General features: G+C 51.9%; 7 protein-coding genes and 1 pseudogene across 28 annotated transcripts; 4 read left to right on the top strand and 4 right to left on the bottom strand.

Moving 5' to 3' along the window:
- Positions 1 to 23,578: 23,578 nt before the first annotated feature.
- LOC112442447 (uncharacterized) lies at positions 23,579 to 23,732 on the top strand (annotated as a pseudogene).
- A 13,918-nt stretch (positions 23,733 to 37,650) lies between these two features.
- On the bottom strand, positions 37,651 to 74,759 carry GAS8 (growth arrest specific 8). Of its 6 annotated transcripts, none has more exons than XM_059876537.1 (12): positions 71,078 to 71,181; positions 69,334 to 69,420; positions 64,731 to 64,928; positions 64,193 to 64,399; positions 62,706 to 62,760; positions 61,973 to 62,178; positions 61,445 to 61,612; positions 61,038 to 61,124; positions 58,691 to 58,900; positions 57,824 to 57,889; positions 55,544 to 55,732; positions 37,651 to 38,865 (listed from the first exon to the last, which is right to left on the bottom strand). In XM_059876537.1, exons 1-11 carry the CDS (start codon positions 71,078 to 71,080, stop codon positions 55,583 to 55,585), a joined length of 1,437 nt encoding a protein of 478 aa, XP_059732520.1. In that variant the 5' UTR covers positions 71,081 to 71,181; the 3' UTR covers positions 37,651 to 38,865; positions 55,544 to 55,582.
- On the top strand, positions 52,255 to 55,137 carry URAH (urate (hydroxyiso-) hydrolase). Of its 3 annotated transcripts, none has more exons than XM_010814602.4 (5): positions 52,255 to 52,305; positions 52,487 to 52,563; positions 52,951 to 53,090; positions 54,381 to 54,516; positions 54,869 to 55,137. In XM_010814602.4, exons 2-5 carry the CDS (start codon positions 52,504 to 52,506, stop codon positions 54,956 to 54,958), a joined length of 426 nt encoding a protein of 141 aa, XP_010812904.1. In that variant the 5' UTR covers positions 52,255 to 52,305; positions 52,487 to 52,503; the 3' UTR covers positions 54,959 to 55,137. The 3 variants fall into 3 exon arrangements, with proteins under 3 accessions (XP_010812904.1, XP_002694914.2, XP_059733389.1); XM_002694868.7 differs by having other exon boundaries at positions 52,255 to 52,373; XM_059877406.1 differs by lacking the exon at positions 52,487 to 52,563 and having other exon boundaries at positions 52,255 to 52,417.
- On the top strand, positions 74,687 to 82,930 carry DBNDD1 (dysbindin domain containing 1). 9 transcript variants are annotated; one of them, XM_024978235.2, is made up of 6 exons: positions 74,687 to 74,775; positions 75,967 to 76,219; positions 78,565 to 78,693; positions 80,573 to 80,719; positions 80,888 to 81,028; positions 81,688 to 82,929. In XM_024978235.2, exons 3-6 carry the CDS (start codon positions 78,597 to 78,599, stop codon positions 81,843 to 81,845), a joined length of 543 nt encoding a protein of 180 aa, XP_024834003.1. In that variant the 5' UTR covers positions 74,687 to 74,775; positions 75,967 to 76,219; positions 78,565 to 78,596; the 3' UTR covers positions 81,846 to 82,929. The 9 variants fall into 9 exon arrangements, with proteins under 9 accessions (XP_024834003.1, XP_005218657.1, XP_015331230.1 ...); XM_005218600.5 differs by lacking the exon at positions 75,967 to 76,219; XM_015475744.3 differs by lacking the exon at positions 75,967 to 76,219 and having other exon boundaries at positions 78,059 to 78,693.
- A 1,690-nt stretch (positions 82,931 to 84,620) lies between these two features.
- Positions 84,621 to 105,423, bottom strand: LOC532875 (AFG3-like protein 1). 3 transcript variants are annotated; one of them, XM_024978929.2, is made up of 16 exons: positions 105,341 to 105,423; positions 100,721 to 100,808; positions 98,235 to 98,329; positions 97,712 to 97,861; positions 95,506 to 95,574; positions 94,823 to 94,947; positions 94,119 to 94,389; positions 91,534 to 91,671; positions 91,172 to 91,325; positions 89,880 to 89,987; positions 89,207 to 89,332; positions 86,917 to 87,027; positions 85,854 to 85,969; positions 85,228 to 85,428; positions 84,959 to 85,153; positions 84,621 to 84,880 (listed from the first exon to the last, which is right to left on the bottom strand). In XM_024978929.2, the coding sequence occupies exons 3-16, from the start codon at positions 98,241 to 98,243 to the stop codon at positions 84,638 to 84,640; spliced, it is 2,016 nt and encodes a 671-aa protein (XP_024834697.1). In that variant the 5' UTR covers positions 98,244 to 98,329; positions 100,721 to 100,808; positions 105,341 to 105,423; the 3' UTR covers positions 84,621 to 84,637. The 3 variants fall into 3 exon arrangements, with proteins under 3 accessions (XP_024834697.1, XP_002694913.2, XP_024834696.1); XM_002694867.6 differs by lacking the exon at positions 105,341 to 105,423 and adding an exon at positions 104,960 to 105,112; XM_024978928.2 differs by lacking the exon at positions 105,341 to 105,423 and adding an exon at positions 104,721 to 104,821 and having other exon boundaries at positions 97,717 to 97,861.
- A 42-nt stretch (positions 105,424 to 105,465) lies between these two features.
- CENPBD1 (Putative CENPB DNA-binding domain-containing protein 1) lies at positions 105,466 to 108,699 on the top strand. The gene has a single exon (XM_005218789.5). It carries the CDS (start codon positions 105,759 to 105,761, stop codon positions 107,388 to 107,390), a length of 1,632 nt encoding a protein of 543 aa, XP_005218846.1. The 5' UTR covers positions 105,466 to 105,758; the 3' UTR covers positions 107,391 to 108,699.
- On the bottom strand, positions 108,346 to 124,912 carry DEF8 (differentially expressed in FDCP 8 homolog). Of its 5 annotated transcripts, XM_059876661.1 has the most exons (13): positions 124,379 to 124,912; positions 121,615 to 121,675; positions 120,299 to 120,420; positions 119,575 to 119,672; positions 118,241 to 118,390; positions 117,331 to 117,472; positions 115,993 to 116,157; positions 115,373 to 115,500; positions 115,019 to 115,132; positions 114,098 to 114,178; positions 113,396 to 113,536; positions 113,187 to 113,296; positions 108,346 to 112,309 (listed from the first exon to the last, which is right to left on the bottom strand). In XM_059876661.1, the coding sequence occupies exons 3-13, from the start codon at positions 120,408 to 120,410 to the stop codon at positions 112,207 to 112,209; spliced, it is 1,344 nt and encodes a 447-aa protein (XP_059732644.1). In that variant the 5' UTR covers positions 120,411 to 120,420; positions 121,615 to 121,675; positions 124,379 to 124,912; the 3' UTR covers positions 108,346 to 112,206. The 5 variants fall into 5 exon arrangements, with proteins under 5 accessions (XP_059732644.1, XP_024833943.1, XP_059732645.1 ...); XM_024978175.2 differs by lacking the exon at positions 121,615 to 121,675; XM_059876662.1 differs by lacking the exon at positions 121,615 to 121,675 and having other exon boundaries at positions 114,098 to 114,175; positions 124,831 to 124,912.
- Positions 124,913 to 130,218: 5,306 nt separating this feature from the next.
- Positions 130,219 to 138,550, bottom strand: TUBB3 (tubulin beta 3 class III). Its single transcript, NM_001077127.1, has 4 exons — positions 138,429 to 138,550; positions 132,948 to 133,056; positions 132,368 to 132,478; positions 130,219 to 131,626 (listed from the first exon to the last, which is right to left on the bottom strand). Exons 1-4 carry the CDS (start codon positions 138,483 to 138,485, stop codon positions 130,551 to 130,553), a joined length of 1,353 nt encoding a protein of 450 aa, NP_001070595.1. The 5' UTR covers positions 138,486 to 138,550; the 3' UTR covers positions 130,219 to 130,550.
- Between the last annotated feature and the right edge of the window lie 527 nt (positions 138,551 to 139,077).

Below are 139,077 nucleotides of genomic sequence, written 5' to 3'. Positions count from 1 at the left end.
TTCCTCTACCTGTGTTTCCTGGAATCACCTTTTAAATAAATTTCCTATTCTTGAACCCTTTCCCCAGCATTTCTTTCTTGAAGAACCAGAGAGAAAAATGCTATCAAGAGGAAGAGAATATCCAGTTTGGGTCTTGCTACAGTAAGAAACACAGGACCGGGGATAAAATTCTGAATTCCAGGGTAATACTTTACACCAAGTATGTAACAGGACTCAATAGAAAATAATTCAATGTTGGCTTTAAGGTTCAGCAAATTATATATAAATTCTTCCTAAGATGTCATGAAATTTACATTCAGTTCAGTTCAGTCTCTCAGTCGTGTCTGACTCTGCAACCCCATGAATCACAGCAGGCCAGGCCTCCCTGTCCATCACCAACTCCCGGAGTTAACCCAGACTCACGTCCATTGAGTCAGTGATGCCATCCAGCCATCTCATCCTCTATCGTCCCCATCTCCTCCTGCCCCCAATCCCTCCCAGCATCAGAGTCTTTTCCAATGAGTCAACTCTTCACATGAGGTGGCCAAAGTACTGGAGTTTCAGCTTTAGCATCATTCCTTCCAAAAGAATCCTAGGGCTGATCTCCTTCAGAATGGACTGGTTGCATCTCCTTGCAGTCCAAGGGACTCTCAAGAGTTTTCTCCAACACCACAGTTCAAAAGCATCAATTCTTCTGTGCTCAGCCTTCTTCACAGTCCAACTCTCACATCCATACATGACCACTGGAAAAACCATAGCCTTGACTAGACGAACCTTTGTTGGCAAAGAAATGTCTCTGCTTTTGAATATGCTATCTAGGTTGGTCATAACTTGCCTTCCAAGGAGTAAACGTCTTTTTATTTCGTGGCTGCAGTCACCATCTGCAGTGATTTTCGAGCCCCCAAAAATAAAGTCTGACATTGTTTCCACTGTTTCCCCATCTATCTGCCATGAAGTGATGGGACCGGATGCCATGATCTTCGTTTTCTGAATGTTGAGATTTAAGCCAACTTTTTCACTCTCCACTTTCACTTTCATCAAGAGGTTTTTTAGTTCCTCTTCACTTTCTGCCATAAGGGTGGTGTCATCTGTGTATATGAGGTTATTGATACTTCTCCCAGCAATCTTGATTCCAGCTTGTGCTTCTTCCAGTCCAGCGTTTCTCATGATGTACTCTGCATATTGCAAGGTGGTGAAAAAGCTTTGGTCTAAGGCACTTAAGTATTTGACTCTAGTCACTGCATTGAAAGGGATGCATTCCTTTCAATTCACTAGATCTAATTATATTTGTTGTTTAGTTGTTAAATCATGTCCGACTCTTTTGCGATCCCATGGTCTGTAACGCGCCAGGCTCCTCTGTCCATGGGATTTCCCAGGCAAGAATACTCGAGTGGGTTGCCATTTCCTTCTCCAAGGGATCTTCTTGACCCAGAGATAGAACCTGTGTCTCTTGCATTGACATGTGTGTTCTTTATGACTGAGTCACCAGGGCTGCTGCTGCTGCTGCTGCTAAGTCACTTCAGTCGTGTCCATCTCTGTGCGACCCCATGGACTGCAGCCTACCAGGCTCCTCCATCCATGGGATTTTCCAGGCAAGAGTACTGGAGTTGGTTGCCATTGCCTTCTCCAAGTCACCAGGGCAACCGGGTCATAATGGGAAGGGCTATGACCTGACAGTCCAAGCAAATTGACTGGATGGGCATGAGTCAACATACCCATTAATTCTCCCTTCTGTAACCTACATATTGAGGCTCTACTATAGGCATTACCTGTGTGGACCTGTCCCCGAGGGGCTTATGTTTTTCTGGGGAACAAAATACTAAACTGCAGCCAGAATACCTGAGGTCTTATACCTTCTCTATTACTGTGCTGACTGAAGGAAAATGCATAACCTAAAAGTTGAGAGTTATGTTTTATTTGGCAGACAAAACTGAGGACTTAAGCCTGGGACAAAGCGTGTCAGATATTTCTGAGAGGCTGCTCTGAAGAGGAAAGGAGAGGAGCTAGGATGTATAGGAGTTTTTGTAATAGAGACCAGGTAGTTGGGGAATCTAAAGGTTACTGGGAAGTTAAGAAAGTCAGATATTTCAAGATTAGGAATTTAGTGCTTTTCTAGGTATGAGAAGATGCAAAAATCTGGGTTCACTGTAATCGTTCCTTTGATATACACCTCAGCTATCTGAGGCCAGTATCCTCTGCGTTCTCATCCTGAGTCCCCTCAGGGTGCACCATCGGGGCTGCGGCAGCTGTTGACTGCTAAATAATGGGCTTCTTGTTTCTATGCTAAGTTCCCTCAAGGCTCCCTCAAGGGTGATGGTGCTGTGATGGCTCAATGGCTGTAACATCCTTTGTTTACTGATATAACAAGGCAATATTTTTATTTACAACTGTGTGACTCTGGATAAGTTACTTCTCCTTTCTGTATCATAATTTTCCCTCTGAAAATGAAAATAGAGTACTAAATGATCTAATTGCTCTTCCAACCCTGTTATTCTCTAATTTATATTTTCTAATCCCCATATCTCTAAGCAACATTTTGTATATTCTGTCTTCCAGAGATGAAATCTTGGCGTAAAGTTAATAAAGCGGGAAAAAAAATTCACATTGTAGTCTATAACACAACTGCTGTGACTAATATCTAATGTTTATATAGTTTTAAATGTAGCGAACACAATGAAGGAGGAAACAGACAGAACACGTTCCATCTTGAAAGCAGGACTCCATCTTGGGCCAGACTGTGGACTTTGAGCTATATGCCCTGTGTCTATGGAAAGGACATACAAACTGGAAAATCAGACCCCCGTCCCCACCCCCGATGGAAGAGCCCCAGGGCTTGTACCTAGACTCTCCATCACCTAAAAAAAAAATACCCTAATTATCTGTGTAACCGAATAGAATCATATATTCTATTATGCTTATTGGGGTATGACCATAGGCCTATTGATAATTGTCCACTGTTAACTACCTAGGCTTAAGGCATATGAATCATGGGTTAACATTGATTGTATCTTTTCCTTTGTTCAGACTAGTTTCAGAGAATTTGGGGAGGTGGGTTTGAGCACGTACACTTAGGTTATATAGTCAGTTCAGTTCAGTTCAGTCGCTCAGTCGTGTCTGACTCTTTGCGACCTCATGAATTGCAGCACACCAGGCCTCCCTGTCCATCACCAACTCCCGAAGTTCACTCAGATTCACGTCCATCGAGTCAGTGATGCCATCCAGCCATCTCATCCTCTGTCATCCCCTTTTCCTCCTGCCCCCAATCCCTCCCAGCATCAGAGTCTTTTCCAATGAGTCAACTCTTCGCATGAGCTGGCCAAAGTACTGGAGTTTCAGCTTTAGCATCATTCCTTCCAAAGAACACCCAGGGCTGATTCCTTTAGAATGAACTGGTTGCATCTCCTTGCAGTCCAAGGGACTCTCAAGAGTTTTCTCCAACACCACAGTTCAAAAGCATTAATTCTTCTGTGCTCAGCCTTCTTCACAGTCCAACTCTCACATCCATACATGACCACTGGAAAAACCATAGCCTTGACTAGATGGACCTTTGTTGGCAAACTAATGTCTCTGCTTTTGAATATTCTGTCTAGGTTGGTCATAACTTTCCTTCCAAGGAGTAAGCATCTTTTAATTTCATGGCTGCAGTCACCATCTGCGGTGATTTTGGAGCCCCCCAAAATAAAGTCTGACACTGTGTCCACTGTTTCCCCATCTATTTGCCATGAAGTGATGGGACCAGATGCCATGATCTTCGTTTTCTGAATGTTGAGCTTTAAGCCAACTTTTTCACTCTCCTCTTTCACTTTCATCAAGAGGCTCTTTAGTTCTTTACTTTCTGCCATAAGGGTGGTGTCATCTGCATATCAGAGGTTATTGATATTTCTCCCAGCAATCTTGATTCCAGCTTGTGCTTCTTCCAGCCCAGCATTTCTCATGATGTTCTCTGCTGCTAAGTCACTTCAGTCGTGTCCGACTCTGTGCGACCCCATAGATGGCAGCCCATCAAGCTCCCCCGTCCCTGGGATTCTCCAGGCAAGAACACTGGAGTGGGTTGCCATTTCCTTCTCCAATGCATGAAAGTGAAAAGGGAAAGTGAAGTCGCTCAGTCGTTTTCTGCCTATATGTTAAATAAGCAGGGTGACAATATACAGCCTTGATGTACTCCTTTTCCTATTTCGAACCAGTCTGTTGTTCCATCTCCAGTTCTAACTGTTGCTTCCTGACCTGCATACAGATTTCTCAGGAAGCAAGTCAGGTGGTCTGGTATTGCCATCTCTTTCACAATTTTCCACAGTTTATTGTGATCCACACAGTCAAAGGCTTTGGCATAGTCAATAAAGAAGAAATAGATGTTTTTCTTCAACTCTCTTGCTTTTTCGATGATCCACCACATGTTGACAATTTGATCTCTGGCTATTCTGCCTTTTCTAAAACCAGTTTGAACATCTGGAAGTTCATGGTTCACATATTGTTGAAGCTTTCCTTGGAGAATTTTGAGCATTACTTTACTAGTGTGTGAGATGAATCCAATTGTGTGGTAGTTTGAGCATTCTTTGGCATTGTCTTTCTTTGGGATTGGAATAAAAACTGACCTTTTCCAGTCCTGTGGCCACGCTGAGTTTTCCAAATTTGCTGGCATATTGAGTGCAGCACTTTCACAGCATCATCTTTTAGGATTTGAAATAGCTCAATTGGAGGAATGTTTACTGAATATCTATTATATACCAGGTACTATGTTAAACCCTTTTCTATATCAGCTCATTTAATTAGTATAATAATGTAAAACAGGAGATACTATTATTACTTTCATTTCACTGACAGCGAATTTGAGACTTAGAGACATTTGGAAATAATGTTCAAGGTCACTAGCTGCATCTTGGCTGGTCAGGCTCTAGAGTGGGACTGTATACCACTATGCTGCAGTCATATAGTCATTATCACGATCGTTACAGCTGCCCCTGTATGTCAGGCCCTGTACGAAGTGCCTTATGACTAAGGTCAGCTCTACAGTTACTTGTAGGATGTGCCAGTAGACATTCACAGGTAACTCCAACTCCCTGCTACAAATTCCTAGAGTCAGTTATTGACACCTGAGCTGAACTCATCCATGTGAGCATCAGAAGTGGTTAAGGTACCACATAAGCCTGGGCTGTCTTTTCCTTTGTGGCTGGGTTTGGTCGCTGGGCAGGGGCTGATAAGTCTGTACTGCCCTCCCAGTGGGAGAACAGAAGCTACACATTTACCTGGTTCTCTGGAGGAGGCTCCTACTGTCCCTGAACTCACTGGCAAGGTAATCCAGAACTCACTGTTTTATCTTTGAAATTTGTAGTTATTTTGCCTGATAGGCATTTCTGTCTTCCCTTGGTGGATAGAGAATTTGAGATGGAGAAATTCAAAGTGAGATGTCTAAGGCTATATACAATTAGTAACTGATAGAGATGAAATTCATCTGGCCTGTCCAGTTCCATTCCTGGTGCTCATGTTATCCCTATTCCACTACTGCTCAATCATTATCAATATTTAAACATCTTCTCCTTTTATTTTCTTCCTTTTAGTACAACAGTAAGACAGAATTTAAGGGCTTGGTGAAAAACTGGTTTTCAGTCCCAACATATATGTGCACATCTTCTATGTGAGAATCCAATAAGAGTTAATTAAATAATGCCTTCATAGAAATTTCATCATTCTTTCTAAATTTCTCCTACAGAGGAACCTGGCTGACTAAAATTTACTGGTGTGCCAATGGCACCGTTTGCAGCCGTGTTTGCAGATCTACTTGCCGGGGTCCAGCCCCGGCTGATCCAGGGTATTCGAAGGGGAGACGGAGTCGGCGACTATTTACATATTTATCAAAGATATAAAGAGTAATAGAATGAGGATAGCTCAGTAGGAAAATTCAGTGGAGAAAAGAGGCTGAGTAGCTTGGTTTACGCGGGAGACCAATAAAACTTCAAGACAAGAAGTTTGCACCACTTACGTAGGCTGCAGGCGCCCTCTCGAATAGCGGAAGGTGCCCCACCCTAGACACCTTCTCGAGTGGGTCTTAGAAGCCCAGGCATAATTAGTAAGCGTGGTGGGTTCCGCGCTCCAGATGGAGACTTCAGCCAGAATGTGAAAAGAATGACATGGGGAGACCAAGCGTTGGTGAGCAAGGCCCGTAGCTTTATTTTCAACAGGGGTTTTTATACCCTAAGTTACACATAGAGGATAATAGGGGATGCAAAGTCAGCAGTCTTTGGTTCTTATCAAAAACCAGGGTTTCTTTCCTGCAAATTTATCGTATACAAATGGTTTAGGTGATTTACATCATCTTCTGGCCAGAAGGCCTACTAACATTTTATGACTCTTGACAAGGACTTATCAACAAAGACTTATTTTCTCTAAGAGTAATTATTTTTAAGGTTTGGCGCCATCTTCTGAAGATAAAATTGCATTCCTATAGGGTGGATGTGTACTGGGTTTACAACAACAAAGAAAAGAATTTATTACCTTAATGGTCTAAAGTTACTAACACCAAGGCCACTACTTATTTTTTCTACATACCAACTATTAATTAATACATATTCAAGGATACAATTCAGGGAATGTGAAAACTTGGCAACAATCATTGGCTCATCAATGAAATCTTTTACTAGTTTATTCTGACAGTTTCTAACTCTCTGAGAGGCTCTAAGCTATTTGAATATCTTAAGCTTCCCTTGCCTCTCGAGGCTGGAAGACTGTAAACAAACGTATGCATAGCTGTAGGAGTCCAGGTAAACTTGTCAGGCGAGTTAGAGAGCCATCTGAGGGGTTTGGATTTAAACATTCCTAATTGCCCAGGAACTTTATTAATTGGAGCTGTAAGTTAACTCTTTGACAGAGAGAGCGAGATGGTGGTAGGGGACAGCCCCCAGTAAAGTCAGAGGTGAGAGCACAAAGCAATAAAGTAGGCAGACTCTGGTTTTTTGGGGGGTAGATGCTCGAGAATATCTAGGGGGACTCCTGAGGCTCGATCCTGCCTTTGCGTATGCCGAGCCTCCTTCCTCATGACCTTTGTCACAAGTGGAATGCCTCACCGGCTCCCGGCATCTACTGATCATCAGAATCATCTGAGGAGCTTTGAAAAAAATGTTCTTATGCCTGGCCCACTCCAGAGTTTTGGCACGGTTGGATTAGAAGGAAGAAATCTGTAGAGGTTTGATAAAGGGGTCAGAGCACTGGCCTATCAGCTTGGAGACCTGGGTTTCTGTGAGGGCTCTGTCAGTGACTTGCTTCATGACTTCAATCATGAAGTACATTCTTCTGTGATGGCCTTGGTCTCCTAACTACCAAATAAGGGAAACTGTTCTAAATCAGAGGTTCCAAATTGGTTTCCTGTAAGATCCAGGCATACGTGTTTACCATACACAGAGGCGATATTAAAAATACTTCATAAGTGTACTGCAAGCACTTTATGCTAACTCCTGCTAAAGGGTGAAGAGGTGTTGGCAGATTTTAAGCAAGGATACTCCTGCTAAGGGCTTCCCAGGTGGCAGTAGTGTTAAATAACATGCCTGCCAATGTAGGAGACATAAGAGATGCAGGTTCAATCCCTGGATTGGGAAGATCCCCTGGAGGAGGGGATGGCAACTCATTCGAGTATTCTTGCCTGGAGAATCCCAAGGACAGAGGAGTCTGGCGGGCTACGGTCCATAGGGTCGCAAATGACTGAAGCAACTTAGCATGCACGCAGTCCTGTTAAAGGTGGGGGTGAGGTGTTGGTTGATGATTTTTGAGCAAAGACCTGGAGCAGCACTCACAACAGTTTTACGGGGACTCAGCTTCAGTAGACAGTAAATGTTTTAGATTTTGCAAGCCACATACTGTCTCTATCACATATTCTTGCTTTCCCTCAACTATTTAAAAATGTAAAAAACATTCTTAGTCATGTAGAAATACGTGGTGGGCTGGATTTGATGTTCAAGTATAGCTTACTGATCAAACTAGACTCTAAGTGATATATATATTATTCACTGAGCAAAAAAACATAAAGATATGCCCTTATGAAATTTTAATTCTAGTATATATTTCATTCTCAGAAAAATCCATCATCAGTATCACATTTAGCTCTATTTTAGAAATAAGGGGAAAAATTAATTTGTCCAAAATCACAGACAAGAGCTGGGTTATGAACAAAGCTCTGACCCCACAGATTACACCTTTAATCCTTGTGTTTCACTCCCTGTCACATGCTCTTCCTTTCTCTATGATGAATCCAGCACTTCTGGCTTCAAGTTTGTTAATTAAGCAAAGATGATGGAGAGTAGGTGCTGAGGAACTATGGCAAACAAGATAGCTGTGACTCTGTATTTGCATTGTGTTTGACATCTTGGGGGTGGGGGAGAGAGAGATCTCAAGGAAGAAATATGAAGAGACCAAGAGGCAGGGCTAAACCCTGAAGAGCTCTGCTACGTAAAGCTGGGTGGAGAAGATGGCGCACCTGGAAGGCAGAGATTGAGAGACCATAGGAAACCCAGGAAAGCATTCAGTCATGAAGGCCTGGACAGAGAGCTTTTTAAGAAAAATGGCAGATGCTTCTAAAAGGCCAGGTGAAGTGGGAATTAAAATGTAGTCAGTGGATCGAGGAACACTGGAGCCCCTAGTGCCTTTGGTAAGAGCTCATTTGGTGGGGTTGTGATGGTGAGGCCAGCTTGGGGTGGACTGAAGAGGAAACGGGGGTGAGAGGAAATGGCAACGCCTCATGTAGACAACTCAGGTGCTTTTGAAGACTGACTTTGAAGAGAGAAGAAACAGGACAGGTTTTGAGGCAATGTGCGGTATACTGTGTTTTCTTTTTTTAAAGAGGATAGAGACTAGAGCATTTGTTTAAACTCTCAACTGAAGAAAAATGCACAACTTAAAAGCTGCAAGCTAAGTTTTATTCAGGGACCTTACTGAAGATTATGCTCAGGAGACAGCTTCTCAGCTGTGATAACTCTTCCAAAGAGACAAGGGATGAACCAGAATGTATCAGAGTTTTTTGCCAGGAAAACATCCTTGTAGTCAGATATCAAAAGATTACTACTAATCACAAAACCAGACATCTTAAGTTAATTATTTTAGTGCTTTTGTAGGTATGGGAAGATGCAAGAATCTGAGGTCATTGAAATTATTCCTTAGATGTGCGTTTGAACTATCTAGGTTCAGTACCCAAAGCACATAGAGCTTCCTATTTTTCTCTATCCTGAATTCCACTCATGGTGCATCCTGGGAACGGAGTTGGGAAGCAGCCATAGTAGCTAATGGCTTGATTCTTGTTTACTGGAATGGTAGGAAACATTCCTGTCCTCTATACCAAGGTGGGGATGATGGAGATACAGGGCGGGAAGAGAACAATGGCGTCGACGGGTCCGTTAGAGGGATAAAAGGCTTGAGGCTCGTAGCACAAACAGAGGAGTGGGCCTTTCCTGTATATCAGGAAGGACTTTGTCCTCAACTGTAAGAGAGCAGAAAGAGGAGAGGCACTGCCGGAGGAAGGTTCATGGATTTGGTAGATGGAAGATGAGAACATTTCAACCTGACACCTTCTATTTTTCTGAGAATTACATATTTCTCTAGAGATCAGTGTTATTTTTCTTGGACCTACATGTCTGGAAGGATTGAGTTAAGCTTGCATAGGGGAAGAAGGGGAGACACTGAGCTGAGCTGAACACATGCAAATTGTCAACTACTCCTTTTTTTCTCGGCTTTTATCCTTTGTTGGAAATAATCCTTCTTATGCATTTGGCAGACAAAATAAACTGTTCTTGAAAAAGAAATAAGCATGATGTTCAAAGCATGGTATGCTCATATCATCGAGCTGAGTAGGATGACAGCACTTGGAATGCTTAAATTATTTATCAGAAGAAGTGAATCAGGTGTTTAAGATCCAAAGCCTTAGCCAAAGATTTCTTATTTGAGTCAAATTTGCAAAAAATTTTTAAAGGAATTCATCTGTAGCAAGTATAAAACCTTATACCCAAGCTAAGCATACACAGTCTGCATTGGACCATATAAATATGCTGCTCACAACTCAATCTGTCTGCCACAGAGATCAACTCATTGGCAGCTGAAAATGAAATATCCTTGCTGAATTCAAAAGTGACTTCTACTAATATTAACTCCTTGGAGAATCAAACACTGAAGGCTAGTTCCTTATATTTTTCAGATCACCTAAACTGAACCCCAATTCTTTAGATGTAAAAATAGAAAAAAGCCAAAATGAGTTTTATGTTCTCACTCATTATTGTTTCTCAATTTTAATGTAAGAAGTGTAAGGCACAAAGAATAAAGCTCCCAGGAATTAAAGGGACAGGGGCTTTAGCCATGTGAATCATTGAGTCTGGAGGTTGAAAAGGACCTCAGAGGTCCTTGATGGAACCTTTTCATAATGCAAGAATCCCCTCTTCATCAACCTCAACATAAGACCTGTCAGCATTGGTCTTATAGTGAGACCAACATAAGAGACCTTATGTGAGACCTGAGGTGCACTCACACTGCTGTGATCCATTTGTCTTCATATGAAGTGATTTCAGTTTTCCTATAACTCACTAATCCTGTGCTGCTAAGTTCTACAGAGCAAGTCAAATCCCCTTTAGAGATATCTTGGCCTTCCTGCAGTACAACAGAGCACTTAGGAGCATGGGGCTATGAGTCATTCAAATGTGAGTTTGAGTTACATCCCAACCTTTCCTGGTGGTGTGATTTTAGGCAAGTTATTTCTTCTCTCAGAGTATCAGTTTCACATTCATAAAATGACATGAGTCTACTACTATTACCAAATGCAAATTCATGGGCCCAATGCACAGTGAGGCCAAACAAACCAAAATGGTGGAGTCTGGAGGAGAAAAAGGTTTTCAGAGGGTTATGCAAGGAGAACTGTGGGTTCATGCCCACCACCACCCCAAACTCCTCAGAGGCTTTCAAGAAAATATTTTTAAAGGCTAGGTGAGGGGGGCAGTTACAGGGTAAGTATTCAACTCATGCACAGTTCCCTGAGTGGTTGATGGTGAGGTAACAAAGTGGTGTCACAGGGTTTACCATTATCAATCTTTAGGCTCCAGGAAGTTTGGAGGTTATGGGCATCAAGTAGTTAACATTTCCCATTTGGTGCGTGTGGGGGTTTACATCTGTAAAAGATCTCAGGAAATGTGCATCAAATACTGTTATCTGCGTACTTCAGAGAGAAGCTACAGCAGAGAATATGGGGAAAGGATCTGCCCCGGGAAGGCCCCATAAGGTCATGCTGGATATCAGTTTCTGCCTTCCTAGGGCTGTTGGCCTCAAGTTTGTAATGAACATGGTCATAATACAATGCTCTGATATTCAGGGCTTCCACATCTTTTAGTAAATTCACCATTTCCCTGTTGAATGACCTTGGGAAAGCTATGTCATCCCTTGGTGCCTCTGCTTTCTTATGCATAAAATACTCACTTCATAGGATTGTTCTGAGGTTAAATGTAAACGGCTTAGAGCCATTTCCAGCACTGCTGCAGAAACCAGTACTCGAGAAACCAAGCACCATACTCGGAGAGTTGGAGAACTCAGGTTTATTATGCTGGTGGGCCCAGAGGAGTTTCCAATCCTTAACCCATACCTCATCTCCTGGCTGATAGGGATGAACCTAATTGCCCAAAGGAATAGGTGTCCTTTCTAAGGTTTCTCAGGTGATATGGTGGAGGACTTTTCCCAGGGCCTGGAGGTGTTGGGACATCTCCAATTCAGCTAGTTTTGGGGGGTTTCCATTGAGTTTTCCTATCACTGGGGCTGTTCTCCCATATAAGATCTCAAAGAGAGAATAGCCGTAGGACCTCAGGGTGCATCAGGCTCAGAGTAAGACTAGGGGTAACATGTAGATCCAAGATAACTGGGTCTCCTGACAGAGTTTAGCTAATGTAGTCTTGACAGTCCGATTCATGCATTCAACTTTCCCTGAGCTCTGTGGCCTGTAAAGTAGTGTGAAGCTTCCACTTGATTCCCAGTGTCCTGGATAAAGTTTGGATTATCTCAGACACAAAAGCTAGCCCATTGTCAGACCCTATGGAAAGAGGCAGCCCATATCTCGGGATTATGTCTCTTAGTAAGGCCTTGGCCACTTCTTGTGCCCATTCAGTGCATGTGGGGGAGGCTTCAGTCCATTCCGAGTAGGTGCAGACTACCACAAGTAAATACTTATAGCCCCTATAGGGCTTGACTTCAGTAAAGTCCACTTCTTGATCTTCAAAGGGCAGTGTCCCAACTGCCTGCACCCCTGGGTTGGGTCTTGGTCCTTGGCTGGTGGTGTTTTGCACACAAGTCACACATCTAGCCCTGATCTGGGCACATAGGGAGCTTAGGAATGAAATAGTAGTGGCTAGTAAACTCTCCAGCACAGTTTTTCCTAAATGAGTTGTCTCATGATGTTGTTTTACCAGCTGGACTGTTATATTGCTGGGGACAAAGAGTCTTTGGTCTGTGAGCTTCCTCCAGCCCTCTTTTTCTTTTATTCTTCCCTCATTTACAGCCCATTGATCTTCTTCCTTGGTGTATCTCGGGGACAGAGGCAATTGTGGTGTCAAGAGGACCTTAAAGATTGCCTTGGGGCCCACTGTGGGGCTCGGTTGAGTTGCCACCTCCTTGGCTGCCTGGTCAGACAACTAATTTTCTTTGCTGATTGGATCAGTTCCTCGCTGATGGCCTTTACAATGGATGACTGCCACTTGGGAAGGCTTCCAGGCTGCTCCTAACAGCTGAAGGGTTTCTTTTTTGTTTTTAATCTCCTTTCCTCCTGCTGTCAACGGTCCCCTTTCTTTATAAATGGCTCCATGCATATGTGAAGTAGCAAAGGCATACCTTGAATCAGTATAGATGTTGACTCGCTTCCCTTCGGCGTGCCTTAGCGCCTGGGCGAGTGCCCACAGCTCAGCCTGCTGTGCTGACCACCCTTGTGGCCAGGCCTAAGCCTTCACTCTCTCGTCCGTTGTTGCTATGGCAGAGCCTGCTTTGCACTGCCCATCTGGGATGAAACTGCTTCCGTCAGTGAACAGTCCCAGTTCCGGGTTCTGGAGGGGAATGTCTGCCAGGTCCGGCCTGCTCGAGTAAATCTCATCTATGACCTCCTTCAGTTATGATCGGGGGTTCCCGCTTCCGTAGGTAAAAAGGTGGTGGGGTTCAGTGTCCGCACAGGCTCAAGTTGGACCTGTGGGTTTCCCAAAGCAGTCCTTGATGGTGAGTCATCCTGGAGCTGGTCAGCCACTTATGTCCCTGGCTGTTCATCAGGGCAGTAACAGCATGGCGAACCTTTACATCTATATTTTGCCCTCGAGAAAGCTTATCTGCTTCTCTGACCAAAGCCACAGTGGCAGCTAAGCCCTGAGGCCTGGCGGCCATCCCGTGGCCACTGGATCAGTCATTTGGACAGGTATGTGACTGGGCACCGCCATGGCCCAATTGTTTGCGTGAGGACCCCCAGTGTGGTGTGACTTTTCTCACCTACAAAGAGGTTGAAGTCCTGTGTCACATCCGGCAGCCCTAATGCTGGAGCGTGGGTCAAGAGTCTCTTTATCTCTTCGAAGGCTTTTTCCCCCGGTCAGGTTCCCACTCCAGGGGGTCCTTACCAGACCCTGCTGTGGCTTTAAACAAAGGCTTGGCAATCAGAGAAACCTGGTATCCAGATTCGGCAGAATCTAGCAGCCCCAAGGAACTCATGGACTTCTTTCTTGGTGTTCGGCTGAGGTACTGAACAGAGGCTTGCTTCCTCTCATGTCTGAGTGCCCGATGCCCTTTTAAGATGACAAACCCCAGGTACTTGACCTCGTGTCTGCAGATCTGAGCCTTTTTCCATGACACCTTGTACCCTGTGGTGGACAGTAGAGCCAACAAGGCTTTGGTGCCTCTCCAGCAGTCCCCTTGGGTGGGGCTGGCTAGCAACAGGTCATCCATGTACTGGGGTAGGGTGCAGTTTAAAGTTTCTCCAGGAAAGGCAGCAGAGTCCGCGGCCAGGGCTTCACCAAACAGGGTAGTGAGTTCCTGAAGCCTTGTGGCAGTCGAGTCCAAGCCAGCTGTGTCTTTCTCCCGGAGTGTGGGTCTTCCCATTCAAAGGCAAACAATGGCTGGTTGGCTGGTGACAGCCAGAGGCAGAAGAATGTGACTTTGAGATTGAGGCATGTGAACCAGCTTGCCTGAGCCGGTAAGAGACTAAGGAGAGTGTAGGGATTTGGGACCACTGGATGGATGGTGATCACTGCACTGTTGACCGCGTGGAGGTCCTGGACGGGGTGGTAGTTGTTCCCTCCAGACTTTTTGACTGGTAAGAGTGGATGTTCCAGGGAGACTGACATTCGATTAGGATCTCGGCAACTCGTAGACGCTGGATGTTGTCCCGAATTCCCAGGCATGCCTCCCATGGTACTGGATATTTGTTTTTGTCTAACAGGAGTGGCTCGTGGCCTCAGGTCCACTACAATGGGGGCATGGTTTTTGGCCAAACTTGGGGCCCTCTTCTCTGTCCAGACATCAGGGAATTCTTTTAGCAGGCTGGGGGGATTTATTTGTTCCCTCCCTGAGGAATAGAGACACCATTCATCTTCCCTGGGCATGGTCACAGCCATCCTCAGAGCTGATTGGCTCCCCAAGGGGAGGCTCACAGGCTTTCTGGGGGCAAAGGTGATCTGTGCCCCCAGTTTTGTCAGTAAGTCTCTACCCAGCAGGGGAATGGGGCATCTGGTAAGTACAGAAATTCATGTGTCACCAGATGGCCCCATAGCTGACATGAACAGGCCTTGCAAAATGAGCGGGCTGCCATGTCCCCTGTGACCCCAACTATAGGTGCTGTTCAGCCTGTGAGGGGAGCCACAGGTGTGGTTACCACGGAGTGTTCAGCTCCAACATCCACTACAAAAGTCATTGATTGGTTCCCTACTTTCATCATGACCGCGGGCTCCCAGGGGCCCAGGATCAGGGAGCCCAGTCTTCCCCAGTCCGTCTGCTCCAGCCAGGCTGATAAGGTTTTGGACAGCCTGCTCAGGCTGGTACCTTTCTGTGTTGGGTTGACTGAACTTCTTCGACCCTTTAGATGTCCCTCTGTGATGGGGGCATTCATTCCTCCAGTGTCCGGTCTCTTTGCAATGGGCGCACTGGGCCTAGTGGTGGTCTCTTCTTAGCTTTCCCCTTGCACGAGGGAACAGTCTGTTCCACTGGATCTGAGCTCCTCAGTGCTGCTGCTAGCCGGGCTGCTTTCTGGGTCACTTTTTCTGAGCGGTTGGGCCACAAATTACCCTACTCTGTCCCTGTCTGTTCGTGCAAAATCTTGCCCATGGGGGCAGGGTCTGTGCTATTAGAAGCCAGGAATCTATGTATGGAAACTGACCTGGATGTCCTGGAGTCCCACTGACTACCTGGTGTACTGCTTGGACAGTGGGCAGGTCGAGAGTGCCCTCTGGCGGTCATCCAACATCAAAGGATAGCAAATCGAGCTCACGTAATTTATGAAGCTTCCTGGGGGTCATCTTGACTCCTACAAAGCCCTTCTTAAAGTTCTTTATCATGCAATCTAAAACTGTTGGCTTACAGGAATTTCCCCCCATGTTGACAAATGTTATCTACCTGGCAGGGTTTTGAGGAAACCTCTTAGATGTCGGCTCAAGGAGTCAGTTGACAGAATAACCAGTAACCAAAAATTTCTCTGATTCAATGAACATGAGTTTGAGTAAACTCTGGGAGTTGGTGATGGACAGGGAGGCCTGGCATGCTGCAGTCCATGGGGTCACAAAGAGTCAAACACGACTGAGTGACTGGACTGAACTGAATTTCTCCCTCCCTGTGTATCCCGCCCTGAGTCAGTGGCGCAGAGAAAAACAAGGGCGGGTGCCCCGTCAAAAGAGGAGACCATTCAGGTTCCTGCTTAGCTGCATTCCCAGGGGAAACTTAGCTGCCTCTTAGTATTGGCAGATCAGTATAAACCCCTGATCTGGATCTGTCTTGCGGGGAGGGACTGGGTCCCCCAGAGGCAGACACCGCCTTGAGCCGTATTACGTCACCACGGAACCACAAGCTAAGGCCCACTCGGACTCCATAGCCACGAAGGCCATGAAGCCACACAATCGAGCCTGAAGTGCAAGCAAATCAGGCCGCACTCTCATTCACATTCATTTTTTGTCCACCTGGCCCCTCTCCTGAGGGAGATTTAAGATCCTCTTAGCATTGGCAGGTCGGTATAAACCCCGACCCAGACCAGCCCCTCAGGGAGGGATCAAACCCCCCCAGAGACCGGCACCACCCTTCAGCCTTATGAGGTCGTCACGGAACTGCAGGTTTTGGACCCTCTCAGGCTCTGAAGTCTGAGGACTGTGGAGCTCACTTTCACTTCTTCCAATCAGAAATCATGCATACATAATCCCTCAGAGGTTATCACAATACCTCCCTTGTCCTGAGTCCCCAGGGTTCCCTATCTGATGCTCCCTTCCTGGGAGCCCAAGGAGGTGATCAGTCTCCTCTTCTACCCACTGGGGTAGGTTTCTGCCTGGGGACCGGCCCTGGGGCCTTACCTTATCCTATGGCTGTTCCTGGTGAGTTGGTCCATCCCTCCAATCAGTCCAGCCAGGGCTCAGCCATCCGGAGAGTCAGAACGCCAGCTGGAAAGAGAACCGGAAGACCATCAGGTGGCACCTCCTCGTTCGGCTCGGGGCTCCTCTGCTCCGACCTGGCCGAGCCACCAGTCCCGTGGCTCAGGGGGCCAGCGTGGTTGAATCTCACTGGGGCCTCCAGAAACGCTGCAGAAACCAGTACTCGAGAAACCAAGCACCACACTCAGAGAGTTGGAGAATTCAACTTACTATGCTGGCGCGCCCAGAGGAGTTAACGCTCCAAGCTCTGAGCCCCAAAGGGGTTACAGAGTTTTTATACATGCACAGGCATGATTAAGTGGGTTTGCGGGTTTGCAGGGGCTAGGGCAATTGCAAAAGTAGGACAAGGGTGAGTGAGATAAGCTCCAGTTTCTAGTATTGTGAGTCCCCACTTTCTGAGACCTACGTGATCTAGACTTTGCAAGGAGCAAGCTGAGTTACAGAGGCAGAAAGAGCAGGAGGTTATGTAAAAATTTTAATTTTTCCTCTTCATAATGACTAGAGAAATGCAAATCGAAAGTCCAATGAGGTAAGCACTCACATTCATCAGATTGGCCACCTCTAAACATCTTAAAGAATAAATGCTAGAGATGGTGTGGAGAGAAAGGAACCCTCCTGCACTGTTGTTCACAATGATACTTAGGAGAATGTGTGGAGGTCACTTAAAAATAACATACAAGTGTTGCTGGCCAAAATCTTGGCTTTCTCTGTCCACCAAAGCTGAATAAAAAAATATGGAGACAGAACTTGGAGGAAATAGAAAGGTGGCTTTAATCCTCAGCCGGTGGAGAAGGGAACACAGTAGGCTCAAGCTTCAAGAACCGCCCCTCCCAATAAGGAATCTAGGGGCCTATATATAAGGCAAGGGCTCACAGTGAGGGATTGGTGAGGAGGAACAGATGTGTTAGAATCTTCTCAAAAACAGTCATAGGCTGGCATCAGTAACCCAGTGATTGAGTCTAGCAGTTCGGTGTCTCTGCAGCCTTCTTTCTGATGTGTGACCACAAGGGGAAGGGTGTTGTAAGGATAAGCAAAGGACCATAGGAGTGACGTGTAGCTCCTGCAGAGTTAGGGGGCAGAAAAGCAAACTAAGTTACAGACACGCACAGTTAGCAGTAACTAAAGTAAAAATACTTTGGCCACCTGATGAGAAGAACTGACTCACTGGAAAAGATCCTGATGCTGGGAAAGATTGAAGGCAGGAGGAGAAGGGAATGACAGAGGACGAGATGGTTGGATGGCATCACCAACGCGATGGACATGAGTTTGAGCAAGCTCGGGAGTTGATGATGGACAGGGAAGCCTGGTGTGCTGTAGTCCATGGGGTCACAAAGAGTTGGACGTGACTGAGTGAACTGAATTGAAAGTAAAAAAGATAGGGATGCACAGGCCTGCTCACTGTTCTCTTTATCTTCTTTGTTCTCAGGAAAGAAAAGAAAAAAACTCACTCTTCTTTTTTCTTTCCTTTTCATGGCAACAAATTTCCCCATCATTTTATTTCCTCCATATCAGTGGAGAAAGGGAAATAGGTGTCATTCTTGTTCTTGTCTAGCTGAGGACAAAACCTCAGTTTTGCTCTGTTTGACAATCACCAGCTGTTCAGCCCAGGGGCCCATCTATCTTCTATTTCAAATTTTCCTTGAGAGGCATGAACCCCAAGAAATCTTCATTGGGGTGATGAGGGACAGAAAGTCAATCTTTCGTAACTTCTCGAATGCTGACATGGGACTCAGAGACCCTATCTAATCAGGGTCATGGAGCTCTTTCCCTGTTTTATTAAGGGGCCCCAGAGTGACTTTTGTGGTTATTGCCACGGGATCTGCTCAGAGGAGTGGCTGTAATCTCTTTGGGGGTGTGTATTTTCTCTCCACATAATTATTATCTTGATGTAAATCTGTTGTTATCAGGAGGAGACAAGTCTTAACAGGTACTTTAAGAACACAGAGGCCATAGATCAGTAAAAGAGTTATTGTAACTAGGGGTCAAAGGAGGAGTAAGAACCAAGATACGTTTGATGACGATTTTGATTGTGGTCCGGATAGGGTCAGTGCTTGGGGCATCCTGTCCAAAAGGATGGAGCCATTCAGACTCAGAAATAGTTGGAGGAATAACAACCTGAACATTAATAGACAAATTAGAAAAAATGAAGCCTGAAATTGAACCTGAATCCTAATTTAGACTTAACACTTTCAGGGGACTTGTACAAGCTGCCCGGTAGCCAGTTGTCTAGGTTTATCTATGTAGATCTTAACCTTTAATCCTTTAATGTGGCTATTGGCCATTACACATTTTTTTTTTCTTGTTAACATATGATCCAGAGCAATTTCCTTGTCTATACATATAACAGTTACAAGAGACCTTTAAAAAGTAAGATTGTAGTCAGCTGCTGCTACAGACTTGGTTTTCAGAATGGCTGACAGCATCCTAAGCCTGACACAGCTCAGAAAACTCAAGTTCTCAACAATACAAGGCCTTACCTGAAATCACACCATAGTGTCACCTAGTTATTTCCACAGCTACTCTATTTTGTCTTTAACTGTAAATTTTGTTCTTAATAGCCAAAGCGGCTGTCACTGTTGGTGATGTTAGTGTTTCTCTAGGTTTGAGAAGATACAAGAATCAGGGGTCATAAAAATCTCCTCCCCAAAGTGTCAACTATCTGAAGGCCTCTTTTGCAGCTTTTTTTTTTTCCCCCAGAGCATAGAGTGCTTCATTCCTAATTTCCACCCTGAACTCCTTTCAGGGAGTGTTGAAGGTCAGCAGCTTCATGGCCATGATTTAGTCTTTGTAGAGGTAGATGGCAGAGCCCCTTCAGGGTCATGAATCTGTCCACAGTTTGGGGACATTACATGATCATTTTTGTCACACACTTGGTAATGTAAGGGACAACACTTTTTAAATTTTTTAGATTATTTATTTTAATGGAGTATAACTACTTTACAATATTGTGGTGGTTTTTGCTATACAACGACATGAATCAGCCACTGGTGTACATGTGCCGCCCCCATTCTGAAGCCTCCTCCCGCCTCCCTCCCCACCGCATCCCTTTCTGGGGATGTTGTTCCAGAGCACCGACTTCGAGTGCCCTGCTTCATGCCTCGAACTTGCACTGGTCATCTGTTTTACATATGGTAATACACATGCTTCAATGCTATTCTCTCAAATCATCCCACCCTTGCCTTCTCCCACAATGTCCGAAAGTCTGTTTGTACATCTGTGTCTCTTGCTGCCTTGCATATAGGGTTGTTGTTACCATCTTTCTAAATTCCATACATATGCATTAATATACTGCATTGGTGTTTTTCTGACTTACTTCACTCTGGCTCAGGACAACACTTTTGAAACAGGCAATATAGAAAACAATATAGCTAGCAATAATAGTAAGGTCATCAGTAAGAACTAAAGTCAAGAACTTCCACTATGTATAGCCCAATATATACCTAAGTCATCTGACTTAGTTTGTTCCATACAAATCCTTACTTGGTAAGAAAACTATATACTGGCGTTGTCCATAAGGCACCCGGCCTAGTTTTCTAGTGTTACTAGACTGATTATTCTTAGTATGATTTGTTCCCAGTATAGAGGAGACTTTAAATAGGTGCAAAGCGTAGCTCCTGAAGAGTAAGAGGGCAGGAAAGCAAACTTAGTTACAGACATGCAGAGCTGCTGCAGGCTAAAAAAAATAGGAATATTCAGGTCTGCTCACTGTTCTCTATCTTCTTTGTTCTCAGGAAGGGGAAAGAGAAAAACTCATTACACTCTTTTTTCTTTTTACTGCAACAAATTCCTCTTTATTCCCTTTTCACTGCAACATGAGTACCTTAGGACCCAGCAGTCCCACAGCTGGGCATAAACCCAGAGAAAAAAAATTTTTTAAAGACATGGGAACTGCTGCAATCTTGGCCCAACAAGGTACAACAGTCAAGTCTGAGAAGCAAGCTAAATGTAGAAATTACAGCTGAATAGAAACAGAGGATGGGGCACATGTACACAATGCAATATTTCTCAATGATAAGGAGGTAGGAAATAAAAGCCACAGGAAATAAAGTAGAGGTGATCATTCCCAGTGAAGGAAGGGAGACAGAGAGAGACAAGTATCATGCGATATGACCTCTAGGTGTAACCTAAAAATGGATACAAATGAAGTTCTTTCCTAAAGAGACACAGCCTCACAGATTTAGAAAAGAAACTTCTGGTCACCAAGAAAATCAAGATGTGGTAGATTGAAAAGAAAAAACAAAAAACCCCACAAGATTGTAATTCACTTCTGTTCAAATTGTAGGATAAAAACAGAAAAATATGTTGATTCTATTCCCCTCAGGCCATAGTGACCTGAGCTGATGTCACATCCCTGGAGCCTGATTGGCTTGGGTACCAAGGCTGGAGTGTCCTGGGGCTGAGGGACCTGGGAGCATGTAGCAGGCAGTGTATCTCCACAACCAACCTGGAGTGCCTGTTGCCCTCTGCAGAGCCCCCAACCTTCAGAAACAAGTGGGAGAAATTAAGAGTTTGGAATTAACATATACACAGTAATATATATCAAATAGATGATAAAAAGTGACTGCTGAACAGCATAGGAACACTGACGAGCACACTGTAATCACCTATACGTGAAAACGAACCCAAAGAGAATACACATCTATGCGTAATTGGATCATGTATGTGTACAACCGAAACAAACACATCAGAAATCAACAATATTCCAACACAAAATAGCAAGGAAATTACAGGGGAAAAGGAGTGGGGCATGAAGAAGTGCTGCTCCCTTGGGGCCTTTCAAGTTAACAACACCATGAAAAGCAGTGTGTGTGTGTGTGTGTGTGTGTGTGTGTGTGTATGACTCAGTCGTGTCTGCCTCTTTGTGACCCCACAAACTGTAGCCTGCCAGGCTTCTCTGTCCATGGAATTCTCCAGGCAAGAATACTGGAGTGGATTGCCATTCCCTTCCCCAGAGGATCTTCCCAACCCAGGGATTGAACCCTGGTCTCCTGCATCACAGGCAGATTCTTTATCACTTGAGCTACGGGGAAGTCCTAAAAGCAGTGCTCTGGGTATTTAATAGGCACAAGGATCAAGGGGCTGAGGGTAAAAAATACCTTCAAGAAATGTCTTCAGTGTCACTGAAAAAAAAAATTCTAAACAAGGCAGGTGTTCAAGTGGTCAATTTCAAGAGGTAAGTTTAACTCACATCCTTTAAAAAAATCACACAAAAAGATGACCACATCACCAAATATTAGACTCATGCAAATCAAAACTACAATGAGGCATTTCCTCACGTGGTTAACAAAGACTGTTGTCCAAAAGTTGACAGACAATAAATGCTGGAGAAAGTGTGGGAAAAAGGGAATCCCCCACACTGTTAGTGAAAAGGTGAATTAGTAGCAGCCACTATGAAGAACCGTGTGCAGGTTTTTTAAGAAATGTATGAGAATGAAATTAGAATACTCCCTAACAGAATACACAAAATAAACTCCAAATAGATTAAAGACATAAATAAAAGGACAGACAATATGAAACTCTCAAGGGAAAAAGCAGAACACACTTTGACATAAAATCTGGCAAGTTTTTCTTTGACCTACCTCTTAGAATCATGAAAAATAAATAAATGAAAAACATTTTAAAAAATAAATGGGACCTCAGTCACTCAGTCAGTTCAGTCGCTCAGTCCTGTCTTACTCTGCGACCTCAGGAATCACAGCACGCCAGGCCTCCCTGTGCATCACCAACTCCCGGAGTTCACCCAAACTCATGTGCATCGAGTCGGTGATGCCATCCAGCCATCTCATCCTCTGTCGTCCCCTTCTCCTCCTGCCCCCAATCTCTCCCAGCATCAGAGTCTTTTCCAATGAGTCAACTCTTCACATGAGGTGGCCAAAGTATTGGAGTTTCAGCCTCAGCATCAGTCCTTCCAATGAACACCCAGGACTAATCTCCTTTAGGATGGACTGGTCGGACCTCCTTGCAGTCCAAGGGACTCTCAGGAGTCTTCTCCAACACCACACTTCAAAAGCATCAATTCTTCGGTGCTCAGCTTTCTTCACAGTCCAACTCTCACATCCATACATGACCACAGGAAAAACCATAGCCTTGACTAGATGGACCTTTGTTGGCAAAGTAATGTCTCTGCTTTTTAATATGCTATCTAGGTTGGTCATAACTTTCCTTCCAAGGAGTAAGTGTCATTTAATTTCATGGATGCAATCACCATCTGCAGTGATTTTGGAGCCCCAAAAAATAAAGTCTGACACTGTTTCCACTGTTTCCCTAATTCCCCTTAAAAGCACTGGCACAGCAGAGGAACCCATAAACACAACAAAAAGACAAGCGCCACAATGAAACTAATATGTGCAAACAGAGACACCCATGAGGAATTTCTCTCCAAAACATACCAACAGCTTATGCACCTTGATATCAAAGAAACAACCCAGTCAAATAGGGGCACAAGATTTAAGTGGACCTTTCCCCAAAGAAGACATAGAGATGGCCAAGAAGCACATGAAAAGACGCTCAGCATCTGTAAGTGTTGGAGAACTGTGAATCAGAAGTGCCATCACCTCACACACGCCAGAATGGTCAGCACAGAAAATCTATGACAATACATGCTGGAGAGGGAATGGAGGAAAAAGAACCCTCCTCCTTGTTGGTGGGAATGAAAGTCATCAAATCCACGAAGGAGAACAAGACAAAGGGTCATTAAAAACTAAAGAGCAAAGTAGCATAGGACCCAGCAATCCCAGTCCTGGGCACACATCCAGAGAAAACCATAATTTTAAAGACAGGGGCACCCAATGTTCGTGGCAGCACTGTGTACAATAGCCAATACATGGATGAAGCCTAAGTGGGTAAGGACAGATGGATGGGTAAACCAGATGGGGTACACGCACAGAGCAGTTATCGCTCAGCCATAAAAGGGTGACATCACGCCACGTCCAGCAACAGGAAAGAAGTAGAGACGATCACACTAAGTGAAGTAAGTAAGACAAAGGAAGACAAGTATCATACTTACCTGGCAGGGGAGATACCATGATCACGAAGGTGGTTTTCCCAGGGCGAGGCTTATCCATTGCACTCCGGATGTGCTGACCTCTGTGATTTCCCCAAATGTGGGAAACTCGACTGCATAATTTGTGGTAGTGGGGGACTGCGCCCCTAATCAACGTAAAAAAAGAAAAAAAGGAAGACAAGTATCATATGATATTTCTTGGAGGTGGATTCTAAAAATGGATACAAATGAACTTCTTTACCAAAAAGAAATGGCCTTACAACATAGCAAAGCACCTTATGGTTACCAAAAGGGAAAGGTGGTGGGCAAAGGAAATGAGAAGGTGGAGATGAACATACACACACGACTCTGTGAAATGATCAACAAGAACCCACTATAGGACGAGGACCCCTAATCAACACTGCATAATAAACTACATGGGAAGAGAACCCAAAAAAGAACATGTACTATGCATCACTAGAACATTTATGCATCACTATGCATGAGTGAGTCGTGTTGCGGTACACCAGAAACAAACCCTACAACACTGTAAGTCACCTCTGCTGCTGCTGCTAAGTCGCTTCGTCGTGTCCGACTGTGCGACCCCATAGACGGCAGCCCACCAGGCTCTCCCGTCTCTGGGATTCTTCAGGCAAGAACACTGGAGTGGGTTGCCATTTCCTTCTCCAATGCATGAAACTGAAAAGTGAAAGTGAAGTCGCTCAGTCGTGTCCAAACCCTCAGCGACCCCATGGACTGCAGCCCACCAGGCTCCTCCATCCATGGGATTCTCCAGGCAAAGGTACTGGAGTGGGTTGCCATTGCCTTCTCCAAACTCGCCTCTACACCATTACAAAATACAAATTACAAAAGAGAATGCTCTCTACAAAAAGAGAATGCTGAGTATACTCCCTTCAGGCCTTAGTGACCTGGGCTGCTGCCACATCCCTGAAGTCTGGGCAGGCCGGGGTCCCTTGGACTGTCTTGGGGCGGAGGGAGCTGGGGAGGATGTGCCAGCCAAGAAGCCCTGCCCCGTGGACCTGGTGACCCTGTTCCCCTATACACCAGCCCACAACCTCCAGATCCTGGCGGGTCCTCCTGCAGTGAAACTACACCCACTGCACCCAAAGGATGTGGAGCCTCTGGGCTGGAAGAGCTCTGAAAAGCCCCCTGGGTTCCATGTTTCCAGGTGATGGGGTTCCCACCTCCAGCTTCCCTCCTGAGGGTCACCCCACCTATGATGAAAGCACCCTCCACAGAATGGTGTTGCAGGAATTGGGATGTGTCCAGGGGATAGAGTAAGGAAGGAAGAAGGAATGGGAGACAAGCCTTGGATCTTCTGGCACATTCCACTCTAATTGACAATCCAGGAACAGGACTTTCCCTAAGGCTCTGGTTCCCCCAGTAACCAGGGTAGGGGCATGGAGACATGCCGCCGCCTTGTGGCCATTTCCCATAACAACAATTTAAAATCCTTAGCTCAGTTCAGTCACTCAGTCCTGTCTTCATGACCCCATGGACTGCAGCATGCCAGGCTTCCCTGTCCATCACCAACTCGCAGAGTTTACTCAAACTCATGTCCATTGAGTCGGTGATGCCATCCAACCATCTCATCCTCTATCGTCCCCTTCTCCTCCCGCCTTCAATCTTTCCAAGCATCAGGGTCTTTTCAAAAAAGTCAGTTCTTCACATCAGGTGGCCAAAGTATTGGAGTTTCAGCTTCAGCATCAGTCCTTCCAATGAATATTCAGGACTGATTTCCTTTAGGATGGACTGGTTGGATCTCCTTTCAGTCCAAGGGACTCTCAACAGTCTTCTCCAACAGCACAGTTCAAAAGCATCAATTCTTTGGCGCTCGGCCTTCTTCACAGTCCAACTCTCACATCCACACATGACCACTGGGAAAACCATAGCTTTGACTAGACAGATCTTTGTTGGCAAAGTAATGTCTCTGCTTTTAAATGCATTGTCTAGGTTGGTCATAACTTTTTTTTTTTTAAAAAACATTTAATTTTTAATCAAAATTTTGATAATTGACCAGTCACATGAAGTCTTATTATTTTGGAATTATATTGTATAGACTATAATTTATAAAACCTACAAATTTTTCACAAGCAGTTAATAAAGGTAATGTGGAATAAAATCATGTTCTTTACTGGTTAGCTAATGGCGTTTCAATAGTCATCTCCTTGGACTTGTTATTAATAGTAAGTTGGCTGAGAGAGTGATTTGACAACTACAATGCATTGCTAAATATATCTTACAATAAATTGAAAGAAAAAATTGATATAGTTACATCACATGTGTGCAGATATACTGCGTATTTTACATGGGCAGAATAATTATATATATATTTTTTAATACATTCTTACTATTCTGCACAAAGAATTTCTAAAGATTAATCCTTAAAGACAGGGTTTATAAATCTCAAATTTAATTTTTATGTATATTATTTAGGTTAAAAATTTAATCTTTAAAATAATTCCAAATATGTTATTAAAGTGAAGTCGCTCAGTTGTGTCCGACTCTTCGTGACCCCCATGGACTGTAGCCTACCAGGTTCCACCATCCATGGGATTTTCCAGGCAAGAGTACTGGAGTGGGTTGCCATTTCCTTCTCCAAGGTCATAACTTTTCTTCCAAGGAGCAAGCGTCTTTTAATTTCATGGCTGCAGTCACCATCTGCAGTGATTTTGGAGCTCAGAAGTCTGACGCTGTTTCCACTGTTTCCCCATCTATTTGCCATGAAGTGATGAGACCAGATGCCATGATGTTCGTTTTCTGAATGTTGAGCTTTAAGCCAACTTTTTCACTCTCCTCTTTCACTTTCATCAAGAGGCTCTTTAGTTCTTCTTCACTTTCTGCCATAAGGGTGGTGTCATCTGCATATCTCAGGTTATTGATATTTCTCCTGGAAATCTTGATTCAAGCTTGTGCTTCCTCCAGCCTAGCATTTCTCATGATGTACTCTGCATATAAGTTAAATAAGCAGGGTGACAGTATGCAGCCTTGACATAATCCTTTTCCTATTTGGAACCAGTCTCTTGTTGCATGTCCAGTTCTAACTGTTGCTTCCTGACCTGCATACAGATTTCTCAAGAGGCAGGTCAGGTGGTCAGGTATTCCCATCTGTTGAAGAATTTTCCACAGTCTATTGTGATCCACACAAGCATTACTTTGCTAGAGTGTGAGCATTCTTTGGCATTTCCTTTCTTTGAGACTGGAATGAAAACTGACCTTTTCCAGTCCTGTGGCCACTGCTGAGTTTTCCAAATTTGCTGGCGTATTGAGTTCAGCACCTTCACAGCATCATCTTTCAGGATTTGAAATAGCTCAACTGGAATTCCATCACCTCCACTAGCTCTATTCATAGTGATGCTTCCTAAGCTTCCACTTGACTTCTCATTCCAGGAGGTCTGGCTCTAGGTGAGTGATCACACCATCATGATTACCTGGGTCGTGAAGATCTTTTTTGTACAGTTCTTCTGTGTATTCTTGCCACCTCTTAATACTGTCTGCTTCTGTTAGGTCCATCCCATTTCTGTCCTTTATTGTGCCCATCTTTGCATGAAATGTTCCCTTGGTATCTCTAATTTTCTTAAAGAGATCTCTGGTCTTCTCCATTCTATTTTTTCCCTCTATTTCTTTGCATTGATCACTGAGGAAGGCTTTCTTATCTCTCCTTGCTAGTCTTTGGAACTCTGCATTCAAATGGGTATAACTTTCCTTTTCTCCTTTGCCTTTCGCTTCTCTTCTATTCACAGCTATTTGTAAGGCCTCCTCAGACAACCATTTTGCCTTTGCTTATTGGCACTTAATATTCACTAGGCCTGGGGGCTGTAAGTAAAAAAACTGCTGCCCTCAAGAAATGGCCTAGGGGATGTCAACAGAAAAATATTAAAAACAGAGCAGGCATTCAAGAAGCCAATTTGAATAAGTTTAAGTCACACTGTTTTAAAAAAAAGTCACATGTAAAAATGTCAACATCGCTCAATATGAGAGAAATGCAAATCAAAACTTCAAGTCAGGATGGCCATAGATGGAAACTCTACAAGCAATAAATGCTGGAGAGGGTGTAGAGTGAAGGGAACCCTCCTACACTGACGCTGGGAATGGAAATTGGGAGCAGCCACTATAGAGGACATCGGGCAGGTTCCTTAGCAATGAAAATGAGAATGAAATTAGAATGCTCCCTAACACCATACACAAAAATAAACTCCAAACAGATTAAAGATCTAAATAAAAGGACAGATACTATGAAACTCTTGAGGAAAAGAGTACACGCTTTGACATAAAATGCTGCAAGTTCTTTTTTGATCCACCTTGTAGAATCATGAAAATAAAACAAAAAGTAAACAAATGGGACCTAATAAACATTAAAAGCATCTGCACAGCAAAGGAAACTGTCAGTGAAAGAAAAAGACAACCCTCAGAAGAGAAAAAAAAATCTTGCAAAGATACTTACAGGGAATTTCTCTTCCACACATACAAACCACTAGTACAGCTCAAAATCAAAAAAAAATTTAAAAAAATCAGCCAAAGAATAAATGCACATTTCTCCAAAGAAGTCACAGAGGTGGCTATAAAGCACATGAAATGATGCTCAGCATCACTAGTTGTTAGAGAAAGGCAAATCAAATGTACAATGAGGTATCACATCACATTGATGAGAATGGCCACACTGAAGACCCTATAACAATAAAGTCTGCAGAGGGTGTGGAGAACAGGGAACCCTCCTACACTGTTGGTGGGAATGTCAGTCAGTACACCCACTAGGGAGAAGATTATGGAGGTTCTTAAAAAGCTACACACAGAAGTACCCAGTGAGCCAGCAATCCCATACCTAGGCACAGATCCAGAGAAAGCCAAAATTCAAACAGACACCTTCACCCAACGATCATGGCAGCACTAGGTACAATAACGAAGACATGGAAGCAACTTAAGTGTACAAGGACGGATGAATGAAGACAGAAAATGGGGTACATGTACACAATGCAGTATTACTCAGACGTAAAGAAGGATGAAATAATGCCATTTCCATTTACCAGGAAGAAACTAGAGATAATCATACTAAGTGAAGTAAGTGAAAGAGAAAGACAAGTATAGGATACTACTTCCTGTGGAATCTAAACATGGATACAAACAAACTTCTTTACAAAAGAGAAACAGCCCCACAGACTTAGAAGAGAAACTCATGGTAACCAAAACAGAAAGGCAGAGGCACAGGGAGTAATTAGCTGGTTCAGATCAATCTATACACCTTAAAACAGATGCTAAAGGGTTCATAATAGTCACAATTCTGAGAGGGCTGTAAATGACACCCGCCGTCAAGAAGTGTCCTGGGTAAATCATCAGAAAAAATATTCCAAACAGGCCAACTTTAAAGAAGCCAGATCGAAGAGGTACATTGTTCTCACAAGGTGTAAAACAATAATAAAAGCACATGGAAAGATGCTCCATATCAGTAATTGTTAGATCAATGCCAAACAAAACTATGAGGGCTCACCTCACACTGGTCACAAGAGCCATCGTCAAAAAGAGCGACAAAGAATAATTACTTCAGAGAATGTACAGAAAATAAAATCCTCCCACAGTCTTGGTGGGATGTAAATGTAAGGCTACGATGGAAAACAGTATGGAGTTTCCTTGAAACACTAAACATCGAGGTATCATATGATCCTGCAACCCCATTCCTCAGCTTAGGTCCAGAGAAAATCACCATTCAAAATGACACGTGCACCCTGATTTTCAGGACAGCACTATTACAATAACCAAGACACAGAATCCACCAAAATGTCCATGGACAGAAAAATGAAGACTCCACGGTACATCGATACACTGGAATGCTACTCAGCCATGAAACAGAACGAGATAATGATATTGGCAGCAGCCTGGATAGACCAAGAAAGTATCATACTATAAATACTTTTCAGAGAGAAAAGACAAATAACCTAAGATATCCCGTACAGGTGGAATCTGTAAGTTCAGACCAAAGAACTAATTAACAAAATAGAAACAGACTCACAGACTGAGAAAATCAAATTATAACTATCAAAGGAAAGGTAGAAAGGACAGATAAATTAAGAGTTTGGGATGAAAATATACACGCTAATATACATCAAGTTGATAACAAAAAAGGACCTACTGAATAGAACTGAGGACTCTACTGAACAAACTGTAATAGCCTATATGAGGGGAAAAAAACAGAAAAAGAATAGATACACATCTATGTAGAACTGAATCAAGTTCATGTACACCTAAAACAAAACACTGGAAATCAACTCTACCCCCAATATAAAATAACAGTAAATTACACATTAAATTACATGAACTCAGTCTAGAGGAAACCAGACAGTGGTGACCCTATGAATTAGATATATGATATTAATGTGACACATTAATATCAAAGAAAACCAAAGGTTTTCTTTCACTCAGCAGAATGCAGAGCGGCAACTCACTCAGAGGTGCCTGACCTCATGTGACTGTGACAATATGAAGAGACGTTAAAGGACCACAGGTTAAGCTGGGCAACACCCTCAATTCAGATGTTGGAAATCTCAGAGCAGTGTAGACACACCGAGGTAAAGAGCAGACATGCGGTCCTCTCGGTACAGGATCCAGACCCTGTGGATGGGGTGGGACCCACACAATCCACAGACCCTGCACGCAGGCTCACACGTCCACAGTCTCCAGGGTGAACCCCCCCCAGACCCTGAACCTGAGCTCACACGTCCACAGTCTCCAGGGTGAACCACCCTCAGACCCTGAACCTGAGCTCACATGTCCACAGTCTCTAGGCTGACCGCCCCAGACCCTGAATCTGAGCTCACATGTCCACAGTCTCCAGGCTGACCCCTCCCAGACCCTGTACCTGGGGTCACATGACCACAGTCTCCACAGTCTTCACAAAACAGAAACAGACTCACAGACTGAGAAAATCAATGGCTGACCAGGCTGACCCCTCCCAGACCCTGCACCTGGGGTGGCAAGACCCTTGGTTAGGACAGCAGGTCTCTGCTGGCTGGGCCCCTACAGTGGAACGAGTGAGTTCCTATAAGCTCCTGGCTTGGTAGATAGAAGTGTTGGGGGGGGGTTTCCTTCCCCCACACTTGTCCCAGAGAAGTCCTCCTCTTTTCCCTTTGGTTCTATGTGATATTAACTTTTTTTTACAGCTGTCACGATAATGCTGAACACACTACCTTGGTGCTGGCTGAGGTGCTGTGAAAACACACCAGACGCTGCGCTGGAAGACGAGGAGCAGGTCTGGTCGCTGCTGAGCATGGGCGGTCTACTGGAAGGAGATCACAGCAGCAACCTCACCTGCTACTCACTGGCTTTTTGCCTGATTCGTGTGCCCTGCAATCAACTGCGCAGGTACACCTGCTCCCTTCTCGCCATGCTCATGCTAGTGAGTTGGAATAATTACCTGAGCTCACCTGAGGAGTCTCCAGGAGCCCCAGGGATGGGGAACCTCACTCACAGGGATAAAGAGGGAATAGGCACAGGCCTGTATAAAATGATACTGTAATGCATTTCCTAAACACAAGTCAAGTGAAGCTCACATGTATTCTTCCCTTTTTCTTAGCTTTGAGTGTATGGTCTCCCTCTGCATATGATTCTGACCCATGCAGATGGGGTGAGACTCACACAGTCCCCAGACTCCTCAACCTGGGGTCACATGTTCACTTAGTCAGGACACCATGGCTGTGGTCAGCGGGCCCCCAATGTGTAACCAAGCCAGGTCCATATGGTCAAAGCTATGGTTTGTCCAGTAGTCATGTATGGATGTGGGAGTTGGACCATAAAGAAGGCTGAGCACCGAAGAACTGATGCTTTCAAACTGTAGTGCTGGAGAAGACGGTTGAGAGTCCCTTGGACTGCAAGGAGATCAAACCCATCAATCCTAAAGGAAATCAACTGTGAATATTCGTTGGACAGACTGACACTGAAGCTGAAGCTCCAATACTTTGGCCACCTGATGGGGAAAACTGTCTCATTTGAAAAGACCCTGATGCTGGGAAAGATTGAAGGCAGGAGAAGGAGACAACAGAGGATGAGATGGCTGGATGGCATCACTGACTCAATGGACATGAGTTTGAGCAAACACCAGGAGATAGTGGGGGACAGGGAAGCCTGGTATGCTGCAGCCCATGGGGTTGCAAATAGTTGGACACGACTTAGAGACTGAACAACAACCAGGTAGCCTGCCTGAGGTGTCTTGGTGAGCCCCAGGGGGAGGTGAACTCGTCAGAAGGAAAGACTAAGAGCCCTACCTCAGCACTGACCCCTGGGAGGGCCATGGAGCCCCATGATTACCCAGAGAAACCCACCTCAGCTCCAGACCCCAGACATCTGAGCACTGACATTCAGACACAGGCATGGAGTTTTCCAGGACAGAGGCCAGGCCGGGTCTCCACCCAGGTCTCCATGTCCTACTGCACAGAGAACCCAGTCAGGTGTAAATGTTCTCAGTGTAGAAGCACATGATCTCATCTAAACATAAGCAGTGTAGTCAGGACTTGCAGAGGTCTGAATCTACTCTGTAGACAGAACTTGGTCAGGTTCAAAGAAACTTAGGGCTGTGCCAGGAGGCACAGGTCACACATTTGGGGTCGTTCATGGTTGGACAGGGGGCTCACCCACATGTGAGAATGAGGATGTACCTTTCTTGAAGAAGAAATCATCACTGGGCTCCACACGTCACCCACATCAGGAAATGGAACAAAAGATTTGTCGCTAAACATTCCAACAGGCAAAATAAAACCGTCACCAGGTTCTGTGGCCACGTGGTGGTCAGGGCCCAGGGGAGAGCCAGGAACCTCCTGGAGCGTGGCAGGACAGATCAAGTGGCCCGGCTGCAGCGTCCCAGGCTTCCAGCAGGAGGCGCTGCCCTGGCCTCCCAAAAAGGACAGTCCTGCAGGGTCCGGCGGGTAGAGTGGGTCCGTCCATACTGATGGTCAGGGATGGAGCGCGCTCAAGTCCTGCTTCCCTGCAGGGTGGAGGGGTAGGGAGCCTGACACCTCCTAGGCTCACAGTCAAGTGACTTCGTGCCGGGGTTGACGCCCACAGGGCACCGCGCTGCATCCAAGTGGAGAATGCGGGCAGAGGTGGGGCATAGACACCATCAGAGCAAAGAACCCACAGGGAGCTCCCACTTGCGCCCGCCTGCCCAGCTCGGGCCCCAAGCCCCCAGCCCATGATCCATTACCACAAAAATACACACGCCCATGCTGCACACATAATGCGCTGTGCACCTACACCATGCACACAAACAGCATATGTCTGCAAACAGGCGCGCACACACGCATAGCACACACACGGGAAGTAAAATGAATACCCTAAGGCGTTCATTCCTAAACACAAGTGAAGCTCACATGCATTCTTCCCTTCTTCTGAGCTTTGATGGGTTTCAAAATAAAAAAAGTTTATAAAGTAGCTAGTGGTGAGTGACTTTTGGATCATCATGGGACTTTCTGAAGTTATTCCACAAATATTACAAGACGTGAGAGATGAATGTAGATATTCCCTGGGTCCCTCAACAGAAGAACGGACAAGCAGACCATGGTCCATCCACACAATAAATGTTGTCCAGCCTGAAAGGAAGGCAATTCTGACACAGTCTACAGCGCGGATGAACCCTAGGGCATTATGCTCAGTGACATAAACCAGAAACGAAAGAACAAATGATGTTTGAGTCCACTCATACAAGCCCCTAGAGCAGTCGGCTCCGTATTCACAGAAAGCAGAATGGTGGGTGCCAGAGGCTGAGGGAGGTAAAAGGGGACTGAGTGTCTTGTGGGGTCTGTCTCAGTTTTGCAAGAAAGAAGTAGCGACTGAACAGCAACAACACACACACACACAAGCATGCACTGGAGCAGCATTTACAATAGCTGAGATATGGAAGTAACCAAAATGTACATGGACAGATGAATGAATAAAGAAGTCATATATGCAAAGAATGGAATATGATTCAGCCATGAAAAAAATGCCATTTGCAGGGATAATCTAGGACAATCATAGTAAGTGAAGTACTTCAGAAGGAGAAACTGATACCAATGAGCTATTTTATAAAAGCGAAATACACGCACAGTCTTAGGAAACAAGCATGGTTACTGAAGGGGAGTTCTGGGTGGAAGGGATAAATTAGGAGGCTGGGATTAATATAGTCACAAATACACGTAGAATATAGAATCAACACGGACCTACTTTGAGAAAGGTGCTGTACTACACACTCTATAATAATATGTATGTGATAAAAGCAAAGATGAATCAATGTGTATGGGGATAACTGATGAAGAATCTCTCCACCTACAAACACAACATTGTAAGTCAGCTATCCTCCAAAAGAAGTAAACATTAAGTTTAACAAACAAACAAAAAAGGATTAATGAGACACAGGCTTCTGGCACCTGTCAGAAGAAACCACAGAGTAGGAGTAACCCTAAGGTTCTGGTTACTGTAGTAACAGGAGTAAGGCGTGAAGAAATTCTGTCTCCTTGTGGCTATTTCCTGCAACAGAAACTTTAAAGCTATTGCTTATGCTACAGTGAAATAAAAATAAAAGTTTTTTCTCTTTGGCCTTTTGATTCCTTCTTTACATTAGCGGTTCCTGATCTAGCAGTCTACATTGATAACTAAGTTTCCTTCTTTGCAGAAGATTAACCTATTGAGTGTTTTGAAACAATGCAAAAAGGAACAAGAATATGGGAACCTTATACCTTTGTGGAAATAAATGTTTTTTGGAGGAAATAGAAAGAGGGCTTTAATCCCCAAGCTGGAAGAAGAGAGAACACAGTAGGCTTATGCTCAAGAACTGTGTCTCCCCCAATAGGGAGTCAAGGGGATCACACAGTTAGGGCTCACAGTCAGAGGCTGGAGATAAAGAGCAAACACGTAAGGATCCTGTATGCTTTCTTTTTGCATTGTTTCAAAACAGTCAACAGGCTGTGTCAGCGAGCCCAATAACTTGGGTCTGGCAGGCAGTCCCAGGAGTTGGATCCATTGCCTTTTGTGGATTGCACTGTGCCTTTCTCTCCGTAATGCAGAAAGAGGGACAAACACATGACAAGGGAAGGTTTGCAGAAAGAGTAACGTAAAGTTAAGCATCACTTAACTTAAGGATGTGACTAGCATGAAATTAAAAGATAATAGATGCAAAGTATGGCTCATGCAGAGTTAGAGGGCGATAGGTGGGGGATATCCCTGGAGAAGGGTATGGCAACCCACTCCAGTATTCTTACCTGGAGAATTTCATGGACAGAGGAGCCTGGTGAGCTACAGTCCATGGGATCACAAAGAATCAGACACAACTAAGCAACTAACATACACACACACACAGGTGCAGGATATAGCTTACATAACAGATTAGTCTTCTGTAAAGAAGGAAACTTAGTTATCAATGCAGACTGTAGATCAGGAACAGTTAAAGTAGAGAAGGACTCAAAAGGCAAAAGAGAAAAAGAGAACTATTTCTTATTTCACTGCCACACTTATGAACACTTCATATTCACAAGGATTGCTGGGCTCTAAATGATAACGGCACTTTAAAATTTTCCATGGGTAACTAATTGAACCTAGCATATTCAAAAGCAGAGACGTTACTTTGCCAACAAAGGCCCATCTAGTCAAGGCCATGGTTTTTCCAGTGGTCATGTATGGATGTGAAAGTTGAACTGTGAAGAAAGCTGAACGCCGAAGAATTGATGCTTTTGAACTGTGGTGTTGGAGAAGATTCCTGAGAGTCCCTTGGACTGCAAGGAGATCCAACCAGTCCATTCTAAAGAGATCAGTCCTGGGTGTCCTTTGGAAGGACTGATGCTAAAGCTGAAACTCCAGTACTTTGGCCACCTCATGTGAAGAGTTCACTCTTTGGAAAAGACTCTGATGCTAGGAGGGATTGGGGCAGGAGGAGAAGGGGACAACAGAGGATGAGATGGCTGGATGGCATCACCGACTCAATGGACGTGAGTTTGGGTGAACTCTGAGAGTTGGTGATGGACAGGGAGGCCTGGCGTGCTGTGATTCATGGGGTTGCAAAGAGTCCAACACGACTGAGTGACTGAACTGAACTGAACTGAACTAATTGAAAATAAATAAAAACTGGTCAGACTGTGAAGAAGAAAGTGTCCACAGTCAATTCCACACACACTAGTTAAAATCAAAATCCATGAAAATGAGATGCACATCAGGAATTGTTAGAGACATGCAAATCAAAACCACAGCGAGGGAACACTCTGCACCTGTTTGAAAGGCCATCCTCAGTCTACAAAGATAAATGGTGGAGAAGATATGGAGGAAAGAGAATACCTATGGTGCTGATGAGATGTAAAAGCTAAGAATCACTGTGGAGAGGAGTAGGGAACGGTCTCTTTTTTTTTTAATTTTTAGTAAGACAAACTGCCGGGAGCCACCACGGGAGATCCCACCCATGACAAAGGTCATGCGGAGAGAACCTGACAGGCAAAGGCGGATCAGGCCTCGAGGGATTCCCTGGATCTGCTCAAGCATCTACCCCAAAACCAGAATCTGTCTGTCTTACTATTTTGTGCCTTTCACCAACTCTTCTGACATTAACAGGGGGCTATCCCCGACCACCTTTCTCTGGAAAAAGTCAACTTAGGGCTTTAGTTAATAAGTCTCCTGGGCACGATAGGAGTGTTTCAATTCAAACCCCTCTGATGGCTTTCTAGCTTGCCTGACAGGTTTATCCAGACTCTTGCAGCTACACATGTGATTGTTCACAGCCTCCCAATCGTGAGAGACACGGGAAGCCTAAAACATTCTAAAAATATAGAGCCTTTCAAAGAGTTAAAAACTATTAGAGTACTGCTGGTGTAAGATTTCATTGTTGAGCCAATGCTTGCTGCCAAGTGCCCATATCCCTTATCCACTGTGCACCTGGGAGTGCATTAGTTAGCATAGTTGGAATGTAAAAAAACAAGTAGTAGCCTTGGAATTAACCACATCAGACCTTTGAGCTAATTGGTTCTTTCTTTGTTGTGACCCACTGCACCTTTGCTCCGTGAGAATGTAACTCTGTTTAGCACTTTCTGAGGCTGACATAGATTAGAAATATAAAGAAAAAACACTTCAAGGGAAAATAAGTTTTCTGGCTGATCAGCCTTTATCAAAAAAGGGTCATAAAATGTCCACAGGCCTCCAAGGCCAGAAGATAATGTACACAACATTGTTTGTGGGAAAGGTATGCAGAAAAAATCCTGGTTTTGCTAAAGACAAAACAGATGTAATGTGTGGGCTGACTCTGCATGACTTTGCATCTTTCATTTCCCTCTATGTACAAGTCAAGGTATAAAAGTTCCTTTTGAAAATAAAGTTATGGGCCTCACTCACCGAAGCTTGGTCTCCCCATGTCATTCTTTTTTCCTTTTCTCTCTCTGTTCTTCTTTCAGGATGACTCCTTGGGGCACAGGGGCTCTCTGAATTCACTTTTTTGCCTGGGCTTCTAAGACCTGATCGGGAAGGTGCCCTGCGTCTTCACCAGGGAGGGGGTGTCCTGCGTCCTCATGCCACTGAGAGGGCGCCTGCGGCCTCCGTGAACAGAGCAAGTTCCGTGCCAGGAGCTTTATTGGCTTTCTGTGTAAACCAAGGAAGATCAAGCCTCTTTCTCTCCCTTTTTTTTACTTTCCTTATCACCGATGCCGTCATCCTGAGGGTACCCCTGGATCCTGCTGGGGCTGGACCCTGGCAACAAACATATTGATTCCAGCCTAGGTCACAGGAGGACTTAAAATATGTCTTGCTCAGCGTTCCCTTATCATCAGCACCAACAAAGGAAGAAGGTGTATGAACAGCAGCTCCACCAGAAGCTGGCAGACAGCCTTGGTGAGGGACACATCAGTCAAGTCTCATACTCATCAGGCGGTTAACGAGGCTCCCCCCTCATAGAAAAGGGTCCCTTAACTCCAAATTCATTTTCCACAGAGAAGAGAAAAGAATCAGACATAAACTATAAATGAAATCAAGTATCTTTATTTTTAGATTTAAATATAAAAAGTAAAGGATAAAAGCAGTAAAAATTACACTTTAAGTGAATAAATTACTATATATTTTGACATTTATAAAACACAGGAGGAGGATGGAAGCCACACAAATTACTGTAAATGAGCAGCCGTTGACTATGTGGGTACCACCCAAGTTCTCTAGTCGACTCCACCACTAGACTCGGCTGCAGATACCATCTGGGAACCAGAGCTGCTCTCTCCTTCACACCAGGAGGAGCCTTTCTTATCACCGGGGCACGGAGAGAACCCAAGTGTGTGCCTTCAAGCACCTCTTCTGCCAGGCTCCAAGCAGAAGGCTCAGCCTGAGTTGTATTCTTCATCTTCTCCTGCAGGTTAATGGTGTTAAAATGAAGCAAAGGAAGTGCCTAGAAGTTGGGCACCTCTCCTTTCTGCAGTTGTTTTATTTTCTTCTCCTGTAAATTAATTTTTTGAATCAAAAGAGAAAGGGCCTATTTCCATAGTTCTCCTCACTGGGATTTTGGGCTTAAAAGGTACTCCGCAGTAGGGCAATTGTTAAGCTCTTATCACTATTGGCTGTTCCTCGTCTTCATCTTCTTAGCTGAGTTTTGGGGTTCTCTTCTTCCAAACAAAGGCAGGTGATCTGGGGTCAATGAGTGGAATTTCTTTCTTTTCAGGAACACCCACAACATCTAACAAGCTACAAGAAAGGCAAGGCTCCACATGAAATTTAAAGTGCTTATCCTCCCATACCTTCTTTGCTTCTCATTGTTTGATTCTTTCTCTGTTTCAAAATCAAAGCCAGTAGGGATGGTGAGTGGCTTCTCTGGCAGTTTCTTAGACAAAATGGATCCACCATCAAGAATCCCAAAATCCAGTTTCCATGCTTTAAATTTGCAGAGCTTTCAGGACTTCCCTGAGCATTCAGGGTTTAAGAATCCACCTTGTAATGCAGGAGTCAGGTTCGATGCCTGGTCTGGAAACTAAGATCCCACAGGCCTCAGAGCAACTAGCCCTCAAGCCACAACTAGAGAGTCCATGCATCTCAATCAAAGACTTTGTGGGATGCAATGATGATCCCGAGTGTCACAGGATTGTCACGAGTGTCATGATCCCGGCTGCCCCCATCCCTGCTCAGCTGCTGACAAAGACAAATAAATAAATAAATATGCAAAAATATTGTAGAGTCCTGCTTCTACAGGATTACATTTCTTGGATTTTCCATTTGTTTCCAACACCTCCACCACATCTTGCTGCATTTTATTCTCTTCTCTGACTTGCTTCTCAGTACTTTTTAGGATCTTCTGTATATGGGGAAAAGAACCTGAAATGGAATAGATATGCATTTATGCATGGCTGAATTAAGTTCCTGTACACCTGATACAAACACAGCATTGGACATCAACTCTATTCCAATATAAGATCAAAATGAAATTACAGAGAAAGTAAAAGAAAAAAGAAAGGGGCATGAAGAAATGCTTCCACCCTGTGGCCGTTTTTCATAACAGCAACGTTAAAAGCTGTGCTGATGGACACAATATTCAGAAGGCCTGTGGGGTTGAGTAAACAACTGCCCTCAAAAAATGTTCTAGGAGTGTTCATCGAAAAACAGGGCAGACATTCAAGAAGTCATCTGCAAGAGGTTTAATTCATAACCTTTAAAAAAAATCACAGGAAACATTGTCAACCTTGCTAAATATTAGAGAAATCCAAATCAAAACTACAATGAGCTATCACCTCACAACGATCAGAATGGCCACTGTCAAACATTCTACAAAGAACCAAGGCTGGAGAGGGTGTGGAGAAATGAGAACCCTCCTCCATCAATGCTGGAAAGTCAACTGGGAACAGCTACTATGGAGTGTGCATGCTAAATCACTTCAGTTGTGTTTAACTCTTTTCGACCCTGTGGACTGAAGCCTGCCAGGCTCCTCTGCCCATGGGATTCTCCAGGCAAGAATACTGGAGTGGGTTGACATGCCCTCCTCCAGGGAATCGTCCCCACCCAGGGATCAAACCCAGGTCTCCTGCACTGCAGGCGGATTCTTTACCATCTGAGCCACCAGGGAAGCCTGAACATGCCAGTTCCAATAGAGTAAAGCTTCCCCAAATTGTCACTCTGCTTATTTAACTTCTATGCAGAGTACATCATGAGAAACGCTGGGCTGGAAGAAGCACAAGCTGGAATCAAGATTGCCAGGAGAAATATCAATAACCTTAGATATGCAGATGACACCACCCTTATGGCAGGAAGTGAAGAGGAACTAAAAAGCCTCTTGATGAAGGTGAAAGAAGAGAGAGAAAAAGTTGGCTTAAAACTCAACATTCAAGAAAACGAAGATCATGGCATCTGGTCCCATCACTTTTCATGGGAAATAGATGGGGACACAGTGGAAACAGTGTCAGACTTTATTTTTGGGGGCTCCAGAATCATTGCAGATGGTGACTGCAGCCATGAAATTAAAAGACACTTACTCCTTGGAAGGAAAGTTATGACCAACCTAGATAGCATATTGAAAAGCAGAGACATTACTTTGCCAACAAAGGTCCGTCTAGTCAAGGCTATGGTTTTTCCAGTAGTCATGTATGGATGTGAGAGTTGGACTGTGAAGAAAGCTGAGAGCCGAAGAATTGATGCTTTTGAACTGTGGTGTTGAAGAAGACTCTTGAGAGTCCCTTGGACTGCAAGGAGATCCAACCAGTCCATTCTGAAGGAGATCAGCCCTGGGTGTTCTTTGGAAGGAATGATGCTAAAGCTGAAACTCCAGTACTTTGGCCACCTCATGCAAAGAGTTGACTCATTGGAAAAGACTCTGATGCTGGGAGGGATTGGGGGCAGGAGGAGAAGGGGACGACAGAGGATGAGATGGCTGGATGGCATCACTGACTCAATGGACGTGAGTCTGAGTGAACTCCGGGAGTTGGTGATGGACAGGGAGGCCTGGTGTGCTGCGATTCACGGGGTCGCAAAAAGTTGGACACAACTGAGCAACTGAACTGAACTGAACTGAACTGTAGTTTGAAGAGACATTGCTCTGGAAAACTCCTGATGTTCTCCATACGTCTTCAAGTAATACACCTTTCCTTCCGATGAGCTTTGGCTGAGTTGTAGCTTCTGGTTCAACAACCCCTGAGAGGCAAATCCACTTTTCTGGTAACACCTCTCCATCCAGACTCCCAACCAGCACTCCTGGCGCCCCCTTGATAATAATTCTACAGTCAGTTGTCTTGCTTTCAATACATGGAAATCATGTTATTTTTCTGCAAGCAAAGCTAAGCAAGGGCCAGAAACAGTGTCCCCATTTTATCTTGTGAAGCCAGTAGGTGTCAAACAAATTCTCTTCTGTGGATCCATCATCCTCCAGTTCAATGCCTCCTTTTATGGAAAACACTGGTAGGGCTTTGAGGTTTTATTTATGGCTCATTTCTGAAGCCTTTTAATACCTACATTGTGCTTAGTCGCTCAGTCATGTCCAACTCTTTGCAATCCCATGAACTGTAGCCTGCCAGGATCCTCTGTCCATGGGGATTCTCCAGGCAAGAATACTGGAGTGGGTTGCCATGCCTTCCTCCAGGGGATCTTCCCAACCCAAGGATCGAAGCCAGGTCTCCCGTATTGCAGGAGGATTTTTTACCGTCTGAGCTACCAGGGAAGCCTATACCTACATTAAATATACAGATTACTCATCAGTACCACTTCTACTTTGAGGTTAAAAATCCTCCAAGTTTTCCCTAATATACTTATTATTCCATGCATTGCGTTTAAATCTTTGTCCATATGTTATTTATCTTGTGTCTCATCTGATTTAGTTAATTACACAGTTTTCCCCTGAATAACGCGGTACTCATCACATACAGTTCTTGCCAAAACTGGATTTGACAAAGTAGGGCACAGGTGGGCCTGGGAGAAAGTTCGAGAGCAGGACTTCAAGTCTGGTGGAGGCGAGAGTCTAGTTCAGGGAACTGGAAGGAAACACCCTGCCTGAGGACCCACCGCCGACTTCAGGCTCCAGGACTAAGACTGCACCTGAAAACAAAGACAATTGCCAAGATGCGCCTGCGCGCTGGAGGCCTCCTGACAGACACGCGCGAGACGCAGAGCAGCCAATCCCCGAGTGGTGGGGCGGGACCTTCTGCGCGCTCCGCACTCTCCCGGCGCCTATTGGCCGGGCTGCTTCGGTCGCAACGCCTATTGGAGGCTTGTGCCTGACAGGCCTGTATAAGCCGGCTGCTCGCCTTTCGCTCATCTTCAGCCCGGGAGGACTGGACTAGGCTCGGCTGGACGCCGCCCAGCTCCGGGCGCGCCCCGGGCCGGGTTGGGCAGCGCCGGAGGATAGACGGAAAAGCGCCCTGTGAAACCCTCGTAAACTCTTAGCCTGGCCTCTTCCAATTCCAGGCTGGGAAACCCCAAATCCCAGAAACACCGAATCCCCTAGTGCTGCGACCCCCAAATATCTAGAGGAACCCCAATTCCCCTCAGCCTGAGGCACCCTAAAAACAGCACCTGCAGAGAGACCAAATTTCCTTATCCTCAGAGACCCCGAATACTTTAGCCTGGGAACTCTTAATCCTGTCATGCTCAAGACCCCAACTGTCCTGCATGTTGGACGCCTAAAGCCCCTTAATGAGAGATCCCCAATTTCCTCAGCCTCAAAGATCCCAAGTTCTCTCACCCTGTGCATTCTACATCAGCCAAAAGACACCCCCCCAATCCCCTCCTTCTGAGGAACCCCAGTTCCTTCAGCCGGTGTGACCCAGATCTCCTGAAGCCAAGCGACTTGTCCCTTAGATGTAGAACCCATGTTGTGCCCAGATTTTCCCAGAGTACCCAGGCGGAGATCCCCAAAACACTTTTTGGAGAAATATTCCCTCCCAGGCACTGGAACAGAGCCCTGATTTCAACCTGACCCCAGTCCAGCAGTTAGGGGCTTCCAGGTCTCCTCAGGACTCCCTCTGTCACCCACAGACACAACACTCCCAGTGCCTTTCCTCAGAGGGGCTGAATTGTAGGGGAATCAAAGAAACCAAATCTAGTTCACATTAGGCTGGTCTGCCATAGCTGGTTAGGATCCCTCCATCCCACCAATACCCCCACCCCGACTTTCCCCACACCTTCCTGCCCTGGACACTCCACACAAGGAAGACAGACGTGGCCCTGGACAGTTGTCTAGGCTATCTCAGCATCTTTTTCTTCCACAGGTAACCTTGGCCTTGAGGCAGTGCCATGGCCATGAGCCCCAACAGGTCCCCAGAGGAGAGCATTGAGGGAGATACTGGGAGAACAGAGTGGAAGCCCACGGTGAGCGGCAGAGTGGCAAAGCTGGACTCTAAGCCGGCCCCACAGGAAGGACATGGAGGTGGTCCCTGAAGGACCACAGACTGCTTGCCTGCGCCACGGAGTAAACTCTGTGAACATACACAGGATGGGAGTACCGGTCCTGTCTGAGACGGTGGGATAGACTGGGGTGGAACAGGACACTAGCATCATCAACTGCTCTGTGTCCAGGGACAGTTAGGAGGCTCAGTGTTTGCTCAGTTAAGCAGGACATAGTCCGGAAGGAAATTATTCATCCCTGTCTCACAGAGCCCATCCACTAGCTTCAGGCTTCTCCCTGCACCCAAGGTGGAAGAGAAGGCCCAGCTCTAAAGTCTGACTTATATGAGTAAGTCACTGATGAACTCTATTATTTTTCTTAGGCCAAAGATGCTTTCAAAGACATTTCCATATACTTCTGCAAGGAAGAATGGGCACAGATGGGATAATGGGGGTAAAGCCTGATATAGGAATGTGAAAAGGAACTATGAAGCGCTGATTACTTTAGGTAACAGGAAGTGCTGGGTGCCTGTGAGCTTAGGAAACATGAAACAGGTCTTCGGCCTCAGTGTTAACTTGGCCCTCTCTTTGGTGGCTTCATCTGCTCACAGTTCCCTTTCGTGTGGAGACTAAGGAGGAAATTTTTATTTCTCGCTGGGTATGCAGCTTTCTACTCCTGGGTGCCTGCCAGTGAGGGGCTCCCAAGACACCTCAAGCTGGGGTTAGCGATGGGTGAGCTGGATGCCAGGGAACCCAAGACCCTGCAGCAGGTCAGTGCAGTATGGACAAGGGCTGGCCTCACTGAATGGTTAGGCCCTGTCCATTCAAGACACCCTCTCTGAAAAAAAAAAAAAAAGACACCCTCTCTGGACTCCAGATGAAGGTTCTGCTGCCCTCAGTGCCCACCTGAGTCTCAGGAGGTAGAATAAAGACTAGGTTGTCTCTCCCACCTCCTGCCCAGAGAATGACAAAGGCCAGTTCCCAAAAGTCAGTGCAGGGTGAGCAGAGCAAGTGCTTGGGTCTCACAGGGTCCCTGTGAAGAGGGGTTTACTTGTGATCAAATCCTTCTTGGCTAATTCTCTTTCTGTGTTGTCTTCATATCAAATCTCACAAGGACAAGGCAGTCCAGGTGTTCACAGCATCACTGGCCCAGGTGCCGACAAGACGCTCCTTATGGTGTGTTTATTATAGGCAGGGAGATAGGGTGGCTGGTGTGACGCTCCCCTGGACAAGGGAAGAGACCCCCTAGGTTGTGTCTCTTCTACCTCCTGAGATCCAGGTGAGCACTGGGGGCAGCACTACCTGGGGTCTGGAGAAGGTGTCCTGAATGTCGGACAGGGCCTAACTGTCCAGTGTGGCTTCAGGGGGTACTGGCATGAGAGTACTAACCCCTTTTCTAAAAATTTCAGACAACCACTGAGTTCTTTTTGGGTTTTGGCTTCAGGTCTTTTTTGATATGGTCCATTTTTGAAGTCCTTGTTGAATTTGTTACATATTGCTTCCACTTTATGTTTTGATTTTTTGACTGCAAGGCATGTGGGATTATTACCAAGTCCAAGCTCGCTTTGCTTGCCGTACAACAGGTCAATAAATCAGAGGTGAGGTGCTGAGGCATGGAATATGACTTTACTTAGAAAGCCAGCAGACCAAGAAGATAGCGGACTAATGTCTTAAAGAAGCCACCTTGTTGGGGTCTGGATGCCAGTGTCTTTTATAGGACACAGAGCTGGGGAGGTAAGGAAATAAAGTAAAAAGGCCATTAATCTGGCAAATATCTCCTGGAATGGCCAGGCTCGGGAGGAGATGTGTTACTTTCTTCCTTCCTGTACCCATCCACAGGTGGACAGGTCCTGAACAAAAGCAGAGGGCAGGGTTTCCTGAGGTGGGCCATTACGTATGGACAGTATCCTTACAGTAAACAAGCCAACAGGAAGCAAAGCTTAAAGTAAAGGATTTCATTTTTTTTTTAATTTTAAAACATGGAGTCAGATTTTGTTCTTCCCTGTAACAATTCCCCACTGTCAGTGTCCATTCCACAATCTTACGGAAAAAGGGGTGATGACTGTTCTAATTACTCCATCAGTTACATCTTTGGGGGCGTGTCCACCATTGGTGCCAGTGTTCTGAATGTCGAGATTTGTCTTCTGTTGTTCTTTGGAAAATGTCTACTTCACATGTGTAGACATAAAAATATTTATAACATAGGTATGAGAGTTAAGTTTTATTCAGTGAGAATCTTTTAGGACTTCAAAACTGGAGGCAGCATCTAAAGGTAAGGAATTTAGCACTTTTCTATATGGGAAGATGCAAGAGTCGTCTCATTGAAATTATTCCTTTTGATACACACTTCACCATCTGGGGCCAATATCTTGTCTTCTCCTTCCTGAGTTTCTTCAGGGCTCACAGTGGAGACTGGCTGTAGTCTGATAGCTGCTAGAGAGCAGGTATTCTTCTCCTTCCCGAGATTCCTCAGGGTTCACAGTGAGGAGTGGCTGCAGTCTGATGGCTGCTAGCAGGTAGGAGGGGGAACCTGGGTCCCCATTGTGATCACCTCAGCAGAGAGAGCAAGCATGTCCTGTGACTCCAGACAATCTTCCAACATTCAGGGTTCAGCATTCAGCCTGCAGGATCCAGAGCTACCAGCTCAGCCACCAGCTCAGCCACCATGCTCTGTGCTTAGTTGCTATGTAGCCCTAAAACCTACACTGCAGGAGGCCTTCTAAACGAGGCGCCCTGTCGAGCAAACTCTTGGTCACAAACTCCAAGCCCAACCAAGGCCCAGCTTTGCTGAGCGGGCCTCACTGGGGACCCAGGTTCCCCTCCTTCTCTTCCACATTCCATATCTGAGTGGGGATAAGGCAGGGGCTGGGGGCACAGTGCAAGTAGGGCAGAGGGTCTCCCATCGCCTTTTCTGGTCCATCCCTGGGAACACGGTCTTGTGTCATGTCCAGTGGCAGGGGACATGTGTCCCCAGCTCAAACACTCTCTCTAGGTGATGTGAGCCATGAGCACTAACACAGGAAATCCTGAGTGACCTGCTTAGGCTGGAAGACTAGTTCCTGGGATGTGAGATGAAGTCAGAAAGCGGCTTCTCACTGGGACTGGCCTTCTCCAGACCTAGCTTGTGGGCAGCAAGAGTGGGATAAGGGGCTCCCAGTTGGGGCAGCCACACAGTGCCTCTTGACAGCCCCATGGAGACTGTGTGGCCAGAGCAACCACGAGCCTGCATTCACACAACAGATGGCCTCTGAGAGGTCCATGACAGACCAGAGTGACCACAAGCCCATATTCACCTATCAGACACCCTGTGAGAGATATGTGACAGACCACAGTGATCATGAGTATGCATTCACCCAGCGAACAGCCTCTGAGAGGTCTGTGACAGACGAGAGTGACCATGAATGTGCATTCACCCAGCAAACGGCCTCTGAGAGGTCTGGCAAGCCCACATGCACCCAACAGGTGGCCTCTGAGAAGTTGAGACATCTATGACAGGCCAGAGTGACCACAAGCCCACATGCACCCAGCAGATGACTTCTGAGAGGTCTTGGACAGGCCAGAGCGATGAACATTCATTTGACTACCTCTGAGAGGTCTGTGACAGACTAGAATGACCAAGAGCCTGCATTCGTCCAGTGGACGGCCTCTGAGAGGTCTGGCGAACCTGCATTTACCCAGCAGATGGCCTCTGAGAGATCTGTGACAGGAAGCCCACCATTAGACAATGGAGGGTCTTAGTGACACATGGAAACACCACCAGGGAAAATATGAAGACTCTGGGAAACTAAAGTATGAAGATCAAAGAAAATCTTACTGCACTGAAGGTTCCTCTTGGGACGAGCAAGGGCAGCTCCGGGACTGCAAAGGCTTTTGTGGCTTCAAGCAGTAGAGACCCTGGTCCAGAGTGCTGGGACTGGGGCGGAGGTGGGGAGGCAGCATTTCACAGCAAGGGGGCCCTTCTGGGATTGTGGGGCTGCCACTGTCCACTATCTGGGGTCACCCACAGCCCAGGGTCATCCACTGGCAGCCCCGCCCCTGCTGTGTCCCTCCTGCTCACAGGTCCTCCTGCCCGCGGCTGCCCCCATCCCTGCTCAGCTGCTGGTTGTCCTTTCATGCTCCCAACCCTGCCCCTGAAAACAGGAATCTGACTGGCCATTCCAGGGCCAACCTCTCCCTCAGGGGGTGCCGTCCCGCTCTCAAACTCATGCCCCACCTCCAGCCGCGGTGTCTTAGGAAGCTTCTGTTGGTGCCATGTCCACAAACCCAGAGTCTCTGACCGACACCTAGGACTGAAAAGTACCAGGCGTTTCCCAGGAAAGGAAGCTGGGAGAGGGTGTTCTCCTTCCCCTCCAACCTGCAACCAGCAGCCACCAATGCTGCCTCTTCTGCCCCCATGCTGCTCAGCGGGCAGACAAGCTGTGTTCTGATCACGCACGTGAGGCCTTGCGCTGCTCAGTGGGCAGACAAGCTGTGTTCTGATCACACACGAGGCCAAGGCCATCTCAGGCCCCATCAGTGGACCAGCTGCCTCCTCTGCCCCCACGCTGCTCTGCGGGCAGACAAGCTGTGTTCTGATCACGCACGTGAGGCCTTGCGCTGCTCAGTAGGCAGACAAGCTGTGTCCTGATCACACACGAGGCCAAGGCCATCTCAGGCCCCATCAGTGGACCAGCTGCCTCCTCTGCCCCCACGCTGCTCTGCGGGCAGACAAGCTGTGTTCTGATCACTCACATGAGACCTTGTGCTGCTCAGCGGGCAAGACGAGCTGTGTTCTGATCACCCATGTGAGGCCAAGGCCGTCTCAGGCCATCAGTGGACCAAACAGAAGAGGCTCAGTTCTAACAACCAGGACACATGCCCCTAACCCGTTGGGCCAGCCCCCAACCAACCACTTCTGCCCCTCTGGTTCGTGTGCTCAGCCCAGCTCCAGCCCCGTGGCCAGTGGCCAGATAAGACGCCCCTAACAAGGGCGGGGAGAAGGGAGCAGTGCATGATGGAACGGTGGGAGTGTGGAGCATCACCCTCCCCTTCAGCACTTAACAGTTTCCCAGGCCCTGAAGTTAATCACATCAAGGGGAACCTATTCCCCGATAGTGACAGTCACATTGAAAGGATGCCCTAAAGATTTTTGGAAGAGTAAGCAAACCATGTGGAAGCTATTAAAATACTGTGATGAAGTATTTGAACTGGAACTTGTATCAGTTGATATCAATTTATCATCTCCATCATGAGTAGACTAAATAGGGATACATTTGATTGTAGATTTTATGCTAGTTTGCCTTGTCACACTGGCTGAGACTACCAACTCCCCTCCCCTTTGTCCCCGCAGGAAGCTCTGTGATGTGAGTCTCAGCGTTGGACATGGGTGGCGATAATGAAGCCGACAGCACAGACAACTCGGCCGTCGCCAACACCCTCAGCCAAGACCCCTCGGTGCCATGTCACATCAGCTAGCACGTGGAGACCACCAGCATGCCCACTGCCAGATGCACCCACAAGTCAAGGGTCAGCAGGGAGCCACCCAGTGAAGCCACTGAATCGACACTTGTCCCAACTGGTGAGGGACAGACACTGCAGCCAATGAGAACAGGCAACAGCAATGAAGACATAAACGAAAGACATGACACTGTAAAAACCCCTAGAAGACAACACAGGCAAAGCATTCTCTGACATAAATCATACCAATGGTTTCTTTGGTCAGTCTCCCAAGGCAACAGAAATAAAAACAAAAATAAACAAAGGGGGCCTAATCAAACTTACAAGCTTTGGCACAGCAGAGGAAACCATAAATAAGATGAAAAAGGCAACCTACAGAATGGGACAAAATATTTCCAAATAATGTGACCAACAAGGACTTAATTTCCAAAACATACAAACAGCTCATACAACTCAACAAAAAAAACAAACAAACAACCCAATCGAAAAAAGGGCAGAAGAACTAAACAGACATATCTCCAAACAAGAAATACACAGGCACCAACAGCATCGACCCTCTGGCTTTTGGCCCGACTGCAACGTCCAGCTGAGGCCAGTGCACATTCCATGACCTGTGCTCTAGGGTGGCCCTTGTGTCACTGGTAAGCAGCGGTGTCACGATGCAGCCCAGCGGGACTCAGCCTGGCGGACTGCTAGAAACAGCGGGGACACCCTGACCCATCAATGCTCCCAGTCCTGGACGAGGCAGTGACCTGAACGGGCAGACGAGTGCAGAGAGCAGAGTCCATGGCACGGACAAGGTCCAGCCGTCCCCAGGCAGGGAAGGGGCTTCCCTGGCTTAAGAATAAAGAAGCTCCAGGCGCAGGTGGTGGGAACAGACTCAGAGCCACTTTTTAAGACATGCAGAGCAGGACACCCAGGTGAGCAAAGGTCAGAGGGAGTTTACCATAAAAAACAGTGTCTGGGAGAACAGACAGGCTTGGGTGGAGCTGAGCCCAATGGGGGCTGGGAGGTTGGGCTTAGAAACCCTGTATGCCTTTCTCTGCCTCCTAATCTACTTAACCCCCACTCTGCAGCCTGACACTGTCTGTCCTGTGCATCTGCATACTCAGACTGTCCATTCATTCAAAGGATATTTGTTTAGCACCTGCCTCTCACCAGGTCATGTTCCAGGCACAGGAACAGTTGTCAGGAGACAGACAATAACCCCAGTCCTTGGGGAGCAGAAATTCTACCAGGGGCCAAACGCACCCTTCCTGCGGCCACTGGCCCCAGCCTCACCCTCCTCAGCCCATCGGCCGGCCCTCCTGAAACTCCAGCCCACAGCTGTGGTTCTATCTGAGCATCTCCCATCCTCCAAGAAGGCGACTCTCTGAACTCACCGCCCATCAGCCTCTGGTACCCCGTGCCCTGTATCCTTCTCAGCACGTACCGCCATCTGAAGTGGCCTCCCTGACACCTGCATCACCTCAGTGTACCTGGCAATGTTATGTCCTTGGTGAAGGAAGGTCCCAGCTGCCTTCACACCCTTTCTGTTGAGTTCCCACCACAAATTCCTGTCACGGCAGCCTGGAAGGACTCTCTAGGCAGGTGTGAAGCAGGGGCTCAGAGGAGCCTGAGAGGCTGCACCCACCTGGGCCACTCCAGTGGTCAGGGTAGGCAGGGACCTCCCAGCACCGGCTCGGACCTGGACAGCAGGCAGACCAGCTTCCTTCTTCCTGGGACCACAATGGGGAGAGTCTCTTGTCACTGCTCAGGGTCGTGGCTGCCCGGGAAGGACTGTCAGTTCCACAGCACTGAGCACCCTGTGTGCTGTTGCACGTTTTACCTGCATGATCTCAACTTCCTCAGGCAGAATGCTTCGGGCTACATGCTTGAAACAATCAAAAGGAGTGGTTTAAGGTCACTCAAGAAAACACAATCCAGACACAAAAGGCCCCACACACCTGCCAGGAGGCCCAGAGGCAACACCAGAAAGGGAGGTGCTCGTCTCCTCCTCGTGGTCTCATGTCTTCCTTAGCACAAGTTGTGCCTCCTTGTGCTGGGGAGCTGCTGCACCTCCAGCATCACATCACACAGTCAGAAGGGAGTGGGAGGAGGAGGGCTGGCCCACCAGCAGAGCTGCACTTTGCTCCCAGGAGCCTGAAGGTGCTGTGTGGCAGCTACCGCTTAGGGGTCACATGGTGAACGTGGCATGGCTGGCCCTGGCACTATTAGGCTGGACCCCTTGCCTGCTCTTAGTCAGCCTCCTGCCCTCTCAGGTTCCAGGTGAAGCCTGCAGGCTGGGCAGGGGCCCTGGTGGGGCCACAGAAGCAGCTGTGGCAATGCCCTGCCCTGCCCGGTGCTCTCCCAGGACTAGGTTCTCTCTTGGGCAGAGAAGGCATCAGGGCTCTAGACAGAGGGGGTGACAGGACAGCCAAAAAAGTTTGATTGTTGTTTTTGTTAGCTTGCTTCTGACATTTGAGACTGTAAGTGTACAAGGAAAGGTTACAAAGTGAAAATGATCAGCCCGTTGACACTGCTCATCCCTGACGTGGTCCTGGCATCACTCGCCTGTGTCCCACACCAGGAAGTTTTCTAGCACACAGCCCCTTTGCACATCAGCTTTGTCCTCTGCGACACGGAGACTCTGACAGCCGCACCCTGAGCCTGTGATGGTGAAGAGGTGAACGAACCCTTGTAATGGAGTGAAAGCTGCTGCAGATTCAAACATGAGGCTAAAGCTGCCTCTCCCCCCAGTCACCAGCCACTACTCACCGCTCACTCACATACCAACACTCTGCACTGGGCTTACTCTCTGTACTGGGCTGTACTGGTCTCACTCTGTGGACTGGGCTCACTCTGTGGACTGGGCTCATTCTCTGGACTGGATTCATTCTCTGTCCTGGGCTGTACTGGGCTCACTCTCTGTACTGGGTTCATTCTCTGGACTGGGCTCACTCTCTGGACTGGATTCATTCTGTCCTGGGCTCACTCTCTGGACTGGGCTCACTCTCTGTACCGGGCTGGACTGGACTCACTCTCTGTACTGGGCTGCACAGCTGCCAGTGTGTGGAGGAGTTCATTGATTTAATTATTCCTCGTTGGGGAAGTAAGCTTGTTTCTGGTCCCATCCCCATAGCAGTTTGCCTAAACAGGTGTGTGTATCTCTGTGGGGTCACCTCCTAAAAACATAAGCCCTGCCAAACCTCATCATATTTACCTCAAACACACATTTCCTGGTTATCTCCAAAGCAGTTGTAACCAATGCACAAACTTTGCCAGAGGTCTCTTTCCCCACCTCAGAGGGGCTTGATCCTTAAAGCTCAAACTGAGAACACTCACTATCCGATCATTAGACCATGCAGTTTAGCGAGAAGAAAAACCACCCCACACCCAGAGCAACACAACCCGTCAGGCAATGTCACGCAGACTGTAAATACAGAATGCCCTTATTTTTATGTTACATAAAATCTGTTCGTGCGCACATCACGTGATATTGTAGTACAACGAGGAGATTCATGCCTGTGTGCTCAGACTTGTCTCTTCCTTCATTTCTGCACAGTCTTCACCCTACGCTGTCAGTGTGCCGGGTCCCTGCACCTTGGGGGTCTAGGGTCAGAGCAGGTAGGAGGGGGTAAAACGCAACCACAAGGGTGTCACCCCGCACCATCACTCTCAACCAGGGGTCGGTCCTGCCTGAGGCACCTCCACGCGGCCTGTCGGGGCTTCCAGCAGATCCTGACCATCCAAGGAAGGAAAAGAAACTGCACCGGTGTAGGGCCCTGGGGCTGATTGGGCTCACTGCGCCGCTTCCAGTGGCAGGCGTGGGCGCCAGCTGGAGCGCCGCCCGGCCTTCCCCCCACCGCCCCCTGCCCGTGCTGCGCCCCTCCCCGTCCGGTCCCGCCCAGCACTCCACCCCCACGTCTGAGCCCTGCCCCTCGTACCCCGCCCCTCATACCCCACCCCTACTCCCAACCCTACGCGGCAGGTCCACACCACTTCCGCCGGGAGGAGCCTCCGTATCCTCCGCAGGTCTGCGCGTTGCGTTCGCTCTGTTGGCCCCCGCAACCACCACCAAGAAGACCCCTAGGACCCCCTGGGTGGGCACCTTCCACTCCTCCCCGGATTGGCGGACACGTGGGAGGTGCCAGGGCAGGGCTTCCCGGGGAGGTTCTGGGGCTGGCGGTGTGGTGACCTCTGGCCTCCTCGCCAGTCCCCAGGTCGGCCGGCATGAGCTCTGGGGCCGCCCAGCGGCTGCAGACACTCCAGCGACACGTGGGCTTCCGGGAGGTAGGGGGACAGACCTGGGTCCGGAGCCCCTGACCTCTCCTCCACCTGGGGCTAAGTTCTGAGGTGGCCCGCAGATCAGGGGACTGAGCTGGATTCAGAGAGAAGCCCCTGAGGTCACCCAGGCCCTGAAGAGGTTGAAGGTGGCCAGGGTGCTCTGGGTGTAGAGACCCCTTCGGTGCTGGGAGGAGGGGGAAGGGTCAGCATTGTATATGGCAATGTGTTACCCAATTCCACTCCCACCCCCAGCGCCCCGCCCCCCCCAACCCTGCTCAGGGCAGTTTGGGACTTTGATCCTGGGGCTGTTTACTCCAAGGCACTGCCTCCTACCAAGGGGTGTGGACACAAGGTCTGCCCCACAAGCGCATCCCTGCCCCTCTCGTGGCCCAGGGCAGAGGCATGGAGCCGGGCAGCAGCCCGCTGACCACACACGTGCTGGACACTGCCTCAGGGCTCCCGGCCCAAGGCCTCTACCTCCGTCTGTCCAGGCTCGAGGACTGTGGCCAGCAGTGGACCGAGCTGAAGAAAAGGTAGGAGGGTGGTCTGGGGCAGGGCTCAATCCAGAACACTCCCCACCTCACCCACCCCACCCCCCCCACCCCCCCCACCCCCGGCAAGGGGCCCTGCACTGGGGCAAAGGGTGTGGGCACCGCTGGCAAGTGGCAGGGCTGACCGGGCCGGACGGTCTCCCTGCAGACTCTCAGAGCCTCTGTTTCAACAGGCTGAGTAGTCCTGGTCATGCTACAGCCTTGCTGGCAGAGCTCACACCCCAAGTGCCCACTGCGCTGGTACAGGGCTCTGTCTCTCCTTGCCCATTGGCCAGTTGAGGCCTGAGGAGGAATCGGAAAGGCCTGGTCGTCACCGTGACTGGCGGGTGACCTGTGCTGGGCAGCTCTTGAGCGCCGGACATTTGTTAGGTTCTCACTGTACCCTGTGTACAGACCCCGCAGGAACCCCTTCCACACGTGAGGAGATGGAAGGTGAGGCAGGAGGCCCCTGCCCCGGTGGACCTCAAAGGCCTGGGGCCTGAGACTACGGAGCCCTTCATGAAAGGGGGTCCAGGTCACATCTGAGCTTGGAGGAACACATGGAGCCACACAGAGCCACTCCCAACCCCCCTAAACTGCGCTGGTAAATGCTGCTGATGCTGATCACAGCACGGACACTTGAGAGCATGGCCTCTCGGTGAGCAGAGGCCCTCAGGGCCGCCGGCACTGCAGCTAGAAACGTGGCTGGCAGCCTGGACACAGTTACTCACCCAGAAAGCACAGTGTGGTGAACAGCAGGTGCTTGGTTTTACACTTCCCAGGTGGTGACAGGGTAAAGAACCCGCCTGCCAACGCAAGAGACTTAAGAGGCATGGGTTCAATCCCTGGGTTGGGAAGATCCCCTGGAGGAGGATATGGCTACCCACTCCAGTATTCTTGCCTGTGAGATCCCATGGACAGAGGAGCCTGATGGGCTACAGTCCAGGGGTCCCAGAGAGTTGGTTACGACTGAAGTGACTTAGCACACGTGCACACGTCATGAAACAGTATGGCTAGTACAACAATTTTTTTTAATTTGTAAATAAGCACACTTATGCAGAGAAAATGTGAAGTCTTTGTGCCAGATATGAAGTGCGGGGGAAGGGAAGGTTCTTTCCCTTCTCTTCTCTGGGGTTCCCTAAGGACAGTGAGGGGACATAGCCCTGGTCCTGGACACTGCCCTGCTGCAGAGCCACCCAGGCCCTGCTCACCTAGGTCCGAGTCAGGCCACCGGGCACACGGACCCAGGAGACCTAGGCGTGTACCCCTCTGCAGCAACGCTCCTCTCCCCAGTTGCACAGATCGTGACGGCCGCTGCCCTGGGCTCCTACCTCCAGGCCAGATGAAGGCGGGCACCTACAAGCTGTCCTTTGACACCAAGGGCTACTGGCAGAAGAGGGGCCAGGAAAGCTTCTACCCATACGTGGAGGTGAGGGCCAGACGGGTGGAGGCCTGAGATGCACTGTGACCCGCAGGCTGGTCCTCCCCCGCCCCATCTCAACAAGCACCTGCTCTGAGCTCCTGGCCTTGACCACCCCACGCCTGCACCGCGCCACTCCAGTCAGGCTGACTCAGCCCCGGCAGACAGAGGTTTACCCGAGCCCTTCCAGCTCTCTGTCCCCTTCGCCTGACCTGTTCAGGGTGGTCCTAACCCTTGGGAACCTTCAGGCCCAGGGGCCCCTTAGACCGAGTGCTTCCCCTGGGCAGACCCCAGCCCCACCCATAGTGCTGTCTCCGCTTGGCCAGGCTGTGTGCACTCCCAGTGCCCCCTCTGCCCGCAGGTCGTTTTCACCATCACAAACGAGACCCACAAGTTCCACGTGCCACTGCTGCTGAGCCCGTGGTCTTACACCACATACCGAGGGAGCTAGCGGCTGACCGGCAGCCAGCCTGTGGGCGTGGACACGGCACCATGGCAGACCGGGCCACCCCAGAGCAGGGGGGTGGGCAAGTTCCTGATGGGCACCAGGGTCACACTTTCCCTGGGATGTTCTGGCCCCATGTCGCAGGGGCAGGTGTCACTCAGGCTTCAATAAAGTTGCTGCTGACATCTGCGAGGTGGCTTCAGTCATGAGGCAAGCTTGGTGGGAGCTTCCCTGGGGGGATGAGGGGCGGGCGTGTGCACAGGGGGAGCACTAGGCCCCGGGGGGATGAGGGGCGGGCGTGTGCACAGGGGGAGCACTAGGCCCCGGGGGGATGAGGGGCGGGCGTGTGCACAGGGGGAGCACTAGGCCCCGGGGGGATGAGGGGCGGGCGTGTGCACAGGGGAGCTTCCCCGGGGGGATGAGGGTGGGCGTGTGCACAGGGGGAGCACTAGGCCCTGGGGGGATGAGGGGCGGGCGTGTGCACAGGGGGAGCACTAGGCCCTGGGGGCACCTCCCCACACAGCCACACAAGAGGACACGCAGCGCTCGTGGGAACCTTCATTCTCTGACGCACGCCTACAGGACAAATACCTGCTGTCCTGCTGTGGGGGGACCTCACCCGGGCTGGGGCTACGTTGGAGTGCCCACAAGTCCTGCGGGGCCCTGTCCCAGCGTCTGCCCGATCACAGCGGTCTCCAGGGGCTTGAAACCCACGTTGTCCAAGGGGACTCCGAAGGCCAGCAGCTTCGCCTCATAGGTGCGCAGCAAGTCATTGTGGGCCTGCAGGGACACAGCGGTGTTGTAGGGGGGTAGCCGGGGTGACCCTTGCTCAGGCCACCCAGCCCCGTGGAGGACACGCCTTTTCCAGGTGCTGACTGTGCCAGGCCCAGGCCCAGCCCCACACCCACACGCATTTATGTAAGTTTAAAGATTTAGATTTAACTAGCTCTACTCAGGGCTTCCTGAGTCGGCAACAGCCACTTGTTAAACAGAAGGGCGCTCCAAGGAGCTGCACGAGATGGAGGCTCAACGGGCGTGGAGGGGCGGGGTGCGGCCACCCTCCAGCATCGGTGCCTCCCTGAGGGAGGCGGGGGTCTTTAGCAGGTCACCTCCCTAGTGCTGACCAGAAAGCCCCAGGCTGATGGGTCGGAATCTCCACTCCTGGAGAGGCTGAGGTGGCGGTCAGTTCAGGCGGAAGCCCTGGTCGGGCTCAAACAAGTGACCACCGGGGCGTCCCGGTGCTTTCTAACAGCCCCACTTTGATCAGGCTGTCAGCCTGAGAGACGTGGTCTCAGCTGCCACCACCTGTGGCCTCTCAGCCTGTGCTGACCCTCTTCTGTCATTCCCCCCTCTTCTTCTTAATGTCCCAGTCTTAAGGAGAGCATTTACTCGACAGTTAGCAGTGCAAACAGGCATGTAAAGCTTTTCAGAGCACCTGACTCTCCAGGAGATGATTAAGCAGAACAAACCCCAGTGATTGGCCTCCATAAGACCAAACTCACCCAAGAAAGGCCCCATGGAAGGAGCCACTCTTTTAAGCCAAGAGGATTGAAGTCACTGAGTCTCCACCCCCGGAAGTGCGGTTCCAGGTAAGTGGGTGGTGATGGCCATGCACAGACACCTCCCAGCTCAGCTGGAAGATAACCAGGAGCTTCCCTACTGAGAGAACAAGCGTGGCCCAAGTCTAAGAACTTCATCAGGTGCTACCCAACCACTTCATGTGCGGGACCTCCAGTAACGTCCGATTCACGGCTGGGGAGGCTGAAGAGGGGGTGCACTCAGAGTTCCTGGTTCCCGCAGGCATTTCTCACTCAGGCTCACCATCCCTGCCTTCCTGGGAACCACACTCCCCGCCGTGTCTGTCAGCATCTATTCCCTTTCCCCTTCCCAGAAAAGCCAAGGTCTGGGCAATGGTGCTGGCAGGACCGACGCAGGCAGGATCTCTGTCCCCTCTACTTTTTCTCAAAGAGCACATTTCACAAGGTGGTGGTAAGGGTGTGAAGAGCGGAGCACGTTACATGCTGAGAGCCTAGCCTGACTCAGGACAAAAGCTCAAAGGGATACCTTGTCCTCAGCATCGTCACGACAAGATGCTGGGAGCTGAGACAGAAGGGTGAGCAAGGATCAGGCTCCGGAAGATCTCGGGGATGGGCCCCAGCCCTCCTCCTTCTCTGGGGCTCAGCCCTCCCGACAATCAGATGTGGGTTACGGAAGTTCTCCTGAGAGCCTCACGCACCCAGTGCATGGCCCTAATTTTCTGCGAGTACGCATCAGGGTTGCCAGAGCACCCGGGGAGGGCCCGATGGGCAGGGAAGGCCAGGGGATTTGGTCACCACGGAGCCCAGTGCCCATGATGGCAGTGCCTTCACCCGGGGCTCCAAGACCCAGGGCTCGTGTCTGAGTCACACTTGTGGGGTGTCTGCTCTCTGCAGGCAGCACTTCATCTGTGTCCCCACAGGCCAAACCCTGACAGAACTGTGGGCTCAGCCAGGAGCTGGGGACGCTTGGTGCAGGACACAGGTGGTTACCAGGGTCTGAGCACTGTGCAGGAAGTCTCCATGAATGGTCGAGAAAGGCCGGAGCCCTAACTGCCCCTGCTTGGAGGACATGGACATTAACCTGGGGGAGCAAAGAGAACCCCCTGACAACCGCCCCAGAGGCCAGGCTAGCACCACGGTGCCAGAGCGAGGGTCGCACGGGACACCAGGCAGGCCGTGCACCGGGAGGCGCCAGCAGAGGCTCGGCCACATACAGGCCCAGTGACCCCGGGCGGGCACAGATGGCCTCAGACTGGGTCAGCACCCTGATCTCGGGGGTCAGCGTCAAGATCGGGGGCTCCTGGGTGAGGGGGCGGTGGGGGGCCCTCCGCACCTTGCAGACCCGGGCCAGCTCGTACTGCAGGTCCTTGATGGCGCTGTTCTTCGATTCCAGAACGTCCTGGGGAGAGGAAGGCATCAGGGAACCATGGCCTGGCCCCACCGCAGGGACATCCACACAGGGAAGGACTGCCATGGGAAGGCCTCAGAGTGAGACCCCAGTGTGTGTCCGCCCCCTAGACCCCGAGTTGACCTAACCTCAGGCCTAGCAGCCTCGGGTCACCCAGCTGGCCAGGACCCCAGAGCCAGGCCATGCCACCCTGGCAACACCAGAGACCCCCGCCCCCGTCACCTGCTCTTTCTGTGACACATCCCAGGTCAGGGAGCAGAGGGTCGAGGCCCAGCTCTGGGCGGGGTCCCTGCCAGGTGCGGTCAGGCCCTCTGGCCCTTGGGCACCGAGGCCTTGTCTGTCCTTTCCCAGCAATGCCCAGTGCCCAGGACAGCCCGCCCCAGGGGAGCACCACAGACAACTGCGGACACTCGAGGGAATAGACGCTCAGCCTGTGCTCAGGCGTGCGTCCCAGGGAAACCTTCCCACCACCCGCCGCACAGGCCACCGCAGGCCTGCCTCTCGCCCGCCATGGTGAGGGGCCATGGTCTCTTCCAGCACAGCTTAGGGTCCAGGCGGATGGAGGCTGTGGCCTCGGCTAAGAGACCAAGCTGGAGTGGGCAGTGGACTCGGGCTAGAAGGGTTAAAAGGCCAAGGAGGGGCTGGGGAGACCTTGAAGACACTGGAGCTGGGAGTCCACAGCGCACACAGACCTGGGCTCTCTGGCCAGGAAGCTGCGACCGCCCCTCCCCGAGGCTGACTGAGGGTCTGCCCTGGAGGGACGAAGCCCTGAGCACAGCCCTCGAGGCCTACCTCCAGCTTGCGGGACACGAGGGTCAGGGCCGCGGGGTCCAGGTTGGAGGCCGCTAGCACCTCATTGAACTGCACCTCCTTCTTCTCCACGGCGGCAACCAACGCCTGCACCTTGCGCTCCAGGACGAGGTTCCTGAAACCCGCCTTCTGCTGCACCTCCAGGATGGCCGAGGTGAACTTATGGTACAGGTCGTCCCGCTCCTGCTGCACCTGCAAGGCACGGGTACCTCGCTGGCAAGACGCCCCTCCCACTCTGCCCAGGGCCACACCCCCACCTTCCCCAGCGTCCAGCCACAGGCAGGCTGGTCTGTGCCCAAGCCCCACTCTCTGCAACCAAATTAAAGGAGTGCAGTCTCCACACCATGGGAGGCAGGAGAAAACACCTCTGGGAGGTGTGGCAGGAAGCCATGGGGACCCCCAGGATGAGCTGCAGAGCGACCCTCCCACCAAGAAGCCAGAGCCAGCCCTGCCCTGCGTCTGGATGGCAGGCTCAGGACTGCACCCCACCCCCAATCATCCCCACAGGAGATCAGGGCCTCAGACTCAGCAATGCTGGGGTGAGGGGCCTTGAGGAGGTACACTCCATCTGCCCCAGATCCTACAGCCAGCTGCCTGCCCACCAAGGACAACGTGCTTCCGCGTCTTCTTTTAACTGTGCACCATTTAGAAGTCAAGACTTAGCAGGGGTGTAACAGGAAAAAGTGACCCTCCTAAACCCCACTTCACAGAGGCCACCATCTGAGCACTGGCTGGGACTCCTTCCAGAATGTTCTCCACGCCCGTAAAAAACACAGCACTGCGAGGCATGACGAGCACTGCGCTGCAAACCTGCGGCCCCGTCCTTCTGACCATACTGCCACACCTCACATCTGCTTCCGTCCACTCCCTGGCCCTCTGCTCTTTAAAACCTGATGACCCTGGTTTTCCAGGACACTGCCTCTCTCACATACTGCGTAGACATGCAAATGGAGGACAAGGGGCAGAGAATGCAGACCTACAATGGCCTGAGCCTGCCTGAGCCGCCTCCTCCTGATTCATGCCCACTTTGACCAGCGGGAGCAGCATCTCCCTGGTGCCTGCAGGACCCTCGGAGGCCCCTTGGGGGTGACTCCAGATCCAGCTGCTTGTGGGATGTTCCCGAGGAACTGGGTCCTTTCCACCGTCACAGTCTGCAAGAGTGTTTCAGTGGGAAAGGTGCTAACAGCTGACACACGAGGTGCTTGCCCGCGGCCAGGCCCCGGGAACCAAGCACGCTGGGGGGCTATCTGCAGAGAAGCACGTTCAGTGAGACACACACACCCAGTCCCATCAGTGAGGACCTGGGGCTGGGGACGGCCCCCTGGGAAACCATGGATGAGGCCACAACCCTGAACAGCCCTCAGGCAGACCGTCCACATTCTCAACACCAGCCGTCTGACCCAGCAATTCCCCTGCTAGGAATCACCATTCCAAAAAAGGGTCACACACCACACTAACAGGGTGCCTATAGCAGCAAGGACTGACAAGGGATTTTCACCAGGGGACACAGGCTGCTCTGGAGAGAAACGCGGGCTGGGAGGAATAGGCAGGCCCCCACTTCTGGGAAGCAAGGTCCTACACCAGCACACTCGAGAGTTTGGAAGAACTCAGGGTGCTCTCGCCACGTGTGAGGACCAGCATGCAGCCCCAAGGCCTTGCATTTTCACCCACAGGCTTCCTACGACACACGTAAAGGGTTAGGACTCAGAGACACACACAGGGATGAAAGATGGGCCAGACCACCGCTGCTTCAGAGGCCAGCCCAAGGTGAGAGCAGTGGGGAACTGCTAAGACATCAAGCTCGTCCACTGAGAGCCCCGCAGAACGGGGAGGGGCCAGAGCCAGCGACCTAGTCCCCCAGACGTGCCAGGAGCCCCCAGACATGCCGGGAGTCCTCCAGATGCCCTGGGAGCCCCCAGATGCACCAGCAGCCCCCCAGACATACCGGGAGCCCCCCAGATACCCCAGGAGCCCCCACACATGCCAGGAGCCCCCCAGATGCCCTGGGAGCCCCAAGATGCACCAGGAGCCCCCCAGATGCACTAGGAGCCCCCCAGATACCCCAGGAGCCCCCAGACACATCGGGAGCCCCCCTGATGCTCTGGGAGGCCCCAAATGCACCAGGAGCCCCCCAGACGAACCGGGAGCCCACCAGATACCCCAGGAGCCCCCAGACATGCCGGGAGCCCCCTAGATGCCCTGGAGCCCCCCAGATGCCCCAGGAGGCCCCCACAAATCCCAGAGCCCACCTTGACAAACTGCCAGCCCCCCAGATGTGCCGGGAGCCCCCCAGACCCCCCAGGAGGCCCCAGACATCCCTGGAGCCCACCTTGATGAATCGCTGCTCCAGCACCTCATGCTCCCACCTCAGGCTCTTCAGCTCCTTCTCGGTGACTTTCAGACGGGCTTTTGTGCACTGGAGAAAAGGTCAGAAAGCACCCCCAGTTCAGGCACCCACAAGATGCAGCTCAGGAGGGATGACCAGGTGAGGTGATCGTCAGAGCGAATGGCTCCCGGTCACAATGGACCGAGCCACACCATGGCGGCCAGGGGCCACTGGGCTCCCAGAACAGGTGCCAACCCCATGTGCCCCCAGGTCACCAGGCAGGGGACGGAGGGGTTCAGCACCTCCCCTGGTGCCCCGAGGGCTGGCTCTGCGCTGGGACTCGGGAGACACCTGCCCGACCTTCCTGCCCCTTCACACCAGGGAGGGCTGGGAATGCAACGGAAACCCACCACCAGGATCTGCTTGTCCCTCTCATAACTGCCGAGCTTCTTCTGCATGTCACTCATCTCCTCCCGAGCCTTCTGCAGGGGGTCTGCCAGGCGCCGGTTCTGCATGGCCACCTCCGTCATCTCCTTCTCCAGGTGCTCCTCCTTCTTCCGCATGTCCTCCATCTGCTCCTGTGGGTGCCGGGGGAGGAGCGGGACAGGGGTGTCGGTGGCAGGACTGGGTGCTGTGGCCTGCACGGGGGCTGCGAGCTCTCCTGCACAGAGAGGATGGTCCTGGGCATGTGTTCTGTGTGTAGACACGGAGAATAGTTTCTGAATTCTCTAGTAACGCGGCCTGCATGCAAACAGAGCTTCCGCTGTGCTCACTGCCAGCACTTGGGTGCGATGACACCCCTGATGCACGTGGGCCTATGACTTCCCCGCCACGCAAGGGGACTCACAATATGTGCATTTCAATCAGGGGCCGCTGAAGGCCAGGTGTGTCTACGAGCAGGGGTGTGGGCTCGAGGCGGCAGGCAGCCCCGGCGGCACCTTGAGGGAGTTGATGAGAGCCAGGTTGTTGAGGGTGATGTCGTTGTAGTAGTTCTTGATGTCGGTGAAGGCTTCCTCGTGTCGCTGCATCAGTGTGGTGATCTGGCCGTTCTTCCTCTCCTCCACCTCGTGGATCTCTGTCTTCCTGCGCAGGTCGAGCTCGTCCCGAAGCATCTTCATCTTCTTGTCGTACTTGGCCTCGATTTCTGAAAGGCAGCAGCACCCGGAGCAGCTGAGCAGAACCCCTGGTGCCGTGGTGACGAGAACAGATGGCGGCTGTGCCCAAGGCGGAAGACCTCCCAGGGGACGGAGGCCATCGACAGCGGGACAGGGCGGGGCGCTTCTCCTGCTGCGTGGCACCAGCACATGCCCTCCTCTGCCTGTCTCAGGCACCGCTGATCAGTCCCTGCCTCAGGGATCCCAACAGCCAAGCGCCACCCGGTGCCAGGGGGCACGGGCCACGGCCATCCAGCCAGACTGTGGCTAAGGTCGATGCCTCTGCAGGACGGGAGGGACAGCATGCCACCCCCTAGCTGGGTGACCTGCTCCAGGAGTCACTGTGTGCCAGGGTGGGGGGGCGAGGGGGGTCCTCCCAGCCTCCTAGACACCAGCCTTAGAAATGACCATGTCCTCTCACTCCGCATGTCTGGGCTGTTTTAACTGGAGGGCAGTTCCTTCCTGACAGGAGGGGCTCTCGGGCCGCCTTACGCAGCGGAGTGCGGGAAGCACTGACCTCGCACCTGCCTCTCAAAGTCGTTGCGCATCTTGGTGATCTCCTCGGTGTGTTTCTGCAGAGGCGGAAGCGGGCTGTCACTGGAGGCCAGACGGGACAGGACAGACACCGGCCCCGCAGCAGGGTCCCCTCCTCACTAGCACCGACAGCCTGTGCGGCTGCTGCTCCGGCTAGACCCTCACCCCCGAGCTCAGGACCAGCCCAGAGGAATGAGGGTCTGGGAAATTCCACGTTTCATAATGGACTGGGGAAGATGCTGATGACACTCACACCCTGGCTGTGCCCACAGGCTGGGCAGCAGGACCATACCCACCCAGAGCTGCAGGCACCCCGTGTGGTGCTGACCTGCTTTGGCTTAGAACACCAGGACAAATTACTCTGACAGCTATAAAGTTTGAATAAAAGGCTTAAATTATACTTTATTTTCATGCCGAGAGGCACTCTGAGCATGTAACTATTCCACACCATGCCTTGGGTGAGCAGAGACTGCACTCGGTGGAAGCCAGCCCATGCTGTGCTTCTGTCAAAACAGCCAGGCCCCTCAAGGGACCATATCTTCAGCACCCTTAAGCTTCACGGAAAACTGCAATATTACTGAGTGTTCCCAGATTCAGTTGAGGCTAGGCTGCGTCCAGACATATAGCAAATGTATTGACAAGTCTTTCAACCCACAGCCAGGAGAACCTTTGAAAGCCAAAGTTGGATACATCCTCCCTTTGCCCAAGCACTCCAGAGGTCCCCAACTCAGGTGTGGCAGGGTGGTCAGAGCCCCAGTCCTGTCCGCAGCCTCCTCATTCCTTGCATCCCAACCCTTCTCACGGCCTGGTCTCCCCTAGCCTGGCTCAGCCCTGCCTTCCCCCACCTTTGCTCGGGTGTCACCTTCTCAATGAATTCACAGAACCCGTAGAGAAATGCAACCACCTCACTTCCCGCATCTCCTGGAGCACCCCCTCATGCCCGCGGACCTGTGATGCGTGTTTGACGGTTTACTTTGTTTTCTGTCTCGGGGTGGCCTGTCCTCTCCTGACCATCAGCCACACACGGGCAGGCATTCTGTCAGCCCCACCCTCTGAGCACCCACAATCAGAGCCAGGCCTGGTGTGCTACAGAAGGAATTCCAACCTCCACCCAGAGCCCCTCAGCCTCCCTCTGAAAGGATCAAAGAATCTCCAAGGCCAGTGAGGTGCTTGTCAGCATGGCTCACAGGACAAAGGCCGCAGCAGCTGAAGGGCTGGTGGGCAGCTCACTCCAGGGGCCCGGGGTCGGCAGCACGTGGAGAGCGGCCCGGGCTGGATCTCCCTGTCGGGAAGTCAACCGGTCGAGTCTGAGACAGAACTCTGCACCTGGCCCCAAAGGGGTTTGTTTGGCTGATGCAATTGTTGTTGCTGAACATTTCAGTTAATTGCCCACCAGCAGGCTTTTTATACAGAACCATGAATTCTCAGGTGTGGCTAAGTTGACATGTTCATAGCTGCCCTGGCACCTACCAGCCGCAGGTTCTTCACCATCACCTCGTTGGCCAGCTCCTGCTCCTTCAGCTCCACCTTCAGCGCCCGCATGTCCCGGCGCAGTGTCCCCTCCTGTGCACGGTGCTCCTTCTGCGCCAGCTTCATGACCACGGTGCCCTCCGCTTTCATCTCCGTCAGGCTGCTCTGATGCTCGTACAGCAGGTGCTTCACCTTCTGCTTGTAGACCTGGGGGTGAGGGAGTGCCGCTGCTCACCTGCTCTGTCCACTCACCTGCACACACGTATGCTCGCCTGTGCACACAGGCTCGCTTGCACACACAGGCTCACTTGCACACACATGCCCACCTGCGCACCTCTACACGACTTCTCATCTGCACACATAGGCTCACATGCTCATCTGAACATACCTGCTTTGTTATTAAAAAATACCTTCAAGCTCCCAATGTCAAAGGACACAAAGGGCGGTGACCCCAAAGCAAGGCATGACCGTGCCCCCGGACCTCGGGCCAGCTCCTCTGCGCGCGGCGACTCCCATGGGATGGGGCCAGCCCCCTCACCTTAATCTCCACCTGGTGCCTCTCCTCGGCCTCCTCCATCTCCCGGTCCTTGTTCCGCAGCTCGGCCTTCTTCTCCTCCAGCTGCCTGCGCGTGATCTCCCAGAAAGTGTGGATCTTGTCGCGCTCCAGCTGGAAGTAGTTGCGCTCCTCTCGCTCGCGGTCCAGCTCCTCCCGGATGCGGCCGATGTGCTCCTCCACCTGGCGGGCAGAGCGGGGTGAGGCAGCCAGAGGGCCTACCCGCGGCCAAGGGAGGGTGGGCAGAGAAAGGGCAGGAAGATGGTGGGGGGGCGCTGCTCTCATCTCAAAGTAAACCATGAGTGAAAAGTGAGAACCTAACTCAGAGTGCCGGGAAGGCTCAGGGACAGGAGACATCAGCAGACACCAGAAATCTCTTGTATTTGGCCAAGAGTCATAATATGATTATATCCTTTTATTCATCCCTGGGAATTTACACTAAAGAAATTTCTCAAAAGAACACAGGAGTGTTCCACTTAAAGATATTAGCAACACTGTTAGTACAACAGCAAACAACTAAAATGGACATGATCCAAGTTGCTTCTAAACAGCATGGTTGAGAAACAAGAGTATATTAGCCAGAAGGTCATATGGACCTATGATACAAAGATATGAAAATGATGCAAATATTTTCATACAAATGATATAAAATGTAAAAACCTTTCACCTTTAAGGATACACATCAAGCAAAAAATAGCAGACAAAACCAGTAGATCTGAAACAGTCAAGAGGGTTTGATCCAGAGCCAAATGCAAATCTGCAAATAGGTAAAAGAAAAAGAAAAAAGGACAGATTTCCAGTTTCTTGAGACTCTCACTTGTAAGAATTAGTTACCTTTTGACCATAACCTCAGGCCCAGGCTGTAAAGTTTCACTCTTTTGATAACCATGTTCCCCACAAGGAAACCAGATGTCTTACTTCAAGAGAGGGCCAAGACAACAACTCAGCAAGGAAGGGTAGCCAGGAGACTGGGAGGACTAGGGCTGGGGTGGGGCTTGGCTCCCCAGGAAAAGTCCTGACCCGCGGGCCTGCTGCCTTCGTGTCGCTCAAACGAATCATCTAAACCAGACTGTGGCTCATGCTGGATGTTCCCTCACTCGATATTTAGACTTCTTATAAATATCTGGATTTCTCACTTGTCTTCAAATATCAGAAAACAGCTCTGGAGCCCAACGTCCACAGGGTAACCCTGCAGCAACTTGGCAACAGTTCAGTTCAGTTCAGTCGCTCAGTCGTGTCCAACCCTCTGCGACCCCATGGACTGCAGCAAGCCAGGCCTCCCTGTCCATCACCAGCTCCCGGAGTTCACCCACACTCATGTCCATTGAGTCTGTGAGGCCATCCAACCATCTCATCCTCTGTTGTCTCCTTCTCCTCCTGCCCTCAGTCTTTCCCAGCATCAGGGTCTTTTCCAATAAGTCAGCTCTTCGCATCAGGTGGCCAAAGTACTGGAGTTTCAGCTTCAACATCAATCCTTCCAGTGAACACCCAGGATTGATCTCCTTTAGAATGGACTGGTTGGATCTCCTTGCAGTCCAAGGGACTCTCAAGAATCTTCTCCAACACCACAGTTCAAAAGCACCAATTCTTCAGCGTTCAGCTTTCTTTACAATCCAACTCTCACATCCATACATGACCACTGGAAAAACCATAGCCTTGACTAGACAGACCTTTGTTGGCAAAGTAATGTCTCTGCTTTTTAATATGCTGTCTAGGTTGGTCATAACTTTGCTTCCAAGGAGTAAGCATCTTTAATTTCATGGCTGCAGTCACCATCTTCAGTGATTTTGGAGCCCAGAAAAAATGAAGTCAGACACTGTTTCCACTGTTTCCCCATCTATTTGGCATGAAGTCATGGGACCGGATGCCATGATCTTAGTCTTCTGAATGTTGAGCTTTAAGCCAACTTTTTCACTCTCTTTCACTTTCACCAAGAGGCTCTTTAGTTCTTCTTCACTTTCTGCCATAAGGGTGGTGTCATCTGCATATCAGAGGTTATTGATATTTCTCCCAGCAATCTTGATTCCAGCTTGTGCTTCTTCCAGTCCAGCGTTTCTCATGATGTACTCTGCATATAAGTTAAATAAGCAGGGTGACAATATACAGCCTTGACATACTCCTTTTCCTATTTGGAACCAGTCTGTTGTTCCATGTCCAGTTCTAACTGTTGCTTCCTGATCTGCAAACAGATTTCTCAAGAGGCAGGTCAGGTGGTCAGGTATTCCCATCTCTTTCAGAATTTTCCACAGTTTATTTTGATCCACACAGTCAAGGGCTTTGACATAGATGTTTTTCTGGAACTGTCTTGCTTTTTTGATGATCCAGCAGACGTTGGCAATTTGCTCTCTGGTTCCTCTGCCTTTTCTAAATCCAGCTTGAACATCTGGAAGTTCACAGTTCACATATTTCTGAAGTCTGGCTTGGAGAATTTTGAGCATTACTTTGCTAGCATGTGAGATGAGTGCAATTGTGTGGTAGTTTGAGCATTCTTTGGCATTGCCTTTCTTTGGGATTAGAATGAAAACTGACCTTTTCCAGTCCCGTGGCCACTGCTGAGTTTTCCGAATTTGCTGGCATATTGAGTGCAGCACTTTCACAGCATCATCTTTTAGGATTTGAAATAGCTCAACTGGAATTCCATCACCTCCATTAGCTTTGTTTGTAATGATGCTTCCTAAGGCCCACTTGACTTCACATTCCAGGATGTCTGGCTCTAGGTAAGTCAGCACATCATCATGATTTTCTGGGTCATGAAGATCTTTTTTGTACAGTTCTTCTGTGTATTCTTGCCACCTCTTCTTAATATCTTCTGCTTCTGTTAAGTCCATCCCATTTCTGTCCTTTATTGAGCCCATCTTTGCATGAAATGTTCCCTTGGTATCTCTAATTTTCTTGAAGAGATCTCTAGTCTTTCCCATTCTATTATTTTCCTCTATTTCTTTGCACTGATTACTAAGGAAGGCTTTCTTATCTCTCCTTGCTATTCTTTGGAACTCTGCATTCAGATGCTTATATCTTTCCTTTTCTCCTTTGCTTTTCGCTTCTCTTCTTTTCACAGCTATATGTAAGGCCTCCTCAGACAGCCATTTTGCTTTTTTGCATTTCTTTTTCTTGGGGATGGTCTTGCTCCCTGTCTCCTGTACAATGTCATGAACTTCTGTCCATAGTTCATCAGGCACTCTGTCTATCGGATCTAGTCCCTTAAATCTATTTCTCACTTCCACTGTATAGTCATAAGGGATATGATTTAGGTCATACCTGAATTTCTTTAATTTAAATCTGAATTTGGCAATAATCCAAGTCTATGCCCCAACCAGTAATGCTGAAGAAGCTGAAGTTGAACGGTTCTATGAAGATCTACAAGACCGTTTAGAACTAACACCCAAAAAAGATGTCCTTTTCATTATAGGGGACTGGAATGCAAAAGTAGGAAGACAAGAAACACCTGGAGTAACAGGCAAATTTGGCCTTGGAGTACAGAATGAAGCAGGGCAAAGGCTAAATAGAGTTTGGCCAAGAGAACGCACTGGTCATAGCAAACACCCTCTTCCAACAACACAAGAGAAGACTCTACACATGGACATCACCAGGTGGCCATCGCCGAAATCAGAGTGATTATATTCTTTGCAGCCAAAGATGGAGAAGCTCTATACAGTCAGCAAAAACAACACCGGGAGCTGACTGTGGCTCAGATCATGAACTCCTTATTGCCAAATTCAGACCTGGCCACAGCTGCCCTGAATCTCTCATCTTACTACTGCCTGGACCCCAAGAGCTTCCAAGCTCTGCAGACTGACCCCTGCCATGTCACAGGACAGGAAGTAAACCCGTAGGCAGGAAATAGTCCGATTGTTGGGGCGACACAGTGGGTAAGCCAACCTCCATGAGGCAGCCCCAGCGACCCCCTCAAAGCACAACCTGACCTCATTACCCTCTACAGACACTGCCGATGGCTTCCCTGTGTGAGAAACAGAGCCTATTCACCACTTTCAAGGGCCTCTGCCCAGCTCCCCATCTTCAGGTCTTATGCCTTGTTGAGTCTCCTTTGATTTCTTTTATCTTAAAACCATCAAAAGTAAGTAAGAGTGATGAACACTTCCAGACCACATTTGCTCTCATGGGTTGCACAGGTTATAGGTTTCGGGAGCCTTTCAATTGAAACTGTAATTAATCAAATCATGTTCCCTAGGTCTTAATGTCATTGAAATGAACAACCAGCCTAAAATAACTCACAGTGTTTAATAGTAAATCAAATAAATGAGAATGCTATAAGTGTATATACTATGATTAATATCTCTGTAAACAGTAGGGGCCTAAAAAGGGTAAGAATGAAAAAAACTTAAAATAGCTTTTATATCAGAAAAACATTTCCTTCCAAATTCCTACTACCCTAGAGAAAAGTTTACCCATCACACGTGCTGCACTGTTTCACATGTCTTGGTGTGGACAGATGGCAGGAGCCAGACTGAGGGGAGGCAGACAAGGAGCTTGGGTGCTGTGATCTAAAAGAAGTTCCTAGGATCAGCGGGGGGAAGCAAACCCATCCCACCCACCCAGCAAGGGGCCGAGGCCCGGCCAGCCCGCTCACCTGCTCCTTGCTCATGTCCTCCGGAGCCAGCCCATCAACAATCGGAGTGCCTTTGCCTTTGCCTTTCTTCCCTTTCTTTTTGGGCGCCTTGGATTGAAGAACACATGGTCGGGTTAGGGTTCACTTCTGGCTGGTTCATTCCCTTTCAGGGCCATTCGAGAGAGGAATTTCTGCCTGGAACCTCCATCTGACTGCCCACTGTCTCAGGCTTCCACCCGGGCCGCCTCACTCTGCCCTAAGGTTTCCCATCCTTAACCACAGGCACATTCTGTTGACACCTTTGGAACAGCAAGGAGAAATCTCCCTTCTCAGAAGAGAATATTGCTTTCCCTCGGAAAGGAAAAGGGAGAACATGTTCCTTGTATACAGCAGAGACTTCCTTGGTGTGGAGCAAAATCTACTCGCCCCCACAAAGGAGTATCCCCAGCAGCACAGACTATAGTGCTTGGCGTGCCAGAAAGAAACCTGCAATATATCGCTCCATGGGTGCAAGGTGGGTGCCTCAGAGACCCAGGGTGAAGACTGCTGGCACAGACTGGCACTCACACACTGTGGGCTTTGTCAGTGGGATGATACCTGCTTTTAACTACTTCTCCAAGGTGCCAGAGGGGACCTTCTGCACCACTCCCTCTCCAGGGGCCACTCAACAGAAAGAAAACTAACGCCTTATCCTCTGCCCTCACTTCTCCCAGGTTTCTGTGGCTCATGCTTTTGTCTGTACGTTGGCACGCATCTACACGTCTCTGTAACATTTTTATTACCAAAAAAGTTTATGAGGAAATGTTAGAAAGCACAAAGTAACAAAAAAAAAAAAAAAGGAAAATCATGCATATTTCCCACAAGTTAGTGAAAGTAGGTGTATTTTGGTGTACATCACCAAATGTGATGATGTATCTTTACCCAGCTGACTTGCAAAAGACAGAGCTGCTGAAATCTTCACTCCTAAAACACTGCCCTCTTTATAACCCTCTACTCCAAGAAATCCAACCCATCAGAAGAGCCCGGGGGCTTGTCGCCACTCAGCATCTGGGAGTAAGGCAGTGGTTGGGGCCTCTAGAACTCCTGGGGCCCCTACACACAGAGGGGTCCCCACACTGATGGCCACCCTGCCACACCTGCCTGGAAACTGGGTGACCTACAGCCCGTACAGCACAGAGGGGAGTGCGCAGTTGAGAGCCCTACCACAGAGCGGGTGGGGATGGAGAACCCCAAAGGCACCAAGCTCCGCTCTGCTCAGTTCCCACCTGACTCCTCGCAGGTTTGCCCAAGCTCTGCCCTGGGGACTCTACGTGCTCTGGAACCGCTGTCAGGACCCTCTGGCCACCATGGTATACCCCAGGCTCTCGATCCCAGAGACTGGAGGACCTCTGTTTCCCAAGGATCTGATCAATGAGCCTTCCATTCCAGGTAGGGAAGCCACTCGACCCAGGTTTTCCGGTCCGGACACGTACACACCGGGCCCTAGGTCTGGGGGCGGGGGAGACGGTGCTCTCTGACCACCACCCCGGTGTGCACAGGATTCTGGAGAGACCAGATCTCTCAGCTCCACTAGGGAGCCGCGTCCGGCGTTCGCGGCACCCTGGGCCCTCCCCAAGAGGACATCCCCGCCACCCCCCAGAGCACCAAGCCCGCAGCTCCAAGATGCCAAAGCTACAGATCTCCCGTCCCGGGGACTCCCGGCGAGCAAGGCCCGCCGACCTCTGAGCCCCAGGGCCCCGGCGCGGACCCTACGAGACCGCCTCACCATGGTTGTGGTTTCCCGCCTGCCTGGACCAACAAACCAAAGCGCGGGGCCTTCCGAGGATGCGCCGTCTCCAGGCAACGACTGCAAGGTCCCGCGCGAAGTCTCGAGAACCATCGCGAGAGCCCGCCGGCAGGGCGGGTGCCTCGCAACGGCAGGAGTCCTTAGCAACTAACCAGGCGGAGTCCGTATATTTGGGCAGAAGCTGGACATTATCCACAAGCTACCTCTCCAAGACGCCTGGGAACGCATTCCTTTCGGGACAGGTCATGTTTACTGCGGGTCTTCCCCACTAAAACTTAAGCTCCACGGAGGTTGGAGGAGCGGTTTCCGTCCACTTGTTACGTACTCTACGTGGGTACAAGACCTACAGTGCGTGAACTCCAAGAGTGAGCGAGGGGAGGCAGCCACACCGCGACTTTACCCAATTAGATTCAAATTTTCGCGGAACCTCTGCCCTTGGGCCTCACCTCACCCTGTCCCCCTTTGACGATTACTCCCACCTGAGGCTGGAAGACGGCTGGATTTCCACAAAGCCTCAGAGGAAGCAAAAGTAAGACGAGAAAAAACATATTCCAGCGGGGTCCACAGTTTTGAAATCAGCAAGTCTCCCCTTCACAAAATCTAACTGTTCTTCCTAAAGAGACTTTGTCCTCCTGGTGAAGAAAAACTAGAAACCTTTGCTACGGGTTTCCAGGCGAGCTCTGCAGGGAAAAAAGTCTTCAGGGGGTTTCTTCCCTCTAACCTCTTGCTCTGAAAACTGCTAACTGCTTTACAAATTGCAGAGAATTTCTGATCCCTCCTACCATCCAGCTACCTATACCCAAAACAACACCATTTGTTGTCTTCTTTTCCACACTCTTAACATTAGCATCTTACAAAACAGTGGTTCTACAGTAGGTCAAGGTTTTCTGTCAGTTTGGGGATGGAGAGGAATCTTCTCTCCCTGGAGAACTGCCTTGGGCACAGAGTGTGAATAGTGGGGAAAGGCTCCGGTCAGGAAAGAGAGCCACAGCAACGAGCCTGGGGGGTTCCTGTTTGCCCACCCAAGACTTGATTGTTCCTGGAGAGGAATGGCCCTTTGGAAGGACTGTATCAACTGACTGGCACAAAGAGTGACATTTATAGCAGCCCCAGGGCCTCTGGAAGGTCTGATGGTGTCTCTGTGCCTGGGCTGGCAAGAGCCTGAGCCTGTGTCAGACACGTGTGGTCTGATAGGGGTCTTCTCCCCTAAGGTAGGCTCCTCCCACAGGAGTTCTGGCAAGTAAGACAGTGCAGCCGGGTAGCACAGAGTGTTATTGATTATTATTTAGCACTTACTATGCTAGGTGCCTCATGCTGACTGGCTTTTTGCTTTAGAATTCTGGCTGGGAGTCCTGAATTAAACGAATGCATTAACAATAATTCCTTTCAACAAAAAGGGCAAGAATAGGAGGGTTAGCTCAGGATAACAAGACAGGGTATTCGTTTGTCACAAATGAACAGCACAGCACGGTTTATCAGTGTGCACTGCAGAGATGAAGAGTTCAGGGAGGCCTTGTTGCCAGCTCTCTGGGCTCCCCACAAGGCCCATGGTGACCTGTGCTTTTCATACTGAATTTGAGTTCAGATTTATAGAAAAGAGCCTTTCTCCACATGGGTGGCTTGAGATACTTTTAATCGGCATCAAGCTGAGCATCTCAGAAACCCAGATAAATGACATCTGAGTTTCCTACAAAATGACAGACCAAATGTTAATACAAACCCAATGACCTATGGTGAATATCTGGCTCTTCCTAACACCCACGTACATGGTCATCCAGGTAAATTGCCTCAGATCACAACAGCAGCTCGATGGAGGCCTGAATGTTAGCATAACAGAGTCCTCAAGAAGACTAAACATTTTTAGAGATCAACAGTGAAGTATTTACAAAAGAAATGACATAATACATATAGGATTTGCTTCAAAACAACCCAGAAGTGGAAGAAGGCATTGAAAGCAGAGAAGAAATACGATCAGCCATGAGTCAGTAATCACTGAATCTAAATGATGGGTATAAGTGGGTTAATTATGCTATTCTACTATTGTTTGATTTTTTATTTTTATTTAGTTTAATTTTTTTTAATTGAAGTATAGTTGACTTCCATGAAAATGTTTTGAACGAAAAGTTTGACCCTGGCCTCTGGGGTCAGATCAGCTGGTGCCCTGGACAAGACTCCCTGTGTATCCACTTACTCATCTGTCAAATGGGGATAATTATTAAACACCAAGACTGTTACAGTTACTATGGCTGTGTGACAGGCTGGCCCTGAAATGAAATGGCTTACTATAGTGACAACATCTGTTTTGCCCATGAATCTGCAACTTGGCTGGGACCCTGTAGGGACAGCTCACCTTGGTTCCATGTATTACCCCCACCCCAGGGAGAGTGGCTCAAAGGAAGAGTCTGGCTCCTGCCTGAGACCTTACATCTGGTTCATTGGCTACTGTGGGCCAGACAACACTCAAGTGGCCCTTCAAATGGCCTGGGCTTTCTCACACAGAGTGGCCGAATTCCAGGGGAGCCTGGGGAGCGAGACCTGACTCCTACTTAAGACCCAGCATTGGAGTCACATGGCATCAGCTGGACACAGTCCACTGGTCAGAGCAGCACAAGCCTTGCCCAGGTGCGAGCAGGAGCACAGACAGGGTATGGCTGGATGGAACCAGAAGGTTCTGGAAGACATGGGGAATCAGAGATACTGCTCTGACCATTGTGAGACAATACAAACTTCCACCCCAGTAGCCAGTGTCCACCTACTGTCCGGACCTCTCAAGGCTTATACCCCCACCACCCTCAGCTTTGTCCCAGAGGGACTGACCTGCCTCTTGGAGTGCAAACTGCAGCGGCTTGTCCTAATGGGTCATGACATCATTTTAGCAGTTTTTCTTTGTTTTGTAAGCTAAAGAAAAATAGAAACTATTAGCCTGCCTCACTGACTGACAGTTGACAAAGCTTAGCTATGGGCTCGGGGTGACTGGAGAGGACTGAGGCCTCGGATGGCTGAAGATGCCTTAGGAGGGTACCTTTTCTGAAAACACCAAGTTCACACCTTCCTCCTCTGAGAATTTCTCCACTCCCAGCTGGGAACAAGTCTGTCTTCCTGACGCTCTTCTTTGGTTGGTTTGTCTTTGTGTAGACCAGGGGCTTGCACTTGACTCCTCTGGCTTCCTGTGACCGGCTGTGCACCTTGGTCGCACTTCCCTGCCCCCGCCCCTCCTCCCCCCCCCCCCCCCCCCCCCCGTGTTCAGCTTCACCTGGAAAATCAGGGCCTCGTCTGCTAAGGATTCCCCAGGAGAATGAAATGCGATACTGTGCATCAAGGGATTGGCACAGGGCTGCATTCCAGGGCCTTGTGCAGGGGACCAGCGACTAGAAGTGGGACTCCGCTGAACTGTTTGGAGCTCTCGGCACGCCCAGACGCTGCCTGCCTACCTTCCGGGACGCCCCCTCTCTGCCCGCCTCCCTCTCCTTACCTCCCTTCCCCTCTTCCCTCCCCATTCCCCTCACGCCCCAATCCCCGCACCGCGTCTCTCCAAAGCGTTTGCCACGGTCTGCAATGCTTACGGGCCCTAGGATGTTGTGCCCGTCCCTCCATGCCCCGCGGAGCGCCGGCACGTCGTTGGAGTCCCACAGATGCGTGAGGATGATCCCGCACGGTGGCGCGGCTGCTGAGTGAGGGTGCGCGCAGGGACCAGGCCAGGGATGGGGGCCGCGGGCAGGTCCGGGTGGGAAGCCGGACAGGAGGGGTGCTGTCGGCGGGGAAGGGTCTGCAGGGGCCGACAGGGGGCGCGAGCAGGGCGGGGCGGGGCCGCACCTGTGCTGCGGGGGCAGAGGAGGAGACGGCGGGCGGGCGGGCTGGGGGGGGGGGGGGCGGGACCCGGCCCCGGAGCAGCTGCGCGCCCCGCCCCGCGGGCTCCTCCCCGCCGCCGCGGTCCCCCGGCTGCTGCCCCGATGCGCTGCGCAGGGAGTCGGGGCCGAGTCGCCGCCGCAGCTGCAGGGGCGCCGGGGCCGGGTGACGCCGCCGCCGCCGCGCGCGCGGCTCCCAGGCCCTACCGGCCGCATGGAGCCCTCGGAGGGCGCCAGCCCAGGAGGTGAGTGTGGCCCCCCTGAGCCCGAGATCTGCGCCTCCCCGCAGTCCTTTCCCCCGGCCCTCTCACCGACCACGCCCCAGGGCCGCCAAGACCCGCAGGCAGCTCCGAGTTCCCCTATGCCGGGCCGGAGCGTGGAAGCCTAAGCCCGCCGTGCTGAAGAAGGCAGGCCGGGGTACCTCCGGGAGCGGCCCCCGCGCTGGGCTAGAGGCGCACGGACCGCGTCCCCGCCCCCTCGTCCTCCGCGCTCCCGGCCGGGGCAGCGGTGCCCGGCGCGCTCCTGAGTGGGCGGCACACAATTTGGTCCTGCGCCCCCTCCCAGCAGAGCCAGGGAGGGATTCGGGAGATGGGGGCGTGCCGGGACCAGAGTCGGGGTCCAAGTCAGCAAGGCGTAGGGGGGAGGCTACGCTCTCAGCCGCGCATCTGCTTTGTTCGGCCGTGCGGAACCTCTCTGGGGGTTGGGCGGGGAGGCGGAAGCCGGGATGCTGCGGGGCACCAGGCTGAGATACAGGCTCAGGCTCGGGCTTGGAGCGAGGGAGGCGGATGATGCCCCGGGCTCGGCCTGCGGGGGCTCCCACGCCTGCAGGGGTTGCTTGCCCTGGCGCGGCCAGGAGCGCACACACCTGGGAGTCGAGGGGTGAACGGAGTGACCCCTCCTCAGGGCCTCTGTCAGCTGTCCAGACGGTGGAGATGTACTCGGGGGTCTCTCCCCTGGAGGTCTGGCCCTAGCCTGACCCTGGCCCGATGGTGAGAGGAAAACTCTAGGAACGTTCCCTTTCAGGAAGGGTTTTCCTGTGCCGTCGGCCTAGGAAGTTGGATGCAAACTGCTGGGCTCCTCCACCCACCAGGCCAGACCCCAGGCACACCTAGGCTTTCTTGGAGGTCCCCTCCCCAGGAGCCACTCCCTGAGCACACAGGGATCCGCCGGGGGCCACGTAGCCCACGAGGGCCGCCTCTGGAGACCCAAATGCTAGCCGTAAAGTGTCCTGAAGCAGTCAGTCCACTCACTGCTGTCTGAAGTCTGAGCTGAGCAGGTGCGTTCCAGACACCTTCTGGGGGCCCTTGTCACCCTCCTCCTGAGCACCAGGAGAAACACTGGGGAGGGTGGGGGACAGTGGGTGTGGTTGTCTTTGTTTTGTATTCCTGTGGGCTGCACCAGGACCCCAGGGCTTCCGTGAGGCCTTATGATGATTCGATGGGGAAGGCTTGGTGAGCAAGGGCTTAGGGATGCCGGCAGCCAGACCTCTCTGAGCTCCGTGACCACTCCTCTCAGTGGAGACAGACCCTCTTCCCTGCAGATCAGGAGAGCAGACAGCAGGCATGAGGAAGGGAGTGTTCTGGAGCCCCAGAGACCTGTGTTCACCAGGTGCCTACTCTGTGCAGGCACACAGTGGGTCTGGGGCCAAAGCCGGCAGACAGACTTCTTACCCCACAGCCACCTACCCCACAGGGGTCACGTGTGGGTGGCTGTGACTGTCATTCTGAGTTTGCCAACTTCTGGGAACTTATACTGGAGAGAGGGGCACATACAGAAGTAGAACAGAAAGCGGAAGCCCCCCGCATGGCCCCGGCCAGCTGCTCACCCACTTCCACCAGCCTTCCTTCAGTACTAATGTGGCAAATCTAAATGTATTATTTCATCCTTAAGTACTTCTGAAATTACTTCTATAAGGTTTTATAATTAAAACCTAAATGAATCAATAATTTAATATCAAATGCACAGGCAAGGAGGGGAGAGTTGGGGGTGCACTCTGCAACGTGCTGTTGGGAGACCAAGCGTCTAGCCCACCCACCTCCAAGTCTTGTCTATCTGAGAGAGGGGCTGGGGCCCAACCCTGGGGCTGAGCTGAGACAGCATCCACCAGGCACCCTCGACTTAGGGGATGGTGCCCACACCTCCTTTGCTGCAACCATGTTGGTTTTATGCTATTCATTCATTCACTTCATTAATTCACTCATTTGTGATGGGTGTGTGCAGAACCCCTCCTCCAGGCTTGGGGCAAAGTCCTGGGCACACAGCAGGGAACTTGAGATCTGGGCCAAGTTCTTGGCACGAATGTGCTGGAAAATAGGTCAGCAGCGTAGCACAGGGTAACCCTACCATATCTGTTCACAGCGGACCCTGGACAGGGCAGGACTGTGGCCCCCCAGCTCCAGTCTCCCCATGCAGGTACTGCCTCAGTGCTTCCATAGGTCAGGGCAGCAGGTCCCCCTGCAGGAGTCACAGGCTGCACTTCTTCAATGGGGCCTGCACTGGGCTACTGGTCCATGCTGAGCTTCCTGGGGAACTAGAAACACCCCTCACCTTTGCCCTGGCCTGGGCAACCCTGGGGTTACTTCTGGACCACAGGCAAGCACCCTTGCCCCTGTGTCTACCTGTGTGATCAGTCACTGCTCTGCTTCACACCCCAGAAGAAAAGGGGGTCTCACCTATGGAGAATCTGCCCCTTCTTCCTAGAGGTCTATCAAGAGGGTATCAGACAGACTCAGGTAGCACAGCTGCTTAGGAACTCTGGGTGGGGTCTAGGGCTCATTCGGTCAACCAGCATTTATGGTGCACCTGCCGTGCACAGGGACCAAACCAAGGGCCTGTTTCCTTCACTTCCGACTGAAAGATCAGCGTCCTTGATGCCAAAGTTGTGTCTTCCGCTGCTCCCTCCCTCTTCCCAAAGCTCTGACACAGGCCAGGACACCAGGATTTACAAAGTAAAGAGCAGACCACTGCCAAAGGGAGAAGAAGGAATAAAAAAGTCAACAGAAGGTGACTTAAAAATTCACGGTTAACATATTCCACTGGCTCTGCAACACCCATCAGCTAAATGGTGCTGTTTCAGACACACCGAAATTTGATAACATGTGCTTCTTACAATCAGTACAACAGGCCACTGTGTCTGTGGGGGCTGGAGGGACCCCTGGATCCCAAGGTCTATAAGGAGGCGCATCTGCTTGCCCTGCCCCCATCTCAGAAGCTGTAGACATCCTCCTTTCCACTTGGACCGAGTCCCATTCCATAAACATGCAGGTAGGTGCTTTCCTACCCAGCTCACCCAGAGCAGCCAGGCTCCCTCAGGGCCTTCTCCTGGCCTCCGCTTCACCTTTGATCCTAGTCCCCTTCTGCCTGGCCAGGCCCTAGCTTCCCTGTGGGCACAAGGTCAGGGTTTCCCCTCCCTCCATGGGCTGGCAAGTGGTGACCAAGAGTTCCAGCTCCAGAGCCCCTGTTAACATGCCTGTGACAAGCTGATCCCCTCCGTGTTACAGGACAAAACTCCCAGTCCCTCCCTCGTAGCTGGTTGTGACATTAGCTGAAAACCATTTTGCTGGGCTTGTGTCTAGCACAGAAAACCAGGAGCTCCTGTCACTCTTCTTCTTCTTAACCCAGAGTCACCCGCCCCATGTGGAGGCTCCACAGAAATGGCAGCACCTGGCCGGAGCCCCCAGCTGGACAGAGGCCACCCTCCTCACCCACCAGGATGGGCCACATGTGCAGAAGAGGAGCAGGACACTCCAGGCACGCATGTGCCCTTGGGGAAGGGCGATCTGGCCGCTGTGCCATCTCTTAAGAAACAGAACTGTGTCCCTACAAAGGCCCCAAGGGCTTCCTGGGCCTAAAGCTGCAGCAGGAACTCTGAGGCTCAGGAAAGCTGCCCCTGTCAGGCTGGGCGGGCTGGGCCACCAGAGGGTGTAACCCTGCCCTCTGAGGATGCTCAGACACCACGTGCCAGATGTGGCAGCGAGGTGGAAACCAGATCCTGAGCCCCGTCTGGCAGGGCCAGCCCTGGGCCCCAGTGACAACACAGCATGGGGCAGAGCCGGGCAGGCCCTGCCAGTCAGCAGGCCCACCTGCCCTCAGTCACGCTTCCCAGGGAGGGGTGCCCTCTGAGGCTGGGGCAGCCCAGCCAGCTCTGCAGTCACAAATCCATGTCCCACTTCCCACTCAGTCAGGACCCTGTGGACCTATGCGGCCTGCCGGGCACGTCAAGGCTGCTGGCTGCACAGGCCCACCCCTCAAAGGCAGCTGTTGGTGCTGGGCCCCCCTGATCCCCTTTGGCAGCTGCTCCCGTGGCCTTGTCCACACCCCACTCTCCACACTCGCCCGCCGGGTCGGCAAGGCCCCACTGCTGATGGAGGAGGGACTCCGCACTCTGTACTGGGCACCTGTTCAGCTGGGGGATCCCTCAGCTGAGGGGAGGTCACTGTGGAAAGGCGTCTCAGGGGAGCCAAGGGGTCCAGCTGCCTCAGGGCACATGCCTGACAGACGACTGGGACCCTAGCTGTGGGGGGAGGGACACTAGAACACTCTGGAAGAGAGGAATGGGTGAGCTGTGGATGGACACGGCCCTCCGTGGAGTGGAAGCCCCACCTCTGAGTGGCAGTGCTCACCAAGCAGATCCCCAAGGGGCCTCAGCTCTCACCTGACAGAGACAAGCTGTTACATGAAAACAAAATTTGAGCAGAAAAAATCCCTGGGGGAACATCCCCAATTGTGAGGTTGGTGGGGAATGGGTCTCTTTCACTATGAGAATATGTTATTTTGAGTTCAAACACAGCATACGATAGACACATGAGCTGGGGCCAGGCTGGATTAAAGCAAATGTATGACCGTCCACTAGACCCTCAGTTCAGTCGCTCAGTTGTGTCCAACTCTTTGCAACCCCATGGACTGCAGCACGCCAGGCTTCCCTGTCCATCACCAACTCCTGGAACTTGCTCAAACTCATGTCCATCGAGTCAGTGATGCCATCCAACCATCTCATCCTCTGTCGTCCCCTTCTCCTCCCGCCTTCAATCTTTCCCAGCATCAGGGTCTTTTCAAATGAGTCAGTTCTTCCCGTCAGGTGGCCAGAGTATTAGAGCTTCAGCATGAGTCCTTCCAATGAATATTCAGGACTGATTCCCTTAAGGATTGACTGGTTTGATCTCCTTGCCGTCAAAAGGACTCTCCAGACTCTTCTTGGAATAAAGAGTTCATGATCTGAGCCACAGTCAGATCCCGGTCTAATTTTTGCTGACCATATAGCTTCTTCATCTTCAGCTGCAACATAGTCTTCTTTAGTAAACCCTAGTGGGACCAAAAGTAGACAGGTGACAGTACTGGGGTCTTGGGGGCTCTGACAGAACCAGCAAGGGTCCCCGCAAGACCAGCGGTGATTCCCGTTCAAGTAGTGAGGGCAGAGGATCTGGAAACCAGAGAATGAGGAGCCGGGGAAAGTCAGCTTCCTCAGAGAAGCCCCCAGCGCCCTGTCCTTCCTGACCCAGGACCACCCCCATCACTACCTGAGCCTTGAGGGCTAGCTCCATGGGCCAGGTTCTCAGGTCCTCCCAGCCTGCGTCCTGGCAGTGGGGGTGAAGACCCCAGCCCCTCCCAGGTAACGCCCTCTCTGTTGCAGGCTTAGTTAAGGAGGTCGACATGCCACAGGCTGCCCTCAGTGCCCCCGTCCCTGTCACGGGGACCAGTGGCCAGTCTCCCATGGCTGAGGAGGAGTTGGGCATCCCAATACCAGCACCAGGCCTCCTGCAGGTCACGGAAAGGCGGCGTAAGTACGGCCCACCCACCCATCATGCTCCACAAGCCCCCTGGGACCAGGGATGGGTCTCTGGGCCCCGCTGTGCCCCAGGGAGCAAGCGCCAGGAATGGGTCGACCCCACCTTGTTCCCCTACACTGGCCGTCACCAGGCCCACTGACGTGCCCCTCTGCCCCCAGAGCCGCTGAGCAGCGTCTCCTCCCTGGAGGTGCACTTCGACCTACTGGACCTCACAGAGCTCACCGACATGTCTGACCAGGAGCTGGCCGAGGTCTTTGCAGACTCGGATGACGAGAACGTGGCCAGCGACTCGCATGCAGGTGGGATTGCCACCGGGCTCTGAGGGTGTTGTGGGGAGGCCCCGTGGCCTGAGACCACCCAGCACCGCCCCCTGAAGACCTGGTCTGGAAAATGATTTCCTTCCTAATGCATGTTTGTCAACATGGCACCATTTCACTCACTGCTTCTGCACTTTACATACCCTTCTGCTGACTTTAAGGAATTGTCTGCCCCTCCTTAATTTCGGTTTTCAAACACCAGCAAAAGACCACAGCCACAGGCCCCCCAGTAGAATTCACTATGCAGATTTAATTATAAGGCAGAACACAAAAGGGGTGGCATTCACCAAACCTGTTTGCTCATCTCAGTTCCAGGGAAGCACTGGACCCCATTGACCAAAGAAATGGCATGCAAGCCACTGGGAGTGTGGGGGCCCAGAGACCTTCCTCCCTCCCTACTCCCCACCCACACCAGCTACAGGCCAGGCTCACACCCAGGGTGGAACCTTGGCTGCATGTGGACCCTTCTGGGAGCATCAGGAAAGCCAGTGCCCAGGCTGCACCCAGACCCATATGCACACATTGCTGGCACCAGGGGGCCCCAGGTGTGGCCGGACACCATGCTGGAGGCACAAACAGGCCAGGCAGTAGGTGCAGGAGTGACTGGTCCGCCACACTGACCCAGCCCACGTTCCCACCAGGCCTGCACCCGCTGCCCCGAGCTGGCTGTCTCCGCTCACCCTCCTGGACGCGCACTAGGGCGGAGCAGAACCGTGAGAAGCAGCCCTTTGGTGACCCTGAGCGACAGCCTGCCATTGTGGACACGATTCTTACTGTGGAGAGGCCCAAGGAGGACTAGGCCAGCTGGCCCGGGGCCGAGATGGGGCAGATCCAGACAGCCGTGGCCACGTGGACACTGCCCGCCCTCCCCACTGCGGCTCTGGGCTGGGGTCTCAAGGCACTTCAGCATAAGCACAGCCCAGTGGCCTTATATCAGCTCCTTCCTGGTCCCTGGATCAGGGACAAGGCCCAGGGATGAGAGGAGACTTGTCTGCAGGAACGGTGTTATCATCTGCCACCAGAATCCTGGGTGGGGCCAGGGTGAGTGGGGATCTGCCGGTGAAAGGGGATGAACCGCCATGCCCAACTCCAGCTCACAGGAGTCTGCTGTCCAGCCAGGGAGTGGATAGGGGAGTGAGTCCCCCAGATCACCTCTGATTCCCCGCTGCTCCCTGCTGCTGCCCTGGAACACTGTCAGCACCAGACACTCCCAACAACTTGCTAGTCCTCCTCCCTCCCCATCAGCCAGACCCACCTTCCTAAGCGCAGAATGCCAAGTCCATCAAGATGGCCTCAGACAGCAGGGCAGGCAGAGCTTGCCCAATCCCCACAGCCCACCAGGCACACATGCACACACAGGCACACACACATGTAGGTCTGTGTCCCTGGCTAGCATCCCAGTCTGGGGTGCAGCAGTCTGAGGGGGTGGGGACATGAGGGCACCTGGGCACACCCCCTGAACCCCAATTCAGGGATGCCAGGCTTGACTGCTCCCAATGCTGCTTATGTGCTGAGGACAGGGCCAGCTTCCAGTATGACAGCAAGTCTAGTCTGCTTTCTGTCCCCAAGGCCACCTGTCCTGACCCCTTCTTCACTGAGACATTTCTGGGGAAGGAAAAAAGGCTCCTCTGTGGAAGCCCTGGGCACACCCTGCCAGGAAACAGTCACCTCTGCACCAGCACTGGGGCAACACTCCTGCACATGAAGGACAGCTGCACGGGGGTGATTTCCAGACACAACCAAGAGTCTAACGGAAAAGGGACCCCATGAGGGCAGCCGCACCTCGCCCACCCCAGGGTCTCCCCTCCAGCCCTCATGCTTCCTGCTGCAGCTTCCGTGACCTCGTTTCGAAAAAGCGCAATTAAAACATCACCCTGTCCTCAGTCTCGCGGACCAGTGTCTTCCTTTCCAGCTGACACTAGAGTTCAGGGGTGAGGGCTGGGCAGGGGCAGGGGGCTGGCTGCTCTAGGAACCTCCAGGAGCTCTGTGCTCTGGTCTTCCCCCAGCTGAAGCCTCTGGGGGCTCCACTGTGACACATGGGGGGCTAGCATTTGGCTCTGTCCCCACAAGCCCAGGCTGGAAGAGGCAGCCCCAAAAGACTCCTCCCAGCCCAGGGCAGGATCTGGGGAGGCAGCCAGCAGGAAGGGCCAGTCTGTGAGTAGAAGAGAGCAGGCAATTCCTCCCACAGGGTGGAGCCTCCCTGAGCAGACACTCTCAGCCAGGCCTCAGCCCAGGTGCTCAGCCAGATGAAGGGAGTTGAGGAGACAGGAGGGGGTGAGGGGACAGGGCCCACACATAGGGGCGCTATCACCAGGGGTGTGCCCTGGACCTGGGGAGGGGCAGCACCCCAGGCTTGGGACAACATAGGGCTTTCCTGAGATGAGGGAGCATCCTACCTCCATCAGAAGGTCCCAGAACAGGCCCCTGCAGGGTCCCCAGCAGTTCAGCACAGAGGCTAAATGGTGGAGGCTGCAATACAGGGCAAGCCCCAGAGACAAGAATATCAACAATACATGTTCTACAAAGAGCAAAGTTGAAAGTGTTTGTCCCAAGTTGGAAATTCTATTTTTGAGGCAAACATACCAAACGATGTGGAAAATTTCATCCCCAAGGCCCTGTGTGTGGGCTGGGCTGGCAACAGGGGGGAACATGGGGTGGCACCCCTTCACTCACTGTCAGCCCAGAATGCCTGTCCCCCCATCCCTTCAAGGCAGGAACTGCTGCTACCATCATGACTCTGAAGACTCCAGCCCGCTGGCTGTGTGCTGGGGACCTGTGGGGCCATTTCCACTAACCCCAGCTCCCTGGGACCGGGCCCTAGTCTCGCTCCAGGTCCAACCAGACAACTGCCAGCCTCAGCCCAAGAGCTTAGCTGCACCCCCAGGGGCTGTCCTGTCCAGAGTCACCTTCTGGATTCTAACAAAACCAGGCCACCAGGAACAGCTTCCCAGAGACATGCCAGCAACAAAGCCCCACCCTGAGAAAATGGCAACCCCTCCCCGTCAGGTTCAGACCCCTAAGCCGCCCCCCACCCCGGCCATAAGGCTGTGGGAGTGCTGAGCTCCATCCGTGAGGACCAGCTAGCTTTCCACTACCCAAACTGCCATTCCCTAGATTCTGGGCTTACACACTTCTGCTGAACCTCACGACCTGTGAGGGCTTCTGAACTGGGCCTTCTCTCCCTGAGGCAGGTGAGGGCACTTGCAGTGACCAGGTCCCAGCTCCCCTCAGTGGAAGGGTGCCTGCAAGGAGCAGGAAGCCCATGGTCTTCAAGGACCCTGATTGGAAGAAAGCTGTTTGCGGGTTGCTGCTGCTGCTGCTAAGTCACTTCAGTCGTGTCCGACTCTATGCGACCCCATAGACGGCAGCCCACCAGGCTCCCCCGTCCCTGGGATTCTCCAGGCAAGAACACTGGAGTGGCTTGCCATTTCCTTCTCCAATGTGTGAAAGTGAAAAGTGAAAGTGAAGTCGCTCAGTCGTGTCCGACTCTCAGCGACCCCATGGACTGCAGCCCACCAGGCTCCTCCGTCCGTGGGATTTTCCAGGCAAGAGTACTGGAGTGGGGTGCCATTGCTTCAGGTTATATGTGCTTTAATTTGCTTCCTGGGGTCCCAGAGGCTGCTCTCCAGGCGGAGGTGCTAGGCTGGGCTCTCCTGCAGTGGGCCCCCCACGCCAGCCCTGCAGACCCTCGGGAAGGGCCGTGTCCTCCTCCAGGCCGCCGGTGCCCTCCACGAGCTCCTCGTAGGTGACCTTCTCGGCGAACGGCCGCGGCCCGAGCAGCTCCACCATGTCCGCCCGCTCCAGCACCTCCTTCTCCAGCAGCCGCCTGCCCACCTGCACACCCAGCAGCTGTCAGCCGGCCGCCTGGCCTGCAGAGCCCCGCCCGCGCCCGGGGTCCGGCCACCCACTTGCCTTGTCCACCTGCTCGCGGCAGCGCGTGAGCAGGTCCAGGGTGCGCGCATGCGCAGAACCAATGAGCCGCCGCACCTCCTCGTCTATGAGCTGGGCCGTGGCCTCGCTGAACGGTTTCTCCACCAGCGCCTCACCTGGCCGCGGGAGATCGAAGGACACCTGGCCCAGCTTCTCGCTCATCCCGAACTGCACAATCTGCAGGAGGCGAGTGCCGGGGTCAGCCCGGTGCAGAGCCCCCTGCCCCCCACCCCCCAAGGCTGCTGCTCTACCTGGGCATAGGCGCTCTGGGTGACCTTCCTCAGGTCATCCTGGGCCCCCGTGGTGACCCGCCCGAAGAACAGCTGCTCAGCCACGCGGCCGCCCAGCATGGCACACATGCGGTCAAAGAGCTGCTCCCGTGTGTACAGGTACTGCTCCCTGGGCAGACACTGGGCATAGCCGAGCCCCTTGCCCCGGGGGACGATGGACACCTGTCAGACACAGCAGGGCGCCCTGTCATCCCCAGGGCCCCTGACCACCACCCATCTCCATAAGTGTGGGAGGAGAGGAGACCCTGGGCCCCAGCACACACAGGGGGTCACCTTGAGGGTGAACTCAAAAACACCCTCTGTCCCGCAGTCCCCAGGAAGCTGTGGAGGGGCCTGCCTTCGGGGAGAAGCTTGCAGTGAGGTGAGTTCAACCAGGAACTTCCAGGTGTCAGGTGTCCAGATCCAGACCCCTCCTGGAACCAGCACCCCGCCCCTGCCCTCCCACCCACCCTTCAAGGACACATTCTAGATGGTTCCATCTCTTCAAAAGCCAAAGGGCTGACACCCGCAACACACTGTGCACACATGGCCCTCGGGGTGGGAGCAGGCCCTGGACCCACAGGAGATGTGTAAGGGGCTGGACTGACCTTGAGCAGGGGGTCTGCGTGTTCCAGGAACCAGCCCACCACCGCATGGCCAGCCTCGTGGTAGGCCACTGTCATCTTCTCGCCAGGCTGCAGGACCTGTGTCTTCTTCTCAAGGCCTGCAAGTCACACTCCTGGTGAGAGGCACAGGAGGAACGCCAGCGAAGTGGTGGGAACCAAGCCCCCACTCCAGGGTTCAGGGGGCTGATCAGAGCAGACCTGCAGCCTGTCAGCTCCACACACACTGCTCAGGCCCACAGGGGTCTGTCCCTGCAAACCAGACGCTAAGCTGCCTTCTGCTCTGCAGACATCCCGCACCCCATTCCACTTCCTGTGCAAGCAACATATGCTCAGGGAGACCTGTTCTTAGGCAGCAGTGTTAGCTACTCTGTGGCTCAACTGGTAGTGAAGCCAAAGCAGGGAGACAGGAGCGTTCTCTACACCCTGTACACCCAGTCACAGGCAGAGAACAGGGCACGGAGAGGCACAACTAGTGTGAGTCAGTTTCACGGCAGCTCAGCTCAGCATGGCCCATGACAGCCCCAAACAGCCGTGGCAAGTGCCTTGGGCTCCTGACACTACATGCCTGCGTACGTGTCACACCTCAACACAAAGTGAAGTAGACGAAGCAACTCTGGCTACCTGCCATCTAGACAGGCTGGTGCTCACAGCTGTGAGGTGGGGTCATGGATGGCTGCTGGCCACACGGATGCCTCCCTGACCTCTGTCCCCAGGATGGCACTCCGAGACCTTGACCCCTCATGCTGAAGCCTGCACCCTCTCTGGGTACGCTGGCCACTGGGAGCACTGGGGACCCTGGCAAACTTCCCAGGGAAGCACCCAGCAGGCCGTCCTCTAGGGCACAGTGGGCACCCGGACCGAGGTCTGACTCAGCACCCTGGAGGTTACAATTCTCTGAGATTCTGAATGTTGCTCCAGGAAGAGCAGGAGAGCTGCTGGCAGGTCCCACGTCCCAGATCTGGGTCTGGAGAGCTGCCCAGGTGGAGTACCCTGAAGTGAGCCTGGGGCCCCAGGGTGGAAACTCACCCATGGTGGCCCAACTTACCTCCAATGACCCTCTCGATGGCCTGCTCGAAGTGCTTCTCCCCGACAGAGGGGTTTAGGTGGCGAGCGGCGATCAGGGCGGCTTCATTGCAAACATTAGAAATATCAGCACCTGACCCGGAGAAGAAATCGTCCATCAGGGGCCCAGGGCAGGCTGTCACAGGGACTCTGCAGTACTGGAGCCAGAGCTAAAACAGGTCAAGGGCGTGAAGGAAACAGGACCTGCTCTGTCAGTCACTGCTGCTTTCAGCCAATTTTCTGGCTCAGTGATTTCCTGAGATGTGATTCATTTAACATAAAATCTATCCATTTAAAAATGTGTACATGTCAAAGACTTTCAGTAATTTCATCAAGATGTGTGACGACTGCTGTCATCTCATCTCAGACATCCCCAACATGAAGGTGCTGTCTGGGGCTAGATCCTGTACCCAGGCTTAGCCGAACATGACTCTGCCATCTACGTCTTTAGACATGCCCATCCCGGAAGTCTCACATAAGTGCAACCACACAGTATATGGTGTGTGTTTTGTGTGTGCTCCTTTCACACGACACAGTGTTTTTCCATTCATCCACTGTCAGGAGCGTGTCCTGGTATTTCATTCCTTTTCACGGCTGAATAAGGTTCCATCTGCCCTGAGGCAGCCACAGGAGACACCAGATTGCACAGATGCTCGAGTCACTCATGTAACACGGCCAGCTCTATCTGCAGGTTCCGCCCACAGTACACGCATCTACTGGTGACACGCTGCTGGACACTGGGGTGGTCTCCACTGTTTAGCTATTATGAGTAATGCTGCTGTGAACATCCATGTGCAAGCCTTTATGCAGACAAATGTTTTCAATTCTCTTATGTAGGAGTGGAACTGGGGGTCATATGCTAACTGTATTTACTTCTAGAAGTGCCAGGCCGACTTCCACAGCCACACTACTTCACATCCCCACCAGCAACATATGAGCGTGCTTGTTTCCCTTCATCCCTGCCAACCCTCCATCTTTTACGGCCACCCTGGTGGGCGTGAGGTGGTGTCAAACTGTGCTTTTGATACGCGTTTCCCTAATAACTAATACCATGACCACCTTCTCACATGGTTTCTGGCCATCTATATACTTTGGAGAAATGTCTATTCAAACCCTTTTCCCATTTTTAAATTGGGTTCTGTATATATTGTGGATTCTAGACCCTACCAGGTGCATAATTTCCAAACATTCTCTTCCTTTCTGTAGGCTCTTTTCATCACATCAATAATGTCTCTCCATGTACAAAAGATTTCAGTTTTGAAAAATTCTATTTTGTTTTCTCACTTGCAGTCTGTGCTTTAAGAAATCATTGCCAAATCCAAGATTTTAAGACATTTTACAGTTCTCGCCCCACTGCTCAGGTCTCTTATCCACTCCGAGTTGACTGCTACATGTGGTCTAACGTCCAGTTTCATCCTTTTGCTTGTGAATACCTGGTCAAACAGACTATTCTTTCTGCGCTGGATGGTCTTCACACCCTTGACAAAACAACTGACCGAGATGCACAGGCACACACCTGGCCTCTCACTTTTATCCTGATGGTCCGCGCCCACCCTCAGAAGCTCCACGTTGGGGAAGTGTCTGCCACTTTGTTCTTACAGGCTGTGTGGCTCTTCTATACCCTGGCAGCTCCAGGTAGCTCCTGGCAGCTCCTGAGGATCCAGCTTCACAATGTACAAAGGTTCTGCTCCTATGAAGCCCCTCTCACCTTCACAGGTTACATCTTTCTACACTGTGTGCCCATTAACACAGATATGTGATTATGGTTTTACACACCTGTCCTTTATACGGGATGCCTTAATTTCTCCTTTACTACAGAAGAATAGTTCTGCCTGACCCACTGCCTCCTGGGCTCCATTTCCAAAAGAAGTCAGCTGCTACCCTGTGGTCTTGCTGGTCTCAAGGCCTCTCCCTACATCTGACCAACACAGATGATGCTGTCTCAGTGTGGGCGTCTCGTACTTTATCCCACTTCCTGGATGTGCAGACTCAGATCTCTTACGCAGTGTGGCAAGGGTGGAGCAGGACTTCTTCCCTAAGCAGCATACCAAGAGGATGGGGCCTTGTCACCACATTACGTTCCCAGGGCGGTGGGGCGGTGGGTGGGGGCACAGTGAAAGCCGACAAAAGCCAGTTTTGGGGCCTCGGGTGTGCCCACCGGATTCACAGTCCTAAAGACAAGGGCGCAGTTTCAGGACCAAATGGCACAACCAGACACCACCTGCTGATGATGCAGCCAGCCCCAGGGCAGCCGCCTGGCCTCCATCACTCACCTGTGAAGCCTGGAGTGAGGGCCGCAAGCTTCCTTGCCAGAGCATCCTTGCTGAGGCTCTCGTCCAACTTGAGTGGACGCAGGTGGACCCTGAAGATAGACGACCTGCCTTTGATGTCCGGGGGCCCTGAGAGAGAGAGAGGTACAGGTGGCCAGGGCAGGGTCACCTTCAGCCGCTTCACCAGGGCCAGGAGGACCCTCTCCTGCTTGTCTGCACTGCACACTCGACTACCCGACCAGGGCCAGAGCTCCCAGTGGCAGAAACGACCCACAGGTCACATCCATTCAGCTCTCCCTTCCTCACTGTGGGGCCTCTAGTCCGCACAACTCAATCCCCAGGATGGCTGCTCTGGCAGCAGGGGACCTGGGCAGGAATGAGGTCCTAAATTTCTAGGACCTGCTCACAAGTGGGAAAGGCCAGGGTGAATGCTTCTCTCGTAAACAGTGCACAAAAAAGAAAAGCTGAAGGACCCAACACTGTCACCTCACTCTCAGCTGCATGGACTGCTATGACCTTTTCCGCATCCCAGCCACACCTGTTCATCCTGAAGTGGGGCCCAGTCCTGCACCTCCACTGTTTCACAAGTGGGGTTAGCTGCTTTAGGGCACCTCAAAACCTCCTCCAAATACATAGCTAATGATCGAACCAAACTTTCAACCCTCAGCACACTCACCAATGTAAATCTGACGGTCGAAGCGGCCCGGCCGCATCAGAGCTGGGTCAAGGACGTCAGGGCGGTTGGTTCCAGCCAGCACGACAACGTTCGTGGTAGAGTTGAATCCTGGATACGAGAAGGAGGTGAGCCCAGGCAGGGCCCGGCCAGCAGCTATCTCCTCTCCCCTGCACATCTGGTCCCCACTTTCCGGGACCACTGACCACCCAGGGACAGGCAGCAAACGGTGGCTCTGGCTGTAACCCAACCTTCCTCAGCCAACTGGGAGGCCCATGGCCCAGTCTCAGGGTGTAAACTCCTATCTTAATTTGGTACTGATCCCTGCCAACCTCTCACACCACACAGTGAGCTGCAGGAGCCACGCAGACCCCTCCACCCAGGTCCTGGACAGCTTGCTGGGCCCAGGGAACCAGGCTGGGCGAGAGCAGGGGAGATGCAGTGGGGAGAGGATGGGGGTACCCAGCAGGGTGAGGGCCTGACTCACCAGCACTCATCCTCAGAAAGGTCAGCTGGGGCCCTCGGCCGCCCCAGGACCTGGGATTCAGGGAGAGGCCCCGCATGCCTCAGTCATCTGAGTAGATGATATTTCCTCCTGGGAGGCAGGGGTTGTGACCCATGCTGGTTAAAGACTGCCATGTGACCAGCCCCAGGGGAAACCCTGTCCTAGTCGATGACACTCTTGAGTGTCCCCCAACTGGCTGCCAGGAAGAAGCTGCGACCCAGACTCAGTGGGCAGAGAGCTCTGGAGGCTGTGGCCACCTTCCCAGCCCAAGCACCTGCTCCCCATGATTCTCCCGTGTCCTGGCCTGGCAGTCAACCGTGATTATGAATCCAAGGACCCACGGATTCCTCCCAGCAAGTGACCAACCTGGGGTCACGCTGGGTACCCTGACTTAGCTACAAAGCCAAGTGAGCACAGGACCTGCCAAAGGTTCAGTCAAAGCTTCTCCAAATTCGAACCTGGCACAAACGCCCAGACCCTCACCGAGAAGGCTGCAGCAGGCCCATGGCTATCACCCCAGACCGGACCTTCCCCAAGAGGCAGCAGCAGGCCCGTGGCTGTTACCCAGACCAGACCCTGCCTGAACAGGAGTCCTGAGGTGGAGAGAGGGTTCTGGAGCAGGAGGCAGCAGGACAGAGGCGGCGAGGACGCAGCCTGGGCGTCAGCCCTTATCCAGCCACTGAGCTCGGAGGGAGCTCCCTGCACCGTGGGGCCTGAGGACAGCCTTCCTCAGACTGACTGAGCGGGAGTCTCGCCCGGGGAGCTCTGCCCAGAGAGCAAGCCCGCTCACCGTCCATCTCCACGAGCAGCTGGTTCAGGGTGTTCTCCTGCTCACTCTGGCCTCCAAAGTGCCCACGGCCACGCTTCCGGCCAATTGCATCAATCTCGTCCACAAACAAGATACAGGGAGCGTTTTTCCGGGCCAGTGCAAACATGTCACGAACCTGAAACGGGGTCCACACACAGTTTTGCTCTGTCACTGGCGCCAGGACAGGACTAAGTTCCCTGGGCTCGGCCCACCTCTGGGGCTTGACTCCCACCTCGGCTGCTCTGTCTGCTTGCCAGGTCGTTTTTACATCCGTGCTGTGCCCTGCACCCGTCCCCAGGGTCCCACCTGAAGGCCAGGGCAAGGACAAGTGTGCCTCTACCTACCCGAGCTGGGCCAACACCAACAAACATCTCCAGGAACTCAGACCCATTCACGGTGATGAAGGGCACACCAGCCTCCCCTGCGGTTGCCTTGGCGAGAAGCGTCTTGCCGGTACCGGGAGGACCTGTGAGCAGGGCTCCCTGAAACAGAAAGGCGGCACCTGGTTCTGAAAGGGGAGAGACAGGGCCAAGGAGAGTCTCGTTCCACTGACTCCTTGGCCTACTCCACGCTTTTGGCTGAGGTGTGCCTTCCATTTGAAACTTTCTGCTTGTAAAACGAATGTGCATTCACCATGAAAAGTTCAAATGCTGCAGGTAGAGGAAACCCCCCAAAGCCCCAGCCCAACCGAGCAGGTTACTTCTTCAAGTGACGCTCCCAGGGCAGGACTCAATGGACCTCGCGGTCCAATGTTTACTTTAACAGTTACTAGCAAATTGCTCTATGAAACACGCCAACTCACACCAGGAAGAGCAAGAGGCCCTCCCCACACTCGCTCCCATGATTCTGTCCAGCAGGTCTGACAGCAGCACCTGTGTGTGGTTCTGTCCGCAACCTGCCTTGTTCTAGACTGACTCAAGGCTGAAATTCGCACCCAGTAACACACCTAGGTATTCCTTTCATGAGAAGGGACTTAAAGGGGTTGGGGGCGGACGGTCACACTACTTCATTTCTAGTTGACAGTATGGGTTGCTGCTGCTGCTGCTAAGTCGCTTCAGTCATGTCCGACTCTGTGCAACCCCATAGACGGCAGCCCACCAGGCTCCCCCGTCCCTGGGATTCTCCAGGCAAGGACACTGGAGTGGGTTGCCATTTCCTTCTCCGATACATGAAAGTGAAAAGTGAAAGGGAAGTCGTTCAGTCGTGTCTGACTCTAGCGACCCCATGGACTGCAGCCTACCAGGCTCCTCCGTCCATGGGATTTTCCAGGCAAAAGTACTAGAGTGGGGTGCCATTGCCAACATCTACTTATTTCAAAAGAAACAAAAAAGTTGTTTTTTCTAAGTCTGTAAAAATAAAAACAAAACATATAGAGCTAAGGAGGATGAGGGAGCCTCAAAACAAACTCACAAGGCACCAGGGCCCCAGGTCCCCATAAACATGGATATGGACTCACAAAGGGTCTCCACAAGACAGTGGGCCATGGGACCAGGGGACCCCTGGGCCCACCACAGCCCAGTTTTCCAGCCAACCTTACCAGGTGGTCAAAGAGAAGCACAGGCCTCCTGCCGCCTAATCTCCAGAGGTCAGTCACGTTCTCTGCTGTTCAGGACAGTCTCAGGGAAGCACACAGGGTTACCAGGAAAGTCAGTGCACTGAGTCTCCACCCTAGAGAGCTCGCAGCCTGATCTAGAGCCCAGAGATGCCTTGCGTGGGGGTGGGCGGGGGAGGGCGTGGTCTGTGACCCTCTTCCATGTGAGATGCAGACCTTTCTAGGAAGGGGTTCAGCTACTGCTGGGGCCCCTGGACATCCATGACACCCAGAGCCACCTGCAGGGAAAGCCAGCGGCCACAATCTCCACAGTGTCACTTCCTGTGTGCAGAGCCTCGACCCACGTCCACGCTGCACACCTGTCCCACTGCTGGGTCGTGGGTTATTTGACAGGCAGCTGACCCCAGACCCGTTCACGGCAGTTCGTACTTGTTGGTTCTTTGTTTTCTTGGGTTTTCTGGCTATGCCACACAGCTTGTAGGATCTCAGTTCCCCAACCAGGAACTGTACCTGGGCCCCAGCCATGAAAGTGTGGTGTCCTAACCTCTGGATCAGGGAATTCCCTGCACTTGCTTTAATTATATACTTTAACAATAAATAATAGAATAGAAAGTCCTTTCTTCAAAAACAAAGCTGAAACTGTTAATATAATAAATCAAGGCAAATTATTAAAGAAAAAAATGCTGTCAAACTGAACGGACAAAAAACTGAAATAGTAAGAAAATGTGATAAAAATATATGATTCTGTGCTTATAACTGCTTTAAAGTTCTCAGGTCAATTTAGAGAAACAAAACTACTGACAAAGGCTTTCCTGGTGGCACGGTGGTAAAGCAGCTGCCTGCCAAAGCAGGCAACAAAGGCTCAATCCCTGCTCAGGGAAGATCCCACAAGCCAAGGAGCAAGTAAGCCCGTGTGCCACAACTACTGAAGCTCGTGCACCCTAGAGCACAAAAGGAGCCACCGCCGTGAGCAGCCCTTGCACCAGAACTAGAGAGCGGCCCTCACTCTCTGCAACTAGAGAAAGCCTGCACACAGCAATGAAGACCCAGTACACCCTAAAACTTTAAACAAAAAAATGCAAACTTTCCATTTAAATAAAAAACTGTAGTGCTTTGTGCAGGGTACTGAACAGAGAATCTAATCGCGGGTGTCACACTCAAAGGAAGGCCTGTTTTCTAAACAAAGCACGGGCATCTGTGCTGGCAGGTGAAATAAACACAGGTGGGTGTGCACTGCTTACACTGTTACCAGATAAGAGGATTCGACTCCGCAAATGCTATTTCCACTTCTCGATGTGATTAATAAAACACAGAATCATTACCAGAAGCTGCTTGGTTCTGGCTCAAGCACCACTGCGTGCTCTCTCATGTCAGTACCTTTGGAATTTTGGCCCCAAGGTCCTGGTACTGTTTGGGGTTCTTCAGGAAATTCACAAACTCCATGATCTCCAGCTTGGCTTCTTCGCAACCAGCCACGTCTGCAAACCGCACACCGATGTCATCTTTGATGATCTTGGCTATTGTCTCACCAATGCCGAAGAGGCGCCCTCCTCGCCCACCACGCCCAGCCCCCATTGGACCCCTCCTCATGGCATAGAGGAAGATGCCAATCAGGAGAAGGGTGGGCACCAGGCTTCGCAAGAAAGTCCTAGAAAGGCCAAGAAAACCATCTGTCACATTCCCTTGAGAGACAGGCTGTGAACAGTGGACCTGGCTCTGCTACACAAAAGCAAGCACTGTCCGTCTGGACACACGGCCTCACCCACTGTAAAGGTCCTGTCCACGAGCATCTGTCTGCCTGACTGCCCCTGTGGGCACGGCAGGGTAGCTGTGGGCTATCTCCAGAAACCCCCTGACCCAGCACGGCCTCCTTCCAGCTAGTTCTGCCCTGCTGCCGCACCACAGCCCTCAGGCTACCAAGCTAAACATTTCCCCACCAATTCTTTCCCCAGTAAAAACACAGCTAACAAACTTGTCTTTACCATAGACACTGACTACCAGAAGACACCTACAACATGCCTGAACAAGTTCAGCAGGAAGTGCTACGTGTCCAGTACCAGGGCCCGACCACACCCGCTCACCCATCGCTCTCGGTGGTGTAGACCACGGCCGTCTGGTTGGGGGGCTCGATGCCTAGCTCCCATTGGGCGGTCTCCAGGTTGCGCTCGAAGGTGTCCACACTGCCAATGCTGAACCACGCATACTTCTGCAGAAACCGAGGTGCCAAGCGCTGTAGGGGGCTGCCCCCCATGGCCACCACCCGCTCCCCAGCTTCTCTCACAGCGAAGTCCTGAGCGGCTCTGATGGGCCTCCTGTCCTGGCCCCAAACCACAGGCTTGGGTTTGAGGTCAAAGTATAAATGTCTATCGATGACTGAGTCTGCCTCTGTCCCCTATCTGTCATTTTAGTCTCCCCTCTCGGATCTCAGCTGGTGACTGTCCATGGTACTGGGCAAAACTGAAGCATGGCTACAGCTTCAGGAGAGTCCTGTGCTACGTGGAAGACTCTTCTCTACAGGTACATGAGCACAGGTGGGTGCTGGAAAATGAAGCCAGGAGCGGCACTTCCCCAATAAAACAGAAAACTATCACGTATTTTTTTTCAGGTCACACAGCTTGTGGGATCTTAGTTCCTGGACCAGAGGCCTTGACCGTGAGGGCACCTGCTACTAACCACTTGACTGCCAGGGAAATCCCAGAAAACTCCACCTTACACTGACACTGAAGCCTACACGTGGAACACTGGCCTTGACCCCAGCCCTCACCTCGAGTGATGTCCCAGGGGCAGGAATAACACGCACGAACTGTTTATTCACCACTTCCAGCCGATCCACCTAGAAGACAGACAGCCAGTCAGGACCAGCACAGCACCCTGCACCTCGGTCTCAGTCAAGCCCCACACGCATGGGTGGCACCTGTCCCAGCGTAGCTCACACTCTGCAGGACAGTTTCGGCTCTGTCTTCCTACCAACACGGACAATTCTAGCCTGGGATTATGGCAATAAACAGGAACCGATTCAAGAAGATGAATTAAAATGTGGCACATCTGAGCACTAAGCCTTCAAACTGGCTTAAAACTCTAAAAGGAGGGGAGTTCCCTGGTGGTTAGGATCCTAAAATAAGTTTTAGGCTCCAGTTCAATCCCTGGTTGAGGTGGGAAGCTGAGACCCTGCAAAATGTGCAGCATGGCCAAAAAAAAAAACAAAACAAAAAATTCCAAAAACAAAAAAACTCCAAAAGGAACACAAATGAAAGTCTTGTTCTGACACTTGTGCGTAACACTCAGTCCATCCGGTTACAGCCCACCGCCTGGAAGCCACACTCTTTCTGGGGAGCTTCAGACAAGGCCTGCTGTCACCACCTCATTAACCATGACTAAGCTCCTTCTGGAAAACACAGGAACACTCAGGATTCCAGTGAGGACACGATCATGAGTGTGGAACTTCACCGCCACCCAACATGACTCCAGAAACCATGGTAGACAGGACTCCGGGCGACTGCCCCCTTGGTTTCTCTTCCGCCAACATGCAGAGCCCCAGCCAGCCAGGCCCATCAGTTCTCAGGTTCATGAGACAAGGGCGTGGCATGTCCTCCTGGCCCTGCAAGACTCCTGCCAGCTGACCCCTCATGCCTCCCCACCGCAGTGCTCACTGCCAGTGTGCAACGGGACAGAGGGCACAGAAGGGTGAGCAGCCTCGCCTTCAGACTGTGGCCAACAGGGTCACAGAAAAAGGCCCTGGGCGGGCACAGATGGTAACTTCCTGCTTTATACTTTTACTTCATGGTACGTTTGTGACCAGGGGAAACAAAAGCGCTGCTTGAAACAAAGACTGCAGGGGCTTCCCTAGCAGTGCAGTGGTTGAGACTGCGAGCCACCAGCGCGGGGGGCGGGTTCCATCCCTAGGCGCAGAACTGGATCCCGCGTACCCCACCATGCAGCCATAAGTAAAGAACTGAATGAAACGAAGTCCGCTACTGAGGTTTTGTTATAGTTCTTTGTTCCTAAACAAGCCTTTCACAAAAGAACAACCGGTCCAGGCCAGGGACCTCTGCACATAACATCATTTATTTCCATGACATTCTGAGATTTTATCAGGGGACCTCTTCGGACAGCTCAGAGGGGCTGGAACAAGACGCAGCCCTCAGGTTCAGGTGCTAGACTCTCCGAGCTGATGTGGAAGTCCCCTTATGTGAGGGGATCTGGTCCTTGTCTAGCTAGGCCAGGCGAGTGTCAGCTCCCAATCAGGCACCACAGGTTTGGCCAGGGCTGCATTAGGTGGGCTTGAGTGGGGGGATGAACATGTCACCTTTCTGTGTTCCGGGCTGTGCTGTGCTCCAGAATAAGCATGTCACTGTCCGCCACTAAGACCTCGAGGAACATCTGGAACCAATCCAGACCGCACACAGCAGGACACCTGTCTCCCCCCGCCCCTCAGGCCACACCTGCTGGGGGCAGGTCCTCAGCAGAAGGGGCTGCAGCAGCCCTTCCCCCACCATGTAGAGACCATCACCACGGGCCTCCCTGAGGACAGAATGTGGACAGACCTCAGGGCAAAGGAGAACTCCCTGCGGATGTCACCACACAGCAGGAAGGCCCAGCCTTAACAGTGCGCTGTTCATGCAACGGGGAGCAAGGCCACTGTGTTTGTGAAGGTGTACGCTCAAGCCCAAGTGTGAGGAGGACGGAGGACTCCACTGGTGTGACTCAGAGCCCAGTGCTGGCCCCTACTGTCCAGGGCCTAGCAGTGGGCCAGGGGTGCCCTCAAGGAGAAAGGCTCTGAGTCAGAGTCACGACTACAGTGTCAAGATTCACAAACAGAACCAAGTGAAATGAGAAGCCAGAGCTAACACACAATGAGTGAGTGTTTCAGGGAGTGGGCAGGTGTGGGGGTGAAGCAAGGTAGTCACATCTGCACCCCGAGGCCGACAGGCCATCTCCTTCCAAGGCTGGCAGTGTGCAAATCCTCTCACCAGACCTCTCGCCAGGTAATACTGCACGAAGTGCTTCCAAGTGATTTCCTTCCCAGGATCTCGGAAATAGAAGTAGAGAAATCCTGCAACGACACCTGCCCCCAGCACGGCCAGACTGCGGAGATCCTTGTCGTCCCAGGGCACCTTCCCCTGCAGGGAGAGAACACAACATGGGTTACACTGAAAGAGAGTGGCTCTCTCACAAAAATGTCCTTTCACAGACGAGGGAGAAGTCGCCAAGCCCTCCACCTGAACCCCCCCTGCCACTGGCCTCCATGGGCGCAGCATCTGCCAGCGTGTAAGGCCACAGCAGCTCCCAGGCCACTCGGGAAAAGCAGCTAGCCTTCCTGAGACCATCGCTTCTCTGGGTCTTTAAAAACTCCGATGGAGATCTTAGTTTTAGAAATTAAATACACTGCTTAAAATCTCTGAATTAGTTTGTACAAAGCCCAAGCCCTCAGTGATTACTTCCTCAGAAAAGTGACAGGCCGTCTGGAACTGGCCCTTACGGACACGCACGAACCTTCTGCATTCGTTTCCACCAGGCAAAGTCATCCCGCTTTCCTCCTCTCTTCCCTCCGTCCGCTCCAGGACCAGCATCCTTTGGTTCACTAGTTCCTAAGAGAAAACAAACTCTGACCTCAGGGAATGGTCACACCGAACTGCCCAGAGAAAGAGGATTCAGAGAAGAGAAGAACTCTTCCAAAACACAATTTCCCCAACACAGCTGCCTTGAGATAAACGGGGAGCGTAAAGCAAGTGCTGCGTGTGGCAAGGGGCAGAGCTTCTCAAGCTGAGAGGAAAACCTACAGTGCCCTCCTGGGATCAGGGCAGGGGCCAGGGTAGTAGAGACTGCAAGTCTACACCAATCCCAGACAGTTCCAGCAAGAAGGGAAATTTACAACAGTTTCTTGCGCTTTCTGAAATCAGAGTGACTGTGTGTGTGCCAGGTGAGATCTAGGAGGCATTACCTTTTGGTTTGCTTTTTTCTGGCTGAGCCTCATGGCTTTCAGGATCTTAGCTCTCTGAACCTGGACCCTTGGCACTGAAAGCATGAAGTCCTAGTCTCGGGACAGCCAGAGAACTCTTTAGGCTGGCACTCACGTCATCACCTCTCAGAACATTTGTGACGCACAGACTAGATGACTGAACCCAGTCCCCAAGCCTCTTTCTTAATGTGTGCGTGTAAAGTAATAACAGCTCAAACCACACCAGGGCACCCCCAGAAACACTCCTGGAGCCCCCCCACCCTTCCATCAGGTGCCAAGAATGTCCTGGGGGGATGGGTCTCACTCAGGACACACCCATCTGTGGTCTAAAGCTCCCACTACCTCCAAGTACAAGCTAACGGTCAGGTGGCCTGAACCATCCGCAAAGCTGGGCATAGGCAACTCAATCAACTATTCCTCCCATTAAAACATCCAGAAGGCATTTCAGCATACACAGAATGACAAGGGGAAATAACACAAGATTGTTACTCTGGTGCAAAACCAGAAGGAAAGAGTTGAGAGTAAAGAACACACAGGAATGTGTTTTCCCAAAAGAACTTAAGAAAATAACCCAAAACAGAAAAAAAATCATTCCCCTGAGAAAAGAAAAGGTAGAAAGACAGAGGCGTGAGACAAAAATCACTTCTGTGTCAGTCAACAGCAGAAGACACAGGGCCTGAGCACGACATCACAAGAGTTCCCGGAGAAACGGGGCCAGAGCAGCCCCTGATGTACAGGCACCACAGCAACAACCAAAACTCAATGCCTGGAAGGCCAAACTCAGGACAGGGTAGAGCAAAGATCTGCATAAACGTGAAGGACAAAACACGAAGTCCTACAGTCACAGCGAATCACCTCCCAGCGAGCTCTGTGCGCCTCTTCTCTCACGATGCTCCAGGCTCCCCAAGCAGGAAGACACTACTGCACACCCCCCACGTCACCAAACTTATGATCAAAGATAGGTTTGTCGAGGCTTCAGATCCACACAAGCTTTGCAGGTGCAGAGGCCCGAAGACAAAGGAAGGTAGTGAGGCCATGTCCACAAACCAGTGAAGGGAAGGAAGTGCTGAGACCACATGCACATAGGCCCAACTGCTCGCCACCTCCCACGATTATCCCAAAATTAATGAATGCTTCAAAAATTCTCAAGTGTGGGACTGCCTTGGTGGTCCAGTGGCCAGGATCTTGTACTTCCACATCAGGAAGCCCAGGTTCCATCCCTGGTTGGGGAACCCAGACCCCATATGCTTGTGGCATGACCAAAAATAAAAGTTTAAAAAAAATTAAAAATTCTCAAATGTAAAACTTTGATAGTCTGATTGGTCAAATTGTTCCTTTTACGAGCTGTTTTATGAGCTGTTGCATTTCTAATTCTGTGTTTCTTCTCCTCCTCTTAAAGAATTTCTCAAACCCATAGGGAAAATGATGAGATTCTGGCACTTTAAAAGCACGCGCCACACTCACACAAGCAGCCAGACTGTCCAACAGGAAAGGAGTAAGGGAGAAGCCGATTTTCTTCCTGGCTTCAGCCTGGTGCAATCGGCACGCACCTCCAAGTCCGAACTCTGCAAGCCTCCCCACACAGGGTCTCCGAGACCCACTGCACAGCCCATAACCTGCGCTCAAAGGGCACATGTGCTCCAAACTAACTGCAATAGACATGAGGTCCCTGTCCTGCTTTCCAAACATGAGACTCAGCTTAACCCTCAGATGTGCAGAAACAAAGCCTTGCTCCCCAGCATCCCCAAAGATTCACCCACCACTTCCTTCTGGAACACCTTCTCTCTTTTGCCACCTTCACTGATATATTAACACTGCAAAGACGTGGGGCAGGTGACCCAGAAACGGGAGAGGAACTAGGTGTGACTCAATACATATATAAGCTAGAAGAGGAGCGGCCTGGGTCTCCTGGGCCGTCATGCACACTGTCCCTGCTCCCCACAAACACAGGGCACCAAGGAAGCCACTCTCAGGTCCTGTGACCTCATGCTGCTAACGATGGCAGGAGAAAGACACATACCTTTGGGTGGTTTTGAACACAGCCAATGGGAAACTGACGCCAGTCTTATCTGCAGAGCCGACTGCTGAAAGCGGATTCCCTGGAGACACTGAAACAGGAGACAGAATTAGTTTCCACAAATTCTGATGCAGCATCTTCTCACAGTGGCAGTTCCAGGTTGGAAAGGACCAGGATTCGAGTGCAGGCATAAACCTGAAGCCTTTACCTGCTTTATCTCATTAAAAATATGATTCAATGTGACTTCCCTGATGGTCCAGGTGTTCAGACTTTGCCTTCCAATACAGGGACTGTGAATTCAATCCCTGGTTGGGGAGCTAAGATTTGTGGCTAAAAAAAACAAAATATAAACTACAGAAGCAATATTGTAACAAATTCAAAAAAGACTTTAAAAACAGTCCACATCAAAAAAAAAATCTTTAAAAACAAATATGATTCAAGCAGGAGAAACAGAAACTACATTCAGTGCAGAAATACATGAAGAATTTTTATAGCTACAGCTATCAAAAAAAACTGCTAAGTAATCACTTCCTGCCTGAGGCAATTTTTGTCACTGAAGCTATTAAAACAAATATTAATAACCCTTAAAAACAAACATTAAAATCATGTGAAATTCAAAAACCAAAGGGTATTACGATTTATCTTTGATCAGCCACACGTCAGTGGTTTTGTCAGGAAAGCAAACATTTTCTGCCTGCTAACTTGCTCCAGTTGTGTCTGATTCTTTATGACCCTATGAACTGTAGCCCACCAACCTCCTCTGTCCATGGGATTCTCCAAGCAAGAATACTGGAGTGGGTTGCTGTTCCCTTCTCTAAGGGATCTTCCTGACCCAGGGATTGAACCCACATCTCTTATGTCTCCTGTACTGGCAGGCAGCACCACCTGAGAAACCCTGTATTTTCTTGAGTTCTCAAAAAGGAAAATGACAGTTTTTATTACCATAAGCTACTAACAATACTTAACATCAGTTAAAGACAGGATGAAAGACAATTTTGGTTTCTCACTATCATAGGTCAAAAGCCATTATAGGAAAAACGAGTACAACAGAAGCCACCACAGTAAAAAAAAAACAGCTCTAAGCACAGTCACTGAGTATTAACTGCAGCCAAAATACCTCAACCAGGACTTGCCTGGTGGTCCCCTGGTTAAGAGTCCACCTGCCAATGCAGGGGACACAGGTTCGATCCCTGGTCCGGAAAGATTCCACATGCCAAAGGGCAAATAAGCCTGTGGACAGCTGCTGAGACCCTGCTCTAGAGCTCATGCTCTGAAACAAGAGAAGCCACTGCAATGAGACGCCCTTGCACCACAACTAGAGAGTAGCCCCCCGCGCAGCCACAAAGACCCAGCAAAGCCAATATAAATAAATACTTTATGGGGAGGGAGGAGGGAGGAAGGTTCAGGATGGGGAACACATGTATACCTGTGGCGGATTCATTTTGATATTTGGCAAAAACTAATACAATTATGTAAAGTTTAAAAATAAAATAAAATTTTAAAAAAAAATGTGAAAAAAAAAAATACTTTAAAAAAAAACTGTTTTAAATGTTGATCCAGGGCAGAAACCAACACATTATTATAAAGCAATTATCCTCCAATTAAAAATAAAATTCTTTTTTAAAAAGGTCCATAAATGGTTAAACAAACAAAAAACCCCAACCAAAGATTTGGATTGTTCCCAATATTTTATTATAATGAAACTGGATCCATACATGACGACTCTTGTGTTATTTCAGCCGTGTCGTCTTTTAAGGTGGCAGGCTATTCCCCAGTGCAAACACCATTTCTTAGTAATTATTAATTTGCTGATAAGCCCAATCATTCACACATCCTTATCAGAGGCCTCAGAGCACTAAAAAGTCAGGTAAGCCATGAGAATGTTATTGAAATCCGGGAAAACCATAAACAAGGGGCTCAGGAAGGAGACACAGCAGTAATGGTGATGAGGCTCCTGGAGCCTTTGCTCCATGAGTGTCCCCTCCCCACACAGAGCAAGTCACCACACACAAGGGGACCAGAACGTAATGTCACACAGGTTGTCACGTCACCGTAAGGGGAGGCCTAGACAAAGGCTCACAGAAGAAGATGGTCCTGGGCCCCTCTGCTCCCCAAGGCCCTCCCGTGTCGGGTGGAAAATGCAGAAGTGAGGAGAGGGAGGTGAGGGCCTGAGGTAAGGTGACGGGGAGCCAGCGGTATGTGATGAGTGCTCTGGCACCCAGCCCCCAGGGTTTCCCCAGCACCTCCCCAGAGAGGGAGCTGGGGCTCCTAGAGGTGTTAGGAGGTCTCCAGCCCTAGAAAGACAAAGTACGATCATCAGGCCTTCAAAACTTGAGAAACATCCCTCTCCTTTATTTCATGACTTAGTGTTTTGATTTGCTTAGGGGACCACAGTAGGTCAGATACAGCTCTCAAAGACAGGGATCTACCACCCATTCTTGGTGTCTGGATATGCAAAGCCAGCATGTGAAGCTGTGCACAGCAGTCTTCCCGTAACAGGCAAAGTGTCACTGTCCTTTATCAGGTCACGAATCAGGTGACTCCAGCCTGTGTCTCAGATGCACACAGGTGCAGCCCCAGCAGGCGCTTGCGAATCTGCTGGCAGCTCCTGCTCAAGCCTCACATCCTTCAGGAGTCGATTACCCCACCTCTCACAGCGTGGCACTCATCCTCCTCCACCCTTCTCTTCACTGTCTACTGCTTCTGTTCCGTTTCCTTCTCCTTCATACCTCCTAATACGCTACCTACATGTTGTTGTCTGGTTCTCCTTCTGGAATGGAATGGACAATGTAGGAAGCTCAGTCAATGAAAACGTAACTGCCAGAAGCATCCAAAACATAAGCTTCCCCTTGAGGAGTACTGACTGCTCCCACACTTCTTTTAACCAAAAGGCAAACTGCGACTTCATCTCCAGCCTTCCCACGCCAGGTCTAGCCTTCAAGTCCCTCAAAGGAGAGCTCACATCTGTTCCAGATGAGATGCCATGGCTAATAGACTCCACAGCAGAACAGCTTTGTCTGGAAAGGAATTCAAAGATCATCCAACTTCCTCCCTCCCTAACTAAAACCACTGAGCTCCATGGAATTCAGAGCCTCATGACACAGCTGTGTTGCACCCCTCAATCACTGCATTCCATCCAGCTAACAACTTGAACAGTCCCCCTGCAAGGCTGAGTTGCCACACAGCCACAGATGAAAGGCTCTCTTTTCACTGATATTGCCAAAAACAATCAAACTGACAGTGCACCATCCCCAAAATGAAGAGGTAAGAAGGAAAAGTTCACTCCTGGAAACAGGACAGAAAACAAACGCATGGGCCCCCTTCTTCCCCTTTCAATACTGTCTGAAATCAAGACAGCTTTCTCTGACCAGAATCCAGACGCTCCACATCAGTCCGCCACAAAAGAAATCTACGTGATCACTGTCCCCCTGGGATGCTCAATACAAAAATAAACCTTAAAATATGGTCTACTTCAGAGAATCTAACCCAGAGGAAGGCGTACAATACAGAAGTATCTAAAAGCGGAGATACTGACTAGCTATGCTCTAGCGTCTCCTCTCCTATAAAACAGGGTTTAGTGCAGCGCCTACCTGCCGGACGGGGATAAGACTTAAATGAGACATTCCCTGTAAAGCCTTCAGCATGAAACCCCTCAAACAACGTTAGCTATGATTACAGTGTAGAACTGGGCTCGACGAATGTTGTCTGAATAAAAAACACGTAACACTTTACAAAACTGTATCATGACGGAGAACAACCCTGTGATACTGAGCAGAAGTGGTATCACCGCTGAGCCCAGGAGGAAACCACCTCGCAGTCGGAGCCAGAGTCCGAGAAAACAAGTTAGGCTCACAGCGGAAAAAGGCTTGAACGCAATTCGCTCAACGCGGCTCTTGGGAGCGGGGAACAAGAACGCAGGGGCAGTGGGCAGGGCACTGAGAGGCTGAGGGAACTTTCAAAGAAAAGGGCGTAAGAGGCCACAAGAAGGAAAGCAGACGGAGACCTGTTTGGGCCAGCGGCAGCCGCCTCAGCCGCTGGGAAGGGCTGGAGCCCCGGGACCAGCCAGCTGGCCGGAGCTGTGGCCGCCGCCGACGCGCCTCCGCTTTTGGGGCTCGGGTTCGCGCATCTGGTTCCCTCACCCGCTCCCCGCGCCGGTGGCGCACGTGGATGGCGTCACCGCGGCGTCGAGAGCGACCACCGCCCCCGCCGCCCGGAATCGGCGGGCTGCGCCTCCCCGCTCACCTGCTGAGTGGTTCCGAGCGCCCGAGCGCCTGCCGCGAACGTCCTGCCCCCTCGTGGGCCAAGGCCGCACCGCCACAGCAAGGCGAGCGGCCCCACCACCGCCCTGCTGCCGGCCGCCGCCACCAGCCGCTGCGACATTCCCCCTCAGACCTCGCGCCGCTCGGCGCGCGCACGCGCAGTGCAGCGGCGAGTAGGTCATAGGGCACCACACCTCCAGCGGACCTCGGGGTCTCGCGCATGCGCGGTGAGGCCAAGGCGCCTAGGTGGGGACCTTGCCTCAGGTGTCTACTGTCGGACCTGACTCGGATCTGAACGTTTGCGCCACCTGCACTACGGTGGCAGACGCGGGCAAGGTGCTGAGGAGACATCCTTTAGACTTACTTTAAATCTGGAGTCCTCCTTGGGAAGCGGCGTACACCACCCCGCCTGTCCGCCGACTCCTTGTGGTCCAGGTACAGCGCTGGGAACCGGTTCCCGAGGAACCGAAGATCCCGGGCGGCGTGTGCTGTGCGGTATTACCGCCCCTCACGGAGCTTTGTTTCTGCTTCAGGGAAACCCAGTCCTGCTGTCCAGGGATTAGGCCGCTCTGATTGACTCCCTGGAACCCAGAAGGAACCGGCCCTGTCCTGGGCTGTATCGTGGGCCGGCCTGTGCTGAGCCGGTCACGTCCCCGGTGTAGTCATCCTGCGCCTCCGGGAAGCCCCAGTTTCTCTTCCCCAAATTCTGCGAAGGGGCATGGAGTAACCACAGGCTTTCTCGCCCCTGAGACTGCTGTGGTTAGTACACACCGGCGGCAAAGATGACTGGGAAAAGGTCCCTAAACGCCGCAGTCATCCGGAGTGCCAAAAGGGAAAGGAAAGCAATCACTCTCGACGTGAAGTTAGAAGTGTTAAGACGTTTTGAAGTGGGTGAGAAGCTCAGCCAGATCGCAAAGGCCTTAGGCCTTGCTGCCTCTACGGTGGCAACCATCAGAGATAATAAAGACAAAATCAAAGCGAGTTCACAAATAGCCACTCCTTTGAGAGCCTCCCGGTTGACTCGCCGCCGAAGTGCAGTCATGGAGACCATGGAGCGGTTGTTGTGCGTGTGGCTTGAAGACGAGAGCCAGCGAAACGTGCCCCTGAGTGTCACCGTTATTCAGAAGAAGGCCAAGAGTTTGTTTGATGACTTACAGCGTGAGCAAGGTGAAAGCTCTCAAACAGAAAAGTTTACTGCAAGTAAAGGGTGGTTTGTGAGATTCAAGGAACGCCACTGTTTGCCCCACTTCAAAATGAACATCTCAGCTCCTGCCAAGAAGGATGAATATCCAGAAATACTGAAGAGCATCATTCAGGAAGGTGAGTACACCCCCCAGCAAGTTTTTAATGTGGATGAGACAGGTCTTTATTGGAAAAGAATGCCTGAAAGAATGTTTCTTTCAGTAGAAGAGAGAGCTGAGCCAGGATTTAAATCATCCAAAGATCGCTTGATGCTGCTTCTTGGTGGCAACGCAGCTGGGGACTTCAAATTGAAACCCCTATTGGTGTACCACTCAGAAAACCCCAAGGCTCTGAAGGGGTACTCCAAGCCCAATCTGCCCGTGATTTGGCGCTCAAGCAGAAAGGCCTGGGCAACCAGGAGCATCTTTCATGAATGGTTCACATATTTTTTTTGCCCTGCCATTGAGAAATACTGTGCCCAAAACAACCTGACCAACAAAGCCCTGCTCATCTTAGACAAGGCACCATGCCACCCAGTCAATCTGAACGATCTGTCTGATACTGTAAGAGTGGAGTATCTTCATGACAGCACAGCTGACTCGATCCAGCCCATGGGTCAAGGTGTAACCTCTGCCTTCAGAGCTCATTACCTGAGAAGGACTTTTGAGCACATCCTAGAAGCAACAGATGGGGAGGATACAGCAGAGATCAGGGAGTTCTGGAGAAACTACAGCATTGTGGACGCTGTGGACAACATCGCAGTAGCCTGGGGGGAGCTCAGACCAGCAACAATGAACAGTGTGTGGAAGAAGATTTGGCCTGAGTGTGTTCAGTTCCAGAGTGCTTCCCAAACAGATGGCATTGCACAGCTTCAACAAAATATTGTGATCCTTGCCAAGAGTGTGGCTGTTGGAGAGGTGGGAGAAGCTGATGTGGACCAGCTGCTGCAGTCCCATGAGGAGGGTCTCTCAAATGAGGAGCTGATGCAGCTGGAGCAGGAGCCCGCAGGAGAGGAAGAGGAGGGTGAAGAGGCTGCCCCTGCCCTGCGCCAACTAACCACACGGGAGCTGTCAGCAGCCTTCTCACATTTTGAGGCTGGCTTGCAGGTCCTTACCAGTAACAGCCCTGATGCTGCGTGGAAACTGCAAGTTTCAAGAGAAATCAATGATGCAATAAGCTGCTACAGGGAGCTGTACAGTGAGAAAGAGCGGTGCTCCAAACAGCTCTCCTAGGTGACCTCAGTGCACAACACACTCCACGGCAGGAAGACCAGACACAACAGGGCAACCTCCTGGGTGACGCCTGGCCAAGTCTTGGCCTCCAGATGTTTAACATCCTTGGAAACCCTGCTTCTGGTACATTCATTTTGACACTAAAGAACATCACATCTTGTTACTGAAATTGTGCTTAAATATGTGCTTTAAGAAGATTGAAAGAAAAATCCAGGAAAAGTTATTTAAAACACACGATGAGACCAGCCCTGCTAGACATTGAAACACACTATAAAACCTCTGATTGAATCAAGGAGGTACTCAAACGTGTAGAATACAATAGAAAGTCCAGAAGTAGATACAGATAGGTTGTTTTTTTTTTTAATAGTGCAGGACAGCTAGATAAAATTTGGCAAAAGCTAATTAGTTCACACCTCACAGCATACACAGAAATAAACAGATGAGGGATTTGAATCTAAAAGCTGAAACAATACAAGTGCTACACAACCCACGGATATATGCCTCTTCCCCATGGGTGGTCAGAAAGATCTTCTGTAACTCAAAGTCCAGGTGAAATTTAAGATTAATCAATTTGATGATATGAAAATGTAATAAAACTTTTCCAAGAGGATAAAAGAGGACAAACAGAGTCAAAGGCAAATGATACACTGGAAGAAAATTTCTCACAGATAATGAGTTAATATCTCTGATATGTGAAGAACTCATAAATATTGAGAAGAAAATACCAAAAACCCCATGGAAAAGTAGGCAAAAGATATAATTCATAAGCAGGTAAATTAGTGCTTCAAACATAAGAGAAGTGCAGATGAAACAACACTCATACCATTTCTCATTATTCAGATCAGCAATAATCAAAAGTATGGCTACATACTCCACTGGTTAGGCTGTGGGGTCAGAGGCACCCTCATTCACTGCTGGTTCTAACACAAACTTGTACATCCCTTACAGAAGAATATCAAGCACTAATACAAAATATATTTATTTTGATTTAACAATCCCACTTTTAGGAGGATACACTTCCAACAAAAGAAAATACAGATGCATGGATTTTGTTGCAGCCTTGTTTGTAACTTCAAAACCTAGGAAATAGCCTGAAGAGTCTCATGTAAAAAGTCAAATATGAAATGGCGCTTGTACACAACGGAGAGTTAGACAGTTGTAAGTGATGATAACTACAATAATAAGAGAACAAGGAAGAACTCAACTGATGTGGAGTGGTTTCCAGGATATATTATTAATAGAAAAAAAGCAACATCAGGAGTAGAGTATGCTACCTTTTGTGGAAGAAAGACAGGGAATAAGAAAATATGCATACATCATACTCATTTGTACAATAAGAAACAAAGGTGGGAGAAATCAGACTAAAGAGATTGGTTCCAGAGGTGGGAGGAGATATAACTTTTGTACCTTTTATGAAGTTCTGACTTTGGGGACCATGTTAATATACTGTACAAACAAAAGTAAACAAGGATGGGGAAGTAAAGCAGTGGACTACCTGAACGGAACCGTATTTCACAGGAACTGCACACCCACAATGAAGAAGCAAAAGCAAGTACTTTTTGACTGTATGCCCTCGGGCTATAGACAAATATTAAAGGCTCGTGAGTAGCCTTGTTTCTCACCAGCGTAAGTGAGCAGTCCCAAAGGTGCTTTCTGTGTACTGTCGGACTGAGCAAATAAGTGTATTCTGGATAAGGGAGCCAGCTTTCTCACTGTCGAGCAAGGAAATAATAAACATGAAAAAGGGAAAGAATGACTTGTGTTGTTTTGAAATTGGAAGTTTCACTGTGAACTCATGGTTTTTAATGTTTATAGACCAAAAAAGAAATAGATAAGGAGTACTATTTCCACACTACTGAAAGGACCTCTGGGCAGTGATCAGCCCAAAAGTGAGCACACCCAACTATCACATCCGTCCTCCACCAGAAGGTCCCAGGGCTCCTTGGAGAGATGACTGGTGTCAGGGCTGGGACTGGGGCAATTACTAACTAAGCCTGGAACACTTTCCTGTGCTGGAAAGTAAGAAAGTGCCTAAAGAGTGCCAGGAAGATGTCAGTCAGCTGGGCCAAGTGGACCAGAGCGTTTTGAGCAGGATAGATGACAAATTGGACCCACCCACCACTTTGGTGGGTGGAAAATCCCACCAAAAGGGCAAAGCCCGAGTCCAGTCAGAAAAACCCACACTGAAGGAAAGTCTTCAGAATAATTTGTCTGTGATTTTCTGTGTCAGAGTCCTGAACCCTTCCAGATTAAAGGCTAAAATGACATGGCAACTAAGTGGCTGAATTTGAACACGGCTTGCTGTAGGCTTTACGGCCGGCATCCACGTGAGCATCCTGATGTCATGGCCACACCATAGCTGTGGGAGGCATATCCTTGCTGGGGTAACACAGGAGCACTTAGAGGCAAAGGGGCACCATCTGCAACTTCCACCAGATGGTTCAAAAGAAAGTGTGTGGAGAAAGAGTAAGGCAAATGGGGAAAATGTTAACATTCACGGAATCCAGGAGATGGGTACCTGGGAATGTGTTTGCAGCACTTCTGTAAACCTACAGCTGTTAAAAGTTTAAGAAAAACTCATCCTCGTACCTGAAGTGGGTGGGTGGAGACCGCATGCTCCCTCTGACACAAAGTGTGGCTTTAGTTGTTTGAAGTGGAGGTGCTAGCGTGGGCCCACAGACAGCCCACACACACCCTTCCCCCACCCCTTTGCCGCACACTCCTGATGTTTCTTTGAGATCATCCTCAAAACCAGAGGTCGTATCTCCAGAGAGAAATGTACATACACAGAGGTTGGAATGTCATTTGGGAGGGGGTCTTGGGTTCTCCTGAGCTCCAAGGGCCCTTTCAGTGAGTCAAACTTGAAGACCAGAAGTGCTTCTGGGAGCTAGACCTGGGACCGGCACTGCCTGCATTGAGTTAACGTGACAGTCTTCCCTCTGGGAGGACTCAGGAGAGAGGACGTAGGTTCTGTTACAGAGCCAGACTGGGCTCAGCACTTCCTGGAACCCAAACAACCCCAGAGGGTGCTTTAGTGCAGCCTACAGAGGAGGTGTCAGCACACTGAGGCCAAGGTCAGGTGCCCCATTTACACCTGACCCTGTGGGAGGGGCCTGTGGGCTCTGACTAACCCTGCAGCAAACCCCGCCCTATCCCCAGCACCCAGCCCATACGGCTCTCCTGGGAGGCCTGGCCATACTAACTGGTTCCTCTGGGTTCTGGCTACTGTGACGTGGTCTCAGAAAGACCTACACATGATTCTGTTTAAAGAATCTGTCACCCAGAAGGGGGAGGAGGAGAAGACGTGATGTGAGAGGAAGTTTTAAAAAAAGAGTCAACTTTGCCCAACAAATGGCTACTGACATTTCTTACGGACACAGTGACTGTAACTGGAATAACACAGTGCTGATTACAGAGTCCATTTGGAAGAAGCCAGGATCCCTGGGACAGAAATGCGATGCCGCAGTGAGACGTATAGATGTGAGGTGTAGGAAGAGGGCGCTTAGCCTTTAACCCCCTAGACCCAAGAACGGGAAGCAGGGTGGCCCCATGTGGACCAACCCCCACACTGACACTCTGAACAGCCCAGCACAGTCGGAGGGTGGCCTAAAGTCCCTGGGCAGGGCTTCCCTGGGGTGCAGAGGGGCAAGGAGGGGTTGGCACTGTCCTTACCCACCCCCCACATTGGCTCAGCCAGCCTCCCTGTGGGCCAAGCCTCTCCTTGCACTTCCCAGTCAAAGGTGATGGATGTCCAGGTGACTGCCTCCTGCCCACCAGCCACCCCAGGTGTCAACAGCCAAGCACAGTCCAGGGCAAGGAGAAGGCCAGCAAGGCTAGGGCAGCCTTCCCCTGGATGGTTCCCACAAATGCATCTTCCCCACTGGGTCAGTCCTCCATGCCCGGCTCCCTTTGCCGCTGGTGGCAGGACCTCCCACACCCCATGAGTCCTGCCTGGTGCTCCCCTGAGCAAGTATTTCCAGTGCCTGATCTCAGTTCCCCAAACAGAAGGCCCCGGTTGGGGGGGTCTCCGAGTGATCCGGAGCCCTCCATAGGCACACTTGGGCCAGGTCTACTGTCCCCTAGCCCTCTCACCTAACCTTGACCTGCCAGGGGCACAGTCCTGCCCAATACCTGGAAGCGCACTTCCTCGCTGGGTGGGACCCCCTCAGCCACCCAGCATGAAGCACCAGAGTGAGCTGGGCTGGGCCAAGGCAGGGGCGGTAGGAGGTGAGATCTCCACAGCAGCCAGTAGCCGCTGGAATGGTCCTGCTGGCGAAGGCCCCAGAGAACCCGGGGGGCAGGGGCAGGGCCCTCGGGAGACAGGGATGAACACAGCCCCAGCCAGGGACAACCAGGGGACCTCAAAGAGGCAAGGGGCTGGGGGAGGGGCCTCCAAGTAGAACCCATACCGTCCACCACAGGTAAAAGTCAGGCTAAGACTGCATCCTCAGTCTTGTCGGCACTCCCTGGAAGGCTTCCAGGATTTCCAGTGTAGCCAGGGCCCAGTAGCCTTGGTCCCAAGGTGGGCAGGGTAGGGTGGGGGGCTCTTGACCAAAGGGGAGGTGAGGGATGCTCCCCACACCTGACCCTCAAAGCTCTGCAGTGGAGGAAGGGTACACGTCCTGGCCCTCACAGCAGCCCACCCAAAAAACAGACGCCCCAAGCCCCAACACGCACTGGGGGACGGTGGTCCTGGTGGTGCTGGCTCAGCAGTCGGGGGGTCCAGGGGCTAGACCCTAGGTCTCCAGAGTATAGGAAACACCTTGACTGTGGCAACGGCCAGCAGGACAGACAGGCCTAGAAGGGCTTCCATCGCTCAGGCGTCCAGGTCTGGACCAGGCTCCCGGAAGAGCGACTGCTTCCGCAGGGTGAGGCGCGCACACCTAGGGCATGTGGTGGAATTGTCGTAGTAGCAGTCCCTGGGGGAGACAGGAATGGCCGTGAAGAGGGGGCTCCACAAGCAGAATTGTAACCCTGAGTCTTCACAATATTCCTTTAACAGACGGGAGCCTGCAGCAGTCTCATCCAGGTGTGCCAGCCAGGCCTGTATCCCATACCTCTGTATAGACATCCCAAAGGGCCACACCTATCACCTGGTACCCTCTGACCCTCTTAGTGACTCCCCTCCCTGACCTGTTCCCACTACCATGTAAAGCACCCCCCGCTCAGGGCTCTGTGGAGGTGCACATGGTCCCCATGGCAGCTTAAATTTTTGAAGGGGGCACAGAAACATTTGACAGGACACCTCACAAACTGCCAGCTCAAGGTGGCTCAGAGTTTCAACACTTTGTGCTACAGTCCTTACTGAGACCGCAGTCCAGCTCTGCTGACCAATGAGGTTGAGGGTCACTCTGAGAAACAGCAAGGGCCAGGAAAATCCAGTGTGGACAGAAACGGGGTGGTGGGGTCCCATCTGAGCCCAGTGTGACAAGCCATGTGGGCCCCACAGGCACACACCTACTGATAAGTGTACTTAAAGAGTTCACATATCTTCTTCCCACTGCTGTGTATCATTCTTCCAAACATCCACAAGGCTTTAGGACATAAATGCTTCCATTGTTGAACCTAAGTACTTAATAAATAAAACTGTTGGGTATTTCTTGTGGCCTAGAGATGTTTGGAAAAAAAAAAATCACAAAAACTAGAAAGCTTAGGAAGCTCCAGCCTCAGTAAACCTAAGTCCCATTTGAAACCAGGTGGCAAAGGTCAAGCCCCAGCCTCTCCCCACCTGACACTCCCAGCACTCTCTCCCACACCTGTCATCTACCATCTACGGAGGTGGACGCTCACACAGACCTGTGGAAGACAGCAGAGCAGTCGGCGCACACGGATGTGTGGCTGTCGAAGGGGAATAGCACATCTCCCTCCCGGCAGAGCTCGCACACAAAGCCCTTGGCCTGGCACCGCTGCGGGCAAGGCGGGGAGGTCAGTGCCCACTCCCAGGTAGGGGGGCACATCCTCCCGAGCCGCCCTCCCGCCTCCCCACCTGGCTTGTAGGGGCCCACCTCACAGTCCAGTTTGATGTGCTTGGCAAACAGCGTGTGGGTCTCAGCCAGTGAGCAGCCCAGCCGGCCCGTGTGCGTGTCCAGCAGGTCCTGCACCGAGTACATCTCATCGTTCTCCACAAAGTGCTGCCGGTCCTGGAGCTGCAGGCACAGCCATGTGACCCCGGAGCCACCAGGCCAGGGCCCTTGCCTGACCAGAGCCCTCTTCCCAGCTTTATCTTGTCCACACATATCATCACACAATACGCTGCTTCCTACTCTTCCTGCCGGCCCAACCCGGAGAGTGCACTCCTAGGTGAGGGCCAGGTCCCGCCCACTCTGCTCCCCAGGATCCAGAACACCATCGGCCCGCAGCAGGCACCCAGTGAGTGCTTGCAAACAAGTAAGTAGGTGGGCCTCGAAGTGTTCTGTGGTTGGCCATCCCTGGGTCCACTCCATGGAGGCTCCCGTGAAGGCTGCAGGGTGACAACCCACTCTCTCAGTGCTTCTCAAGCTGACAGAAGCAGGGAACACTTTTGTGGGTAGAATGCTTTTGTGGGTAGACTTGGTGTTCCCTGGGACAGTGTGGAGACCCTCTGCTGATGGCACAGCACATGCGCAGTGTCAAGTCTTCCCCTCACGATCCTGGTCTGTTTCCTGCCCTCCTGGAGGGCCCCTTCCCCACCCCACCCCTCCTCTACCCCGGGGGGCGGGTGGACTGACCTGCAGGAGCAGGCGCGCTGCCATGGCCTCCCTGCAGGTGATAAAATATGGCTTCATGAGCAAGATATCCTGGCGCAGCTTCTGTGGACAAGAGGGGCAGGTGGGCATCTCTGGCCAGAGCAGGGGCTGTGCTGGGCATGTCTGCATGGCCAGTGGGGGTGAGGCAGGGCTGGCTTTGTGGGAAGCTTTGTCACTTTACAGTCTGGGTCAGTAGAGGACCGTAAGTGCATTCCCGTCCCCCCACAACAGTCCCAGCTTTGAGGCCTCCAACCGAGCTCAAGGTCAAGACACAGTTTCCCCACCAGGCAGGACCCTAAGCTTCCATAGTGCACAGTTGCTCCCCGCCCAGCTCCACATGCACACACACACACCTTGGGAGCGCCTGAGCTTGCATCAGACTGCCCAGTTGAACCCAGATCCCCTGCTCAGCTCAGTGGCCCTGTGCCTCAGCTCCTCCCCACCAAGTCCCATCCCTCTCCGCACCCACCTGAGGCACACCCCACCCCGCCCTCCTGCTGAGTGCCAAAGAGAGGACCCCCAGTCACACACAGCTCCTCAGAACAGCGACCAGATGTGGCTGGGCCAATGTGAGGCTGCTCTTGACAATACACACTGGGACGCAGTCTAATACAAGACAGAAACGCCACACGATGTGTCTCAACAATGTGCACGAAATAAAAGACATCACTGAGATGAACTTCACCTCATTTTTCTACTGTGGTTGCTACAAAATTTCAAACTGCCTCTGAGCCTCGTGTGCTATTTCGTCGTATTGTGACTGGACAGTTGCTCTAGCGACTTTAACTTAAAAGGCAGTGGTGGGGGGGGGGGGTGCGGGGGGCAGCGACACAGGTGGCATCTCCTCACACAGCTGCGAAAGTGGAGCAGGGTTGCCCCACGCCCGCCACTCCACTGTCTTACCCGGATCTCTACCAGCTCCTCCACATAGTTGAACAGCAGAGGATTGATCTCCCGGAGCCGGAGCACTGGCCTCGACATCATCAACGCCAGGTAGCGCATGCTGCCACGGGACACCTGGGCCAGAGGGGCGGAAAGGTGGCACCTCTGCGCTCCGCCCCGCCCCTGCAGCACCGCCGCCCTGTCTCGGGCCCCGCCCCACTCTGCCCCACCCCGAGGCCCCGCACCAGCCTGTGCCCTGACCCGCCCCCGCAGCCACGCCCCATGCCCCAGCGCTCTGCCACGCCCCCGGCCACACCACGCCCCCACCCAATCCCCAGGGCGGCACCCCTCGCTCCCCGCTCTCTCTCTCCGCACCTTGCGCGGCTCGAAGTCCCAGTTGTGCACCACACGCGCTGGGATGACAGCCAGATCGTTCCAGTGGCAGTGACTGCAGTAGTACTGGCCAGTGTAGTCGCACTGCCGGGCCTCGCTGGGCACGCCCCCTGTGGAGGAGATGTTCCAAAGTCAGGAAGACCTGAGAGGTCGCCTCCCCCAGCTGCACCAAGGGTTCCCCACCGCCCGGCCCCGCCCCTGACTCGTCCTCTTCTAAGTCGCCCCGCTTCCCGTTTCTCATCAGTAAAACGAGACAGTAGATGGGGAATCCCTTGAGTCAATGTCAGTATGTTTCTAGGAAGGCCTGACACACAGCGTGTGAGTGCAGTGTGGTCTTCCCATGGGGTGGGTTTTCTGTGATGATGCGGTCACAGGAGAGAGACTAGCCCAGCCCTGCAGGGACTCCTAGGGGAACCTTGGTCAGGTTGGGCGGGCGTGAAAAGGTGCCAAAAGCAGTCCTTTTTGGCTTCCCAAGGAGAGGAGCTCAACTGCGCATTCCTCCCATTTACTCACGCAGCTGATGGCAGGGCACCCTGCCCAGGACAGCTCCCCTCAGCCCTGCGCCCTGCCCAACTCCCACCCCCCACCCCGGGGGCACTCACGCAGAGAGATGGGTGCTCGGCACTCCGCACAGCGGTAATCCTGGCTGTCCAAGCCTGCCTCAGGGCAGATGTTCAGCTCATACTCGGCCTGGTGGCTGACTTTGGACCGCACACAGGGCTTGGAGATGAGGTTCAAACACTTGCTGTGACAGCGGTAATAACACCCTGGGATGGGGGCCCAACAGCATGCCTCTTAGGAGGAGGGCCACTCTGCAGCCCAGGCTGACCTTCAGCTTCCGGGACCCCCAGGGGGCTCCACTCAGCTTCCCAGATCAACCCAAGAGCCTCTCCAGGTGCCACTGCAGGTCCCCAAATGTCCCCATCCCAAGCCTTGCCCTGAAAGTACGTGCACACCTTTCCCCCAATTTCAGACTCAGAAGTCCAGGGGCCTACCAGCCATGCCCATTGGGATACCCAAGGGGATCAAGGCCAAGCCATGTAAGTGAAACCCGGCTCTTCCTACCCAAATCCACCACAGCTTCCCATCTCAGATTTCAGGGACTCTGTCTTTCAACCTCCTGAGACTACAAACTGGGAAGTCATCCCGACTCCTCTCTTACACCCATGTCCAGCTATAGCTGCACTTGGCCCTTCTCATCTGAATGTCAGAGTCTCACCCTAGTCAGAAGGCCATCATTTTCCCTCCCCCATGCCATACTCAGCTCAGCAGCTGGAGTTAAAACCTAAGTATATCCACCCACATGGACCCAGTGCACTTAGAGAAAAGCCCCCTGCCACCTCTGAAGTACCTCTATGCCACGCTGCTCTCAACTCCTCATGAAATACACTGGACACACACTGACCACAGGCCTTTGTACATACAGCTCCCCTGCAGAAATGTTCCTTCCCAGATATGCTCCTGGTTTGCCCCTAACCTCCAAGCTTTTTTATTAAATGTTACATGAAGCCTTTTCATTTCACCCTAAAATAGCAGCACCCCACTCCCTGACATGCTTGTGCCCCCTAGCCTTCTTCACTGTTTCTAACACACCACATTACTGACTCATTTGATTTCTCATCCAGAGCAGCACCTCCAATACAGTGATGTGTCTCTACAATGTCTAGCGGGGTGGCCACCAACCTTGCATGGCTACTGTGTACTTGGAACATGCACAGTACAACCGAGGAGCTAGTTATCTATGTTCAATAATTTAAATTTGAAGAGTCACATGTGGCTAGTGGACTTGAGCCCAGTGAAGGCAGACACCTGGGTCTCTCATCTCTTGCTACACCCACCACACACTACCAGGTTCTGCAAATAATGAGGACACGATAGAGAACCCCTCTCCCCAGAGACCTAGACTGCCAGCCCAGAAGGGCAGTCTGGTTTCCGCCCACCTGTGCAGGTGTACCAGGTCTGAATGAGGCCCCAGATGACTGTGTTACACTTGTCACATGTCTGCTTCACACTCTTGCTCTTCTCCTTGTAGAAGCGGTGCTCGAGAAGGACTCGAATGTTGGGCTCATCCTCATTGGGGTCCTAGGGAGGAGACCAGGGAAGGGTCACAGCTCCTTCTGGACACATGAGCCCCTTGACTGCATCTCCCAGGCACCACATAGCAAAGGTTACCACAGACCCCTCCCTTTACAATAGGACAGGGTGCCCGGTCAGGCCTGGTCCACTGAGATTACAGACCACCTCTGTTCCTAGTTGCTGCACCAGGGCCACATTAGGGCCAAGGGCACGTGAGCAGTACTGAGGGGCTCTTGCTGCCCTCCCTGCTTTGTTTCAGCTGGCTGAGAGCAGACCCAGATTGGTGGAAGCTGTCCTGGACTTGCCAGAGAAGAGCAGAGCAATAGAAAAGCGGAACCTGTGGTCTCCAATGCCAGTAGCTGCCAGATAGGCCCAGGGAACCCGCAACACATCCATGTGAGTAAATCTACACAACCAACTCCTTTAAGCCACTGTCTTTCGGGCTGTCTGAGCCCATACCATTGCCTTACCTATATTCTAATGAAACTACCACTGTCCAAAACCCATGGACTCATGAACCAGACTCAAGGACTACATGACGGACCCCAGCGGTTATTGGCTTCCAGGATCCATGACCCCTTCTGTTGTCATCTTCAGGGAACCAGGCCACACTCTGGGTCATGTGGTTCAAGGTGGGACTAACTCACCCACCTGCTTCAGTAGGTGGACACATGACCCAGGACTACAGGCAGGATCAGAGCTGGGTTGAGGGCCCATCACTCCCCCAGCCTCCAGTTCAGCTCTGGCTGCTGGTGAGGGTGGACTGGCACCTACCTTCAGCTCCTGAAGCTTCAGCCGGAGATGGATGAGTCTCACCACGGCGTCCTTCTGCTTCTCTGAGTGCTCTGGAAGGTCCAGGATGACCTGCTTGCACTCCTGGATGGCCTGCCGCAGCTGCTGGACATCAGACGCCAGGAACAGGCCCTGCTCACGTGGAGGGGGAGCAGTTTGGGGACAATGATAGTCAGATTGTGTGTCGTTGGGCCCAGAACAGATCTCCCCACCCATCTTGAGCCCCGATGGCCCAAAGACTTGCTCAATGCCCAGGACCGTCAGCAGCAGAGGCAGGCCCCAGGCCACACCACCTGCCCACTCTCTGGACCTGTCCACCCATGGGCCTCTGGAGACCTAATTCATGGTGTTCTTCAAAACACAACTTCCCTCTTTTAGAAATCCAATTGCTCTTCTGGCTGTGCTATCTCACTTGCTTCTACAGAACTTCCTCTTGGATGAAATCAGGGGAAATGACACTTGTTTGTCAAGAAGGAGAGGAAGTGGCCTCTGGTTCAATCGCCAAGCTCAGAGACACCCCTGGCTGCCACCTGCCCTCAGGCCCAGCACCTCACAGGCTGACCCGAGCTCGGGTCCAGCAAAGCCCTAAGCTTGGGCAAGGAGACAGGCCAGGTGTCAGAGCTAGAGGCTGGGGCCCCAAGAAAGGGGGGTCACTGCCCGCAGGAGTGCAAAATAAGGGTTCAAACACATAACTGAGAGGAGTGTGTGTACCTACAGAATGTAAAGTTAAAGGCCACATGACCAGCAAAATGAACAGCAAACGAGAAACGGGGGCTCAGGCGAATCTTAAAGTCCTATGTGAATGTTACCATAGCATCTCTCTCAAACAACAGTTGGAGATAGTTTGCAAAGATTTTGAAACTTTAAAGGAATTATTAGAGCCCTTTAATTAAAAAAAAAAAAAAAAAAAAAAACACCCCACAAGGTTTTCATGGAACAAAACCTAGCTCAGACAGGAGTGGCCCTGCCTAGCTGAGCAGGTGGTGGTGGGCAGTGGCCGCCCTCGCCTTCACCCTGCAATGGACCACAGGATTCCCCAGGACCCCAGATGGAGTCAGCCCCCACATCTGCTTTGTAGTATCCTGCATGGAGGGGAGAGAATGGCTGCCCAGGAGGACAGAGCCCAGGCTCCCAAACACCGCATCCAACCCATTCCCACAGGCCGGCACATAGGTATAGGGTGGGAGCCGGGTGTCACGCAGGCCTCAGACTCCACGCCTAGGAGGCCCGGCTGAGATGGACATGGCCAACTCTTCAAACTCGGGGAGGGTGGGGGGGGTGGGTCACCTTGTCCACCCACAGACCCTGAACCTTACCACGGGGCGAGCGAAGTGGTCCTCAGACAGGCCAAGATCCATCACACGCTCTGGGCAGCGGAACTCTGGTTCCCCGGGAGGCAGCTCAGGCAGGCGTGCTGCAGCGGGGCAGGTGGGGAGGGTGGCAGAGAGATGAGTCAGCCCACCACCCCAGGAGGGTGCTGCGGAGCCCTCAGGGAACAGGGAGCCCACAGAGGTGCCCAGGGAAGCAGGTCTCTACTCTGGGGTGAGCCCTGCGTGCACCTGCAGAGGACCCTGTGTCCTCGTGGCGACAGGACAGAGCCGTGCAAAACCAGGGTTACAGAAACATGCCGGTTTCTAAGGCTCACAGCTTGGGTGTGCATCTGTGGACTGGAGGAGGACCTCTGAAGGGCTACACGCTGGAACATGGGAGCCCCTGTGTGGACTCTGGCACCCTGTGGGCTCAGTCTGCAATCTCAGGGCTCACATCCTGCTGACCTCTCACCCTGCAGGTCTCGGCTCTGAGTTCACACCCCAGGTGTTCCCCGAGGGGCACCTGCTGTGTGCGGCCCCTGGGACATGGCAGACAAGACAGTGACACATCCCTGCCCAGGGGCGTGTTCATTCTCCTGAGGATGGACCAGGGGGAAGCAGTCTGAACTGTGAAGAAGCCACCTGCATGCCCCCAGGGAGGAACCACCTGAGGATGGGGGCTGGTGTGAGCAGGGCAGACCACCTACACAACCCCACCCCCCGAATCCACCTTGAGAAGTAATGCCCGGGGCCTCCTCGCCAGCCCCCTGCTCATGCTGCTGCTTGTTGAAGGGGTTGAGATGGACCTGCCGGAACCGGGCGAGCTTCTCGTCATATTCCATAGCACCCCACCTGCGGACAGCCGGGAAGAGCAGAGGTGGGTGTCCAGCACTCAGGTTCACTGGGGTCCCCTTCCCTTTTCAAGTGCCTGAGGTATCAGAGGGGAGACCTGGCCCCTCTCACTTCCCGGAGGGTCCAGGCCAAATATCCCCACACCATGGCCTCCCCCTCAGAACCCCTCCCCAAGTCAGCTCAGCCCCCACAGCTGGCCCCTCAGTGACAGCAGTGATGCCCAAGTCACCGATGGGGCAGGCAGGGCTGGGGGTGCCCAGCCAGACCTCCAGCACAGAGCCCCTTTGGTCCCGTGCACATCGCCTGGCCAGCCAACACTCAGTGTCTCCCTCTTGCCCGGGACCCAGGGTGCTCCTTCCCTGTCAGAGCACTCAGAAAGCCCGGCCAGCAGAAGGCTCAGTGCTGATGCCAGGGCTCAGGCCTGCCCTGCCACCTGCAGTGTGGCCCAGGGCAGGACCGACCTTAACACTGCCCTGTGGAGAGGCCTTCTGAATGCTGTATGACCACCATGCGGCCTGAGCCCACGGCTGGCCCCACACCCCGGGACCCAAGGGCACAGGCAGCTAGTGCTGAGCTCACAGCTGGGAGCTCAGCAAACCACAGACATACAGGGCTGGTGGCTCCTGAGACAGAGGCCCACACTTAACTAGCTGACCCACATTCCTTAGCTTCTCTCTGCTCCAAGGACAAATGAGTTCACAGGAGGCTGAAAGATGTTTTCAAAACTTTGTAGGAAGGACATGGACGTTGGCTATGCTCTGCTGACACCTGGGTTGCAGTCTGAATAATCTGTAATTATAAAAGGCAATCCTATGACTCCTGTGTGCCCACACACACACTGAAAGGAAAACTGAGCCAGCAGCGATGGCCCGAGGCCACCCTCCACCCGTAGTGTTGCCCTGCACCTGGGTGGGGACCCCCACACCTCTGCGGGACCTGTCTGCCTCTAGAGGGATGTGGGTTGAAAATTCTGGACCAGTAGAACTGGCACCTGCAGACCAACTACCTGTTGGTCAGAGCAGGGCAGGACATGGTGCCACGAACCCAAATCCCTATCTCCCTTATAACTTGAGGTCTCTGGGAAGCTCGCAAACTGTTCAGCTCTGATGCCCAGTGCCTCACCAGATGACAGGAACCACAGTGCCCAGGGAAGCCTCCAGAATGCAGGGGAGACCCAGCTGTCCCCATACTCACCAGCCCCTTCTTCCCAAGTGGTGAAGAATCCCTGGGCTGCTCACCCCCAGGCTTCATTCAACTGAGACACAAATAAACTTCTGTTTAAACTACTGTTACCAGGAGGAGGATTTCTGTCTCTTGCAGCCAAAACAGATCCATACTAATGACCCCCAACAGACTGTGATCAGCAAGCAAATTGGCCCTACTCAAATCCACACTCTATCAGCTCTAGCTGTGTGACCTTGGGCAAATGCCTAAACCTTTCTGTGCTTTTGAGCTGTCATGTTTCAAGTGGGGATAATAATAGTATCCGCTGTAAAGAGTTACTGTCTAAACGAGACTACAAACTGGAGAGTAAGCACAAGTGCATGGCAGTCAGTCCAGCCCCCAAAGACTGGAGGGTCAGGAGCCACCCCCATGGGTCTCTCCTCAGAAACCTCTCAGCATTTTACAATACAGCCAGAGGCATTAGAGAGAACAGGATGACATTCCTGAAAAAACTAGAAACAGACTTGCAATATGATTGTGCAATGCCACTCCCAGGCACACATCTGGAGAAAACTGAAATTCAAAAAGATATACACACCCAGCATCCATCAGAGCACTATTCACAATAGCCAACACATGGAAAGAACTTACATGTCCATCAACAAATGAGTGGATAAAGGTGTGGTACAAATACACACAATGGGGAGAAGGAAATGGCAACCCACTCCAGTGTTCTTGCCTGGAGAATCCCAGGGACGGGGGAGCCTGGTGGGCTGCCATCTATGGGGTCACACAGAGTCGGACACGATTGAAGTGACTTAGTAGTAGTAGTAGTATACTGTATTGGTGTTTTGCTTTCTGGCTTACTTCACTCTGTATAATCGGCTCCAGTTTCATCCACCTCATTAGAACTGATTCAAATGTATTCTTTTTAATGGCTGAGTAATACTCCATTGTGTATATGTACCACAGCTTTCTTATCCATTCATCTGCTGATGGACATCTAATTCTTTAAAATCTCTTGCCCTCTGATCAGCAATGGGGATTTGGTTTTTTGGAACATGAGTCCAGCTTCTTCCCAGGATTGTCAGCTTTCCCAATAAAGCTATCTTTGCTTTTACCCAAAAAAAAAAAAAAACACACACACACAATGGAATGCTGCTGCTGCTGCTGCTGAGTCGCGTCAGTCGTGTCCGACTCTGTGCGACCCCATAGACGGCAGCCCAACAGGCTCCTCTGTCCCTGGGATTCTCCAGGCAAGAACACTGGAGTGGGTTGCCATTTCCTTCTCCAATGCATGAAAGTGAAAAGTGAAAGTGAAGTCGCTCAGTCATGTCTGACTCTTAGCGACCCCATGGACTACTGTAGCCTACCAGGCTCCTCCGTCCGTGGGATTCTCCAGGCAAGAGTACTGGAGTGGGGTGCCATTGCCTTCTCCGTCACAATGGAATATTAGCCATAAAAAAGAATGAAATAATGCCATTTGCAGCAACATGGATGCAACTAGAGATTCCCACACTAAGTCCAAAAGACAGATACCATAGATATCACTTAAATGTGGAGTCTAAAATATGACACAAGTGAACTTATCAGCAAAACAGAAACAGACACACAGATGTGTCAAGAAAACAGACTCGCAGTTGCCAAGTGGGGGGGTGGGGGTTGGATTGGGGTTATGGGGTTAACAGATGCAAACCATTATACAAAGGATGTATAAACAAGAAGATCCTACTGTATAGCACAGGGAAATATATTCCACATCCTGTAATAAACCATAATGGACAAGAACATGAAAAAGATATCTATATCTGTAACAGAAGCACTTTGCTGTACACCGGAAACTAACACAACATTGTAAATCAACCACGTTTAAATTTTTAAAAATACATAAAATGCACACGTTCTTAGGCCTTGGTCAGAAAGAAAATAAAACATGGCCTGAGGAGCTCAAAGGCAGTAACACTGCTCAGCTGCCCTCCTCTGGGATACAAGCCCTCCAGGAAATCGCATCTCTCATTAAGCTCCTGATGGGTAGGCCAGGCAGAGAGGCCATGGATGAGTGAGTGACTGGGTAACCTGACCTCTTTCAGCCTCAGTTCCTCTCCTGCCAAAGTTAAGAAAATTGCATTTTCCAGGGAGAAGGGGGTGCCTGGAGCAGCCAGAAGGGGTCCTAATGCAGGGGCCCAGCAGACAAAGTGTGCAGCCACTGGCTTAGAGGAGAGCAATAGCCACCCTCACCACCCGACCAGGTTCACCCACATCTCACCCACATCTCAGCTCTGCACCCCAAATTCAGGCCTGACCTCAGACAGGAGCAGGCCAGAAGGTGGACACTGAGCAAGCAGCATGCAGGACACCCACTAGTCCACTGTCTCCCCTTCTCCAGAGACCTCCTCTCACCAGGGTCAGGGTGAGGAGCCCACGACTTTGCAACTAGAGGACCCTGAGAACAAAGCCCAGCATCTCTCAGGCCCTGAGGAACACAGGGCTGAAGCTCAGATGTGCCCAAACCAGCCTTGCCCGTTCTGCTTGTGACACAGCCACCAGAGGTCCTGTCCTCACCCGGCTACCACCAGAGGTCCCTAAACTTTGCACCAGAGGGGACAGGGCAAAGGTGCACCCTAGCTGCTCACGGCCATGAGGAGGCCTCCAGGACCCCACCGGGAGAAGGGCCGATACTGTCCCTTTAAGGATTGCTTGCCACTGAAGCTTGGCAGCGCCACCCCCACCTCTGGGTGACGCCACCCCAAGAGGGCCTCCCCCACCCTCACCCACAACAACAGCAGCAACATACACTCTGGGGACCCTCGCTAAGTGGCTCCGCACAGGGCCAGCTGTCTTCCACCACACCCCGTCCGTTTAAGAAATGAGGAAACAGGCTCAGAGTGGTCCAGCCCCAGAGCACCGTGGCACAGCCGTGGGGTCCCTTCTGCCCTCTCGCATCCCACAGACGCGCGCGGTGACAGCTGGAAGGGGTGACAGTGTGCCCGAGGACGGCCTTCCCAGCTAGACCCTGACAGAGCGGGATCGGGGCCGCTGAGGTCCCCAAGCCCCTCTGCCCCCAGGTGATCGCCCGGGAGTCTGAATCCTGCTTTGCGCCCGGGCCTGGGCCTCGGCCGGGTTCCTCGCCCCCTACGCCCCGGTGTCCACTTCGGGAGAGAGGCTCCCCGGGCTCCGGGGCGCGGCGGCCCGAGCGTCCGAGTCCCCGCCACCCAGAACCCCGCCCGCGCCCCTCCCGCCGCTCACCTGACCACCGCCGCCCCGGTTACATTGTAGCCGCCCCGCCGGGCTCGTTACAGCGTATCCATCGCCGCCCTAAATACACTGTATCCGCCTCGCTCGCTGCTGCCTCCTGCGGTCGGGAGGCTCACGACACCGGCGGAGTCTGCGCGTCCCACTCCCGGACTCAGGCCTCCACCCCCAGTCCAAGAAATGGGTGACCCTTCATGCCAATTGTTGAAGATGGTGTGAAATAAACTTCACGCTTCATGGAAGACAAGGAAAATTTAAACACGAAAAATTTCTTTGCTCTTTACCCGCCTCTCTCCTCGCTGTGCATCTGATCTGCATTTATGCATCTGCCAAACCACCCCCATCAGCAGAAACGCCTCCTGGAATCCAGCACATCTGCTTAAAAGATAAGGTCACTTCCTGAACTTCTTTGCCAAAAGGTTCTTATAGTCAAAGCTGTGGTTTTTCCAGTAGTCATGTACGGATGTGAGGGTTGGATTATAATGAAAGATGAGCACCAAAGAATTGATACTTCCAAATTGTGGTGCTGGAGAAGAGTCTTGAGACTCCCTTGGACTGCAAGGAGATCAAACCAGTCAATCCTAAAGGAAATCAACCCTGAATATTTAATGGAAGGGCTAATGCTCCTTGGAATCTGAAGCTCCAATACTTTGGCCACCTGATGGAAAGAGCTGACTCATCAGAAAAGACCTTGATGCTGGGAAAGACTGAGGGCAGGAGCAGGGGACAACAGAGGATGAGATAATTGGATGACATCACCAACTCGATGGAAATGAGTTTGAGCAAACTCTGGAAGATGGTGAAGGACAGGGAAGCCTGAAATGGTGCAGACCACGGGGTCACAAAGAGTTGGACACAACTTAGCAACTGAACAGCTTCTTGATCTTGTGAGGGGCCATGATGAGCTTAGATTTGAGTTGTGTAAACTGTGGATTCGGAGAAGGCAATGGCACCCCACTCCAGTACTCTTGCCTGGAAAATCCCATGGATGGAGGAGCCTGGTGGGCTGCAGTCTGTGGGGTTGCTGAGAGTCAGACATGACTGAGCGACTTCACTTTCACTTTTCACTTTCATGCATTGGAGAAGGAAATGGCAACCCACTCCAGTATTCTTGCCTGGAGAATCCCAAGGACGGCTGAGCCTGGTGGGCTGCCGTCTATGGGGTCGAACAGAGTCGGACACGACTGATGCGACTTAGCAGCAGCAGCAGCAGCAGCAAACTGTGGATTACGCTCCTGTGCTCTGTCTCAAGAAACTTGTATAACTGTGACTTAACTTCTAATGGGAAAACAGTCCTTGGAGCTTTCTGAGATGCTGTTCTTGGCTTATAATCCTCAAATTTGGATTGAATAAAAATTTCCATTTCTTTCTTAGATCACCTGATTGATTTTTTGCCCACAATGGTAAGGTTGGGGCGGGGGTGGGGGTGAGGCAGCACTGACTAGATTTTCCATAATCACAAAAGTTTTTATTTAAATCAAAAACCAAACACTCTTTTAAAAATTGGTGGGGCCTCCCTGGTGGTCCACTGGTTGACTCCACACTCCCAATGCAGGAGGCCCAGGTTTGATCCCCGGCTGGGGAACTGGATCCCACATGCTGCAAGTAACGGTTTACACATCATAACTAAGGTTCAGTGCAGCCAAATTTAAAAATATATGTGTGTGTGTGTGTGTGTGTGTGTGTGTGTATAAGAAAAAAATGGTGTTTGATTTTCTTTTAAACCCTAGCAATTGTGGGGAAAATGGAATAGGTGATAGCTGAGCAGAAGCAGCAGCTGTGTTTGCCTCCACCATGTTCATCACTAGTGAGGGAGAGGTTACTGCGATGCTACCCATTTCACAAAGGAGGAAACTGAGCCACCGTGAGACAAGGGGCTGTTCAGTCCAGATGGGAGAGGTGTTGGAGAAGCCTACTGCTCTCCAGAGGCCCCTGCTATGGTTCTCTCCATAATTCTTGTCACTGCCCAATGTCCTACATCTTGTACTTTTTCACTTGATTTTTGTCTTTCTCCACGGGCACCCCCAACCTCCACCTGGCACCAGAAACTAAAGGCTGCAGGCAAGGGTTTTGTTTGCTTTCTTCACTGCTTTGGGGCCTAGAACAGTTCCTAGGTACATAGGTGCTTAGTTTCAGGGACTAAGGAAGAGCTGGCCTCACTTCACTTGTGCCCCCCTCCCCCACCGACAGGGGCCCAGCCCGACTCTGACTCAGCAGGGAGAAGGCTGGCGCAGCCCCAGAATGCAAGGAGCCAGACAGTAAACAAAGATGCACATTAGTAAGAGACGTGAGGCACAGCAAGAAAATAAACAGGATGACAAGGCAGCCGACAAGTTCTCACTCCCCAGTGCTCCCAAGGGTAAGAATGAGGGAGGTGGGGGACAGTTGGGGGAATGTTCAGGAGCGGCCCTTGTAAACATGCTGGAAAGTGTGGGAATCCTGGGGAGACTCTAAGCTACCTTATAAATGGCTCCTGCTGGAGGAGAACACAGCCCTCCTCCAAAGGCCCTTGGAGAAGGAGACAGGGAAACGCACAGAAGCACGCACAGCCATGTCCCCATTGCACCTGGGCTCAGCAGCGCCCCAGGGAGCAGATTCCCATCAGTGTCAGGGTCCTGGTCTGAGAAGGGTGCCTTCATACCCCGCCCATGGTGACTCAATTCCCTTCAGCTCTGCCTGACTCTATCCAGTCTTGGACCCCCTGATCCAGACTTGGAACTCTGATCCATCCTCTTTGGGAGGACCACCACCCCCATCCCCACCCACACTTGTGCTGGCGGCGAACTCCACATCCAGTCGGCATGCTGGGTTTTATCACAGTCATATGTGCACCTGCTCATTTATTATTATCTAAGCAAGATGTTTTCTTTCCAGTGAGTCCATCTGGAATTTCAGCTCCCAAAATATGAGTAGGACATGTCTTTTTCCACTGGAGAAACTGCCCTAAAGAGGGGATGTGCCCTGCCAGGTGGCGTGGCAGAGTTGAGGGTCACCTGTATCCCACACTCACTGTCCCCCTTCACATCTGCTGTGGTTCCCACAGTGGTGAGAGCAGTGACAACTCCAGTATCCTCCTGTGTTCCTGCCCCCGGCAGCTGGGGTCTTGGGGCAGCTTTGTCTATCCCCAGGCTTCAGCCTCTTCCTTGAAAGTATCCGCCTCACAAGTCTGTAGGGATGTGTAACATAGTGGATGATGAGTTCAAGGCGGCTGGGCCCCCAGAACAGGCCCAGTGCAAGGCTGGCCAGCCCCTAGCCTAGGCTTACCCCAGCTTTGTAACTGAGGAGTAATCTCTTGGTACAAACATGTCCCCAGAAACGATGCTATTTGTTCTTCATCTGAAATCCCAGTGTGACTGGGCATCCTGGATTTGCTTTGGCTGCCCTGCCCCTGGGTGTGAGGCCATCTGCTGGCCCCTGAGCAGCTCTGCATGCCAGGCTAAGGGTGTGCCCAGGACAGGAGTGTGCCCAGGTCTGGACACCCCTGGCCCATTACCAGGCTGAAAGGAACAGACCGATCTGAAGGCAAATAGCCAAGGAGGTAAGTGGCGCCAAAGGCTGCCCGAGAGCACCTGCCGTCAACACTGCATGGTGCTGGGCCAGTCAGAGCCCTCTGTGAGGCTCACGTGAGATGGAGCAACCCCTGAGTGGGCTGCCCCCCTCTTGTCCAGGTGCACCTGCAAATACACACCCCTCAGCAATAGTCACAGGTAAATGAGCACTAACGCTTAGGGCTCTCGATATGGGCCACATGCTGTCCCCGCCACTTTCCGTGTGTGTTCCCAATTGCAGGTGCACAGCGAACCACTCTGAAATGCAGTGACATGGAGTACAGCCATTCACCCCGCTCAGGGCCGCGTCTGCTCCACCATGCCTGTGCTGTGAGGGTGAGGAATGAGGCCATGACTGAGGAACACAGGAGAGAACTAAAAGGCCTCTCATCAAAAAGGGGGCTGGAGCCTCAAGGGGTAGGGCTGAGGGACTCTGCAGGGGGAAGGGAGGGGGGGCTGGAGGAAGGACAAAGAGAAGACTCCCCCACAAGGGCTGGAGTGGGTGTGGTCCAGGGGAGAAGGCGGGGTGGCCCCAGTAGGCCAGCTTCATCTACGTGACCTGAGCCAGGATGAAGTTCTCACCGTGCAGGTGCTCAGGAGGGATGTGTGATTGCAGCTGTCTGAGCAAAGTGGAGTGGAGTGGGCCGGCCCACTGCTGTACTACCTGCCAACTGGCAGATGCTCCTCTGAGTCCCACTTCTTGCCAGGGAAACTAGTGGCCTCAGTGTGAAGGTTAAACCCTCAGGAGAGACCCCACAAGATCGTGGACCCAGAGCCCAGCATGAACACCGGGATATCAGGAGCCTGGGGCACCCTTGTCAACACTCAGTGGGTGACTCAACCGTCTGGGGATCATGGAGAGCCTGCAGAACCTGGGCTGTGGACACCCTTCCCCCCAACAGCGTGGAGGCTGCAGTCTTGTGAAGGTGGGGTCGGAGGGCCCTGCACAGGCTCACACGCTGAAAGCTGGCCGCCTTCAGGGCCAGCAGTGCAGTGGACTTCAAGCCACCCAGCACAGAGCAGGTGCCCAGAGCATCCGCTCAAGCCTGAGCCCAGGATGTGGGCCCTCTTGGGGCTTCTGTTCCCCGGTCCAGATCAGCCCCTTTGGCTTCTCTTTGCTCAGGTACCCACCCGGAGGGGGGCATGCAGGGGTGGGGTATGAGGAGGCTCAGGGCACCAGGGTTGAGGCTCGTCCAGCTCTGTGCGTGCTCACCCGGGCCCCAGGCAGACAGCAACTCTGGGTTCCATTTCTCTTGTAGGAGGAGGGGTGGCCAGATTTGCCCCTGTCTGTGGGACCCTGGGTGCCCTGCAGCCATGGAAATGATCTCCAGAAGGCATGTGGGGCCAGAACTTTGCTCCCAGCGCCCCTGCACCCAGGTGTGGTGGCCACAACTTGCTGACCCAACCAGCCCTTCCCTGGGGTTCAAACCCCCACCTTCCAACACACCACATTTTCTGGGGGAATCCTCAAGCTCCTTACTTCCTCACATTTGTTTGGTTCTCAGCCACCTGCCTCTAACGTCTGGCACACAGAGAGGCCAGGGGAAAGCTCTCCAGCATGAGCCACCCTGGAGGGTTGTCCTGAGCTGCCTGAGAGCCCGTCTGAGGTTTGAGGATGAGGCTCCTCCAGGCATGGCCATCTCTCCCAACACTACTGCCAGCATCTCCCCTGCCATGGGCAGCACCTTGAGACTCCTGCAGTTTCCAAGCACAGGTCTGTCTCAACCCCTCCCACTTGTCACTTGTCCTGCCTCCGCCAGGCCTCCCCATCTGCTCTCCTTACCTCTTCTGGCCCCATCTTTTTAGAAAAAGAGGAAAACTCCAGCACCCGGCATGGGTATCTGACAGCAATAAATTTATTAAATATCCCCCCCAAATATAAACAGAAACCAGTTAAAAAAAAAAAAAAAAAAAACATGAAACATCAGGCCTGGAGCTAACAATAAAGCAGAGACTGGAAACGGATTTGACCTAAGGCCGAAGATAGCTGAGAGAACTCACGCAGGGCAGGGATGCTGTAAATACTGGAGGAAAAACACTCGGGAGCCCCAGGGTGACATGACTGAACCTCGTGGGGGTAAGATTGGGGGTGTGTCAGTGGCTACATGGCTCGGGGGACAGACCACTTGGTCCTGGCCGCAGCCGCGTCCCACCCCTTCAGCTGCTTCACTTGGGGCCCTGGGCCTCGGATTCCTCCTCATCGTCTTCGTACATCTCGCCCTCCTCCTCGGCCGTGGCGTCCTGGTACTGCTGGTACTCGGACACCAGGTCGTTCATGTTGCTCTCGGCCTCGGTGAACTCCATCTCGTCCATGCCCTCGCCCGTGTACCAGTGCAGGAAGGCCTTGCGCCGGAACATGGCCGTGAACTGCTCCGAGATGCGCTTGAACAGCTCCTGGATGGCCGTGCTGTTGCCAATGAAGGTGGAGGACATCTTCAGCCCGCGGGGTGGGATGTCACACACAGCCACCTTCACGTTGTTGGGGATCCACTCCACGAAGTAGCTGCTGTTCTTGCTCTGGATGGCCAGCATCTGCTCGTCCACCTCCTTCATGGACATGCGGCCTCGGAAGACGGTGGCCACGGTCAGGTAACGGCCGTGGCGCGGGTCACAGGCTGCCATCATGTTCTTGGCGTCGAACATCTGCTGGGTGAGCTCGGGGACGGTCAGCGCCCGGTACTGCTGGCTGCCGCGGGCAGTGAGGGGGGCGAAGCCAGGCATGAAGAAGTGCAGGCGTGGGAAGGGCACCATGTTCACAGCCAGCTTGCGCAGGTCGGCATTGAGCTGGCCTGGGAAGCGCAGGGAGGTGGTGACCCCACTCATGGTGGCTGACACCAGGTGGTTGAGGTCCCCGTAGGTGGGCGTGGCCAGCTTGAGGGTGCGGAAGCAGATGTCATACAGCGCCTCGTTGTCGATGCAGTAGGTCTCGTCCGTGTTCTCCACCAGCTGGTGGATGGACAGTGTGGCATTGTAGGGCTCCACCACCGTGTCTGACACCTTGGGCGAGGGCACCACGCTGAAGGTGTTCATGATGCGGTCGGGGTACTCCTCGCGGACCTTGCTGATGAGCAGTGTGCCCATGCCCGAGCCTGTGCCTCCACCCAGGGAGTGGGTCAGCTGGAAGCCCTGCAGGCAGTCGCAGTTCTCGCACTCCTTCCGCACCACATCCAAGACTGAGTCCACCAGCTCGGCGCCCTCCGTGTAATGGCCCTTGGCCCAGTTGTTACCAGCCCCACTCTGACCTGTGGTGGGGAGGGCAGGGGGGATACAGACGGGGTCACAGCTCCAGCACCGGCCTGAACAGCCCACCCCAGAGAGCAGCTGAGGAGGCAGATCGGTGCCTGTTTTGACCTCCATGAAGTGGGGGCATGCAACTCTCACTTCCATGGCTCTTCGTGCCAGTCACATTGTGTGTGGGGATGTAGCCCCCGGCACCTAGTGCTGTGGGATCTGGACACAGACACAGCTTCTGGAGCTTCTGCTTCTGCTCTGCCTCAGGAGGAACTCCTAGTGGAATTGATCCACCCAGCCCTCTAGTCCACCCATCCTCTAGCCCGCTGTGCTGGAAGGGTAAACTACAACCCTGAGTGCCTCGCAGCCCAGGATCCGGATGAGGGCCATGCCCACGCATCGGGTGCTGAGCTCTAGGAGGTGACAGTGGGGTGAGGCCCTCCCTCTGTCACCATCACGGGCATGAGGACGGGCAACCCCTGACCACAGCAATGCGGTGTACTCATGAGCTGGTGTGCTCTGGAGACCCCATCTAGCTCTCTAATATCCTAATAACACACCACGTTACTTGAAATCACAAGTGTCTGTTTCCTGCACAGAACTCTTTCTCTGGGACTCTTTCACTGCACATCAGGGAGCTCAGTGATGCTCTGCAGCACTGTGGGCAGGGGTAACTCTGCCCTTGTTTCTGTTGATCTGGGTTTGCTGGTGGTGGGGTCCACCATGAGAAGGTGGGGAAAGGGGAAACTTACCAAAGATGAAGTTGTCAGGCCTGAAGAGGTGCCCAAAGGCCCCAGACCGGACGCTGTCCATGGTTCCAGGCTCGAGGTCCACCAGGATGGCCCGAGGCACATATTTGTGTGCTGAGAGGAGAGGGGTGGGTTACATAGATCACAGAAGCTGGGCACCCCTTCTGCCTCCTAAATCCTGCCCTGGCCTGCCAGCCTCATGCTCTCACCTAAAAGCTTAGACTCTGGGATCAGAGAGGCCGGGATCACATGGTTGACACCTGGACATGGGCAGGTGTCTCTGAGGGCACCGTTTCACACCAGCTTCTGAATGGCCTCTGCCTGACCTCTCCAGATAACCCCTGCTCTGGACCCTCCATGGGCCTCCTGAAGGGTCTTTGGGACCCTGCCCAGCCCTGGTCATTCCCTTACATGTGTCTCATGGCCATTAAACACACTTGCATCTCACTAGGGTGACTAGGATTCCTTGTTTTACTCTATTAGTCTCCGGTTACACCTGCCAGCCAAGGGAAGGAAGTCAGGGATGCTGGGACCCAACAGTCAAGGCCCCCACCCCACCCCCACCCAGTTGAGGAGGACTCACAAGAAGCCTCGTTGTAGTAGACACTGATGCGCTCCAGCTGCAGGTCCGAGTCACCCACATAATTGCCACTGGGGTCTATCCCATGTTCATCGCTGATGACCTCCCAGAACTGCAGGGAAAGGAAGGGCCAGTTGGTGGTCATGACCCCTGGCAAAGCCCTCCCTCCAGTAGCCTCAAGGCTACAAAATGAGGGGTGTGGACCCAAAGCCTGCACTAGTCCCTTTGAGTGACTTTGAAAAAGAGCCCCAAGTTCTGTCATCAAGAGAATTGTCATAATAAAAAATATGCATGTCCATGGAGACCAGAGTCCTCAGGGTGGATCAGTGCCCAACTGACACAGACCTGGGCCCCAGACCCAGATCTGCACTTGCTGACAGGGGCCTTGAGAGCCCACTTCTCCATGAGGGGGTTAGTAACAAACACCCACCTGGGGTATTTTTTTTTACTTCCCTCTTTTCAGATGAGAAAACTGAGGCCCAGGAAGGTAAGTGATGGAGACCAGGCCTAAGATATGCAAACCCCTCAGTGTCGAGCATAGGCCGTCCAGTGCCAGGGCCTGGAAGCAGCCCACAGCAGCAGCCTCAGCCCATAGGAGCCCTGCATGGGGAGTGACTCGCCTGGGCTCACCCAGCTTGTCTGAGCTGAGATGACGTAGCCCCAGTTTCAAGGGCTCACTCACTGCAATGCAATCTGTCCTGTTTGCCCTGGGCAGAACCCATAGTGCTTCTCTCAGGACTAAGGCAGGACAGGGTCTTGCTTGCAAGTTGGACCACCCCTTCCCAGCGTGACCTCAGCCAACCCCTGAAGCTTCCATGTCTCAGGGCCTTGGGCCTGAAGGCCCAAAGGCCTGAATATGAAGTCTGATTGCTTTGAGAATAAATCCAGTTACTCTGGATGGGGTTTGTTGCTGTCACTCAGTCATATCTGACTCTCTGTGACCCCATGGACTATAGCCTACCAGGCTCCTCCATCTATGGGATTCTCTAAGCAAGAATACTGGAGGGGGTTGCCATTTCCTTCTAGAACCAGGGGATCTTCCCAACCCAGGGATCGAACACAAGTCTTGGCATTGCAGGCAGATTTTTTATCCGCTGAGCCACAAGGGAAGCCTGGTCCTGGTTGGGAAGAAAGGCTTTTGCCCTGAACACTCTTTGGTGGTTTTTAATTTTTATCACGTGCACATGTTAACTTCTCAAAAGAAAAGAAAAAGATTAGTTAAAATTTTTTAAACTTTTTTTTTTTAAATTTTAGGGACCTCCCTGGTGGTTCAGTGGCTAACACTCTGCACTCCCAATGCAGGAGCCCAGGGTTTGATCCCTAGTCAGGGAACTCAGATCCTACATGCCGCAACTAAGACCCAGCACAGCCAAATTAAAATATATATATAAAAAATTAAAAGACTTAAAAATTTTAAAATCCGAAAAATATGAAGAGTCATTATTATCAAATGCACAGAGGAATCTTGGCAGTTCACCCGGAGACAATGTTGGCAAAAGTCAGTTCTCAGCTGGTCTTTGTGATTTGTGTCACTGATAAGTTTTCGTCTTTCTCCCTGCATTAGGTATGTGTTAATGCTGTAATTGGAGGTGTCACTGAGGCCTTCCAGGCCTGATCAGAGCTTTAAATCACTGCTTGGCTCCAGGACCTTGGCCCCACAGCCCTGGGACATCCACAAGCCCCGTAGAGAAGGAATGAGCTTGAGACGGCAGGTGAGGGGGCGGCAGAGAGCGACTCAGTGGCCCAGCCACCAATACATCTATGGAGAGTTCTCTGGAACTCATGTATGGAATGCATAGGCTTCCAGAAGGCAATAGACCAGAGTGAGTGCCACCTCTCAGGACCTCCATTTTCTCATCTGTAAAGTAGACACGATGACAGTACTCACTTCAAGTGGTCAACTCAAGGCCTGACAAATAAAAGCATTCAGCAAATGTTGGTCTCACCAAGTTAAAAGTCCTTAGGTTGCTATTTAAATTTGTCAAGCCTTATTCACTGATAAGGACTTTGCTGGTGGCTCAGACAGTAAGGAATCTGCCTGCAATGCAGGAGGCCATGGTTCAATCCCTGGGTTGGGAAGATCCCCTGGAGAAGGGAATGGCAACCCACTACAGTATTCTTGCCTGGAGAATTCCATGGGCAGAGGAGACTATTGAGCTACAGTCCATTGGGTCACAAGTAGTGATATGACTGAGCAACCAATGCACATTCACTGATAAATAAAATAAAAAGTACTTTAAAAAATCAATATATTTTGGAATATTGTGGCACAATAAAAGATTATCACTGGTATGAGTAGATCTCCAAGGCACATCCTTGGGGGGGAAGGCACATGGCAAGGATATTCAGGGTAAAAACAGGCACCTCACAACAGATGCTGTAATTCTTATGCATAGGTGGACATGCACAGAAAATGGACTAGAATAAGGGAAAAAAACTTGCTCCACCCAGAAGAGGGGGACCACTAGGGGGAGGTGCTTAAACAGGCACTTTAGCCTTATCTGCAATGCTTCAACTTCCTAGAAGGGACACATGTTAATAATAGCTTCAGTAGTTAAAACGAATATAAATTGCAATTTAATATATTATTAATAAAAGCTTAGCAGAATATATTACATGTATTATATAACATTAATAAACAACAAAATACTATATAATAAATTAAATAATGCTTATGATCATCACCACAGATGAGAACTGGCGCGTGGACCCCAGGGTCCAGGCCAGGCTCCTATTTCACACACGCAATTGTAGCTCCCGCGGCGCTGTCCGTGGTGCTGACGGTCGCCGCGCCCACACCTGGGGCGGGGAGGCAGAGGGGCGCACACAGAGGAGCCCAAAGCTAGCTGAGTGTGTGACTCCAGAGGGTGGGCTGGCGGACTCCCGGGCTTAAGCCCCTCTAGGACTCCACGCCCTTCCCCACCAGGCGCAAAGCAGCAGTGGGCGTGTGGGGGTGGGGTCGGAAACCAGAAACTCCCTCCTCCCATTGGCTGTCAGGGCCAGGGCCGTCTCTCCGAGGCCCCGCCCAGCGGTCAAGGAAGATGGGGCAGACAAAGGCTTCGGGACCGCCCTACCCCCTAGGCGAGGGGGGTGGGGTACCCTGACTCCTCGCCCCGTGGTGGGGGCTGGGGGCTCCCCGCCCATCCTGATGTGCCTACACAGGCCTGGATTCACACCCGTGCCCTGCGGGGAGGGCAGCACCCTGTCTCACCGCAACCTCGAGAGGCGCAGTGAGGGACGCACCTGGCACAGTGCCCAACACGTAGTGGTCACTGTCATAAATGCTGTCGCATTCTCTCCTAGCCCTGATCGCGCCCAGACTTCCCCTCCTCCCTCCATAACCCCTCCCATCCCGACCCCACCCGCAGCCAGGACCCTCCCCATAGCAGGCAGCCTGCCTCCAAGTAGGGTAACAGCCTACCTGTAACAGTCTGGTGGCACCCCGCCCCGCCCCCACCAGTCAGCGGCCGCTGGCAACTGGCGGGAAAAGTTTGGTCTCCCTCCGCCAAGAGCCCACACTTGTGTGGGAGCAGGAAGCGGCCAGACCCTGTCCACAGGCTGCTGTTGAGCGCCTGTGCAGGCAAATGCCCCCGCCGGGCTTTGAGCTCTTCCAGCTTGGTTGCCAGGTGCTCCAGGGCAGGGGCGCCCAGAAGGAAACCACTTGACTGCCTCCTTTGCTCACTGCTTCCCCTCCTCCCAAATCCACTTCTCTTTTGTACTGTTACAAAACATCAGATACTACTTTTAAAACAAACATGAGTTAAGGAAATTAACCTCAAATGAATAAGAAGTAATGAAAACCCAAAGGACACCGAACTTGAAGCAGGAAAAAAATCTCTGCAGAAGACACTGCCCAGCACTCAGGCAGCTGCCCCTGTCCCCCTGCCCATCCCTACATCACCTCACCCCGCCCCTTGGGGCTGCAGCTGGGCATGAACCTGCCTTTGCATGATTGGTGCCCATGCAGCCACAGAAGGAAACAGAGCAACCCGACCAACACTTCCCCAGGCTTGCGATGGAACTTGGGTTGCCCTCCTTCCCGTCAGTGACCCCTGACCCTCAGAGGAGCAGATGCTCAGGGCAGGCCTGGCCCCTGTGGCCACAGTAATGAGTCTTTGGCCCCTCCTGCCCGGCCAGGGCATCTGTCAGTGACGGCCCCCAGAGGCCTGATTTAATTTGAGGCCTTGGTCCCCCAGGCTTCCCCTCCCCCAACTCCCTTCCTCAGGCAGGCACAGCTGTCTCCTCAGTGATTAGGGTGTCTCCCCACCATGCCCTCCCCCCATCCGAGGCGCCACCACCCTAGAGCCCAAGTTGCAATTTACATGTCAGCCACGTGGCTGCCCCAGCCCTGTTGTAATTAGCTTTTTGTTCTCGCCTGGTTTCCATGGCAACAGCCTCCGGAGGAAGGTTTTCCTGGTCCCTTCCCCTCCAGGACCTGTCTCCTCCCACTTTCTCCTTGGGGAACCTGCTCCACACCACCCCGCTGGGCCCCTGGCCTTGGTGCTGACAAAGGGCAGCAGGCCCCACCCACCCAGCCTGAGCCTCGTGCTGGGTGGGCACCTGCAGGGACCGAGAGCCGGAGGGCGGAGAGGCTCTGTCTCCACTTGCTGTGTGACCTTGGGCAAGGAACAGCGTCTCTGGACCTGGGGATACGACACTTGCCTCCTGGGTTGGGGGCGGGGTGGGGGGGAACGTGGCCTGCGCGCCTCAATCCCGACATCTGTGAGAGGGGCTAACAATGGAGGGGAGGGGCCTAGCGGGGAAGCAGCTCTGGACCGCGCCCCTCCAGCCCGGCTTTGTTCCCACCACCGACCCCTAGAACTGCCGTCCCTAAGTGGGGTTGGGGGAGGGGTGGCCCGGGAGGTGCTACGCCGGGGGAGAGCCCCGTCCTGGACCAAGGTCATTCGGAGTCCGGGCACAGTTTCTTCCCCAACAAAGGAACAGGGCGGGGCCAGGGAACTGAGGGTTGTCAAAGCTAGCTGGGAGAATGGGGGCGGCTCTGAACGGTTGGGGGACATCAAGCTCCTGGCGTGGGAGGGCAGAGGGAATCGTTATGGCTTTTGGGGGAGCCCCACCCGAGCCTGTCCACCCCACCCATCTCGCCCGAGGCCGAGTTGCGACCCCAGAGAAGAGGGCCACGCCCAGCCAGCGCCTTCCACTTGCACCTGCAGCGGCGGGGGGCTGGAGAGTAGGGAGCCGCTGACCTGCGCTGTGCCTCCGGCAGGCCCGAGGTAACCCGGGCGGGGCAGCGGAAAGGCCGGGGTAGGACTGGCAGAGGGGCGACTCGGCGTCCCGGCCGCCCGCCGGCAGCGGGGACGATCCCGTCCGTTTCTCCTAGGTTTCGCAGTGGTGAGCCGGGCTTGGGGTGCCGCTGTGCGCACACAACGCCTCCCCGCTGCTTCCCTCCCCCGGGACCCGCTCGCGCTGGGGACGCGGGACACGCGCCCAGTGCGGGGCCCGGCACACAGGGCCACGCAGCCTCACCTTGGCCCCGATCTGGTTGCCGCACTGGCCGGCCTGGATGTGCACGATCTCCCTCATGCTCGGTGCTATGGCGGGCGGCTGCGAGACGCGAGCGGACCGGCTGCAGCTGGCTGCGGAGGCTCTGCCGCCCCCGCCGCCCGCTCTTATAGGCGGGGCCCCGCCCGTCTCGCCCGGCACGGCGTCATCGCGCGCGGCCAATCCCGGGGCGCCGCCGAAGACTGCGGCACCGGCTGCAGCAAGCATCCGCGCCGCGCATCCCCGCTCGACCGCGCGCTGCGGCGGCGCCGCCTCCCTCCGCCACCGGGTCTCTGGGCTCCGCGCATCCGGAAGGCGGGGCTGGTGAGCTCCAGGGAGGACAATAGAAGCCCCCCTTGGCCCTTGGCCCCCGCCCCGACTGCCCTCTGCTCCCTTCCCCAGCGGGAGCCTCACCCCTCGGCGCAGCAAGGAGGGTCTTTCTTGTGCACACCTGATTAGGGACCAACCCCATGTTCCCACACCGGAAGGCCAGAAGGGACGCCTCCCAGCACCCCTCCTTTGTCAGAAGGGGCAGACCAGGTACTCTGAGCTTTGCCCGCAGCCTTTGATGGTGGGGGAGGCAGGCAAGGCTGCAGCGGGCACTAGATTCTCTCCAGAAGAAAGCAAGCTGGGG

The sequence above is a fragment of the Bos taurus genome, chromosome 18 (genome assembly GCF_002263795.3).
Source record: "Bos taurus isolate L1 Dominette 01449 registration number 42190680 breed Hereford chromosome 18, ARS-UCD2.0, whole genome shotgun sequence".
In the NCBI taxonomy this organism is placed as follows: domain Eukaryota; kingdom Metazoa; phylum Chordata; class Mammalia; order Artiodactyla; family Bovidae; genus Bos; species Bos taurus.
The sequence above is the reverse complement of the archived record's forward strand: the minus strand, read 5'-3'. Positions and strand labels throughout refer to the sequence as shown.

Coding starts and splice junctions, on each gene's coding strand:
- CENPBD1 (XM_005218789.5), top strand. CDS start 105,759: ATGACTGGGAAAAGGTCCCTAAACGCCGCAGTCATCCGGAGTGCCAAA.
- GAS8 (XM_059876537.1), bottom strand. Junction 61,613..61,972: donor CTCTCATCAACTCCCTCAAG/GTGCCGCCGGGG, acceptor CGGCACCCACAG/GAGCAGATGGAGGACATGCG. Junction 55,733..57,823: donor AGCTGGCCCGGGTCTGCAAG/GTGCGGAGGGCC, acceptor GTGTCCCTGCAG/GCCCACAATGACTTGCTGCG.
- TUBB3 (NM_001077127.1), bottom strand. CDS start 138,485: ATGAGGGAGATCGTGCACATCCAGGCCGGCCAGTGCGGCAACCAGATC. Junction 133,057..138,428: donor GCAACCAGATCGGGGCCAAG/GTGAGGCTGCGT, acceptor CTTTCCCTGCAG/TTCTGGGAGGTCATCAGCGA. Junction 132,479..132,947: donor CTACTACAACGAGGCTTCTT/GTGAGTCCTCCT, acceptor CTCTCCTCTCAG/CACACAAATATGTGCCTCGG.
- DBNDD1 (XM_015475742.3), top strand. CDS start 75,158: ATGGAGCCCTCGGAGGGCGCCAGCCCAGGAG. Junction 75,189..78,564: donor GGAGGGCGCCAGCCCAGGAG/GTGAGTGTGGCC, acceptor TTCTTAACCCAG/AGTCACCCGCCCCATGTGGA. Junction 80,720..80,887: donor GCAGGTCACGGAAAGGCGGC/GTAAGTACGGCC, acceptor CTCTGCCCCCAG/AGCCGCTGAGCAGCGTCTCC.
- DEF8 (XM_059876661.1), bottom strand. CDS start 120,410: ATGGAATATGACGAGAAGCTCGCCCGGTTCCGGCAGGTCCATCTCAAC. Junction 118,391..119,574: donor ACCACTTCGCTCGCCCCGTG/GTAAGGTTCAGG, acceptor CCACGTGAGCAG/GGCCTGTTCCTGGCGTCTGA. Junction 115,501..115,992: donor CCGAGCACCCATCTCTCTGC/GTGAGTGCCCCC, acceptor TCTCCTCCACAG/GGGGCGTGCCCAGCGAGGCC.
- LOC532875 (XM_002694867.6), bottom strand. CDS start 105,097: ATGTCGCAGCGGCTGGTGGCGGCGGCCGGCAGCAGGGCGGTGGTGGGG. Junction 100,809..104,959: donor CGCTCGGAACCACTCAGCAG/GTGAGCGGGGAG, acceptor CTCCTGTTTCAG/TGTCTCCAGGGAATCCGCTT. Junction 89,333..89,879: donor CGACCGTCAGATTTACATTG/GTGAGTGTGCTG, acceptor TCTCTCTCTCAG/GGCCCCCGGACATCAAAGGC.
- URAH (XM_010814602.4), top strand. CDS start 52,504: ATGAGCTCTGGGGCCGCCCAGCGGCTGCAGACACTCCAGCGACACGTG. Junction 52,564..52,950: donor GACACGTGGGCTTCCGGGAG/GTAGGGGGACAG, acceptor CTCGTGGCCCAG/GGCAGAGGCATGGAGCCGGG. Junction 54,517..54,868: donor GCTTCTACCCATACGTGGAG/GTGAGGGCCAGA, acceptor CTCTGCCCGCAG/GTCGTTTTCACCATCACAAA.